The sequence below is a fragment of the Rattus rattus genome, chromosome 4 (assembly GCF_011064425.1).
Source record: "Rattus rattus isolate New Zealand chromosome 4, Rrattus_CSIRO_v1, whole genome shotgun sequence".
In the NCBI taxonomy this organism is placed as follows: domain Eukaryota; kingdom Metazoa; phylum Chordata; class Mammalia; order Rodentia; family Muridae; genus Rattus; species Rattus rattus.
Genome location: NC_046157.1, coordinates 83,081,104 through 83,216,335, shown reverse-complemented (window position 1 = coordinate 83,216,335; position 135,232 = coordinate 83,081,104). Strand labels below are relative to the sequence as shown.

At 51.2% G+C, this 135,232-nt stretch overlaps 12 protein-coding genes and 1 non-coding gene across 19 annotated transcripts in view; 5 read left to right on the top strand and 8 right to left on the bottom strand.

Moving 5' to 3' along the window:
* The window catches only part of Mrpl2 (mitochondrial ribosomal protein L2), a 3,781-nt gene extending 1,408 nt beyond the window's left edge, over positions 1-2,373 (top strand). The window contains exons 2-6 of the mRNA XM_032900622.1: positions 30-192; positions 719-860; positions 954-1,180; positions 1,462-1,535; positions 2,118-2,373. Of these exons, the coding sequence (XP_032756513.1) occupies positions 30-192; positions 719-860; positions 954-1,180; positions 1,462-1,535; positions 2,118-2,330 (819 nt within the window). The 3' untranslated portion in view covers positions 2,331-2,373. The remainder of the gene's footprint in view (positions 1-29; positions 193-718; positions 861-953; positions 1,181-1,461; positions 1,536-2,117) is intronic.
* Positions 2,374-2,776: 403 nt separating this feature from the next.
* Positions 2,777-16,676, top strand: Cul7 (cullin 7). The gene is made up of 26 exons (XM_032900620.1): positions 2,777-2,953; positions 3,679-4,257; positions 4,729-4,880; positions 4,992-5,465; positions 6,172-6,307; positions 6,400-6,596; positions 6,853-7,096; positions 8,039-8,276; positions 8,370-8,475; positions 9,471-9,698; positions 9,887-9,977; positions 10,076-10,247; positions 10,373-10,478; positions 10,742-10,837; positions 11,027-11,202; positions 11,484-11,617; positions 11,840-12,022; positions 12,173-12,279; positions 12,361-12,543; positions 13,585-13,745; positions 13,935-14,151; positions 14,226-14,547; positions 15,365-15,510; positions 15,644-15,770; positions 15,857-16,062; positions 16,279-16,676. The coding sequence occupies exons 2-26, from the start codon at positions 3,687-3,689 to the stop codon at positions 16,600-16,602; spliced, it is 5,097 nt and encodes a 1,698-aa protein (XP_032756511.1). The 5' UTR covers positions 2,777-2,953; positions 3,679-3,686; the 3' UTR covers positions 16,603-16,676.
* A 2,594-nt stretch (positions 16,677-19,270) lies between these two features.
* Rrp36 (ribosomal RNA processing 36) lies at positions 19,271-26,083 on the bottom strand. 2 transcript variants are annotated; one of them, XM_032900617.1, is made up of 7 exons: positions 25,922-26,083; positions 24,377-24,515; positions 24,211-24,277; positions 24,025-24,129; positions 21,559-21,633; positions 21,344-21,461; positions 19,271-20,461 (listed from the first exon to the last, which is right to left on the bottom strand). In XM_032900617.1, the coding sequence occupies exons 1-7, from the start codon at positions 26,010-26,012 to the stop codon at positions 20,322-20,324; spliced, it is 735 nt and encodes a 244-aa protein (XP_032756508.1). In that variant the 5' UTR covers positions 26,013-26,083; the 3' UTR covers positions 19,271-20,321. The 2 variants fall into 2 exon arrangements, with proteins under 2 accessions (XP_032756508.1, XP_032756507.1); XM_032900616.1 differs by having other exon boundaries at positions 24,377-24,518; positions 25,922-26,076.
* Positions 26,084-26,287: 204 nt separating this feature from the next.
* Positions 26,288-32,621, bottom strand: Klhdc3 (kelch domain containing 3). 3 transcript variants are annotated; one of them, XM_032900613.1, is made up of 12 exons: positions 32,423-32,621; positions 30,800-30,951; positions 30,049-30,261; positions 29,695-29,871; positions 29,449-29,564; positions 29,188-29,259; positions 28,858-29,071; positions 28,697-28,783; positions 28,457-28,565; positions 28,276-28,349; positions 28,091-28,169; positions 26,288-26,894 (listed from the first exon to the last, which is right to left on the bottom strand). In XM_032900613.1, exons 3-12 carry the CDS (start codon positions 30,200-30,202, stop codon positions 26,828-26,830), a joined length of 1,149 nt encoding a protein of 382 aa, XP_032756504.1. In that variant the 5' UTR covers positions 30,203-30,261; positions 30,800-30,951; positions 32,423-32,621; the 3' UTR covers positions 26,288-26,827. The 3 variants fall into 3 exon arrangements, with proteins under 3 accessions (XP_032756504.1, XP_032756505.1, XP_032756506.1); XM_032900614.1 differs by lacking the exon at positions 32,423-32,621 and adding an exon at positions 32,191-32,279; XM_032900615.1 differs by lacking the exon at positions 30,800-30,951 and having other exon boundaries at positions 32,423-32,613.
* A 156-nt stretch (positions 32,622-32,777) lies between these two features.
* Positions 32,778-34,620, top strand: Mea1 (male-enhanced antigen 1). Of its 3 annotated transcripts, none has more exons than XM_032900611.1 (4): positions 32,778-32,841; positions 33,322-33,602; positions 33,684-33,786; positions 34,230-34,620. In XM_032900611.1, exons 2-4 carry the CDS (start codon positions 33,333-33,335, stop codon positions 34,379-34,381), a joined length of 525 nt encoding a protein of 174 aa, XP_032756502.1. In that variant the 5' UTR covers positions 32,778-32,841; positions 33,322-33,332; the 3' UTR covers positions 34,382-34,620. The 3 variants fall into 3 exon arrangements, with proteins under 3 accessions (XP_032756502.1, XP_032756501.1, XP_032756503.1); XM_032900610.1 differs by having other exon boundaries at positions 32,781-32,870; XM_032900612.1 differs by having other exon boundaries at positions 32,832-32,913.
* Ppp2r5d (protein phosphatase 2 regulatory subunit B'delta) lies at positions 34,507-56,934 on the bottom strand. Of its 2 annotated transcripts, none has more exons than XM_032900607.1 (16): positions 56,755-56,934; positions 52,109-52,192; positions 39,397-39,589; positions 39,009-39,208; positions 38,816-38,926; positions 38,605-38,697; positions 38,141-38,271; positions 37,958-38,017; positions 37,755-37,863; positions 37,535-37,588; positions 37,024-37,194; positions 36,811-36,938; positions 36,142-36,243; positions 35,988-36,060; positions 35,758-35,874; positions 34,507-35,619 (listed from the first exon to the last, which is right to left on the bottom strand). In XM_032900607.1, exons 1-16 carry the CDS (start codon positions 56,779-56,781, stop codon positions 35,482-35,484), a joined length of 1,791 nt encoding a protein of 596 aa, XP_032756498.1. In that variant the 5' UTR covers positions 56,782-56,934; the 3' UTR covers positions 34,507-35,481. The 2 variants fall into 2 exon arrangements, with proteins under 2 accessions (XP_032756498.1, XP_032756500.1); XM_032900609.1 differs by having other exon boundaries at positions 52,109-52,189.
* A 5,717-nt stretch (positions 56,935-62,651) lies between these two features.
* Pex6 (peroxisomal biogenesis factor 6) lies at positions 62,652-74,532 on the top strand. The gene is given in 17 exon segments (XM_032900604.1): positions 62,652-63,580; positions 65,116-65,200; positions 65,203-65,281; positions 65,832-65,915; positions 69,509-69,611; positions 69,692-69,825; positions 70,287-70,398; positions 70,750-70,958; positions 71,334-71,529; positions 71,693-71,769; positions 72,090-72,216; positions 72,294-72,499; positions 72,798-72,859; positions 73,031-73,139; positions 73,398-73,514; positions 73,609-73,686; positions 73,872-74,532. Coding segments are annotated over 17 exon segments (3,105 nt in total). The 5' UTR covers positions 62,652-62,698; the 3' UTR covers positions 74,317-74,532.
* A 110-nt stretch (positions 74,533-74,642) lies between these two features.
* On the bottom strand, positions 74,643-77,715 carry Gnmt (glycine N-methyltransferase). The gene is made up of 6 exons (XM_032900605.1): positions 77,477-77,715; positions 76,141-76,268; positions 75,480-75,590; positions 75,214-75,356; positions 75,005-75,126; positions 74,643-74,918 (listed from the first exon to the last, which is right to left on the bottom strand). The coding sequence occupies exons 1-6, from the start codon at positions 77,680-77,682 to the stop codon at positions 74,747-74,749; spliced, it is 882 nt and encodes a 293-aa protein (XP_032756496.1). The 5' UTR covers positions 77,683-77,715; the 3' UTR covers positions 74,643-74,746.
* Positions 77,716-84,236: 6,521 nt separating this feature from the next.
* Positions 84,237-99,698, bottom strand: Cnpy3 (canopy FGF signaling regulator 3). The gene is made up of 6 exons (XM_032900606.1): positions 99,464-99,698; positions 95,573-95,696; positions 89,632-89,728; positions 86,017-86,139; positions 85,556-85,673; positions 84,237-85,367 (listed from the first exon to the last, which is right to left on the bottom strand). The coding sequence occupies exons 1-6, from the start codon at positions 99,609-99,611 to the stop codon at positions 85,147-85,149; spliced, it is 831 nt and encodes a 276-aa protein (XP_032756497.1). The 5' UTR covers positions 99,612-99,698; the 3' UTR covers positions 84,237-85,146.
* Positions 99,699-103,736: 4,038 nt separating this feature from the next.
* Ptcra (pre T cell antigen receptor alpha) lies at positions 103,737-112,454 on the bottom strand. The gene is made up of 4 exons (XM_032899438.1): positions 112,376-112,454; positions 106,560-106,880; positions 104,808-104,855; positions 103,737-104,225 (listed from the first exon to the last, which is right to left on the bottom strand). Exons 1-4 carry the CDS (start codon positions 112,452-112,454, stop codon positions 104,053-104,055), a joined length of 621 nt encoding a protein of 206 aa, XP_032755329.1. The 3' UTR covers positions 103,737-104,052.
* Positions 112,455-122,406: 9,952 nt separating this feature from the next.
* Positions 122,407-123,357, top strand: C4H6orf226 (chromosome 4 C6orf226 homolog). The gene has a single exon (XM_032899437.1). The coding sequence runs from the start codon at positions 122,605-122,607 to the stop codon at positions 122,929-122,931; it is 327 nt and encodes a 108-aa protein (XP_032755328.1). The 5' UTR covers positions 122,407-122,604; the 3' UTR covers positions 122,932-123,357.
* A 2,215-nt stretch (positions 123,358-125,572) lies between these two features.
* On the bottom strand, positions 125,573-132,474 carry Rpl7l1 (ribosomal protein L7 like 1). The gene is made up of 7 exons (XM_032899692.1): positions 132,461-132,474; positions 131,647-131,755; positions 130,688-130,848; positions 129,792-129,929; positions 128,791-128,900; positions 128,434-128,654; positions 125,573-126,585 (listed from the first exon to the last, which is right to left on the bottom strand). The coding sequence occupies exons 1-6, from the start codon at positions 132,472-132,474 to the stop codon at positions 128,446-128,448; spliced, it is 741 nt and encodes a 246-aa protein (XP_032755583.1). The 3' UTR covers positions 125,573-126,585; positions 128,434-128,445.
* LOC116899823 lies at positions 127,547-127,677 on the bottom strand. The gene has a single exon (XR_004387823.1). It is a non-coding gene; the product is annotated as a small nucleolar RNA SNORA19 (small nucleolar RNA).
* Positions 132,475-135,232: the final 2,758 nt, after the last annotated feature.

Below are 135,232 nucleotides of genomic sequence, written 5' to 3'. Positions count from 1 at the left end.
AGGATTTTCTTTTTAATCCCGAAATACAGAGCAATGTCCTCCTTCAGCTGCCCTCTGCCCTGGTGTTGCCCGCTCACCGCCCAGTGCATATGTCTGCGGACCGAAGCGCTAAGTTTGTGTCCTGGAAGAGTCGTACCAAGTACACAGTTAAACCAGTGAAGATGAGGAAGTCTGGCGGTCGAGACCACACAGGTGGGAGAAAGGGCCGGGAACATCGGGGGGGGGGGGGGGAAGACTGCATGAGGGCCCTGGATGTCTAAGGCAGTGTCCTGTGGCTTGTAAGATGTCCGTGAGGTGCGTTTTGCTGTGTGGTTCACTGTTGAAGCTGAAGAACAGACCACACAACCAAAGCGCCCAAAATTCATAACGGTTTAAAGTGTGTGTGAGTCCGATTTATATCCCTCCCAGTAAGTCTACTGAATTCAATAACTTGAAAACTTTTATACAATCTTAGTAATCGTACTTGTATTGAGCCATGCAAGTGTTACCTCACTGCTTCTTCAAGGATGCCCTGGCCTCCATACACCCACATGCTGTGGCTCAAATTTGGGGTCTAATAAGGCAAGCTGTCTATGGCTGAGCCACACCACTAACCCTTTGTCACTTTTCTGTGTGTGATATAATATCGAGGGAGTGCTACTGTCCAGTCTAGGCAAGGTCTGTTAATGTTGAGAGCTATTCTAACCTTAATTACAGCCTTGAACTCTCCTGACTCTAGGCCGAATCCGAGTACACGGTATTGGTGGAGGCCACAAGCAGAATTATCGAATGATTGACTTTCTCCGGTTCCGGCCAGAAAAGGGGACCGAGCCAGGACCCTTTGAGGAGAAGGTTGTGGTAGTCCGCTACGATCCTTGTAGGCAAGTTTGGGGTAGGAAGTGATGATGGTGTGGTCTGAACTGCTCTTTTGTAGCTTCTCAGAAAACATGGGCTTTGTCCGTCATCCTGAACAGGTCTGCAGACATAGCTCTGGTTGCCGGGGGCAGCCGGAAACGCTGGATCATTGCCACAGAAAACATGAAGGCAGGAGATACAATCCTGAACTCTAACCACATCGGCAGAATGGCAGTGGCTGCCCAGGAAGGGGATGCACATCCGCTTGGGGCACTGCCTGTGGGGACCCTCATCAACAATGTAGAGAGCGAGCCTGGCCGAGGAGCCCAGTATATCCGAGCTGCAGGTATGGACGCGAACGCTGCCCTCCTCCCACAGTTGGGAAGACACAGGGGTACCTGCTATCACTCCTGTGAACCCTTTAGGCCCGCATCTGTTCCAAGGACAGAAGAAAACAAACAGTAAGAGGACGAATATGTGCTTTGCTTTATCCTAAATCATAGTGTATGGTCTTCTGTGTTTCATGTGCCCCGAAGGACAAAGTAAGGGTAGCATGTGACCCAAGATCCCCACGGCAACCTCCCTCTGATTTGTGGAGGGTGGCAAAGCTATGTCTCCCTTCCCCAGGGACATGCGGTGTGCTGCTCCGGAAGGTGAATGGAACAGCCATTATCCAGCTGCCCTCGAAGAGGCAAATGCAGGTGTGTGGCCACAAATGGGAGGAGTCAGCAGAGGGGGTTTGTGGAATGCACCTCACTATCTCCCAAGTGTATGGTGCCAGGTTCCATTTGTGTGTGCTCTGGTCTTCGCTTCCTGAGTAAGCAGGCCTCCTCAGGTCGGTACCTTAATGGAATCAGAATGCCTTGTCCCCAGCCAAGCATGGTGGTACATGTCTGTAATCCCAGCATTTCAGATGAGGCAAAAGAAGCTACCTAGGCTTTTCCAGGAAAAGATAGGTGTGGGTTGAACCATCAGGTTGGAACTGGCTTTTAATCCTATCTCTCAAGAGCCAGAGGCAGGGGTGCAGAACAGTCAGGACCCTGACTCCAAAAGAAAACAAAAATAGTTTCAGGGGTGGTGTGTGTGTGTGTGTGTGTGTGTGTGTGTGTGTTTCTTCAACTTTTCATTCATTCTGTCGGACCCACATTTACATTCTAATGTTTTGTGTTTCTCCTTTCTCCATCCCTTATTGAATGTAAAAAGCCACCCAGAGTAGTGTTCCCAACACTGCCCTGCCAGGCTCTTGCTCCCACCGGTGCGTTCTTGTCTGCTTCTCTTGTCAGGTGCTGGAGTCGTGCACTGCAACTGTAGGCCGGGTTTCCAACGTTAATCATAACCAGCGGGTCATCGGCAAGGCAGGACGGAACCGCTGGCTAGGCAAGAGGCCTAACAGTGGGCTGTGGCAACGCAAGGGAGGCTGGGCCGGCCGGAAGATTCGGCCACTGCCACCCATGAAGAGTTACGTGAAGCTGCCCTCCGCTGCTGCCCAAAGCTGATTCCCCTGGACTCAAATAAAATATTCCTTGTTTTTATCTGTTACTACCTTTTCAGTTTTGGAGGGCGCGGTACAGACTGTACGAGAAATAATCAAGGATAGAGGGAAGAGAATGGAAAAAACGGATGGGGAGGGGGTTAGAAATGACCTCCATGGTCTTTTCCAGTTCTGGCTTTGGGAAATGGGAAGGCACTTCCGGCACAGGAAGGAGGACTAAGAGGAAGAGGAAAGGGCGGTGCGGAACTGGAGGGCTGCGTCGTCCAGGTGGCACTTGCTACTCCTCCCGCTGATAGCCCCGGGCCTCCAGCTTTCCGCTAAATCTGGCGGAAACGAGCGGTGGCTGATGCAGGCGGCGGAGCTTGGGAGCGCCCGAAGCCCTAGCCAGGACTAGGCTCCACCCTGCAGCAGGCAGTGCGCCGGCGCGCGCCGTGAAATCTCCTGCTGGCCACGCCCTCTGCCCGCCTGTCTCCTGCACAGGCACGCCCCCTCCTCTGCGCCTAGACCCCTTCAGGGGGCCCAGGCGGGGCCCAAACACTCGTCAGCGCAGCAGCCGCCATCGTGTGCCGCGCGTCCCTATCTCTGCAAAGGACAGGCCTCGCGCCAGGATCCCGGTGGACTTCTGAGGTGGCCAGAGCCCCGCCGCGGCCCCTGCCCCTTTTCTAGGCTTCCGATCGCCCGCGGAGCCTCTCGTCCCCTTCCCCACCATGCTTTGGGACTCTCCTTTATCGGGCCTACCTCCCCATCCTATCCCACCACGCCCGTTCCCGACCTTCTCAGGTCTTGATTCCCTCCCATCCACCAAGCCTCGCGCCGCTTATCCATCGGACCCCTGATGCACCCTTTCCCCGGCCTCGCAGCTCTGGTCATGGATGTCTCCATTCCTTCCCCTTCTCCCAGCCTGTCAGCTTTGCTGATGGCCATTTCTGTGCCCTTTCCTTTGGGCCTGACCACCCAGTGCTTCAATTTAGAGATTTCATCCCTCCTCTGACACAGTCCTGTGCCTCCACACACCCATTTTCCTAAGTTCCCTTTACTGACCCAGGATCTTGGGCTTCATTTGTAAACCCAACACTGCTCTAGACCACTGCCCTTCCCATTGTCCAGAACCAAACCCACTCAAGGCTACAAGCCTTGGAGACCTTTTAGCTCCAATATTTTGCTCTCGAATAACAAACTCCACAGTGTTCTTCTCTTCGGTCCAGGTCTCACTCGGCCTGAAGCAGGCCCAACTTTACCCCACCCAGCATAACAGCTGTTGCTGCATTTGCTCCTCCAACTCCTGGATGCCCTTGTTTTCTGACCTCCCTCTCACTCTAGCTTGCCTCTTCTCTCTTCCTTGTGTGTCTCAGGTGCCAGGATGGTGGGGGAGCTCCGCTACAGGGAATTCAGGGTGCCCCTGGGGCCTGGCTTACACGCATATCCGGATGAATTGATCCGCCAACGGGTTGGCCATAACGGGCACCCTGAGTATCAGATCCGCTGGCTCATCCTCAGGCGCGGAGATGATGGGGACCCTAGTCAAGTGGACTGCAAGGCTGAGCATATCCTGCTATGGATGACTGACGATGAGATCTATGCCAACTGCCACAAGATGCTGGGGGAGGATGGCCAAGTCATCAGACCTTCCCAGGAGTCTGCAGAGGCTGGAGCCCTCGATAAATCTGTGCTGGGGGAGATGGAAACGGACGTGAAGTCCTTGATTCAGAGGGCCCTTCGGCAGCTGGAGGAGTGTGTGGGCGCTGTTCCTCCTGCCCCGCTCCTTCACACGGTCCATGTACTCAGTGCCTATGCCAGCATTGAACCCCTCACGGGCGTCTTCAAAGATCGCAGAGTTCTGGACTTGGTCATGCACATGTTGAGCAGTCCTGATTATCAGATCCGCTGGAGCGCAGGCCGGATGATACAAGCTCTGTCCTCCCATGATGCTGGTGAGGGGCAGGTTGGGGAGGAAGGGAGAACAGGAGAGGGTCTGGGTCGGCTCAGGGATTCAGAGGACACTGTGACAGGACCTTCTGACCGCATCAGTACGTAATGGTTCTGTTGTCATTCACTTTTAAGTTGGAAGAAAAAAGAGGGGGCGGGGGTAGTGGGGGGAATGTTTGTTGGGGGGTGGGGGAGATTGAATAAGCAAGAACATATTAATCCATTAGCTTTTATGCAAAAGAAGAGCTTAGACTGTTGCAGAATGTGTGTGTGTGTGTGTGTGTGTGTGTGTGTGTGTGTGTGTGTGTGTGTCTGGATGTGTGTGTGATAGTAAACTTTGGCTCTTGAAGCAAATCAACAAAATATGTCATTCCCAATGAGTTCTGGCAAAGGATTGGTAGTAAGTAGAAAGCTAGGAGAGATGCCTGAAAGATTGAGCTTAGGGAGTTGTTTCTGATTGGAGGTATGGGTTTCAGGAACCCGGACCCAGATCCTTCTGTCACTGAGCCAACAAGAGGCCATCGAAAAGCACCTGGATTTTGACAGCCGCTGCGCCCTGCTTGCACTGTTTGCCCAGGCTACTCTCACAGAGCACCCGATGTCCTTCGAGGGCGTTCAGCTGCCACAGGTATTTTGGGAATATGGGGTAGTGGGAGCTGAGGATTTGCCACAGAGGATACTCCAGAAAGAGGGCAGAAGATGAGATGAGACGGGTGAGGGTCACAGGTATATTCTACAGGTCCCAGGGCGGCTGCTCTTCTCCCTGGTGAAACGCTACCTACATGTCACCTTCCTCCTGGATCGGCTGAACGGCAACGCAGAGGATCAAGATGTCCAGAACAACTTTATTCCGGAGGAGTTGAATGCTGGGAGGGGCCGGCTGGAACTGGAATTCAGTATGGCCATGGGCACTCTGATCTCCGAGTTGGTGCAAGCCATGCGCTGGGACTGGGCCTCAAGCAGATCAGAGAGCTCCTCTCCCATTTTCCAGCCTCCGCCAACAGAGTTCTTCCGCCCCCGTGCCCAGCGTTTCAGGAGGTCAAGACGGTTTCGCCCGCGCACCGCATTTGCGAGTGTCAATACCTATGCCTTATATGTGCGGGATACGCTACGGCCCGGGATGCGAGTACGGATGCTGGAGGATTTCGAGGAGATCAGTGCTAGGGACGAAGGCCAGTTCCGACAGAGCAACGACGGCATGCCGCCGGTACAGGTAAAGGCTGTACAGTAGTGAGACCCTGAAATTCTATTCTGGGTAAGGCATGCATGCCTGGGTGTTCTGTACTAGGGACTCAGTTAAGATCCAAAGGGCAGGGGTTGGGGATTTAGCTCAGTGGTAGAGCGCTTGCCTAGGAAGCGCAAGGCTCTGGGTTTGGTCCCCAGCTCCGAAAAAAAAGAAAAGAAAAGAAAAAAAAAAGATCCAAAGGGCAAAGACATCAAGAGTTGAAAGGACATGGAACCCTTGGGATATGTGAGTAAAGGAAGTTCGGACCCAAGAAGAAACCGATAGATCGGAATTCGGTGATGGCTGTTTAAGGCCAGATGGAAGCATTGAATATCAAAGACAGAGAAGATCCAGGCATGGTAGCCATGTTTGTAATCTCAGAACTCGGGAGGTAGAGAGAGACAGGAAGATGGGAGTTTAAGGCCAGCCGTGACCACATAGCAATGTTGAGGCCAGTCTGGGACCCCCGTCTGAAAGAGAGTAAAAACAGAACTAGAATAAAGGAAGTAGAGGCCATTGCTGAAGAGAGGGTGGGGCTGTCTGTATATACAGTGTCGTCTATGCATTCTATATATTCTATAGCCAGTGTGTTGCTATTTGGTCACCTTATAGACCATGAGCCCCAGCGTTGGGCCTCAGCTGACTAATAGCAAATCCTCTTCTCCTTCCCTCTTCCCCCACTCCAATCCTCCAGGTGTTGTGGGATTCGACAGGCCATACCTACTGGGTACACTGGCACATGCTTGAGATCTTGGGCTTTGAGGAAGACATTGAGGATGTGGTTGACATTGATGACCAGGGGGCAGTGGTCCATGGAGGACTGGGTGTAGGTGAGCTCGGGGAGGGGTTGGCTCTGAGGCGAGAAGCAGAGGCCTACCTGGGCAGGCAGTGACTTGGCTGTTGCCACACCCCGTTTTCACAGCCCCGCCATTCCAGCACTGGAAGCCCATAGCTCAGCTCTTTGCCGAGCCTTACGTGGTGCCCGAGGAGGAAGACAGGGAAGAGAGAGAGCACTTGACCCAGGCCGAGTGGTGGGAGCTCTTCTTCTTCATCAAGAAGTTAAACGCAGAGGAACGGCAGCACGTGGTGGAGCTCCTTCAGGAGTTCCTGGAGGGGGAGGTAGGCACTCCTCAGGGGCGCCCCCTACAGGTCTGGACTGGAACATTTGCAAAGCTCCGGAGGGGACATGGAGGTCAGATAGCATCAGGGGCCCACAGTGGAGGAGTCTGGAATGTTCAAAGATGCAAGTGTTGGTGGGCTGCCAGCTACCAGAGGTTCAGAATGGTAGATGTGTGTGTGGAGATTCCCCATTCCCCCCAGAGGACCTCTCACCATCTGCTCGTTCAGCTGCTACGTGCTGACTTTCTTCCCACAGCATGTTCTGGACTTTGAGATCCTGCCCGAGCTGACTGTACCTGTTGAGTTGGCTCAGGACCTGATGCTGTCTCTGCCTCAACAACTTGATGACAGCGCTCTGAGGGACCTGTTCAACTGCTATGTGTACCGGAAGTACGGCCCCGAAGTCCTGGTAGGGCAGCGAAACCGCCCGTTTGTGCTAGATGACCAGCTTAACCTATTCCGGATCGCAACGGACTCTGAAGATGAGGCTGGCGCTGAAGGTGAGTGAGTGTCCCGCAGACAGCAGCAGAGACACCTGCCTTTGGGAGAGTGTCGTCACAGGGGGGGTCTCCTCTAACAGTGTGCCGTCCTGTCTGAAAGAGATACCCTACCCACAGTCCCAGAAACTTTATATGCGCGTGCACGTGAGTGCGTGTGTGCGCGCGCGCATGCGTTCCTGTGTGTCTAGACCCGAAGACAATTACAGATGTCGTTCCTCAGCTGTCATTTATCTTTTATTTAAATTGATTTTATTTTAGCTGAGTGTGGTGGCCCACACAGATATCTGAGTTTGAAGCCAGCCTGCTCTACAGAGCAAATTCCAGGACAGCCAGGGCTACACAGAAACCCTGTCTCAAAAGTACCAAGCCAAAAAAAAAAAAAAATTTTTTTTTTTATTTTATTTTATTCGTATGGGTGTTGTGCGTCTGTGTATTACGTGCATGCAGTGCCCACAGAGGCCAGAAGAGGGCGTCGGCTCTCCTGGAGTTGAGGTTCTAATTAGTTGTGAGCTGCCAAATGGATGCTGGCAATTGAACCTGGATCCTCTGGAAAAACAAGTGTTCTTAACTTTGACCCATTTCTCTAGACCCATCTGCCACACTTTTTTCTTCCTTCTTTCTTTTCCTCTATCTCTTTTTTTCTTTTCTTCTTCTTCTCTTCTTTTTTTTTTTTTTTTTTTTGGGGGGGGCAAGGTCTCCTGCTGCCCTGGTTCTTGCTAGCTGTCTCCACCATATGTATGAACCACAGGCATGAACCACTGTGTTATTGTTTCTAGAAGATTTTATTTCTAATTATGTGTCTGTGTGTGGGTTCGTGCATGTGAATGCAGATACCCCAAGTAGGCCAGTGAGACTGTCAGATGGCTGGAGCTGGAGTTGCAGGGGGTCACGAGCTGCCTGACACAGGTACTGCCAATTCTTACCGCACTCTTGTTCCTCCAGCCCAAGATCCCCCGTCTCAGAGTGCCAGCCCTGCCCTGCGGCAACTGGTGGAGGGCTTGGGCCCATCTGGGAAGCTCCTTGTGGACCTGGAGCGAGCCCTCAGCTCTGAGGCTCCCCAGGAAAATGAGGTCAAGCCATGCCTGCTGCAGCTGCAGGAGGAGCCCCAGCCCTTCCTCACACTCATGCGGAGTCTGGACACTCCAGCCAGCAACAAGGCCCTGCACCTGACTGCGCTGAGGTGGGAGAGCAGTGAGGGGCAGGGCTGGGCACAGGAAGGCCTCACACCAACCCGATTATCTCTCTACCTTCCCATTTCTGTCTCTCCCCCTAGAATCTTGATGCAGCTGGTGAACTTCCCTGAGGCACTGCTGCTTCCCTGGCATGAAGCCATGGATGCCTGTATGACCTGCCTTCGGTCCCCCAATACTGACCGAGAGGTAGCCCTGTCCCACTCTGGGGAGATGCTGGGCGGTTGGGAGGACACCAGTGAGGCAGACCCCCGGGGGAGGCTTGGAGGATGCGACAGAATCTTTGTGTTCTTGCCTTTAAAATGAAATCTTATGTTTTTTAAATAGGTAATACATTCAGAAAAGTTCACAAGTCAAAATGGCACAAGGTAGTCCTTGAGAATTCTAGCTCTTACCTGATTCTCATTGTCTGAGTGTCCTTGCTGGTAACCCACTGTATTAATCTATAGTCTGTCCCCTGCTTCCTTAAGCGTATAGAAACGAGCTCGGCGGGCTTCAGCCAGGCCTTCAGGAGGAAGGGGAGCGGCCTCGCTGCTCTTGTAGAGGACCCAGATTTAGTTCTCAGCACCCACCGGACAGCTTGCAACCATCTGTAACTCCAGTTCTAGGGAGGAAGTAGATACTGCCTTCTAGTCACACGCACACACGGTGTAATGGCAGGCAAATACTCTCACGTAAGATTTAAATAACTTTACAAAATCTTTTCAGAGAGGGAGTAAGGGAGCAGACTTTTCTATAAGAGGTCCTGGGTACAGGAGGCCTCAGAAGGGTCAAAGGTCATGGTGTTAATGAGTATTTCAAGTCGAGGCCTTCAGTTGCCAAGCTAGACCAGAGAGACGCTCAGGCCTTCTCTTCCCTTCTAGCCCTCATTAAGTGTTGCGGCTGGGGGCCTACACATCTCAACACCAATCCTGCAGCTGGCTCCTGGGAGCCACAGCTGAGTCCAAGAACTGAGGATTCTCTACCTGTTCCCCACATACTCGGTGGCTAAGAGCTCCAGGGGGCAAGCAGGCTCTTCCCATAGGTTTGACCTTGTCTCTCTAACTGCACCTGGTTTTTATATTACTTCCACACACTGCCTTGCTCGGCTCCCAGCACAGAGTGGGCATGAATCACCACAGCTATCCATGTAGCCGAGGCTTGCCCCTTTCTTCACTGTCCCCTTGATTGACATCCCCGCTCAGGTGCTCCAGGAACTAATCTTTTTCCTACACCGCCTGACCTCCACGAGCCGGGACTATGCAGTGATCCTAAACCAGCTAGGAGCCCGGGACGCCATCTCCAAGGTCCTGGAAAAGCACCGAGGGAAACTGGAGTTGGCTCAGGAGCTGCGGGACATGGTGTTCAAGTGTGAGAAGCACGCTCACCTCTACCGGAAACTCACCACGAATATTCTGGGCGGTTGCATCCAGGTCAGGAGGAAGGGCAGGAGGAAGTGGAGGTTCTGAGCTACCTAAGAACATGGATTCTGAGCAGTGGCAGGGCTTGGGTGTTGGCTCGAGTGAGCCTGGAGGTGTGTGTTCCCTTAGTGTTTGACCTTTCCTCTGTGTGTGTTTGCTTGAGCCTTGTGTCTCTCCTTTCTCTGATGTTCCGGCTCCAGATGGTGCTGGGCCAGATTGAAGACCACAGACGAACCCACCGGCCCATCCAAATCCCGTTCTTTGATGTGTTTCTCAGATATCTGTGCCAGGGTTAGTGTCTGTCCCCGATCTGTTTCATTTACCATCACCCATTGTCCCCTTTGTGCTTACCTGGCTGTGACCTTTACCCCTTCCCGCTCTCCCCCCAGGCTCCAGTGCGGAAGTGAAGAAAAACAAGTACTGGGAGAAGGTGGAGGTGTCCTCCAACCCACACCGGGCCAGCAGGCTGACGGACCGCAATGCCAAGACCTACTGGGAGTCGAATGGCACTGCCGGCTCCCACTTCATCACCGTGCACATGCGCCCGGGTGTCCTCATCAGGTAATGCGCTCCCACGTGCACGCGTGGGTGGCCCTGTGTTTGTCCTGCCGGAGTCACCTGGGCTCTTGAGTGTGGACATGACATGGGGGTCCCAGTTCCCATTGGTTCTTCCTCCCCGCTCCCAGGCAGCTAACTCTACTGGTGGCTGGTGAGGACTCAAGCTACATGCCAGCCTGGGTGGTGGTGTGCGGGGGCGACAGCATCGGCTCTGTTAATACAGAACTCAATGCGGTAGGGACCCCTATGCCCCGGCCCATCCCTGGTAGCCTCTCTCTTCCCTTCTGAGTCTAAACTCTCAAGCCCTACATGCAATGAGTCACACATAAACTAGTCTATTATCCTTGCACCTGTGTGACGAGAGGCACTAAAGCCTCTGTCAGGAGCCCTGTGTGTCCCTGGGGCGGAGGACAGAGGGATTTGCAGAAGGGCTGATGTGACTGTTAATAGTCCTGTCTACGCAGAAGGAGGTGACAGCCCTCTCTGCCCCTCACCAGGTGAACGTGATGCCGCATGCCAGCCGGGTAATCCTTCTGGAGAATTTAACCCGATTCTGGCCCATCGTCCAGATTCGCATAAAGCGCTGTCAGCAGGTGGGCTGTGACGAATGGCTCCTGGTACAGGTCTCTGAGCCCCCAACAGGACGACGAAACCCAGATGTCTGTCACCCAAACTACCCCATGGCAGCCCTGATCCTGATGATGCCTTTAGAATTTTAGATGAGCTGGGGTCTGGGGTGGCTCAAGGGGTGAAGCCTATGCTACAGGTCTCGTGTCTAACAGGGCGGCATTAACACTCGCATCCGGGGCCTGGAGGTCCTGGGCCCCAAGCCCACCTTCTGGCCAGTGTTCCGAGAGCAGCTGTGCCGGCACACGCGCCTCTTCTACATGGTTCGTGCACAAGCGTGGAGCCAGGACATAGCCGAGGATCGCCGGAGCCTGCTACACCTGAGTTCTAGGTGTGTAAGAGCTTGCATGTGTGTCTGTGTGGAAGGCCAGGTTCGGTAAAGGAATTATGGGTGGGTCCTTAGGAGGCCAGGAGACAGGTCTGTCCTAGGGCTTGGGGACAGTCAAAGCGTTCTGAGGTGTGGGGATGACGGGAAGAAAAGACAGATTTTCTCTGAGTGCGGGAGGGAGGCGTCCTGCGAGTCCTGGGCTCTTCTGAAATACTGCCCCGGGTGCTGGCTGCATGCAGAGTGATAGAAGCCATAGGGCCTGAACTCTTCCTTCTCCTCCCCAGACTGAACGGGGCTCTGCGGCAGGAGCAGAATTTTGCAGATCGCTTCCTTCCTGATGAGGAGGCTGCACTAGCACTGAGCAAGACCTGCTGGGAGGCACTGGTCAGCCCCCTGGTGCAGAACATCACCTCTCCCGGTAACCACCCACGCCTCAGCCCGCTCCTCAGTGTTCCTGAGCTACAAACGCCTGGGTTCTGCTCTTTGCCTGCATCCCCACATCTTCCGGGCCGCACTGCTCCTCTCCCTGGGTCCTTGTGTGTGTGTGTGTGTGGTTGGTCTCTCGCTGTCCCTTGTGAGCTCAACCGCTCTGCTTCCCCAGAGACCAGCCGTCCTTAGGTTTGTCACTCTCAACCTCCAGATGAGGACAGCACCAGTTCCTTAGGCTGGCTGCTGAATCAGTACCTGGAGTGCAGGGAGGCTGCCTACAATCCCCAGAGCCGGGCCGCAGCTTTCTCCTCCCGGGTTCGCCGCCTCACCCACCTCCTGGTCCACGTGGAGCCCTGTGAGGCGGCACCTCCGGTGGTGGCCATTTCCCAATCCAGTGAGTACTGACGACTCCAACAGGAGCGATACTCGGCGCGTGAGTTCCCAAAGCCAGCCATCACAGCGTGCTGGCCAAGGTCTTCAGGGCTCGTCCTTGGGAACCTGAGGGGCTGTGGTCCGTGCCTCTGACACACGCCTCTCTCCACAGAGGGCAGAAATAGAAGTCATGACTGGAGCTCCTTGACCACCCGCGGCCTTCCAAGCAGCATCATGAGGAACTTGACCCGCTGCTGGCGGTCTGTGGTGGAGGAGCAGGTGAGTAGCCACCGGTGTGGAGTTAGGGGTGGGACCCTGGTGGCACTGCCGCCTCTTCATGCTCCATCCCCTTCCTTCCAGGTGAACAAGTTTCTCACCTCGTCCTGGAAAGACGACGATTTCGTACCCCGCTACTGCGAGCGTTACTACATCCTGCAGAAGTCGAGCTCTGAGCTGTTCGGGCCCCGAGCCGCCTTTTTGCTAGCGATGCGGAATGGCTGTGCTGATGCCTTGCTGAGGCTCCCTTTCCTCAGGGCTGCCCATGTACGTTCCTTCCCGTACCTCACCTGGCCCTCTCCCTGTAACCTCTCCCCTGCCTCCCCAGAGTGGACCACCTCTGTCTCTCTGCTGTGGTGAGCAGGTCCTTTGGATATGACCATAGATTGAAGCCTAGGAAAAGAATCACTACGTGCACTAGACAGACAGACAGACAGACAGACAGACAGACAGACAGTCTCAGCATCTATCTCTGGTTGGCCTCTTGGCCTTGAACTTAACGTTCCACCTGCCTGTTTCCCAAGTGCCAGAATTAAAGGTTTTGAGGTGCCATGCCCAGCTTCTTTCAAAGGCAGGGTCTCACATAGCCCAGGCTAGTCTTTTTTTTTTTTTTTTTTTGAGCTGGGGACCCAACCCAGGGCCTTGCGCTTCCTAGGCAAGCGCCTACCACTGAGCTAAATCCCCAACCCCAACCCAGGCTAGTCTTAAACACACTATGTAGCCCAAGAATGACTGAACTTCTGACTCTGCCTCTGTTTCCAGAGCGCTGGCATTTCAGGCCTGTACCACTCATTACCCCCGTTTATGTGGTGGTAGGGATCCCAGGACTTAGCAAGCACTCTAGCTATACTCTCTGCCCTGCCCTCCTAATTCCTGATCCTTCTGCCTCCGCCTCTCAATGCTAGGGTCATAGACGTGTGCCACCATGCCCAGTTGATTTATTCATTTTTGAGTTATTTGATTTGTAGACATAGCTTGCCGGGGGCGGGGAACTGGTTCATTTTTTTCAGTTGTTAATGAAACTGTTAATTTTCACAACTGTTAATGCGGCTGCAGCTGTAGTTCTGTGGTAACGTGTGTGCTTCTTAGTCTTGATTCCTTCCCCAGTACCTCCTGAAGAGAGTGGTGAAGAAGGCTGACCAGTGGGTGACGGTGATGGTCATCCCTGCTTTCTCTGCCTGTCCCCGTTCTCTTCACTGGCCCGCTCACCCACCCTCCCCGCTCTCTTGGCTGGCCCACTCACCCATATTCTCTCATGTTCTCCTCAGGCGCTGGCCCGCTCACCCATGTTCTCTCATGCTCTCCCAGGTGAGTGAGCAGTTTGCTCGGCACATTGACCAGAGGATCCAAGGCAGCCGGATGGGCGGAGCCCGGGGAATGGAGATGCTGGCACAGTTGCAGCGATGCCTGGAGTCTGTCCTGATTTTATCTCCCCTGGAGATAGCCACCACCTTTGAGCATTACTACCAGTGAGTTTAGATCTGATCTTCCGCCTCTATTGAGTAGGGCACGGGGCAGGCAGGCAGGCTGACTGGCAGGCTGGCTGTTTTGGGGCAGGGCTGGCTCACATGGCCTGCGTCTGATATCCAGGCAGGCCAGAGTGAGAACCTGGGCCATGCTGGCCACACTGAGACCTGGGCTGGTTGTGTTTGCTGCAGACACTACATGGCTGACCGTCTCCTGAGCGTAGGCTCCAGTTGGCTGGAGGGGGCCGTGCTGGAGCAGATCGGTCCCTGTTTCCCCGGCCGCCTCCCCCAGCAGATGCTGCAGACCCTGAACATCTCAGAGGAGCTGCAGCGTCGGTTCCATGTTTACCAGCTCCAGCAGCTCGACCAGGAGCTCCTGAAGCTGGAAGACACAGAAAAGAAGATCCAGGTGGGTTCTGGGGAAGGGATGAGCAGGGAGCGCGTAGGAGGCCTTCAGCATCTGTGAGCTTGGTTCCCTTCCAGGTGGCCCATGAGGACAGTGGCAAGGAACACAAGAGCAAGAAGGAAGACGCTGCTGGAGAGACAGCAGCTGTGGCCATGGCAGACGAGGAGGAGGAAGAAGGGAAGAAAGAGGAGGGAGAGGAGGAGGAAGGGGAGGGGGAGGAGGAGCTAGAGGAGGAGGAAGAGCGCTATCATGAAGGGACAATGCCGGAAGTGTGCGTGCTTGTCCTGTCCCCACGTTTCTGGCCTGTCGCCTCCGTGTGCCATGTGCTCAACCCCACGACATGCCTGCCCTCGTACCTGAGGGGGACCATCAACCACTACTCCAGCTTCTACAGCAAGAGTAAGCACCTGGAGCAGGCGCGGGTGGGGACAGGTGGATCACTAGGAAAGGAGCCTAAAGTCGGGGTAGATGCTGAGGTTAGAAACCTGGACGGCTCAAACACGCCATCTCAGCCTGCCCTTGTTCAGGAGGCACAGGATACAGGAAATAAGATTCCCTTCGGGGGACAGAATGGCTGTGTGGGAAAGTGGAGGAGCTTTAAGTTTTAGCTGGAAGTGGGGCTGCTGTTGGAGTTCAGACCCCAGGAATCTCTTAGGAATTGGGAGGATAGAGGCAGACTTCTAAGAGAGGCCATAGGCGTTTAGGGGTGGGTGTGTGGCCAGGTGTGGTCGAATACACCATTAATCTCAGAACTCCAGAGGCAGGCACTTGGATCTTTAAGAGTTTTGGGTCTAGCCTGGTCTGCACAGTGAATTGTAGATTAGCCGGTGTTACATAGAGAGACCCTCTCCGAAAACAGAAAGAGTGAGTGTGAGTCTCCTTCCTGATTAGTCACATTTAGTCTCAAAAGTGTTCACTGGACATCAGATCCTAGACAAGACAAGAGCAGGTGAAGTGAGGAGCCCCCTCAGGAGTCCCCAGACAAGCAGGGAGGCAAGTCTTCCTGGCTCGGGAATTTTGTCTCTGCATAACTCAGGGCATGGCTGCAGCCTGCTTGCCCCAGACTGACTCCTTGACACGCAAGGCTTTTAGGGAAGCTGAGATCAGAAGCCAGAGTACCTGGAGCTGTACACTGCAGAGATCAAGGCAAAGCCTCCCTGACAGAGCGTGCCCCTCCCTCCCCTTTCTCCCATGCCCTCACCCGTCATCTCTCCAGGTCAGAGCCACTCTGGCTTAGAGAAGGAGTCACCCAGGCGACTGCAGTGGACGTGGCAGGGCCGGGCAGAAGTGCAGTTTGGCGATCAGATTCTACATGTGTCCACAGTACAGATGTGGCTGCTGCTGCATCTCAACCATCTAAAGGTGGCCTGCCCCTCCTCTGCCTGTTCCTTAATAGTCACTGTCACTGTCTTCTGTTCTCTGGCCTCCGTCCTCCCCAGCTCATCCCTGGGGAGGGCCGCCGGGGAGGACTTAAACGCTTTGTATCTCTTCTAAGGCGGTGTCTGTTGAGAGCCTGCAGGCTCTCTCAGAGCTCCCTCCGGAAGTGCTTAACAAGGCAATCGGGCCTCTCACCTCCTCACGAGGTCCCTTAGACCTTCAGGAGCAGAAGAACATACCAGGAGGTATGCACTCAGGGCCCAAGAAGACTGCTGTGACAGGTACGAGCTTCTCTGGGCCTTTCCAGGCAAGTGACCAATGTTCATTTCAGGAGTGCTCAAGATTCGAGATGATAGTGAGGAACCCAGGCCGAGGAGGGGCAACGTGTGGCTAATCCCACCTCAGACATACCTGAAGGCTGAGGATGAGGAGGGCCGGAATCTGGAGAAGAGAAGGAACCTTCTAAACTGCCTTGTTGTCCGAATCCTCAAGGCTCATGGGGATGAAGGCTTGCACATTGATCAGCTCGTCCATCTGGTAAGCAGTGGCAGGCATGACATGGGGGTGATGCCCATAGGCGGGGCTGGGTGGGCTTATTTGAATGACCTGACTCAGTGTAGCCTCTCCGTGTGTGACGCATGTGGTTGGGCCACACTTGCTGTGCTAGGGACTTCCAGTGTGACTAGCACAGAAGACAGAGCTTGGTAAGCTCAGTGGTTCTGACCTGTCCTTTCCTTCTGCTCTTGGTATCAGGTGCTAGAAGCTTGGGAGAAGGGGCCATGTCCTCCTCGGGGTCTGGTCAGCAGCCTTGGCAGGGGAGCAGCGTGCAGGAGCTCTGACGTCCTCTCCTGTATCCTGCACCTCCTGGGCAAGGGCACACTGAGACGCCATGACGACCGGCCACAGATGCTGTTCTATGCAGTCCCTATAACTGTGATGGAGCCCCACACGGAGTCCCTGAACCCTGGCTCGTCAGGCCCCAATCCACCCCTCACCTTCCACACCCTGCAGATTCGATCCCGGGGTGTGCCTTATGCTTCTTGCACTGGCACCCAGACCTTCTCCACTTTCCGGTAGCCCCGGATATGGGGTCTGGGGTAGGTGAGGCTGGGGCTTTCTACAGAAAATAAAACATGGGAATTTGAAGCTAAGACCTGTATGGGACTACTAGGGATTGGTGAATTGGGTACACCAATTGATGGGGAAGGAGGCCTCTGGCATGGAGGCAGTCTCCTGACACATCAGGAATCTTGTCAAGGTCTGGGCAGGTGGGTTAGAGAGCAAAGGTACAGCAGGTGTGTCCAGGCAGTGGACTCAACAGCCCAGACTCGCTCTCAGTCCCTCCTCGGAGGGTGTGGTCAGGACGCTGACAGGGCAGGCGGAACACTTGGACATGTGACAATTTGGACAGGTTATCAAACAGGGCATCGTTTCCCTCATCTGTAGAGCTGGAGAGGAGTGACGAAGAAGTGACTAGGCAGTCCTTGTCTGTTTTAGCCCCCACTCCCAGTGTTGACTGCCCTCACTAGGGCCTACCCTGAGCAAAGGTGACAAGGGAAGAGACCTTTGCAAGCACACGCAGTGTGACCACCTTCAACTGAAGGCTCAGGACCTGGGCTGCGAACAGTCCTAGACGGAACGGGCTTCTCTCTCGGCCTCCCACAAGCTCTTCCCCGTTGCTGTCTTCATCTCTTAGCCTCCCCCCAGTCAAGTACTGCTGCCCAGCATGCCCTTGGGTTCCTGCCTCCGGCTAGCCCCAGGCAAGCCTGCTGCTTGGGTGAGGCTATGCTTGACAGGACTGGGTACACATGAACCAGGGTAGAACAGTCTAGAAAACCCAGTGCCAGGAGCACTCGTTTCGGCAGGGGTACAGGAGGGAACAGTCAGTCTTGGTTCCTGAAGCTCACCAGTGATGAGGAAAAACCAACGGAACGGAGAAGAGGGCAAATAAGAGTCGGGTGGTAAGAGAGGGCATGAAGGCCAGACAAACTGAAGGAGCTGGATGCCACCCAGGATAGACCTGGAGTAGAGGAAGGGCGAAGAAAGCCAGGGTGTGGGAGAGTGAGGTGTTCAGAATGAAGCAACCAGAAGGCATGGGAGTGAGGGTGTGCAGCTCTGCGGGCCCGGAGGGCTCTTGCTGTGCTCTACTGGTCCCATGATACCTTTGGTTTTAAGTTAACCCCTGACGAGCATGAGCTCAGGGTCACGGGGTTTCTGTCATTGTCACCTAGGAGACTTCCCTGCTTCACAGCAGACACCACAGCTTTTTATTGGCCTAAGTCATACTTTTGAGGTTCTTTTTGGACAAGACTTTGAAATGTTAGCTCAGGCTGTCCTAAGATGTATGGATTCCGAGCTGACCTCAAATTCATTTCATCCTCTCAACTACTGGGATTACAAGAATGTCATATCCCACTTCAGAGTGCAGCAAGTGCATGGCAGCTCACAACTGCCCGTAACTCTAGCTCCAGGGATCCGATACCCTCTATGGTCTCTGAGCTCCCACGTACACAAACACATGCAGGCAAAACACCCATCCCCATAAAATACTATTTATTTACTTAATGTATGTGAGTACACCACCACTCTCTTCAGACACACCAGAAGAGGGCCTCAGATCCCATTACAGATGGTTGGGAGCCACCATGCTTGCTGGGAGTTGAACTCAGGACCTCTGGATGAGGTGAGTCATCTCTCCTGCCACTATTTCTTAAATTTTACAATTATTTTAATTTGGGCTGGAGAGATGGCTCAGCAGTTAAGAGCACTGACTGAACTTCCTGAGTTCAACTCTCAGCAACCACACAGTGACTCACAACCATCTGTAATGAGATCTGATGCCCTCTTCTGGTGTGTCTGAAGATAGCTTTATAAATAAATAAATCTTTTTAAAAAATTTAAGAGGGGGCTGAAGAGGTGGCTCAGTGGTTAAGAGCACTGACTGCTCTTCCAGAGGTCCTGATTTCAATTCCCAGCAACCACCGCCGTGGCTCACAACCATCTGTAATGGGATCCTATGCCCTCTTCTGGTGTGTCTGAGGACAGTGACAGTGTACATGGCTCCACGTGTACATGAAATAAATCAATCTTAAAAAAAAAAAAAAAATCCTAGCTGACCATTCTCATATGAAACTCAATTGAAGAAAACAATCTATTCTGCACTTTAAGAGCAACACACATTGAACTAACTAATTAGTTTTTATGTGGACTTGACACAGGTAGGGCCCTCTGGGGAGGAGAAATCTTCCTTGGAGCATGCTTCTATAGGGTTGGTCTTTAGGTGAATCTTGGACTCTCTCTTGACTGACGGTTGATCTAAGAGGGTCCGGGTCACTGTGGGTGGTACCTCCCCTGGGCAGCTGGTCTGGGCGGTGTAAGAAAGCAGGCTGAGGCCAGGCACTGGTGGCGCACACCTCTAATCCCAGCACTTGGGAGGCAGAGGCAGACAGATTGAGGACAGCCTGGTCTACAGAGTAAGTCCCAGGATAGCCATGGCTACCGAGAAACCATGTCCTGACAAACTTAAGAACAAAAAAGGAAAGAAAATTGAAAGAAAACCATGCAAGCCAAGGGGAACAAGCCGTAGGCAGAGTCCCTCCCCGGCCTCTATTCTGTTCCTGCCTGAATTCTTCCCCTGACTTCCCTTCATGGTGAGCTACAAGCCGTAAGATAAAATAAACCCCTTCCTCCCCAGACTGCTTTTGGTTGTGGTGTTTAGAAAGCTAACCAAGACACACACAGACAATCATAGTGACATCCTTTACACAGAATGTCCCCAGGGTGTGTCACTGATGACACACTTACAATCCGGACATGAGACAAGAGGACAAGATGCAGCTGAGGCTCTGCCTTACTACACATGGGCCCTGAAGCACGGGAGCCAATGGCCATGGCCTGAGGCCTCGCAGGGATCCGCTAGCAAAACTGACAAACACACTACCTCCCACGTCCCACTCTGTCACCGGTAGGGCTGACTCACCCCTTAGACATCTTTTCAGGGCCCAGATTTAAGAAGGAGGGAGGGTCCCCTGATCTGACTTTTCACACTGTAGATCCACACACGCAGCCCACTGAAACAACAGTTCTAGGGCTCCCATTAAAAACAAAAACAGGGGCTGTAGAGATGGTCCAGAGAGTCAGTGTGTTCTACTCTTACAGAGGACTCAAGCTTGGTCCCCAGCACCCACACTGGACAGCTCACAAGCACTGTGACTCCAGCTCCACCGGGAAGTCGATGCTGCACCAAAGGTCCCTGCAGCCATGCGCAGACCCACACAGACACGTACACACAACTGAAGAGCAACGGACAGCAACAGCAGCAGCCGCAGCCGAGCAGTGCTGACGCACACCTTGGGAGGCAGAGGCAGGCAGTGAGCTTGAGGCCAGCCTGGGCTACAGAGGGAGTTCCAGGACAGCCAGGGCTGTAGACAAACCCCGTCTTGAAAACCAAACAACAATGAAACAGAATAAAACAAGGAGAAACAAGTACGTTTCCATGTAAGTGGCTCTTACATGAAGTCCCTGCCCTGAAAGCTCACATGACCCCAGCCCACGCCCCTTCTCATCTGAGTCACTGGCCTAAGGCAAGGCTGGGATGAGAACACGAGACGATATTCACAGACCAGATCCCAGGAAGGCTGCAGGCCTGCTGCTTGCAGCCCTAACACAGTCTAAGAGCCTTCTGAGTCAGCCCAGGTCAGTGGCAGATGTCCTGCTTGCCTCTGCGCAGCAAAGAACCAGAACTGGCCAACCCCAGACTTGTCCCACAGATCCAGGTGTCTGGGACAGTTCCTTCCTCACTGCTCCTTGCTCAGAGGGAGATGTCTCCTGTCTTTGCCTGCATTCCGGCGCCTCTTTCGACTCAAGAAACTCTCCAGCTTCTTGCTGCGTTTCAGGTCCTTGAACTTCTCAGCTAGGGCCAGCTGGCGCTGCTCAGCTGCATGAGAAGAGAGCGAAGCAAGCTGGTGAGCGAGGGAGCAAGGAAGGCCGGCCTCATTTCCTGATCCGACACCAGGACCCCCTTATTCTGGGCCACGCTGTGGGAGCTCATTGGTGTATGGGGGACGGACACATGTGCTGTTGCTAAGCACAGGGCTCTGTGGGGGGGCAAGGCTACAGTGGCTACAGGAGGTGAGCCTTTCCCCAGTACCAGAAATTGAACCCAGGGCAAGGGTGCTGCACTGGGCTGTCAACGTCAAGTACCTCTGCCTAAGCGAACTTTCTTTTCCTTCAGGTACTTCTTACTTTGTAGCCTCGTCTGACCTGGAACTCACTATGTAGACCAGGCTGGCCTCGAACTCAGAGATCTGCCTGCCTCTGCCTCCCAAGTGCTGGGACTAAAGGTGTGCGCCACCAATAGCCCTGAGCTAACTTTTTATGACTCAAGTCTTCTCAACTAAACCAAGTATGGGCTCCCTTGTGCCTGGACAGCCATGACAGTCACTGACTCACTCTCCCTCCCTCCCTCCCTCTTACTCCCTCCATCCTTGGGTCCAAATCAGTCTCAATCTTTTATGCATCCGAGGACAACCTTCACCTCCCCATCTCCTATCTTCGCTCTCGAAAGCATCCACCACTCCCTTCTAGTCTTCTGCGGTGCTAGGGATGGGACCTAGGGCTTCCTGCATGCTAGGCAAGTGCGCTACGACTAAGCCACACCCCAAGTTCCCCCCACAGACAGCATCTAACTAGAAGTACAAGGGGTCGCCTGACACACTGCCCTGCTCTTTCTACTTCCCTCCAAGTTACCACGGGTCCCAGTACCATACCCAGCCACAAGCCTGTCCCTCCAGGCTTTCCAGAGCTCTGCCCCACTCACATTTCTTCAGGAAGTATGGCCGATGGCCTTGCTGGGCCAGAGCCCGCCGCTCTTGCTTCAAGGCCAAGCGCAGCTCCTGCTGCTGCTTGCGCTCCTGCTGCGCCATTTCCTGCTGCTCCTGAGGATGGAAGGCGCGGTGGGGAGGGTGAGTGACTGACCAGCCGGGACACTGGCCCCAACTGCTCTCACCCCATCTGCAATCAGCGCCCACTCACCATCCGCTGAAGCAGCTGCTGCAGCTTCTCATGCTTCTCCCCTGAGCGGTGCTTCTTCAGCTGCCTTTTCACAAGCTGCACGTCGGGAATGAGTAACAGGTTAACACTGGTGAGCACTGGTGAGCACTGTATGAAGGGTTCACAGAAGCTAACAGGGAAGCAACGAACAGCGTCGGTGCTGCGTAGCTGAGCATCCAGCGCAGTAATGAACACATGTGCTAGCACCGAGCTATAGCTCACAACCCCCACCCCAAACCCCATACAATAGCTGTGTGGGTCTTTGTGGGTCTGCACACATTCAAATGTGCAGAGGCCCTGGGGTTGCACGATGACCACACCAGGCTTTCCATGTGGGTTTTGGAAATCTGAACTCAGACCTTCATGCTTACATACTCTTAGCCACTAAGCTACATCTTTATCCCTGCCTCTCTCTGTGTGTGTGTGTGTGTGTGTCTGTCTGTCTGTCTGTCTGTCTGTCTGTCTGTCTGTCTGTCTGTGTCTATCTGTCTTTTAGGTTTTTTTTGAGAAAGGGTTTCTCTGTGTAGCCCTGGCTGTCCTGGAGCTCACTCTGTAACCAGGCTGGGCTCCAACTCACAGAGATCCTCCTGCCTCTGCCTTCTGAGTGCTGGAATTAAAGGTGTCGTGCCATCACTGCCAGACCTTTTTATCCTTCTCATGGTTAGAAAACCAGAGCAGGGCTGGAGAGATGGCTCAGTGGTTAAGAGCCCCAACTGCTCTTCCAGAGGTCCTGAGTTCAATCCCTAGCAACCACATGGTGGCTCACAACCATCTGTAAAGAGATCTGATGCCCTCTTCTGGTGTGTCTGAAGATAACTACAGTGTACTTATATATAACAAATGAATACATCTTTAAAAAAAAAGAAGTTATAATTGTGAGGTGACACCCTAAATGACAGTAGTGACTTCAAAGCTAGAGAAACCTTCATAGTGAAACCTTGTGGGGTGGGGGACTGGGTATTCCTAGTTTGGAGGGAGGCAGGTACCTCTTCTAGGCTCAGAGATTAAGAGCACTGTCTGCTTTTCAAAGGTCCTGAGTTCAATTCCCAGCAACCACATGGTGGCTCACAACCATTGTAATGGGATCCGATGCTGTCTTCTGGTGTGTCTGAAGACAGCGACAGTGTACCCACATACATGAAATAAATAAATCTTTATATTAACAAAAGAAAGAAAGAAAACTAGAGCAGCCAAGCATGGTTCTAGGACAGCCAGAGCTACCAAGAGACATTGTTAAAAAAACCAAACAAAAAACAAAACAAACAAACAAACAAACAAAAAAAAAAAGAAAGAAAGAAAGGAAGAAAGAAAGAAGGAAGAAAGGAAAAAACCAAACCAACCAAGCAAAGTAGGTAAAACAGTCCAGTGAGGAAAGCCATTTGCCACACAGGCCCAGTGGTCTGACTTGAACCTGAACCCAGAGATAAAGGAAAGAGCTGAGACTCAGTAAGTTATTCTGACTGCCAACACTCAAGGGGGTGACATATGCAGACCCACACACACACTAAAACCAATAAATACTGAAGTACCATTATGCTAGGGGTAATCAGTTAGGACCAGCAAGACAATTAGCCTATGTTCTTATGAACAGAAGAGTGGCTATGAGAGCCTGTACAGGGGTGGGAGAGGTGGATAGAAAGAGGTAGTTAACAGGCAGAGGGGTGGATAGGAAGAGGTAGTTAACAGGCAGAGGGGTGGATAGGAAGAGGTAGTTAACAGGCAGAGGGGTGGATAGGTAGAGGTAGTTAACAGGCAGAGGGGTGGATAGGTAGAGGTAGTTAACAGGCAGGGGGGTGGATAGGTAGAGGTAGTTAACAGACAGAGGGGTGGATAGGAAGAGGTAGTTAACAGGCAGAGGGGTGGATAGGTAGAGGTAGTTAACAGGCAGAGGGGTGGATAGGTAGAGGCAGTTAACAGGCAGGGGGGTGGATAGGTAGAGGTAGTTAACAGGCAGAGGGGTGGATAGGAAGAGGTAGTTAACAGGCAGGGGGGTGGATAGGTAGAGGTAGTTAACAGGCAGAGGGGTGGATAGGTAGAGGTAGTTAACAGGGAGGGGGGTTCACAACAGGAAGGATTCCCAAGGTTTAACAGGACACCAGATAACTATGACTAACAAGTAACTGAATCTAAGATTTTACTTAATCAGTTTATTTATTTTATTTATTTTGAGGTAGGGGGATGGTCCCCAAGATGAAGCAGTGGCTGTGAGAGGTGACAGCCAAGGCAGTTACCTAATCGTTACGAAGACATGTGCTGATGTTAGTAATGGCTACTGCCAACTACAAAGGACATTCATCTTAACAGTAACTGAAGCGAAGGGAGCAAGCAATCCGACCACAGCCACAAAACTGATGAACCAACGACCAGCCGAAGATCTGCCCGCCAGGCCCACCCGGCTTCCCCTTCCCGACCCTCCACGCGTGAGCGGAAGAGCTCCAGACCGCATACCTGCTTCTCCTTGGCTCGGATGTCATTCAGGAACTGGTAAGTTTTGTCAAACACTTCAGGGTTATATTCCCCTGACAGATCATCAAAGCGGGGGTCCCGGGCGACCTTTGGGAAACACAGAGAGAATATGAACCTCCTCTTTAGTCTCCTGTCTCCAAGGAGGTTCTTGTCCCGCCCTTTCCTCACCTTTTTGCTGATGGGAACCACCTGGCGCAAGAACGGCACGGGGACTTTGGCTGACATTTCCAGAGGCCTGAGGAGAGAGGAGAGGTCAGGGCAAGGGCACTGCAGACACCTAGTCGGGGCTCTGGGTGTCTGCTAACTCGGAGGGCATGCTCTGGTCCTTCCTCACCGGTGCTTATCGGCAACACACGCTGGTTGTCTGGGGCTTTGGGTTTTAGTGTTGTTTCCAGCTACCAATTGTTTGGATGTCTTGGGTTTCACTTGGCTCTGTAATCTCAACAGCTCCTCAAATGACATGTCAGATGTGTCTGCTGGAGGAAAAGGTCACACGAGTCTGGTCAGTACCTCCCACTGCAGGAAAGACTTCGTCGGGCTAGGTTCCGAGGATGAAATGAACCTGATGCCAAGGCAGACCACCTGAGTTAGGGCCTGGAGTCACATGGCTCAGGGAGGGAACAGACTGACAAAAGCTGTCCTCTGATCTCCACATCCTCACTGTAACACGCGCACACACACACACACACACACACACACACACACACACGACCACGCACACACGACCACGCACACAGTCAGATACATAGCAAATACCATCCTTTCCAACTTTCTCCATCACAGCAACCATCAGTTGCTAGGCAGCACAGGTGGCAAAGGTGCTACCCTGTAATGGTGCTGGACAGGATCTCTCTGTGTAGCTCTGGCTGTCCTGGAACTTCCTCTGTAGACCAGACAGGCCTCGAACTCAGAGATCTGCCTGCCTCCGCCTCCCGAGTGCTGGGATTAAAGATGTGTGCCACCACCACCTGGCCAGAGGCCATTTCTTTTTGCATACTGAAAAGGAATCTGACTAATCACTCCCTGAGTTAATTCTCATGACATTCCGAACCCAAAGGTCTCCAGTGGCTTCCATTTTGCCCAGCTAGCTTGGAACTCATATGTCAATGGTTGTCAACCTGTGAGTTTCAATTCCTTTGGGGAAGGTATCCAAAGACCCTTTCACAGGGTTGCCTAAGAACATCAGAAAAAAGATATTTACATTGCGACTCATAACAGTAGCAAAAGCCACAGTTATGAAGTAACCATAACAAAAATAATGTTATGGTTGGGGGCTGGGGGTCACCGTTGACACAGCATTAGGAAAATCCAGAACCCCTGGAATATGTAGACCAGGATGGTTTGGAGTGTACAGGAATCTGGTTGCCTCTGCTCCTGAGTGCCGGAAAGGCGTGCACCTGGCTAAATATCTAAATATCTTTTCTTAGAGGTAAGGGGACCGACGACGAACTTTTGCTTTGCTCTTTGATTATCCTTTATTTCCAAGTGCATGCATACAGTTCAGTTTGCTGCATCCCGCACTTCTAAACCTAGGAAAAACCCGAATCCTACCTTTTAAAATATGCTCAGACCTGGTCTGGAGATTTACACCTATAATCCCGGCACTTGGGGCTGAGGCAGGGAGACCAAGGATTCGAAACTGGCCTGGGCCACACTGAGATATCCCTTCCCGTACCCCTCCATCCTCGCGTTTTTTTTTTCCTTTGGAGCTGGGGACCGAGCTAAATCCCCATCCTCGCGTTCTTAGAAAAACAAACTTCTCCCCAAGTAATGCCGGAAGCACTCCCTCCAATCACCCTCCATTGAACTGCGGCGCTCAGGGCGGCTTTCCGTTCCCGCAGCCAAACGCCTCGCGCTCCCCTCAACCCTAGACCCTCACCCTTCGGCCGGTCGCCAATCGCATCCCCGCCCTTCGTGGCACGGTGGGGACCGTCGGCCCGGGCCTTAGCATTAGAACTTGCTTTCCGCATGTTTTGCGTAGTCCGGTTGATAAATCGCGCAACTTCCGCTCACTGCGAGCGCCCAAGTCCCACCCTTTCCGGAAACCTGAGCCAATGTGCTGAGGGCTCTGCCAGAAGCACCGCCCTGCAGTTGTCGAACTTCAGTTCTGGGGCGGGTTAGTCACCAGAGCAGCTGCCAGCTCAGTGGCATTGGATTTCTTCAGAGGCTTGGCTGAGAAGCCAGAACCTTAAGGGTGGCCCCTTTGCCTCCGCCCCTCTATCGTAGTCGCCAGAAATAGTACACGTTTAGAGGTTTTATGTTTTATAAAGTCAGAGCTGGCTGAGCTTCAGGGGTACAGCAACAGCTCAAGGAAGGGTGAAGCTGTCTGTTGGTCCCCACCACCGCGAGTTGGGGAGGGGGTTTCATGCCAACAGCTGAGGCTCCTCGCAGCTCCCGGGCGATGCTCAAGCAGGGAGAGGGTGGTCACGGGGAGAGGGAAGCTCCTGAGGCTCCGACACTGCTGGCTTCTTCTCCCCATTCCTGTCCCTTTTCAGCACAGCCTGGCTACCCAGCTGGCCTGGGGCAGAGCAAAGGCCCAGGAGCAGTGGAGGGAGGTGGATGGGGACAGAGCACCAAGGGAAGGGGCCCTCGGCCCAAGGGAGGAGGGAAATGGCCCTCCCCCCAACAACTCCCCACTGAATTCACAGCACAGAAAACACCTCTAGTCCATCAACTCCACGTGGAGGTATACTGAGTCCAGGGTCCAAAGGGGAAGGCAGGTGAGATGGGCAGGGGCAATGAAGACAAGAGCAGGCTCAGGAGGGGAGGCAGCAGAGACTTCTCCCTATCCGTGGGAGGAGACAATGGGGCGGCTGATATTGCTGTTGGTGGTCATGGCATTGAGCTCCCACCTGGAAAGGCCAACGATGGGCAGAGAAGACAGAAGAGGTGGTCTCTATGACAAACCCACAATTCTTTGGACAAAGCTATGAACACAGCAGCCCCTCCAATCTCCCACGGCTTCCTCTTCCTTACAGCCCCTTTGGGTTTAATCACCAGACCCCACCCACCACTACATCCACCACCACCTACTCAACCACCTCCAAGCTCTTCGGGATTTCCTGTTTATGTTTATACAGATTTCTGAGCCTAAGCGCCTGGTTTATGCGTACCCATTCCAATAAACACCCCAGCATCTCTCTCCTGCTCTGCAGATACCAGGCAAGCACTTCCCCTCCTCCCTACCAGTGCCCGTCTCTTGATGTCCATTTCCCTTATGTTAAGGCCCTGATTCAGACCTCCTATTCTCCCTAAACTTCGGGGCCTAAAGACTTTCCCATCCACCCCACCAAATTAAATTATGCTTTGCACAATACTTCCATTTTATAAAGACTTACAAAAGCCCTCCGTTACTAAGACACTAAGTCGGGTACTCATGGGATTTATCAGTTCAGCCTGCATCCTGTGCCACCAAAGCACACAGATACCTTAGCAAGCAAGAATTAAAGCAACCTGGTTCAAAGAGGAAGGAGTGCCTCAGAACGATCAAAAGGAGGGCACGGTGCATGGAGTGACATTTGGGACTCGGTTTGAACTCAATACTTAAATTAACAGTCAAGAAATAGCAACCTTGGGTTGGAGAGATGGCTCAGTGGTTAAGAGCACTGACTGCTCTTCCAGAGGTCCTGAGTTCAAATCCCAGCAACCACATGGTGGCTCACAACCGTCTGTAATGAGATCTGATGTCCTCTTCTGTTGTGTCTGAAGACAGCTCAGTGTACTCATATACATTAAATATTTTTTTAAAAATCAGAAATACCAAGTCATGTACTTATATAAATAAATCTTGAAATTTAGTCACTCTCCAAAATACATCACTAAAAAAAACAAAACAAAGCAAACAAAACTGCACAAGGAAGCAGAGCTTCTGAGCATGGCTCAGACTGTTTTCTCAGAGTTGACAGTTGTCACGTGATGGCTGCACCTTTATCTCCTTGTTCCTCACAAAAATCCCCTCTCCAGCAGACAGGAATGTCTGCTAATCAGGTCACACCTGTGCAGGCCACGCCCCCTCAACCAACCCCTCCTCCGCAAGCACCTGCCATACCTGATGTCATGGGGCAAACAGGACTGGTCCAGGTTGTACTGAATCACGGCCAGTTTGCAGAGAGTCTTCAGACTAGGACCTTTAGTGGAGGAGTTGGAGGACAGTCAGAGCAGGAAAGGTCCCATCCTGGTCACCACCCAGAGACAGAACCTGACAGTAAAGGCACCTCAGAAAGAAGTACTCACTGAAGTCCAAGATGTGTAAGTCAGAATGATCGATGAGGTCAAATTCATCCCCGAGGCCTTCCTCGGGAGAGGGGCTGGAGGGACGCAAAGAGGAAGAAGTGGGTGCTGGCCCTACCCTCAGACCCTCACTCAGAAACCACTGGTGTTACGGACAGTCCCTTTCCCGAGTCCCGCTGCTAACCTGGTGCCCCCAAAGAGGACAATCTTATCACCAACAATACAGCAACACTGGCGGCGGCGGGGACATGGCCCTTTCCCCTTCGGTTCAATCTTCTTCCACGTAAAGGACCCTAAAGAGGTTCCTCGAGGTTCAATACTTGGCAAACCAAGACATCTCCACACACCACTCCAACCTGTCAAACCGTTCTTTCCCTCCCACCTCAACTACTCCTGTCCCTCCCCTAAAGGAAACACTCTTTACCAGGATTAAACTTCCAGAGGTCATGGAAATGCCGATTCAGCCTTGCATTATAACCTCCAAAGATATACAGCTCTCCATTGTAGCCAACTGCAAGGGCAGAGATGTGTCAGGAGAGGGTGGGGTTGCATGGGGCATTCACCAAAACAGTAACAGGCACTCACAGGCTGAATGGCTTCTGCGCCCCTCAGGCAGCACCGGCGTGTGAGGACAGTCGAGCCAGGCCTCAGTTCTGGTATCAAAGACTCGAATTCGATTGCAGTAGATCTCATTGTTGGAATGAAATGGCCCAAAGCGGTCAGCACGGCCCCCGAAGACATACATGTGATTGCCCAGCATTGTGGCTGAGTGGAAGTCCCTCCATCGTGCAGGATTGCCCTAGCCAAGAGCAGAGAGATGGGGAAGGGGGTCAGCATGGGCTCGGGCTGGGGAAACTAACTGAGCTTCCTAGGATTTCAGCTAAGGATGGGGAAAAAACAGACCAAAGAACAGACCTTTGTACAAACAAGGGTCCACGTCATGGTGCTGGTATCCAGCTTGTGGATGTCATTGGAAAAGCAGTCAGCCTGAGCAATGGAAGGTAGAAAACGGAAATCAATGGTTACTCTGGGACCCTCTATCCTGCCACTTAAACACTATCAATGGTTCCTCTGGCTACGACCCTCTATCCCGCCACTTAAAAGCTTCCTATTCCACCATGCTAAATTTTTCTCTTTTTTTCTTTTTGATGTAAAACTAGTTTTTTCCAGACTTACCAGCTGTTCATATCCCCCAAAAATGTACATGATCTTGCCCAGGACACAAGCTGAATGTCCATCCCGGGCCCCAGGAACTGTTCCTGACACTCGGGGTGTGGACCACTTGTGAGTATCTTTTGAAAGAGGTAAGAGAATGACACAAGTCAGCAGACACATCCATCTCAATCGGGCCTTCCCTTCTCCAGCACTCCCCACAACAACCCCTTTCCCAGGCCCAAGGCGTCATTTGAGATCCATACTCACTGACATCAAAGGCATAGAGTACGTTGCAGGCCCCTTCGGTGTCATTACGCCCACCCCAAAGGAAGACCGTGTCATCAATGAGGACGGTCGAGTGTCCATACCGCATATAGGGCACAACAGGAGCTTGCCCTCGGACAGCAGGCCTCACTGGGGGCAGCTTTGTCCAACGCAAGGACACTGTGGACACAGCTCTGCTCAGCCCTGGGAACCTCCTCTGAGGCTGCCACCATGTCCCAAAGCAAACATTCTTACCCAACCCCTTTCCCACACGTACAGACAACCACTGAACTTCATTTAGGTGCCCACGACCTCCCCCCATACAGGGACTCCCGAAAGGTAGGAGGACTGGCTTACCAGCATTGAAGATGTGCACATCTATCTGCCGTAGTGTTTCGTAGTCTTCACCAGAACAGTAGCCCCCGAAGGAGTATACTCGGTGCCCAACAGCCACTGCAGCATGGTTCACCCTGCGTGGCCCGCCCTCCAGATGCACTGTCCACCGTAACATCCCCTGGGCCACAGGTTACATGAACATGCCCCCCCGGCACGGCCTGCTGCCTCTGCTACCTGTACACAAGTTAGGACCACAGGTTCCTCAGATGAGGCTTCTGTCCAGTTCCAATCTTTGCTTCTAAGTGCCACCCCAGTGGCCCTCCCACACCACCCCTCTACAGGAACACTAGTCACAGCTCAGGTGGCTGGCCCTGCCCCAGGAGAGCTGCAGAGGTCAAGGAGCTAGCCCTGGCCCTGTGTTCTCCCACAGTGAAGGGTGGGGCCACCTTAACCTGACTGCCAGCTCAGAATCATGGTGATCATGACTGCCCCCCTGCTCCTGCCAACTCCACCCCATTCTGGCTTGGAACAGCTCTAAGCCCCCCAGTCTCCAAACCCCTTTCCCATACTGGGTGTGCTCTTGCTTCTGGCTCTGTTTACTGCCACCTCTCTAAGAATTTCCCTCCATCTCTTAAAGGTAGGGATCTCAAAATACTCACAGCTATTAATAGCCCAGTCAGCCCCAGACAGTCCACTGAAAGCTGGCATGGGTGCTTTAAAGTTAAAAAAAAAAAAAAGCTTCTAGGCTTTTAGGGTGGATCAGTGTCCCTACCTAGGACAGAGAACTCCATGTAACCATGGTTGATTAGCCCCTCACAGGTCGTTCTTGTCAGCTGATCCGTTGTCCCGGGGGTCACCCAGGGTGTCTACAGGCACGAGGAGTTCCTTTGACAGCTGTGGCTCGTATGCTGCCAGGACTAGAAACTTAAGCCAGAAAGGTATGTGTATACTGGGAGTTGGGGGTAGGGAAGAGTTCTTTCAACTTCCCCAACCCTACTATTGTTAGAGAACAGGCCACTTCCTGCAGCCCTTCCCGTTTGGGTCTCTAAAGGAGGGATGGGGTGAAGGTGTAGACCGAAATGCCTTTGGGCAGGATAAGAGAAACCCCGAGCATGAGAGCAGTTGTGGCCTCTTAAAGACACCCTACCAGCCTAGTGACAATGGGTAAATTTGAGAGTTCTTTTTGCAATTAGCGATGCCTTTGCCAGGAGACATGTGCTAGATTTGAGTGATCTGCCTCCTGTTCAAAAAAGCTTTGGCACAGAGGAGAAACCTCAGGAGTAGGGGAGACATTTCAAGCACCGGAAGTCCCCTTAAAGAGGACAGATAAGGCTTTCACCCAACTTCCCCCAACCCTACACTGTATGCTTTAAATAGCCATCTCTCTCAACTTGAAATAGCAGTCAAAAGTTAAACTCTCACTTCACTACTCCTGCTCTTAAGTCTGCTTCTCTGAGAAAGGGGATTGAAAGCTTTAAGAATCCAAGTCCCCAGGCAGGTGTGGTGGGGCATGGAGGCAGGGGGATGTCTGTGTTAATCAAGGCCAGCCACACAGGTCTACACAGTAAGTTCCAAATCAGAGCTACAAGACCCTGTCTTAAAACAAACAAAACAAAATAGAAAAGAATGTGATGGAGTGGAGTCTATTATCTTCCTTCATAGCCTTTACTCTCCCTTGAAGGTAAGTGCAATAACACGAAAATGCACAAAGATGAGTCTACTATCCGAGGGAGAGGCGAATAAAGAATCCCATCGTCTTCATTGGGATAACTCAAAGGCAGGGGTTAAACGATACCTCTGGGTCTCCAGCATTTTTCTACCACTAGGCCATTTTCAACCGCCAGCCCCTTGGTGTACACGTCCCTTCCCTGCCACTTTCAACCCACCGCTGGCGACCCTTCCCTTCTTAATCTCCCGAGAGCCTTGCAGTTCCTTGTTTTTCCTTCTCTCACCATTCCAAGGTCCACATCAGGACCCTCTAGTCTACGTCCACGAAGGGGAAAAAGCCCTTCATTATCCCCTTCCAACCATAACTGTGCTCTCTGAATATGACTGGACCCCTGATTTATTCCACCTTTCTCAGTCGCCCCTCCCCCACAACGCCAGACACTGCCCCCTCCCCCTGCCATTATGCTCAGCTTCCTGATTCTCTTCAGAACCCACTCGTCCAGTTCTTTCAGCGCTTCCTCCAGCCACCAGGTCTCTCCCACCCGTCTCCAGGCCATTTTCCCCAAACCTTTCTCGGCCCATTAACACTCCTCTTTCCCAGCATCCCTCTAGCTCCTCCCCACCCCCATCTCATCCTTCTTGTCCCCTCCCCCGCGACCCCAGCGGGAGGCAATGGGCGTCGCCAGCCCCTCCAATCTTCCTCATCCCTCAACCCATCCCAGGCTACCTGCCAGGCCGGGCCGGGGTGGGGCCGCGGGTCCTCGCGCTGCCAGCAGCCTAGAACCCGTTGCCCGCCAACCGATTCCTCGGTCCCCAACGAGATAAACACTGCCAGACTTCGTCCTTCCGGCGAGCAGCGAGACGCGCACGTGCAGTGAGAACTCTGGGCCCGACAGCTTTAGGGATTTGTAGTCCAGAAATTACCTCAGGCTCCAAAGAGGGAGAGTGGGCGTGGCCTGTTGGGCGCATGCGCAGAAGACCAGAACATGCCGTGCGCCTAAGGGTCACTGGGTAATGTAGTTCTTTGTGGTCCGGGCAGGGGACGGCGGAGGCGGGGCAATCGTCCTCGCTTGCGTCAGTCTCGGGCACGGGGCGGGGCTGGAGGACTAGAGAGCCCCAGCACGTCCTGCCCCGCCGGAAGTGAAGGTGCGGGTCCGGCTGTGGGCTCTGAGAGGGTGAGGCGCGAGGAAAACCAACGCCGAGAATCAGTGGGGGCGGGTAGGGGACGCTGTAGCTGGGGCCACTGAAGGGGAGCCCTGGGACTGAAGGTTTTTTTTTGTCAGGCGGTACTGCACTCCCCCGGAATAGAGGGGCTAAGGGGCGGGGACGCGCTATGGCGGGTAGTCTAGGGACCTAGCGGAGGAGGGGCGTGGCGTGAGTGGGCGAGGGTCTGGGAAGGGTCTCACAGGAAGAGGTGAAGCCCTCTTGGTTGTCTTTTTATTTAGGAATCGAGCGAGTTAAAGACTAGTGTGCTCCAGTTCAATATGAGAACCCAAACTTAAGACGGGGAGGCGCGAGAGACAGAGGGGAGGAAGATGCAAGACCCGCGAGAAGGAAGTGGGTGGTCTGAACGTGAAAGGAGACCTGATCTCACTCAGTCCCTATCCTGCCTTTCTGTCCTTGCAGCCCCTGCCCGGATGGCAGCAGTAGTTCTAGGGGGAGACACCATGGGCCCTGAGCGTATCTTCCCCAATCAGACTGAGGACTTAGGGCCACATCAGGGCCCTACAGAAGGAACTGGGGATTGGAGCAGTGAAGAACCCGAGGAAGAGCAGGAGGAAACAGGAGCAGGCCCAGCAGGCTACTCATACCAGCCTCTCAATCAAGACCCTGAACAAGAAGAGGTAGAACTGGCACCAGTGGGTGAGGGCGAAGATGGAGCTGCTGACATCCAAGATCGGATCCAGGTATGGTGGAGGAAGTTGTTACTAAGCAGGTGAAACGGAGTGTACCAAAAGCTGGACCCATTATCTTCTCTGGTTCTGCAGGCCCTGGGGCTTCACTTGCCAGACCCACCATTGGAGAGTGAGGATGAAGATGAGGAGGGAGCTGCAGCATTGAGCAGCCACAGCTCCATCCCCATGGACCCAGGTAAAACAAAAACCAAAACTCATTCTTTCATTTAGGAATAATCACGAAGAAAAGGGATTGGCTTAGAACCAGTAAGAACTGGGCATGGTGGTAGACACCTTTAATCCCAGAATCATGAGGCAGAGGCAAGAGGCAGATTGGTCTCTGAGTTTGAGGCCATCTGGGTCTACAGATCAAATTCTACAAAGAGAAGTCTTATCTTGAAAAAACCAAATACAACCCCCACCTCCACTCCCACCCCCACCCCCAAAAAGCAGATCACGTTATTCCTAAGAAGGACTTTGTTAACTGAAAATTTGTGGACTTCAGAATCTAAGTGAAATGCTATTCCACTGGATTTGGGACTGGGTATCTGTGGCAGTAACGTGGACCTGGCTGCGTTGGCCCCAGGCTGACTCAGGAGCTGGTGCGCACTCCCTGACCAGCCTGTGCTGTGCTTTCAGAACACGTGGAGCTGGTGAAGAGGACGATGGCTGGAGTGAGCCTGCCTGCGCCAGGGGTTCCCGCCTGGGCTCGGGAGATATCTGACGCTCAGTGGGAAGATGTGGTGCAGAAAGCCCTCCAAGCCCGGCAGGCATCCCCTGCCTGGAAGTGACCACTCAGAGAGCTAGCTGCCTTACCTCCCTGCATTCCAGGCCCGGACCAGCACAGGACTAACAGTTCTGGTTTTAACATCCACCTTCTTCCCATGTCCTTTTTCACACCAAGGCAAGTCAGACCTCTCAGAGACCCACTTTATTCAGTTCTGTACATATGGGGACATTGGCCCAAGCCCAGCCCACCTTAGCATGTATCACTCTGTGGAGAATAAAGCACCCTATGTACACAGCCAAACGCCGCGCTGCCTGTGCCCCTGAATCCTGGTCCAGCCCTCCCCAGTCTATTGTGTTTCTGAGTGCCCAAAGGGTACAGTTGAGGACCTGCCCAGCATCGGCAAAAACAAGGAAATAAATAGGCACTCCAGGGAGCCATGCTTAGAGCACTGCTCCTGCTGCTCCTCTATAGCTCTGGGAACCAAGAGCAGGGAAAGCAGTCAGCCACAGGGTGGTCCCTTCAACTGTGATCCCAGGACTACTGCTTGCCAGAGAGGGCAAGGCAGATGGCTCATTCTCCCTGCTTGGCACACCGGGCCCTGTAGTCATCTAGTTTGTCCGTCTGTGTTGTCTTGTTTAGGCATAGGATAAAAAGGACCACACTCCCCCTGCCTGCATAAAGCTAGGCCTGGGGCCTACTTGTGCTGCTCAGGATGGGTGCCCCCAGCTCTTCACGCCAGGGGCCTGTGGAGCTTAACATGACTTTGGTGGCACTCTCCTGCTGTACCCTGCAGGAAGAGGAGAGACACCTCAACTTCAGATGAGGATGAAGGGGAGAGGAGAGGAACATGTGATTCCTGTGTGTATTTCTCAGAACAGTTTCAGGTAGCTGTGGGGTTAGGAGCAGGGGGACAGGCACCCCCAGGTTGTCTAAGCACTGAGCACTCAGTGCTCAGCCTGTCTGTACTAGCCACAGGGAGGCATGAACACATTTAGGGGAGAAGAGGGAGCACGCTGGGCATCCCTGCTTCCAGTGCCTGCATCCTAGAGTAGCCAGAGAGGTGCTGTTTTGCCCCAGGTCAGCCAATAAGGAGCAGAGGGTGAAGGGCTGGGCTGCACCCCAGGGCTGAGTGGGCGATAACCCTGTGGGAAGGTGAAGGGGTCAGAGAGCCTCCTGGCTGGCAGTTAGAAACTCTTCTGCCCGCTTGTGTGCCTCCAGCGCCTTGATGGTGTACACATCCTGTGGCAGCTCTGACTTCCTCCGGAGCAGCACTTTATCCTTCTTGATGTCCTTCAGCATCTGTGTTCAGAGAGACCAGGAGTGGGGACCACAGTTCCCAAGAGATGCTTTTCCTCCTTTTCTGCTGGCTGTCTCTCCCCCTCCCACCTCCCCATCATTGCTGTCCCAGCCTGACTCTTGCCCCTGGTGCCCTCTCACCTGCACTGCTTCTGTTTCCACCGTCCTCTTCAGGAGCTGGATGTCCTCTGCTGTGGGGGTCTCTGTCTCCATGGAGTACACGGGGGGCAGTGGTGGAGGAGCTCGAAACATAGGGTACTGAGAGGGCAAGGTATGGACAGACAGTGAGAAGCCCCTCTTGTGGGCCTATCTGCCTCACCCTTCCTCCAAAGCCTCTTCCGTGACCTCAGGGCAGGAGCATAAAGCCTCACCTGGGGATTGAGCCGGGCCAGCTCCTCAATCTTCTGCCACATCTCCTCTCTCTCCTTCATTCGGAACCGGCCCCTAAGGGAGGAGCAGTGGATGGGATTAGGGCCAGAGAGCTGAGGCAGAAGGTAACAGTCCTCTCAGGAGAGAGATACTCACTTCTGCTTCTCGGCCTTGTACTGTTGTGTACAATCATCAAACAGCTTCTGGTTCATCTCCATGAAGAGCTTTAGGGCATTGTAGATGAGTCCATGGATTGTCCTGCCACCCAGGGAAAGACGGAGTTCAGGAGGCCAGGCCTGCCATCGGTGCCACAGCCCAGTCCGCTTGTTCCCCGGTGTCTTCTGTTTCTTGTTCCCGATCACTGACCTCTACTGCAGAAGCAGCTAGCTCTTGACTAAGACTGATGGTCTTTACATATACTGGCCCACGTGCCTAACCCCGACTTGGTGCACATTCCGTGGCCTCCCAGTAACATGGAGGACGGTCAGCAACACACTAAGTCTGCTTTCAGCAGGAAAGCCTTTTACAAGTAGGACTCAGTTTTGTTTTTTAAGCATCTCACATAGTCCGCCCCCCCACCCCCACCCCCCCAGGACCTCTCCAGAGCTGTGTGGGGTGATCCAGGTCAGCTGTGTGGTACTCTGAGGAGGTCTCATCAGCACCTTTCCCTGCCAGTCAACCCTGAGGTGAGGTCCTACACTGAGTATCTGGTGGACGCCAGCTCTGCTTGCTGTGTGCCCACGGGGGATCCATGCCTCGAGCTCTTCTGTACCCTGACAGTGTGCAATCTCCACGTCCCACCATCAGTGCTACCCCAGTGCATACTTGTTCCAGTGGCTTTTGGAGTTCCTGTAGAGCGCAGGAAACATGATGGGGAGGACACGGGCAGCATTGTCACTGATCAGGCTCATGATGTACTCATTGTTCCAGTAGTACAGGGCACGCTCTGCCACCTGGCAGGGACAGTGGAGGTCAGTGGGCACTCCCCGCACTCCTCAAGACCTGCTCTGCCACATCTGGGAGTGAGTCTGGTCTTACCTGGAAATGGGGGCTGGAGACACATTTGGCGAGCTGGCGGAAGAGCGGCTCCATGACTTTGCTGAACTCCGAGGGTTCAATGACATCCAGAATCTCCTCTAGCTCATTCAGAAACATCACCTCCTTGGGGCTGTGGGTCTTAGGCCAAAATTTGAGAAGTCCCACAATCACCTGTGAAGATGACATGAGGCTAAAATTCCTAACCCTGCTCAGTTCTCTGGGAAGCCCTTTTGTTGCCTTTCCCCTTGCTAACCACACGGCTTCTCAGGCTTGGACCTGTTTTCCAAGGATATAGGTTTTGTTTCCCTTCAGAGAAAGCCACACTGCTCAGGCCTCCTGCGCATCCACTTAGAGCATTACTTGGTAGTTACCGACTGGAGCTAGGGGTGTGGCTCAGTGATAAAGCCCTTCCCTGAGATGTACAAGGGCCAATACCACAAACGGCAGAAACAAAACCACCAGGTAGCAGTAGGCAAGCATCGCTGATGAGTGGGCCCAGAGGGGAAATTACCGGCTCAGTGAGACTGCTCTCCTTCTCCAGGAACTGTACCACACAGTATGCCAGCTGCAAAAGGTTGGGGTACAAGTGAAAGTCAGCTCTCAGTGACAAGACTGGCAGAAACAGGAGGTACAGAAGATTTACCACAATCACTGCTTTATGCTGACAGGGATCCCCCCCTCCCCCGGTCTCCGATGCTCAGGTGAGGGGTCCTCAGAGGAAGGCGGCTCACCTGAGGGTGGTACACACTCAGGGACTTGACTTTGTGAAGTGGAAGCAGGACGCGGATGAGAAACATCTTGTGCTCTTCCTTAAGGGGCAAGGCAAAGCCATTGATGATGCTAGAAGTCAAAGGGCGTGCGTCTTTAGGACCACGGGCTAACGTGGGAATTGAGGGCCCGTCCCATCTCCCGTGGCATCCCACTGCCCACTGACCTGCCGAGGATCTCCAGGAGCTCAGCAATGCCATTGTGATGCTCAGTCTCATAAATGAACCTAAGGGAAGAAGGCCATCTTGACACCACCCCTCCAGCATGCTGCAGTCTTCCCTGCCTTCCTGCTCCCATCCCACCTCCGCAGGGCCGTGCTGTGCTCCCAAGCCTGGCCTCATCGCCTCACCTGTAGAAGATGTGGTTGATCTGCCTACGGATATAAGCCCGGAGCCCCAAAAACTTGCCATAGATGCGATGCAAAATGGTCTTAAGAAAATCCCGCTCTCGAGGGTCCTCGCTATCGAAAAGGTCCAGGAGCTGGGGGCAGGAGGGTCAGAAAGGCAGGAATGAGGTAGCCGTCAGGGAAGGCATGGGCTGGGGCCACAAGGTGCTCTGGGGAATGGCGTCAGGTCTCAGAGTGAGTTTATCATCTAGCTCCTCCAATGTGCACGGGTGTGCATGTTTACAGCCAGGGTGGAGGGACGTACTTGCTTGCTTTTTTCCTCCAGTTACACTAGACGGTTCTTTGGGAGCTTTGTACCAGACAGAGCTGAACTCCCAGTATAATCAGAATGAGGGAAGCAGCAGGCAGGACACGGGTGAAGGCGTGTGAGACTACAGTTCAGGGGAAGGGCAGGAGCTCAGACTCACAGCAAGTACAAACTTCTGGTCAATGTACTTCTTGGCTATATTCGGCTGGAAATCTGGAGACTCCAAGAAACGTAAGAAAAACTCATACACAAGCTGTGGAGGAAAAGAGGCTCACTGAGGCATGACCCAAGGACAGGGAGATGTCCCTTGCTACAGACTGAGTGACCCTGTTTCCTACAGTCAGACCCAGCCTATCCCTTTGTCCTGGTACCTGGAGATGTGGCCAGGCCGCTTCCAAGGTAGGCTCATCTTCCTCAGGGTCAAACTCGGCTCCTGTGGGATTCGATGAAGGAGGCAGCGTCCGGAAGAGATTCACTGAAAACTGAGGCGTGAGCCCAACTTAGAACACTGTCTAGGCTTCCCTGGGGCTCCCCCTGCCCTCTGTGTCCTTTCCCTGTGCCCACCATGGTGACAGCCTCAGGGTAGATGGCCTCGGTGACAACATCACGGCTGTGGGTGATATACTCCACCATCTCATTGAGTCCTGCCCGCTTCACCTCTTTGAATTTGAGGTCACTGAGTGGGTCTGACACGAAGTCAAAGAGGACACAGCACTGGCGTAGCTTCTGGATGAACAGCTCCTCACGTTCCTGGGTTGGCGAATCTGTGGAGGTCTCAGCAGTCAGGTGCGTGTCCTAATTGCTCCTGAAGACTTCCCTCCCCACCCTGACCCCAGTCTGCTTCCAGGCACCTCACAGTGGCACCCCTTACGACTAGAGTACACCTTTCCTCAAAGACTCCTAAACCAAAGCTCCCAGCCCAGTCCACCGGCCCCTGGCTGGCTGTGAGTACCTTTCAAGGCAGGAAGTTTCTGTAGCTCCCGGTTCTTGCTGAGGTTGAAGCGGGAGGAGCTTTGGCGTCGTTCTTTCTTGACAATCTGGGGTCCCCCTGAGTACTTGATTTTGCTGAGTTGCGTTGGGGGTGGTGTGCTGTTACTAGGTCGCTTGTTGGATGATGGTGGCTGAGGCTGGGGCTGGGGCTGCGCCTGGACATAAAAGTAATTTGTTGAAGCTGGCTCTCCATGAGATGCCCTCTACCCTGACCTTGACCATGTACCACCCCTGGCCTAGTTACCCTTGGAGAGGCACTGAGCTGTCCCTGCCCAGAGACAGGCCAGGGACAGAGATAACTGCCATAAAGATCCAGGAGGCCTATCACGTGTCAACAGCTTTTAGTTCACATCACAAGGAGGCACAAGTAATGGCACAGATGCTGACAGAAATCAGAACAGTAGTTAACAGGGCTGAAGGTTAGCCTAGTGGTAGATCAATCCTGAGGATGGGAGAAGACAGCCAGCCTGGGTGGAAGAGCTGACTGAGAGGAGGCACCAGGCCTCTTCTCAGCAGTGGGAGCACCGCCTTGAGGGCACTTGGGATGAAGCACTGTGTGTGATCTACCTAACAAGTCACTGGACACACCTCACATTACCCAATGTTCTACACCCTACAGTTTAAAATTGAGTAAGAAATTTGTTCTCGAGTCATAGCACCTTGCCAGAAATTTAGTTTAATAAAAATCCTGTTTTGTTTTGTTTTAGAAAAAGGAGCCTGGGACTAGATAAATGTCTCAGTGCTCCGGAGCATGCACCGCTCTCACAGAAGACCTGGGTGGGTTCCCTGCACCCACAATAGACTGCACACAACCTGCAACTCCAATTCAAAGGACCTAATGCTCTCCTCTGGCCTACACAGGCATCGCCATACTTCTGTCAGCCGACAGACAGACAGACACGTGCGTGTGTGCATAAGTGTGTGCGTACACATACATACAGTAATAAAAGGTTTAATAAAAGGTTTAATTAAGTCAGGCATGGTGGTGCATGCCTTTAATCCTAGCACTTGGGAGGCAGAAGCATGAGTTCAAGGCCAGCCAGAGCTACATAGTGATGAGACCTTGTCTCGAAAAAAGAAAAAGGGAAAGTAAAGGAGGCGGTGAGCTGGCCGGACTGGTGGCTCAGCAGTTAAGAGCACTGGCTGCTCATCCAGGGAAGCCCAGTTTGATGCCCAGCACCCACACAGCAGCAGGCAAATGCCTGTAACTCCAGTCCTGGGTCTAATGCCCTCTTGTGGCCTCCAAGGACACCAAGAATGCCTGTGGTGCACATACACAGCTACATGCAGACAAAGCATGCACAGAAAGACAGTCTTTTTTCCTTGTTTTTTTTTTGGGGGGGGAGGGGTTGTTTTGTTTTGTTTTGTTTTTAAGAAATGTTTGTCTGTAGCTCTGCCTATCTTGGCCAAAAATCATAAATCTTTAAAAGCAAAAACAAAAAACCTGGGTATTCTGCACGCTTGTTAATTCCAGAATTAGGGAGATGGAATCACAAGGATCAGTAGTTCCCAGTTGGACTGCAGAGCAAGAACCTGGCTTTTTTTTTTTTTAACAAAGATTTATTTATTTATTATATGAGTACACTGTCACTGTCTTCAGACACACCAGAAGAGGGCATCAGGTCTCATTACAGATGGTTGTGAGCCACCATGTGGTTGCTGGGATTTGAACTCAGGACCTCTGAGAGCAGTCAGTGCTCTTAACCACTGAGCCATCTCTCCAGCCCAAGACCCTGGCTTAAAACAACAAAAGCCCAGTAAACTGAGGGAGCTTGGTGGCACACACCTGTAAGCCAGCTGTGAAGAAGGCAAAGAAAGGTGACAACAGCTGAGACCCTGACTCAAAGTTAAGATGTCGGCACATAGCTCTGTGGCAGAGTATCTGTCTAGCCCGAGGTCACCGGGACAGCAAAGTGAATGAATGAATAAAAATGAAAAATTACGGGGTTGGGGATTTAGCTCAGTGGTAGAGCGCTTGCCTAGCAAGCACAAGGCCCTGGGTTCAGTCCTCAGCTCCGGAAAAAAAAAGAAAAGAAAAATTACGTGAAGCCTGTGTTCTGTCTGGACACAGGAGACTGCAAGGGAACTGAATCCAGTAGAGAGGCCTGTGGCTCGAGTGTGGCTTGTTAGCACTTTGGTCATCTGGTGCTCTCTGCTTCAAACAACCCTAGAGAGCTCGTTTGACTGGAGTGGATTTGATCAGGTAACACAAGGAAAGGGACAGAATAGGCACCATACACTCCTGTTGTGACCAGCAACCAGCCAGTGTCATTTTAGACAACGCAAGGTGCCCTGGACTCTGGGGAATCTCTTTCTACAAGGCCAGGCCTTGAGGGAAGGGAGGAGGTGGGAAGTCAGTGGGTTTGAAGGTTTAGACTCCTGCTCAGCCCTTGTAGCACACCTCCGTCCCTGCCTTAGGACAGCCTCTCATCTGTGGAGCTCAATGTGAAGAACACACTAGAGAACACCACTGGGAGGTGGTGGTGCACGTTTTTCATCCAGCACTTGGGAGGCAGAGGCAGGCAGATCTCTGAATTCATGGCCAGCCTGGTCTACAGAGCGATTCCCGGACAGCCAAGGTTACCCAGAGAAACCCTGTCTTAAAAACAAAGAACACACTAAGCCTAGCTGGCTTGCTTACACCTGTAATCCATATCCGCAGTATTTAGGAGGCTGAGGTAGGAGGATGGCCATAGTTCTAGGCCAGCCTGGGTTAACAGTGACACCGTGTTTTCAAAAAACTGTAATGGAGAGACGGCTCAGTGGTTAAGAGTACTTACTACTTTTTTAAATTTTAATTATGGCATTTGTGCTGCACGTATGTTTGGGTGAGGGTGTTGGATGTCCTGGAACAGGAGTTGCAGACAGGTGTAAGCTGCCATGTACGTTCTGAGGAACGAACTGGGGCCTCTGAAGAGCAGGCTGTGCTCTTAACCACTGAGCCATCTCTCCAACCCACGAACTCTTATGGCTCCTATATCAGAATGCAGAGCACTGGAATCTTAGCACTCACATCAGGCAGCTCACAAATGCCTATCTTGGAACTCTATCTCGTTCCAAGGCATCCGAAACCCCCCTTCTAGCGTCCGTACATAAATACACAACATTCGTGCGTGTACATGCACACGCAGGCACATACAAACAGAGCAGATTCAGCCCCCAGCCTGGAACTTATGAACGGAGTTACAGTTTCCTCACCTGTGAGATGCACAGAGCCCGCTGATCTCACAGGCTATGGTGAGATGAACGAGCACAGAGCTGATGGATCTCACAGGCTGTGGTGAGATGAACGAGCACAGAGCCGATGGATCTCACAGGCTATGGTGAGATGAACGAGCACAGAGCCAATGGATCTCACAGGCTATGGTGAGATGAACGAGCACAGAGCCGATGGATCTCACAGGCTATGGTGAGATGAACGAGCACAGAGCCGATGGATCTCACAGGCTATGGTGAGAACAGAGGTAAGCAGCTCCTGGCACACATGGCTGCTTTGCTTTGTCAGGATCTGCTGCTCTTGCTGCTGCTACACCTGTTATCTCTATACCTCGGCCCTACCAGTGCACCCTGGAAACCCGCCCTAAGCCAGCCCACTCAAATGCTCCTTTGATTACTGTCCCCTTTGTTTGAAAAGCCAGAGACCAGAAAGCCACTGGGTCTTTCAGTAATCCCTCCTCTCTAAAAAGCTGACTCAGCTCATCGTGGCCCTTTTGGATTCACCTCAACCTCCGGTCTGTTCTACTGTCTTTGTGACCACTCACTCCCAGTGACACCTCTGGTTTAGTCTATCTTTTTAGTGTCCCGTCCCCCCCAATCCCTGCCCTGATAAGGTTTCTTTGTGTAGCTTTGGCTGTGTTAGAACTCACTCTGTAGACCAGGCTGACCTTGAACTCATAGAGCTGCCTGGCTCTGCTTCCTGAGCACTGGGACTAAAGGGCTGGTCACTGCCCGGCCCTGCAAGGCTCTTCTTTTTGTCTTTTTTTTTAAAGGTTTATTCATTTTATATATGTGAGTACACTGTCTCTGTCTTCAGACACAACAGAAGAGGGCATCAGATCTCATTACAGATGGTTGTGAGCCACCATGTGGTTGCTGGGAATTGAACTCAGGACCCAGGGAAGAACAGTCAGTGCTCTTAACCTCTGGGCCACCTCTCCAGCCCCCTACAAGGCTTTTCAATTGATCCTTCTGCCTCAGCTTCCAGGTAGGCATGCTTGGTTTATGTGTGTATCATCCCCATCAACTAGAGCTGTGGTCTCCACCTTCCTGATGCCGCCACCTGTTAGCACAGTTCCTCCTGTGTGGTGACCCCAACCAGGACATTATTTCACTGCTACTTCATAGCTGTAGTTTTGCTACTGTTGTCAATCCTAATGTAAATGTTGGTGTTTTCGAGTGGTCTTAGGCAACCTCTATGAAACAGGTATTCCACCCCAAAGGAGTCAAGACCCACAAGCTGAAAACCATTGAACTATAATGAATGTGAAAGCCAGGCCCTGGTTTGTAACCCTAGAAGTGGCATCATGAATGCTGGCTGAACAGGAACCATGCCTCCTCCATACCGGCTATCTCATTCTATCTCCACAGATGACCTTGGAGCAGTAGTTCTCAATCTGTGGGTTTGACCCCCTTGAGGGTCAAATGACCTCTTCAAAGGGGTCACAGATCAGATTTTTACATTATGATTCATTACAGTAGCAAAACTACAGTTACGGAGTCACAATGGAAATGATGTTCTGGTTGGGGTCCCCACACCATGAGAACTGTGGTAAAGGGTGGCAGCCTGAGAAAGGGTGAGAAGAAGTGATACAGAGCATGCTCTGTATAGCAGCAGCAACAGCAGAGTACAGGGAAAGAACACAAAAAGACAGACACACAGAAGTAAGGTTTCAAAAGTTACTGTTACATGGATTAAAAATAAAACATCCAGAGCCAGCCAACACCTTGATGTCTAAGGGCCCTTCTACACTAGGTCTGCACTGCCGTGGCTTCTACACTAGGTCTGCACCGCCATGGCTTCTACACTAGGTCTGCACCGCCGTGGCTTCTACACTAGGTCTGCACCGCCATGGCTTCTACACTAGGTCTGCACCGCTGTGGCTTCTACACTAGGTCTGCACCGCCGTGGCTTCTGTCCTAGGTCTGCACTGCCGTGGCTTCTACACTAGGTCTGCACTGCCGTGGCTTCTACACTAGGTCTGCACTGCCATGGCTTCTGTCCTAGGTCTGCACTGCCGTGGCTTCTACACTAGGTCTGCACTGCCGTGGCTTCTGTCCTAGGTCTGCACCGCCGTGGCTTCTACACTAGGTCTGCACTGCCGTGGCTTCTACACTAGGTCTGCACTGCCGTGGCTTCTACACTAGGTCTGCACTGCTGTATGATGCTCTGGTGACAAAGCAGCCAAGTGGGCTGTCTCCCTTGTCTCACTCAGTCCTTCTAGGGTTTTGTTTTGCTTTGTGTGTATGTGTCTGATGTGTATATACATGTCCGTGTGTGAGCACAGATGACATTACATACGTAGAGCAGTGCATGGGCTGTCAGATGACGACAGGACAACCTTCTTGCCATCTACCCTGTCTGAGGTAAGCTCTCCTGTCCACTCAGCGTTGGCCAGGCTAGACGGCTTGTGAGCTTCCGAGGAGTCTCTGGTCTCAACCTCCCAATGCCAAGGCTCACTAGCCTCGCGGGAGGTGCCACTTCCTCATCCTCTCTATGGCTCTAAGGATAGACCCCGCCCCTCACGCCTGTGCTCATCTACTGAGCCGCTTGCCTTGCCCCAGCTCTGCTTTCTAAGGACCAATGGCGGATGAAATACAGCAAACAGCCGAGCATCGCCAGCCCAGCTAGCAAAGGCCCTGACTGCCAAGGCCCAAGTGAGGCGTCTCCTGTCTGTCTCCCTCCACATGCTTGTCAGAAAGCAAATGTGAGGCTGTGTCAGCACTTACTTCACACTCGAGCGTGTATTCTAAGTCCTCAGTGTCTTCTGAGGTCTCGCCACTGTGCTGGGGTGGGTAGGAGACACATGAACCCCCTGACAACTGCAGCTACCACAAGGATGCCTGACCTAAGGCAACCCGGCAATTCTGCCTTCCACTGGACTCTGTCCTGTCTAGGCCTCCTGAGACTCTGCAGAGGCCTGAAATACCTTCCACTGCAGAGTCTACATGCACCCAGGGGGCCTTCGTGTACCAGATCCCCGCCTCGACTTCCCGAGTGTGTACCACAGAACCCAGAGCTTCGTGCAGGCAGGCAAGCACTCTACTAACTGAGCTGCCTCCCTACCCCCAACTATAAGAAATATTTTAACAGGAACATAAAACTAGGAAAAAAGAAGCTGGGCAAAGTGGTACATGCCTGTGCTCCTAGCTATGCAGGAGACTAAGGCAGATGGATCAAGTACTCAGCCAGCCTGGTCTACACGGCAAAACCGTATCTCAAAATTAATTACTAAATGCACCAAACATGGTGGTTTATATTCATAGCTCCAGCACTCAGAAGGCAAAATTGAAAATGTCACTGTGGGGTGAAACCAACCTGGGCTACACAGTAAGACTCTGGTGCAAAACACAACTAACAATGCTAGTGAGGTGGCTCAGTGGAAAAAGGCACTTGTCCCCAAGACTGACAACCTAGGCTCCTTCCCCAGGACCCAAATGGTAGAAGGACAGAATCAACTCCCACGAAGTTGCCCTGTGACCTTTGTTCAAACACACAATAAATACAAAAATAAATGTATTTAAAAAAAAAAAAAAGATTACAGGCTGTATCTACTGCATCGTGCATGGACTGGTTTAAAGAACGAAGGCCATTTTAGTTTAAACCTTGAGATCTACAGAGACCGCCTCTCCCACTGTGACATCCGGAGCCCCGGCTAGCTGAGTTTAATTCTTCCCATCCTCCCCTTCTTCTCTAAACACCTCACTCCGCATCAAAGAGGAAAGGTGACTAGGACATGGCCCTCGTCTTCAAAGAGCTCAGAGAGACTGGTAGGTGGGGAGCAGCCACAGAAGCAGCGGATGGTACCATGGAAATACCAGAGCAGAGAACACAGGCTGTGGAAACGGAGGATGGGTTATGAACTGCCTGGAAAAATTAGAGAAGACATCTCTCAAAAGATGACTTTAAAAAGATTTATTTTAAGGTGTGTGTGTGTGTGTGTGTGTGTGTGTGTGTGTGTGTGTGTGTGAGAGAGAGAGAGAGAGAGAGAGAGAGAGAGAGAGAGAGAGACGATCTATCTCTTCCATGCCTGAAGGGGTTTTGATTCAGCTCTAAGAGGATAAAATGAGAGGACAAGAGAGCAGGTTGAGGACAGTGGAACTGCATGGAGGGGCCTGTGTGACTGAAGAGCTCGCTGGCTCAGGAGTCTGGACTGCCAAGGGGACAACAACCAAGGTAGATGCTAGAAAACAAAATGGAGCCAGAAAGGCTACGGACGTTGGCCTTTAGCTTTGGGAGATGCCAAAATTAATTTTATTTTGTTTTTAAACAGGGTCACACACTATAGCCTGTGTTAGAACTTAGAAAGTAGGGTTTGGGGATTTAGCTCAGTGGTAGAGCACTTGCCTAGGAAGCGCAAGGCCCTGGGTTCGGTCCCCAGCTCCAAAAAGAAAGTATAGACCAGGTTGGCCTTGAATTCTAGAAATCGTCCTGCCTCAGCCTTCCATATTTGAGGACCACAGGCATGCAGGGGCACACCTGGCTCAAAGTTTAGACTGTGGTGGGCTGGTTTTGTTTTTGAGACAGCATCTCTCTCTGTAGTCCTAGCTGGCCTCAAACTCAGAGCTCCGCCTGCCTCTTCATCTGCGTTGCTAAGATTATGTTGCAGGCCACCAGGCCCAGCTCGAATTAGTTTTCAGGAAGGGCGCTTGGCTGAGGGTACAGCTTCGCTATAGAACCCGCTTTGCAAGACTGACACCCAGGGTCCCATCCCCATCCCCAGCACTGGAAAGAAGGTTTGAGGATAACAACTGTGGCCTTGGAGCTCAAGTGGGGAGACTGGGCCTCTCTTCCTTCCTCCATCCCTGCACCCAGAACTCAGGACAACAGGACGCTAGAGTCCATTTTCTCCAGAGTCAGAGCAAAGACTCCTAACTGCACAGGCAGGACACAGCGAGTCTCACCTGACCCCTCAAAGCCACTTTCCAGCCTAGGATCCTCATTTCAAATCTCAGAGACAAAGCATCACTTAGACCATGAACCCCAGCTCTGCCACTCCTTCCCTGAGTAACACTGTCCCCTCCAAGCCTCCAGCTCTTCTATAAAATGGGGCTGATAAGAGAGAGGTCCTGGGGGAATGCAGTGGCTGTTAAGTGTGCATGCACAGTGTCAGGTAGTGTGCAGCCCAGCATCCACGGGGTTGAGCGGAGCCCCACCCAACTGTGTCTGCCCTGAATCTTTGAATGGGACTTTACTTGGAATAGGGTCTTTACAGGTAGACATAATCAAGTGGAGATGACCTTCTGTTGACTGGACAGGACTGTCCCTAATGCCTGGCATCCTTTTAGAGAGAGAAATTCAGGTAGACTGAGACACAGGGGAATGCCACGTGAGGAGCTGACGTGGTGCATCTAGAGGCTGCCAAGACCGGACCTTTTCCTAGAACCTCAGCACAGGGCTCGCCGACGGCCCAGAGTGGGGTGTTTGCTAAGTAGTGTCGCAGCAAACTGTTCTGGATGCCCAGGACCCACCTATGCCAGAAGCACAGACGGGAGCCCTGGGCCAGGGGTTCTCCCCTGCCCCACACTTCCACTCTGTAGCACAGTTTCATGGCCTGCTGACGCTCGACCATAAAATGACTTTGTTGCTGCTTCACAACTGTAGTCCTGCTGTCTGTGAGCTGTAATGTAAGTATGTGATATGCAGGGCAGCTGACGTGTGACCCTGTGAAAGGGCTGGGGATCCACAGGCTGAGAACCACCGCTCTGGAGCAAACTGGCTAGTCTGACTAGTTCCAAAATGGCCAGCTCTAGGTTCAGAGAGAGCACGTCTCAATATATAAGGCACATGGAGATTGAAGAGGACATCAAAACAGGATGACAGGGGTTGGGGATTTAGCTCAGTGGTAGAGCGCTTGCCTAGTAAGTGCAAGGCCCTGGGTTCGGTCCCCAGCTCCGGAAAAAAACAAAAACAAAAACAGGATGACAGCAACTGAGGAGAGCATCCGACGTCAGCCTCAGGCTTCTACACACATGTGCACACAACACTCATGCACCTCCACACTTGTGAACACACACACAGACATACATGCACACACCACACACAAACAGACAGAGGAGAGCCGTGAGACGGTTCAGTGTCTGTACAGGGCACTTGTCACTGGGCCTGGTGCTGAGCTTAATCCCCGAGTCCTACGTGGTGGGTGGAGAGAACCCACTCCCAAAGCTGTCCCCTGCCCTCCACCAGTGTACCAGGGCGCGTGCGCGCACGCGCGTGCACACACTAAGGAAACAAATAAATAAATGGAGTGAGTCAAAAACTTGATATGCAACCTCAGACCTGAGCCAGGCTGACCTTGAACTCAGGTAACTGCCAGCCTCTGCCTCCCCCAGTGCAAGGACTAAAATGAGCACAACCACACTCCAGCCCAAGTGCATGTTTGGTTGTTTTTGTTTCTCAAGACAGGGTTTCTCTGTGCAGCTCTGGCTATCCTGGAACTCACTCTGTAGACCAGGCTGGCCTCAAACTTACCGAGATCTGCCTGCTTCTGCCTCGCAAGTACTGGGTTTTAAAGGTGTGCGCCACCACCATTTGGCCTCATCCAAAATTTTTTTTTTTTCTTTTTTTTTTCGGAGCTGGGGACCGAACCCAGGGCCTTGCGCTTCCTAGGCAAGCGCTCTACCACTGAGCTAAATCCCCAACCCCCTCATCCAAAATTTTTAATCTAAATAAAAGGACCTCAGATGCTGGGGCGATGTCTCAAAAGCTCTTGCAGAGGAATCTGAATTCAGTTCCCAGAACCCATGTCAAGTAGCTCACAACAATAGCTTTAACTCCATAACTTTATAACTGTAAGACAATTTCTCCTGTCCCAGACCACCGGTATGTGGTGATCTGTTTTGGAAAACTAATACAAAATAACTGCTCAGTAAAAGTAAATGTCACCTGCTCTAATTATTAGGATTAGCTGAGTAACACTTATGGCACATGCTTGACACAGTGAGCTTGGCCGTAGGAGCTCAGAATCCGACACTAGAAAAAAGGGCAAGAGAGAGCTGTGATAAACAGTACTTTAAACCCTGGCCTCCGGGACGGAGACAGCTCAGCAGTTAGGAGCACTGGCTGACCCAGGTTTGGTTCCCAGCACGCACATGGCTGCCAACCACCTGGAACTCCTGTTGGGGGATTCGATGCCCCTTTCTTCTGACCTCTACAGATACCAGGCGTGCCCGTGGTACAAGACACACAGATAGGCAAAACATCATCTATACACATAAAAATAATAAAATAAAATAAAAAGACCACAGTCTCATAACCTGGCCCCCAATTTTTTCAGCATCTCTGTGTCCACTCGTGAGTACCTTCCTGAAAACTCATGAAGTAAACACCTGCAGCTGCCACACGAGCTTAAGCCCCGAAAGGCTTTCCAGAGAATGAAGCCACGGTGAACGTGACCTCTCCTTTTCTAGTGTGGCTAAGACCAAGACTACTTATCTGTGCAGAACTCTCAGGAAGACCTGGAGAAACAGTGGTCAGACACTACGTGCTCGACCTCACCACGTCCTCATTCCACACTTGCTCAGTGAGGGCACTGCCCAGCCTGAACCTCACCCACTCCCTCCCCACCTCGCTCCCTCACCACATTCAGATGTGGCGCCCACACTGTGCCAGGCAGGTAAGATCCTCCTGAAGCCCCCACACCAAGAAGCAGGGAGTTCACCAAAAACTACAGTTGTGAAGTGCAACCAAGGAACTGGGGGACAGAACAACCGCTCACAGGGCCCCTGACCATGCCCTGGGGACTGCGCAAATGGTCCACGCAGGCTACTCTCGGCAGATGAGACCAGTGTACCCAGTAACTAGAAGGATGGTAGGCAGTGTGTGAGGAAGGTCTGCTAAATCATGGCTCTCAGTCTCTCTGGCTGGGTTTTGTTGTGGTTGTTGGTTCTAGTTTTGGTTTTCAAGACAGGGTTTCTCTTCCTAAGAGTGCTAGCTGTCTAGGAACTCCCCAGGCTGGCCTCAAACTCACAGAGGTCCATCTGCCTCCCAAGTGCTGGGAGTAAAGGCACGCGCCAGCCCCCTCCCTCCCCTTTGCTGTTTAATATTGGTCACTAACTCTCAACTACCTTCTCAGTGAGTCACCTCTGAGAGGGAGAGTGAGCCCTGAGGGTGTGTCATGACCCACAGTGAGTCCACAGGTGTGAGGCAGAAGCCACACAACGCCATATAGCTCTCTTCTGCTCAGTTCACACCAGGTAGAAAGACCACGATGGGACCAAACGGTCGAGCGAGCGTGTGGTGGTGAGACCAGTAGAGGCTGCATGCAGATCACTATCTGGGCAGACCCTTCCCGCGTCTAGTCACCATTATTCTGGTGTAGCTTTTAACTGTCGAGGTCCAAAAATCAGGCAAGAAACCTAGCCTCTTTCTTCTGATGACATTGCAAGTCCTAAAACAGTGGTCGCCAATGTAAATATTAGCTGGATCTTTTAGAGGGGACAGGGACAAGTAGCCTGGAAAAATCTAAAGCCACAGTTAACCCCAAACCAGGTCAATCAATCTCCTGTCTCAAAAGACCAGACAGCAACTAAGACTTCTGCTTCCTCAACAGTTTAGAGAAGGAAGGAGAAAGCAGAGAGGGTAAGGCAGTGGCCCCCACATCCGCAAGGCTGACCAGCAGACGGCTGGGTGCTCCAGGACATCCCTGAGCTCCCCGAGCCCTGCTACTCTCTGGCTGTCTTGTTTGCCTGTTTATTGCTTTATAGCTCTACACTGCTGAGCTGTGCTGACCTCTGCTCATGACTGTCCTTTGGTCACACGGAGACCAGAAGCAGTGGCCCCAGCCCTGCCCAACTCAGGGACACCAGACACTCCCAAGCCCCTGCCCCACCCAGATCCATATCAAAGTGACTTGTCATCCCACAAGGCACCACAAACCTCCCAGCCCCCAGCACCCCCACCCCAACCCCTGCCACTTTATTGAGTCAGGGTCTGGCTGTATAACACAGACTGGCCCAAACTTGTGATCCTCAGCCTCTCAAAGGATGAGCTCATAGGCATGCATATGCAGACCCCACATCATTCCCGGAAAAAGTGTGTGTGTGTGTGTGTGTGTGTGTGTGTGTGTGTGTGTGTGTGTGTGTGTGTGTATCATGGACGCGGATGCACATGCACATGCACACATGAACACACTAAAAATTAAGCCCAAGGCCTTAAGTACACTAAGCATGGCTTCCACTGCAGGCCATAGCCCTAGTCACTGAAAAAGGAGTCATCCACATTGAAGTGGCGGACAGAAAACAACTTCCAGGAGACTCTAAGGAATTTGAAAGAATTGTTTGTTCTACACCAGCCAAATCCTGCTTAAGAGTAGTTGATATCTCCATCCCTTCTAGGCTGCAGGAGCACCCCTCCCTTCTGCCCGAGTGGCCGTCCTCCTCAACTCTTCCCCACAGTCATCGAGGAGCCGCAGCTAGTGTCAGTGTGGACAAGAGGACCACATGGCCAACATCTTTACCTCTGTGTCTGTGTTCTCCCCTCCACCATCCTTGCTGGAGCTGCTGGGCTTGGCTGTGCCTTTGGCAAGCTTGGGGGGCTCCTGCTGGGGGAAGACGGAGTTAGGGTTAGTGGAGGCCAAGAGAAAGGACAGGCCTTGCCTGAACCCCTTGTTCTGCTAGACAAGCACTGTACCACTGAGCTGTACCCCCAATCCCTCCTAGGTCTTTGTTTTAACTGTGCACCACCCAACCGAATCAGTCAAAACCTACTGTATCAGCTGGGCACGGTGGCTCATGCCTTTCTCCCAGCCACTTGGGAGGCAAAGGCAGGCAGTTTGAGCCCAGGCTGGTCTACAGAGTGAGTTATTGAACAACAAGGGCTATACAAAGAAATCCTATCTCAAAAAAACCAAAAATAAGTAAAAACTCTACTGTACCAACCCTGGGACACACAAGGAGATTTGGGTCCTCCAGGGAGCTTAGGCTCACAATTAGGCATGACAGTTCTCTTTCATCTGTCCCCTCACTGTGTCATCCTCGTGGATGGCTCAGGCTCAGGAAGCCTCAGTCAGGAAAGAGCTGAGGTGAGATCGCATCAGGGGACAAGCTGGTCGCTTCTGGGCACCTTGGTCGGAAGTGCCCAAGGCTTTGTCACTAGAGCACAGCAGAAACCACCTCTGTCCCCTCAGGATCATCCGAGACTCGGGGTATTTATTTAGGCGACATAAGCAGCATTCAACCAAGGTGCTGTCGCATGTAACAGGATGCTAACGGTCCAGAGTCTCACCCAAAAAAACGTTCAGAGCGCCTCAGGCAACAAGCCTGGGACAGAGATGGAGGTGAAGTCCTGAATTGTTAACAAACTGTGAGCACCAATCGAAAGGTTCCCTTGGGAACCTGGCAACTGGCTCAGAGCCCTGGCTTGTCCAGCATCTCTTCCCATGCTCTGGGCCAAAACAAAAGCAACCACACAGGGACGGGATGGGGAGAATTCGAAAGAGACTTGAGGATGTAGTTCTGACTGCAAGTGCAACACCAGTCAGTGCTGTGGCATGGGCTACAGGTCTTGGGACCTTCCAGCCGGGTGACAGACCTGTGAGCGGTGCCGGCTTGATGGTACCAAGCTGGAGTTTGGTTTAGTTGTGAGCACGTGCCTGCGGAAGGGGCGATATGAAATTCTAGCGTTTCTTAAAGGGAAATGCAGCCCGCTCTAGCAGTGTAAAAGCTCAGCCTGAGGTACAACAGCTGCAGGAACTTCGGTGTTGACAATAGGAGGGAGGAACGGGAGAAGGGGGGAGTCAGAAGAAGCCTAACCAGCAGAGGAAGGGCTGCCGTGTGCAGCAAAGGCGCAACTCAGAGGCACGGGAGAAATGGGCTGACGGACGGCCACAGAGGACAGACGGAGGCCAGCGAGGATGGGTTTTCTCACGGTGTAGGTGCATGGGAAGCAGACTGCCCAGTGAAGCTGAAAGCTCCCAGGCCTGAGCATTTGAGCAGCGGCTGGATGACCTCCCCTAAGGCGTGCTACAAAAGGATTCAAGCCTTAGAGGGGAGCTGGATTGGAGGACCTTGGAAATCACTTCCAGCTCTGAGAGTCTGCAATTCAACAGCAGCCAAGCCCCTTCAGTAAGAAGTGTTAAATCAAATGATTGTGACTATGGGGCGAACCGATCTCAGGGAGAAGAGTTCTGTGTGGGCTGGAGCAGGGGGGGAGGCTTTCTGGGGGTGGAGAGGGAAAAACATTCCCGGATGAGGAGTAGCTCAGAGCTCTGCCTAGGGAGGAAGGGGCTCTCTGGGCTGAGCGTTCTCCCACTGCACTGACCGGGCTGGCCACACGACTCCTGTCAATTGCTCTGAGCAAGTGGTGGAGAGAGAAAAAAATGCAGCCAGGACCCAGCACCAAAGTGACTGACAGCACACAGCAGACATGGGCCCTCCAACAAAGCTGACCCACCGCCATTCAAGGCTTGTCTCCCTACTTGATCATAAGCTGCCTAAGCCTCTTGTACCCCTCCACCCACCTTATGGCGCTGAGCACGACGCCTGAGACACATCTCTCAGGGAATGTGCCTGAGAGACTCAGCTGCCTTGGTGTGTGGGTGTGAGTGGGTGTAGGGGAACAGGGCCCACAAGCCTTGCTCCCTGTCTTCTGAAGAACAGGTGAAGCACACACACTGTGGCCCGGCCCAGCTGTCGCATGACAGGAGGCATTGGGCTTTCCAGCCAGCACTGTTCTGAGATCAACTCTTATGTTCTGGTGAGGAGGTAATGAGCCTCTCTCTGCCTCGTTTTCCTCACCTATTAAACAAAAGCCAACAGTAGGATCCACTTCCCTTAGCCCAGTGTCTGGCACAGAAAATCTGAATGCCGATTAAGACTGCTACTATAAACAACAAAGTGGGAGGGAGCAGGGGTACTTCATGCAGGAAAATTAAAAAAAAAAAAAAAAAAAAGACCTAAATCCAATCTCAGAAGGGAAAGATGCTCGTCTCACCAAAGATAGACTCGGCACCAACTTACTAAGCACCTACTGTGTGTAAGGGACATACCAAGCCTGCACACAGTTCCGTTAATACCTCAGGAAGGGCAAGATGTGTCATTCCCATCCAAGCCTGAATGCAGTCTGTAAAGTGGGCCCAAGTGAAGGCCCAGGAAAGACTTGGCCGAGGAAGCAGTGGAGGATATCGAGGAGAAAAGGGACAGGTGACAGATGAGCAATAAGGAGCCTCCACCCACCTGTCTTTGTGCCTCCATCCTGGTACACCTCAGTCACACTGTCATCTCTCTCCCCCTCAGAACCCGAAGGAGGCCAAATGCAGCCCAAAATCCAGTGCAGGAGATCAGCTCTCATAAAGGGCTCCATGGCTGCTTCCCCGCACCCCAGTCCTCCCAGTGCCCCTTCTCAAGCAAACCATTCACAGCCCGAGGAAGTCTAAGAATGTCCCCTCTAATTCTCAGTCACCCGCTAGGCAAAAGCTTTCTACAGATGGGACAGGATCTGGTCCACAGACTAGAAACAGATGCCTAAGGAGATCACTTCTTCCCTGAACTCCGCAGACCTCAGTTCCCAGCTTAGCTAACTTAAGTTCGCAGTCCCTACAGCTGGCTGGCGCCCACTGCTGAGCCCACTCCCCACAGACAAGACCTGGGTAGGGCACACGACTATACCCGGCTCATCACCCATCACCCGTCCTATGCGCTGACTCTCAGACGGAGAAGTTCCGGTGACAGCCCATAACCAGAGCCACCTGGCAAACACCATAAAGCGTTTGATCGATAAGGTTAGAGATGGTAGCCCACCATCGATCAGGGGGGAAATGAATGCAAACCACCTCTGGGGTCCTCAGGAGAGTGGACTACAATACCAGGCCAGAGCCGACCCAACACAACTAGTATTCCAGCCTCCCCAGTTATAGTCTGCATCTCGGAAGAACCACACATCTCAGCAACAGCAGCAAACAAAGGGTAGAGAAAGGCAGGGAACAGGTGAGGGTGGTTTGGAGGTAAAAGACGGTAAAAGAAGGCAAACATCAAGAAATGGCCTAGGCGGCGGGAGTGTAGCTCAGTGGCACTATACATGCTTAGTGTGGGCAAGACCCTGGGTTTGATCTCTAGCACTGCAAAATAATACAGAAATGTCCCGTGTAAGGACGTTTACAACCAAGTGTGCATGTTCAGGATGGCTGGACTGCAGGACGAGAAGCAACTAAACAGAACAGGGCCGATTTCTGCTTTAATATGTCCCAAGAAAGGAAGAAACCCTGTCCTGGTGCACAATAGAAAATGCAAAGGTTATCCTAAGGAATGCTGGGAGGAGCCTCCTCAGATTAGGAACCGCGTCCTGTCTGGGGTGAACACAGAAGCCAGCTGATGCCAGTTAGGCTCTTGCACAGAAGAGCCCTCCAAGTCGGGAGACCTGAGATTGCAGCTGGGCCCTCAGCAGGATGGGTGACCTTGGACAAGTCCCTTCCCCTGACACGGCCTCAGTCTCCTCATCTGTACCACTAGGATAATACACTGCATGTGCTCAAAATCTCCCTTCCAGCGCCGACGTTCTGGGGTTCCATCAACAGAAGGAAGGGCTCGGTCCTGGCTTACAAGTTTGTGTGTAAAGGAAGACTCGAGGGAGGGGCCTAGGCCAGATTTGGGCGGAGGAGAGAAAAAGCAGAGCGGTTCTAGGTCAGGGGCTTGTCGTGGAGGGAGAAGGGACTGTACAGAACTGTGGAGAGGCCGTCTTTAAGCTGGTGGGGAAAAGAGGGAAGGGGCTGCACAGGGCGGGGGTGGGGGGAGTACTGGAGGGAGACGCGGTCTTAGAGGAGGACTGTCCCAAACCCGTGGGGGATCAGGGACAGAGAAAGGCGGGGAGAAAAAGCAAGGGAGTGAGCTGGGAGTGGAGCAGATCTTGAGGGGGCCGGGGGTAGGAGCAAAGAGGAAGGGAAGAGGGATAGGTGGGGGGAAATCTGTCCGGGCAAAGACAGAGAGCTGTCCCAGCTGCTGCACGGGCTGGGGGCGCTGCCAGCCGCGCGGCCCTGGGGCTGGCCGCGGGAGTGCTGCGGGGGGCCGGACCAGAGGGTCAGTCTGAGGCTGTCCCGGGCCTGCCTCGGGCCCCTCCCAGAGCTGCGCGCAAGCCCGGCGGCGGAGGCACTAGGGGAAAGGCCACGCTCACCTTATCCTTCTTCAGTTTATAGGGCATCTCGGCCGGTCCACACCCGGCCCGGCTCCTGCGGCCCCGCTCCGGCTCCGGCTCTGCTCGGCCGCACTCGGCCCGCTCGGCGTCTCTTCGCCACCGCCTGCGCGCTGCGCCCGGGCCGAGCGGTGGCTGCGCTTCCAATTGGCCCGAACTCTTACAAACCTGCCTGACAACCAGGCGCCGCCTCCTCGGATTGGTCATTGGAGCCAAGCAGCTTCCCTTTTTTCTCATTGGAAAGAACGAGTACAAACCGCCAGGGTTCGGCTCCTAGAATTGGCTGGAGTGGAAGGTCCCGCCCTAGAAAGGGTCGGGCTTCGTGGAGGAGGCGGGGCCATGGGGAAACCGGAGCTGGGCTGGCAGAGCTGCACTCCGGCGTCGCCTTGTGCGTCGTCCTCTGCTATTCTTCAGTCCTTTGAGCTCTGCTCCTTCCCTCCAGAAGTGGCTCTCACGTTTTCCCCTACTCTTCTACCTGCCCTGCTCCGTTCGGACTGGAGGAAAGAGGCCCTAACACGAAAGGGCACCTTTCTTCACAGGAATTTAAAGTAGCTCAAATTGCACATGTGAAATTGATAGAGAAGACTCCCAAGGGTCCTCCCGGGCATTCATCAAGTCTGTCCTAGATCACCGTTGTAGAGGAGCAGAGGGGGAAGCCTATCAGCGGTGGAACCGGACTGAAATAAAAATAAGAAACCTTGGTTTGCTGCAGCTTCAAGACGTGGATTCCTGTAGCTATTGCAAGGGTGCTGGGGTCAGTAAACCAGTTGCGTTTTGAGCCACTGAAATGAAGTAGAAAAGCAGCCTCATCGTTCCGTGTCCCAGAAAACCTATCCCTACCTGTGCCGCCGCACCCAAGCCAGTGTTCTAGTGGATAAGACTGGGTTCTTGCCCTCAGGTAGTTCCCACTCTAATGAGGTTCACAGACTCGTATTAAGAGATGATTAAAATACAATCACATAAATTACACAAACCTCAGAGTGACATGGAGGAATATATTTTAGTTATCCCAGTAGCCAACAGACTACGTTAAAAAAACTGGAGGAGGTCCATCAAAAATAAGCCGGTGAGCTGGGTGTGGTGGTTTGCCGCTGTAATCCCAGCCCTGGGAAGGTAGAAGCAGTATGATCAGGAGCTACAGACCAGCCTTAGCTAGAGCCAGTTACAGACCAGTTTGGACTACAGTGAGAACCTCTTAGAACAAAACAAAACAGAAAACAAAGACAAATCCACCTGGCCACCACAAACAACAACAAAACCAACTCTCAGAACTAAAAAGTAACAAATAAGCCTGTGGCTGTTTGTTCCACAGGTAAGAGGCCTTGGGTTCCCCCCAGCAGCACAAATAACGAAACAATTAAATAGCCAATGATCCTTACACAAAGAGCAGTAGCCGTGAGGATGGAAAAGATGCGGCTGGGGAGACGGCGCTCTTCCAAAAGACCTGAATTCAGTTCCCAGCACCCACATGAGCCAGTTTACAATTGCCTGTAACTCCAGACCCAAGGGATCTGATACACATAAACATACATACATACATACATACATACATACATACATACATACACATAATTTTAAAACTTCAACAACAGAATGGGAAAGGAAAAATAAGACTCAGTGTTTATGAGTACTTGCTGTTCTTCTAGACCCACATAAGCTGGTTTACAACCCCCTGTAACTCCAGCTGCTGGGGGGAGGTGTTCCGGGGAGTGGGAAGGTGGCGGTCGGGGGTGGGGAAGGTGGCAGTGGTGGTGTCTGTGGCGCCTTCCTCTGGCCTCCACGAGCACCTGCACACAGGTGCTATACACAGGCTCAGACACATATGTGCACATAAATGATTTTTAAAACGGAAGGAAGAAGAGGATGGGCTTGGGAGACATGTACAGTCAACAGGATTGGGTGAGTCACTGGATTCGGGGAGACAGTGTAAGGGAAAGGATGAGTTTGAGGGTGACTCGTAAGTGATGAAAGACGGTTAGAGGGAACTGGTGTCACAATGGCCGAGGTAGTAAAGATTGGCCAGAGGCAGGTAGAGTATGCTAAGCACCAAATATAACACCTTGATTTTGCAACTAGGAGGTGTCCAGTGATGTTTGCCAGGGAAGCGTCAGACAAGTAGGAGCCTATAGTGTCTTCGAGAGTGAGTATGGGGTAAGGACAGCAAGCATAGGATCCTGGCTTGCAGACAGAAATAGCTTTTAGCTTTATGACTAACAATGGGTTGAAGGCAACACACAGTGGGCTGTGTTTCTACCATTATTTGCAGGGTGAACAGCCTGGGAGGAAAGGGGTTTATTTGCTGGTGGATATTCGTATGCGTATGAGTGTAACTGAGGCAGTTGTCCTCAGATGGAACTGAGCAACAGATGTCCTTGCCCACACCCAAAGCCTCAAGACGCACTCTAGTCCTGAGGTGTAAACTTGCTTCTGACTGTGTACACTCTTTCGACCTGCAGTTCTTGGTTCCTCTAGGAAGCAAGGGACAGATATATATATATATAAATATATATATGTATATATGTATGTATATATATGTGTATAATGTATGTATATATATGTGTATAATGTATGTATATATATATGTGTATAATGTATGTATATATGTGTGTGTATATATGTATGTATATATATGTGTGGGTATATATGTATGTATATATGTATATATATATAGAGAGAGAGAGAGACAGACAGAGAGACAGAGAGACAGAGACAGAGACAGAGAGAGACAGAGAGTTAGGGTGCAAGTGGGATTTTTTTTTTCCTACATGAATCAAAGCCCCCAGGGCCTACAGGTCTTGCTATGTACCTCAGACTGTTCTTTTTTTTTTTTTTTTTTTTTCTTTTTTTCAGAGCTGGAGACCGAACCCAGGGCCTTGCACTTGCTAGGCAAGCGCTCTACCACTGAGCTAAATCCCCAACCCGCCTCAGGCTGTTCTTGAACTTGAAATTCTCTTTCCTGGGCCTCTAAAATGCTGGTATTACAGTACCACCATGGGCAGTCCTATTGGCATGCTGTTTTGCAATGTAAAAAATGAGGGACTGGGATTGGAGCTCAGTGCTTGCCAAGCATTTGTAAGACCCTGGTTAAATCCCCAGTAAATATGTGTACGTAAGCACCAATTTAGCCAGGCATGATGGTGGGCATCTATAATTCTCAAACTCAAGAGGCCAAGGTGGGATTGCCACGAGTTCAAGGCCATCCAGGGATACACAGCAAAACCCTGTCTCAAAAACAACAACAACAACAACAACAACAAAACACAAAAAACAAAAAAACAAAAAACAAGAGAAACCTAGGCATGGTAGAGCACTTACAATTCCAACACTTGAGAGTTGGAAGCAGACAGATGGATCAGGAGTCTAGAGCCAATCTTGGCTCTACAGTGAGTTCAAGAGCAGCCCCCCTCAGGAAACTGAGAAGGAAGAAAGGATGGCCTGTGAAAATATGATGGCCACCTTCATCCTCGAGACCTGCTGCAAGAGCATGAGAGCCTGAGCTACTGAGCTAGGCCATCTCTAGCGGCCAAGTAAAGACCTGGGTGTGGTGCCACTCAGCCACAATCCCCTTACTGAGGGCAGAGACAAAGGATTCCTCAGGTTTGTGGGGCCCACCAGTCTAGCCAAATCAGTTAACTCTAGGTTATAGTGAGAAACACTCTCTCTCAAAATAAATAATGTGGACAGCAATTTCAAAAAGAAACCTTTGGGGTTTTAGTTTGGTTTTTTGAGACAGGGTTTCTCTGTGTAACAAGCCCTGCCTGCCCTGGACTCCATTTGTAGACCGGGCTGGCCTCAAACTCAGAGATCTGCCTGCTTCTGCCTTTTGAGTACTGGGATAAAAGGCTTGTGCCACCATGACTGAAGAAAATTGTATTTTCTAACAGTTTCCTCCCAGATAAAAGCATCCTATCCTGCAGGAAGCTCATTAATCAGGAAGGCAAGCAACTCAAAAGAGCTTCAGGAAGTCCCTCAAACCAACTAGATTCACGCAAGGGGCCCCTTCCTGTGAGAGTAAGCATAAAAGCTGAGAAATCCCTCTTAGAGAAGTAAAGCCAGGCTGCAAAGAAGACTTCTAGACCAGAGCAGTTGCCTGGAAGAGGTTTATAGACCAGCAGAGGCACCTGGAAAGGTTACTGATTAACTGTTGAGCAGCCTGCAGGCTGTGCAGTGTGTCCAGGTTCCCAGCTCTGTGAGCTGTCACCATGCTGGGGTGGGCTTTGGTGATGCAGCTGTCTTTGAGTCATTTCTGCTCCTGAGTAACCCCTCCCCCACATTCCTATTTATGTTTTGGCTTGTCATGGGATCTCCATCTGGGGTGGGAAAACTTGACTTGACTCTCCTCCCCAGGAAAAGTTTTGTCACATATGTGCATTAAGTACCATTACACATGTGCATACACATGAATACATGCACGTACAAAAAGAAGAAAAAACCCATGACAAAAAGAGAATGGACAATTCCGTAGACACAAGTTCTCACATATCCTAGGCTGGCTCCAAACTCACCACTGAGCTGTTGTCTCTACCTACCTTGGTGCTAGGAAGACAGGAGTTTATAAAACCACTTGGTTTTATAAAGTGCTGGAGATCAAACCCAGGGCAACGCCCATACCAGACAAGCACTCTACCAACTGAATTACATCTCCAGGCCACTTTCAGGTTCATGACCTAAGGTATCTCCAGGAGCTATAATCAGAAATCTAAACATTTTCTCATCTTCTAGGAATAAAGATACCCTAATATATGTAGTCAATACTCAACTTTCTGATATTAAGGTCCAGAGTTTTCCAGAATGTATACTATACAAAATTGAAGATTATCTCAAGAAGTTCAACTGTAAAGGAAACAGCCTGAAGTAACTGGAAGAAAATACAAGGTCCAGAAAAGGGGAATAGCCGCAATATTAATTAAATGTATTTGACAAAAACTCTGTAGCTGTTAATTAGAAAGGTGACCAATGGGGGCTGGAGAGATGGCTCAGCTGTTAAAGAGCACTAACTTCTCTACCAGCAGACCTGGGTTCAATTCCCAGCATCCACCCGTCACTCACAATTGTCTGTAACTCCAGTTTCAGGGGATCTGACACCCTCACACGGACATACGTGCAGGCAAAACAGCAATGCACGCACAATAAAATAAATCATTAAAAAAAAAGTGACCTATCGCTGAATATAATGGAGCAGTAAAGACAAAGACGAAATCTAAGAAACAGTAAGGCTCAGTTCCCATCACGGAAGCCTTCAACCCTTTCCTTTCCTGTAGCATTCTCCTATAGCTCTCCGAGGATTATTAGGGTAGAGCAACGGGTTTGAGAGAATAGGTAAACTGTTCAATCCTAAAGTTTGGTCAGAGTAGAAGAACAGACAGAGAACATGAAGGACCCAAGGCACTGGAACATGGGCTTTAAGTAGGGTGTGTTGGAAGAGATGTGGTAACACCAAGCTACCGGGCTACATGAATCACAGACATTAATTCAGTCAGCAGCCACTACATAAGCCACTACAAAAGGCATAAGCATGTCTGGGGCAGTTTTATCCTACCACTCCCTCCTACAACGTTCCTGGTAACCTTCGTTGAGCAGGACAAATTAAGATTTCGTAGGAAAATGGACTCCTTCCACTTTTCACAATTACTTTTGATCAGTTAAACATTGAGTTCATGCTATGGGACATGGTGGCTGAGAGGACGCTACTTGCCCTACCGAATTGTAAAGGTAAAAGCTCCTACACTCAGAGTCAAAGGGCGCGTGCGTCGACGACAACGGAGGTGGCCATCGAACCAGCCCCCACACAGTACGTCTTCCTAGCGACCCGACTCGGCTTCCGACACCCCGCCCATTTTCCCACCGGAAGCGGAAACGCCTCTCCTGCCGGGGACTTTCTCTGCTCCTTATTTCCGGAAGTGGAGCTGCTCCAGTCTCCCTCGCCATGGCGCTTGCTGTATTGCGCGTCCTAGAACCCTTCCCGACTGAGACACCACCGTTGGCGGTGCTGTTGCCGCCCGGGGGCCCGTGGCCAGTGACGGGGCTAGGCCTGGTGCTGGCGCTGCGGCCGGCGAGCGAAAGTCCTGCGGGGCCCGCGCTGCTCGTGGCGGCCGTGGAAGGGTCCGGCGCCCAGTGCGAGCAGCGAGGGCCCGGGCCTCCGCCGCTGCTGGTGAGCCGCACGCTGCTGCGGGTCCTAGCGCTGGGCCCCGGAGCGAGAGTGCGAGCGCGGCCTGTGCGGCGGCCTCCGGCCTTGGGCTGGGCGCTGCTTGGCACGTCTCCGGGTCCTGGGCTTGGGCCTCGAGTCGGGCCGCTGCTGGTGCGTCGCGGGGAGACACTACCCGTGCCCGGTTCTCGAGTGTTGGAGACGCGACCGGCCTTGCAAGGGTTGCTGGGCCCGGGGACACGGCTGGCTGTAACTGAGATCCGGGGACGGACCAAAGTGGACCCGGAGAGTAGGGACCACAACCATCCCCCACCCCCGCCCGTAGTTTCCTCCTTTGCAGTTTCCCACTCAATCCGGCAGCTCCGAGGAGTTCTGGGAGGGACTGGAGATGCACTAGGTGTGAGCCGGAGCTGTCTCCGGAGTCTCGGGCTCTTCCAGGGCGAATGGGTATGGGTGACCCGAGTCGGAGAGTTACCAAACACCTCCCAGCCGCACTTGGCTCAAGTACAGGTTTTAGAGCCTCGCTGGGACCTGTCCGAGAGACTGGGACCCAACTCTGGGCAGCCGGGAGAGCCACTCGCGGACGGACTGGTGTTTGTGCCTGCCACTCTAGCTTTTAATCTCGGCTGTGACCCCCTGGAAGTGGGAGAGCTCAGAATTCAGGTCAGGAATGCTTCCTTTTCTTTCTCCCCTCTTCCCTGTCTTTACTGAATTGGAAGGCTAAAGCTGTAGAATGTAGGCCCTCTGTGCCTTACAATTGGACTTCGCATTTAAGGTCTCTTAGTTTCTTGTTTACTCATTTTCTATTATCAGACTGTCGTGTGTTCAGGTGAAAGGTGAGGATCCCCGTCAGTCAGTAACTGGGTTGCCACATTAGTACCTTGGTACCTTTGCCTTCTGTTTATCCTTGACTGACTTCCTGTTCTAGCTTTAGTTGATAAATTTACTTAAAGGCCTACCTGAAAAACGGCACCTCTTTCATAAATCCTTTCATGATTTCATAAGCACAGCTCTAACATTTCTTCTTCCTCTAGCTTTTTCCATCTTCGTTAGAATATATAACTTATTTTTATGATTACACAGTCTAGTCCTCAGTCATATATTGTACATTCCTTGATAGGACTCTTTGTTATCTTTGGTACTCATGTTCAAATATGTCTTATTAAATACATTTAAGAGAAGTTCTGGAAGTGTTTGGTTTCTGCCTTTACTTTTAAAAATATAGTTGTGCTTGTGGGGGGACGGCTACAGTTTCGTTTCTAATCATGTAGATGTATGGTTTAGCTTGGTGCTGGCTTGAAAGGAAGCCAGTGGCCACTTAAAATTAATTAACTAGTTTGCACCAGTTCTGGAGTTGATTTAACCTCCCTCAGATGCCCACACGCCCATCAGTGTAGAAACATCTGTTAGGTGAGTGACCGGTTAGTACTGTGAGGTGTTCGGACCTAGGTGTGGCTCAGTGAAAGAGCACTTACCAAACACCCTAGCCATATCGACCGAACTCGTCCACCAAGATGCCCATATGAGAATAACACTGGGCACGGTTTCCTTCTGACTGAAGAAGGGAGGTAGAGCGGTCAGTCAGCTGAGCCAGCCTTTCAGTGGTGTCAGGATCTGTCCAGAGCTGGCTGGGGTAGCTCCTATCTGTAGTTCCAGAGAAGCCGATACAGGGAAATCACTAGGTTGAAGGTCAACCAGAGCTGTAGAATGGGACAACAAAACCATCTTTTTCCCACAGCCAGAGCTGTGCCTTCACCAAAGACCGCTTGGTGTCAGTTGTGTAGCTGCCTGCTCAGAGACCTTGTAGAGGCAGAGCATGGTGGCACGTACCTGTAATGCTAACACTTGGGAGGTGGAGGCAGGAGGATTAGGAACTCAAGAGCATTCCCACCAACAAAGCTACCAGTCTGGACTATGAAACTGCCAACAAGAAACAGAAAACGGGACTTAGACACATACATTTTGTTTCTGCCCCTCACTGGCTTTGGGGTGACAAGTATCAAAAGCCCAGAGAGCCTGTCCTCCCAGGCAGCTTTGGTACACGTCAGGAGTGCTTTTGGTTCCCTAAGGGTCTGCAGTTTGCCTATCTCAGGCCCTAGCCTTGATTCACCAGAGACAAAGGCAGGAGCAAGTACTGGCTGCTAAGAGCACAAAACCCGACTCCTTAGAGGTTGTAAGGCGGTGCCTTTCTCCACTAGAGGTATCTGGAAGGCTCCACTGCTGCTGAGGACAAAGGAAGCTGCTCACTACTGCCTGGGCCTCCGTTCGCTCTGAGAGTTACACATCGGAAGTTCTGCCCTCGCCTCACTGTGGTGCCAACGGGAAATATGACCATGTTCTCTACCGGCACTTCCACACGCCCAGGTCAGCTGAGTGGAAAAGAACACCTCACCTTGTCCCCGCCTCCCATCCCATGTCTCAGACCCAGGGACCCAGAGCTTCTGCTTAAGAGAAGTCACATTCTAGGCAGTGTTGTGGCAGAGAGCATTGGAGTAAGCATGAGGTCAATTGGGATATTCTAAGAAATAAAAAAAAGCCTGTTTGGTCAAAGAGAACTCCAAGAGAGCCAGGAGGCCCTCTCCAGCTCTGGTTTCCTTTTTTATTTTTTCCTTTTTAAGCTTGATTTATGTGTATGAATACACTGAACTGTCTTCAGACACACCAGAAGAGGGCATCAGATCCCCATTACAGACATCATATGGTTGCTGGGAATTGAACTCAGGACCTTTGGAAGAGCAGTCAGTGCTCTTAACCACTGAGCCACCTCTCCAGCCTCCCATGCTCTAAGTCTTAATTGTTCCCTAAAACATTGCCTGGGAAGTTGTGGGGCTTCTCATTGGAAGGAGGCCCAGAGGTGTCGGGGACACACTCCTGACTCCTGCTGTGAGCTGACGGAGACCACTGTGTGTTGCAGGGTGGTCCAGGAGGGGGATGTTCTGTGTGTGTCAACGGCTGGGCAAGTTGAGATCCTGGAAGGAAGCGTGGAGAGACTGCCCAGGTATGCTGCTGTCACCTCATCTATAGTCCTCATTCACTCGGAACCTGAGTGTAATTCCACAGTCTTCTCTCCATGTCTTCTCTCCACAAGTTGTATGTAATAATTTTGTGTGAAAGGATATCTTGTTAGTGCTGGAGAGAGAGAGAAAAGCACTTTCTGGTCCCCAGATGGACGTAACCACAGACAGGTTAAGAATCACTGCCTGTGACTGAGATATGCATGGGGTGGGGGGGGCCTATATTTGATTCCTGTCACACAAACACGCAACACAGAGTAAACAACACTTCAGCGGAGCCCAAGATGCAGCAGCAAAGTGTGGAACACTTGGCCTGCTTGGCACTGGATTCAAGCTCCAACACACAAGCTGGGCATGGTGGACGTCTGTAATTGCAACACTTGGGAGGCGGAGGTAGTTAGATCATGAGTTCAAGGACAGCTTCATGATAAATTCAAAGCCAACCTGACCTTGGGAAAAGAACTTAGACTACTTTGGCCTTCTATGAAGGAAAGAAAATGTAACTACCCCAGGCTGTAGTCCTGTCTTCTCTAGAGCAGTTTCCTGTAGTGTTTTTTCTTCTTTTTCTTTTACGTTTACCTTGTTTGTGTGTATTCAAGAGGGCATGTGCGTGTGCTACTTGTGGAGGTCAAGATGACTCTCAGAAGGGTCCCGCCTTCTACCTTACGGGTCTTGGGAATAAAACAGGTCATTGGACTTGGCAGTAAGGACCTTACCTGCTGAGCCATCCTGCTGTCCTCCACTTCTGTTTGAGATGTTAGTAACCCTAGTCCACACCAGGAGCCTGGCATCCAGGCTGGCAATGAACAGTCTCCTGCCTCTGTCTCTTGTTTAACAAATGCCTAAGAGCTGGTGCTGCATTTTTGTGAGTCAGGGTCTTAACTGTGTAGCTCAGGGTGGCCTCAAACTCACTACAAAACCCCAAATGACCTTTAACTTGGAGTCATTCTCCAGGCCCAGCCTCCTGGGCACTAAGATTACCATGCCTGACTTAGTTGTTTCGTTCTGAGAAGGAGTCTCACTACATAGCCCCGGCTGGCCTAGAGATTACAGATACCCAACTGCCTCTGTCTCCCAAATTCTGGGATTGAAGGTGTACACCACTGTACCCAGCCTGACTTGGGTTGATTTTTCCTTCCTTCCTTCCTTCCTTCCTTCCTTCCTTCCTTCTTTTCTTTCTTTAGCCCAGGCTAACCTCAAAATCTGTGTGTGAATGGTGGCCTTGAACTTCTGTCTTCCTGCTTCTACCTCCCGAGTCCTGGGATTTTTAGGAGCTAGGCAGTCATTGTACCCACAGCCCCCGACCTGGTTTCCTGTAGAAGACCTGCAGACCACCCACACTTAGTACTTAGAAGGAAAACAGGTGGTCGCACATTCTGAGACACAGCAGGCCATTTTCTCACTTTCTGCACTGCTGCTGGCCCAGCACTAGAAACCTGCCTGCCCCGGGTGCTGAGTGGGTCCTCAGGACAGCAGGGTGGGGACAGCAAGCAGGTGAGTCCAAGGGCAGATATAAATGTTTAGGCCACTCAGGCTTGATAAAGGAAGCCCAGAGATCTCATATTCCCTAGAAAGGCATCCCATCATGGACCCTCTTCAGCCTTCTCTGTACTCACTTCATGAACCAAAGCTATGTGGGAGCCATGAGCTCCTCCGTGTGCCCCGCCTGCCTGACCCCAGGCCCCTGCCCCCTCGGGAGGGCTCTGGTAGGGTTAGATCTGGCCTTTGTGCTCCCTGAAGTGGAGCAACAACCCCCACTGAAGACGATGGTCCCTCCCTAACTCCCCACAGAGCCACCCCTCGTTGCTTTCCCATGCAGTGCTTCCAAAATGTCCCAACGAGATGCTTGGCGTGACAGAGATGTGAGGCTGTACCCTACCTAAGCTACAGTGAGGTGCGGTTTTCTGAGCCACCAGAGCGCGGCTCAAACTCAGCGTTCACCTGGCACACACCAAGCTCTGGGCTTCAGACACAGTGCGTCTTTACCCTTACATTGTAGGTTTGTTTTTTTTTTTTTTTTTTCTTCTTTTTTTGGAGCTGGGGACCGAACCCAGGGCCTTACGCTTGCTAGGCAAGCGCTCTACCACTGAGCTAAATCCCCAACCCCTACATTGTAGTTTTTAACCACAGCCACGGCCAACCGGAATAGCTCAGAGGAAACTTGTTTGGGTTCATGAGCACGAGCCCCCAGGACGGACCTCAGATGTCTTCAGTTGCTCTGTCTTTATTTTGAGGCAGGGTCTCTCACTGCACCTGGAGCTCTGTGTAGGCAGCTTGCATGGTGATTCCCTGTCTCCTCCTCCTGTGCTTGCTGGGATTATGGTAGTTCTAGGGCTCTGAACTCTGGTCTTTATACTTTTTGGGTAGGACTTCACCAGCTGAGCCAGTCCCCAGCCACCCTTAGAAGAATCTTGTAACACCTTCCTCTACCTTCTGTAACCTTCCTCTACCTTGAAGCCGCCTTGGCTGCCCGTGAGCAGCTTGGCAGGTGTAAGACGTTTTAGGTAAGGGGGTTTGCACCCCAGTGGGTCTTAGAGAGGCCTACAGTATACTCTGTTTCACTGTGTCTCACGGCCTAGGAATCGAAGGAAGATTCAGTGATGTCTCTAGGAGATTGGGTTGCCGGCTGCTATCTGTGCTTACCGTCTTCGCAGTTAGCAGCTTAAATAACTCTGACTCTCAGTGCTACTGCTTAGTGCTTACTGGCTCTGCCTCCAGATTGCATAAAATACAGAGTCACACCCCACACCCATCAGACAGAATGGGGATGAACCTAGGGTCTGCGTGGTCTTTTTCCTTCAAAGGATGAAGTAATGCTTAATAGTATTACCATTTATATTTTATTTTTCATTTTGGGACAGGGTTTATCTGTGTAGCCCTGGCTGTCCTGGAACTCACTCTGTAGGCCAGCCTGCTCTGTCTTACAACCTTTCTGCCTCAGCCTCCCCAGAAATAGAGTTAGATGCCATGATTAAGGAATCTAACTTTAGGGCTAGAGAGATGGCTCAGAGGTTGGGAACACTGAATGCTCTTCCAGAGATCCTGAGTTCAATTCCCAACAACCACATGGTGGCTCACAACCTTCTCTAATGGAATCCGATGCCCTCTTCTTGTGTGTCTGAAGACAGCTATAGCATACTCATAGACATCTTAAATTAAAAGGACAAAAAAGAATCTAACGTTAAGACTTTGTTGGATTATTGAGTTAAAATCGAGGGACACTTGTGTCCGAGATCTGGGACCTGGGTGCAGATCTGTAGAAAGGACAGACTGTTCCAAAGTCAAGGGCAATGGCCATAGGTTGCCGTGCTTAATGACAGTGGCTTCGACTTTTGGAGTAGGTAGCTAGGCTCTATGCCTGGAGAGAAGCCCTCCCTGGGTTACTTGATGGTTGTAGCGAGGGGCTTGCCCTTATGCATCCCCATTTCCTCCCTACCGAGCACCCCGCCCTGTCTCCTCATTCTCAGGGCACTGACCTGTGCTGCTCCTAATTTGGTCCTCTGTGGGAAAGCCTCCCGCTCTCAGAGAGGTGCAGATGTAGACTCTCGGTCTTGGCTTCACTGACCCTCTCTTACAGGTGGCGGGAGGTGTTTTTCAAAGTGAAGAAAACGGTTGGAGAAGCCCCAGATGGGCCAGCCAGTGCCTTCCTGGCCGATACCACACACACCTCTTTATACCTGGTAAGGCCTTGGGTGGGAGGAGAGCTTCAAAGGGGTTGGGGCACCGTAGAACCTCGGCGGGCGTCTTCCTACTTTCACAGGCTGGTACCACCCTGAGTCGTGTCCCTCCGCTGCCTTCAGGAAGGTCCCCACCCTGGGACAGCTTGTCTCCTCCAGGCCTGGAGGCCTTGGTAAATGAGCTGTGTGCTGTCCTGAAACCTCATCTGCAGCCCGGGTAAGTGAGGCCACACCAGGAGCTGTAGATCCAGGCCCTGAGGAGGGCCTGCTCGGAGCTTCCCTGCCCGCAGAGCAGCATCCAGGGAAATAACTTCCAGGGGTCACCCAGAGTCGGAATCCACAAGCTACTCACTTACACAAGCCTGGCCCTTTACCACTGCATCCCCCACAGGACATAGCACCCCACTCCAGTGGTCCAAATCCAGACCCCACCCCCATATGCTCTTCAGACCAAACCTATCAAGTCGGGCTTCACTAAGGCTCGGTGGTCTGCGAGTGCAAAATGCCCTCAGAGCTTCAGCCGGGGAACCAGGGGTGGTGTGAGACAAGGCCTCAGAGTGAGGAGACTCCCCGGTTGGGGTTAGCGAGGCACGAGGACAAACGGGATGCTTATGAGATCCAGGGCTCCCTGTGTGACTGGGCAGAAAGTGGGAGACAGTATCTGTTCTCTCATGGCAGAGGAACACTGCTCACAGGAACCAGCTGTGTGCTCCTGCAGGGTCCCCCAGGCAGCGGGAAGACCACCGCGGTCACAGCTACATGCAGTCGCCTCGGGCTCCATCTGCTGAAGGTAAAGTCCCCTGGAGCAACCCCGGCCACTTCTGCCAAGCTCAGAGTCTGCCTTCCTCCCTCTCCCTCTGTGCTCCCTCATCGCCATCCAGCAGCTCTAACGCTTCAACCCAGTGGTCCCATGTAGCCCCACTGGTGCTCAGCTCCTCAGAGGTCCCTTGAGGACGGAGGGGTTTCAAGGCTGCACATTCTGAGCAATGGACAGGGTAAACAAAAGCTTCCGCTTGGCCAGTGTACCTCTTCCCCCATCCCTGCTCTACAGAGGAAAGATGGCCTGCGTCTTTTGACTCCTCCCACCTCTCTGCCCCGTTAGACCTGTCCCTTCCTACAGAGCCATCTGGTCTCTCCCCAGGTGCCTTGCTCCAGCCTCTGTGCAGACAGCAGTAGGGCTGTGGAGACGAAGCTGCAGACCACCTTCTCCCGGGCCCGCTGCTGCAGGCCTGCAGTCCTCCTGCTGACAGCCCTGGACCTTCTGGGCCGGGACCGAGATGGGCTGGGCGAGGATGCCCGCGTTGTGGCTACACTGCGTCACCTCCTCCTTGATGAGGACCCTCTGAGCAGGTACTTAGAGAGCAGGCAGCTTCTGAAGAGGAAACCCCCCTTTCAGTCCTCCATTCCCCAATTCCTCACACCCTGCTAGCTTCTCAGAAATCTCAGCTACCCGTCCTTGGGGCCAACTCTTAGAGGAGTGTCCAGAGGTAGGAGGGTGCGGTCTAGCATTTTGAAGGAAACACTAGGTTGAAGCCTTTGTCCTCAGTGAGCTTCTGTGTGAAGCAGAGTCCCCCTTAACGGTATCCCACCATCAAGGGAGAATGGTGGAACACTGGTGGATGCTTATCCCTACCCAATCTTGACACCAACCCTGCCCATTCCTGTGCGCCAAACTCAGAAGCTGCCAGCCATGCTCTTACACCCTGCCCACTTCCCGGTCTGCAGGTGCCCTCCTCTCATGGTGGTGGCCACTACAAGCCATGTCCAGGACCTGCCCACCGATGTGCGGACGGCATTTCCTCATGAGCTGGAGGTGCCAGTGTTGTCTGAGAGTCAGCGGCTCAGTGTCCTGCAGGCCCTCACGGCCCATCTTCCCTTGGGCCAGGAGGTTAACCTGTCACAGGTGGCACGGCGCTGTGCGGTGAGTACCTACAGGGGCCTTGACTCCGGGAGATCACACACAGGACTTTGTTTCTGCTGCCCCATGAGACCGGAAATCACCAAAGCCTCTGCTCCAGCTGGAGGCCAGACCCGGGCTCCGCCTCCTATGCCCTACCCATGTGTCCTTTTGTGTAACTCCCTAGGGCTTTGTGGTAGGGGACCTCTATGCCCTTCTGACCCATGCCAGCCGGGCAGCCTGCACCAGGATCAAAGCTGCAGGGTAAGACAAACTCGTCACAGGTGCCTGGGAAGGTGGGGAGAAGGCAGTGGAGCCCAGCAGAGAGGCTTCTCTCTGTGGTTTGTGAGTCTTAATCCATAGCCTGGTTGGCCTGGTCCTCTTTTCCTTAAGGCCGGGGCTCACCATGTAGTCTTGGCTGGCCTGGACTCACTGTGTAGACCAAGCTATTCCTGAGTTCCATCTGCCTCTGCCGCATGAGTGCTGGGATCAGAGGCACAGCCTGGAACTCTTAAATATCTCTAGCCTCAACCTCCCGGATGCTGGGTTGCATCTGTGAGCCCAGCCCGAGTTTCTCCTTGTAGCTTAGCGATGAGTGAGGAGGATGAGGGGGAGCTGTGTGCCGCTGGCTTTCCCCTGTTGGCCGAGGACTTCGGGCAGGCGTTAGATCAACTGCAAACGGCTCACTCCCAAGCAGTGGGAGCGCCCAAGGTGAGAGTCCAGGCCCTTGGAGGCGGGGCCAGAGCTCTCTCTCCTTGCACATCCCTAACCACTGCTCTGTCTCCTAGATCCCTTCAGTGTCCTGGCACGATGTGGGCGGGCTGCAGGATGTGAAGAAGGAGATCCTGGAGACCATCCAGCTGCCTCTGGAACACCCTGAGCTGCTAAGCCTGGGCCTAAGACGATCAGGCCTTCTGCTCCATGGGCCCCCAGGCACTGGCAAGACCCCGCTGGCCAAGGCGGTAGCCACTGAGTGCAGCCTCACCTTCCTCAGGTTGGCAGGGCTCCTACAGAAGGTGGGAGGCTGGGAGCTCCCGCAGGTGTGGGGGAGGGGAGCTGTAGTAAGTGTGTGGGGGAGGGGAGCTATAGTAGGTGTTGGGGGGGAGGGGAGCTGTAATAGGTATGGAGGGGGCTGTAACAGTGAGGGGGTTGCAGCAGGTGGAGGGAGGGGAAGATGTAGTGGGTGGGGGGTATAACTGGTGGGGGTGGGGGGAGCTGTGGCAAGTGGGGAGGGGGAGGACAACGGTCTTGTGCATGTCTGATGGGTCTCACTTGCTCATTCTTCTGCTCAGTGTAAAGGGACCAGAACTCATCAACATGTATGTGGGCCAAAGTGAGGAGAATGTTCGGGAAGGTGAGTAAGCAGGGAGAGGCAGCCTCGGGCCCTTCCCCAACTCCAGCAGCCTTGTGCCTCCATCTCCCCCAGCTGCTGCTCACGGTCGGCCCAGCTGGGCAACTGTCTGGGTGGAATGGAAGTCAGGCCCGCTTGCCATCCTCCTCCCCTGACTTCAAGCCTCTTTCTCAGTGTTTGCCAGGGCCCGGGCTGCTGCCCCGTGCATCATCTTCTTTGATGAACTGGACTCCTTAGCTCCGAGCCGAGGACGGAGTGGAGACTCTGGAGGTGTGATGGACAGGTCAGGGGTTCGGCCGGTAACGGAGTCTGGGATCCCAGAAGGGAGGAACGTGAGATTAGTCACATCAGTGTCCAGATCAGGCCTCTAAGATAGGAGTTCTGCTCTTCCGGTTCAGAGTTAGAAGGGAGGCCAAAAACACATGGGAGCTTTGAGGAGGCTCACCTGTGTGGGGAGGGACGTGGGGCAGGGCTCGGCAAGGCACCTTAGTCTGAAGGCACAGCAAGGACTCTCTGGCCTTTGCCTCCCCCTCCCGTACAGAGTTGTGTCTCAGCTCTTAGCTGAGCTGGACGGGCTTCATAGCACTCAGGATGTGTTTGTGATCGGAGCCACCAACAGACCAGACCTCCTGGATCCTGCCCTTCTGCGGCCTGGCAGGTGGGCATCCTGGACCTTTTTCCTACCTCTATCCTGTGCTTCCTTCACCTCCCATGTGGTGGCCCTGACACTTGCTGTTTCTATCTCTCTGAAGATTTGACAAGCTGGTGTTTGTAGGAGCAAGTGAAGACCGGGCCTCCCAGCTGCGCGTTCTGAGCGCCATCACACGAAAGTATGCTCTGTCAGAGAGCTGGGGCGGGGCTCTGTCAGAGAGCTGGGGCGGGGCTCTGTCAGAGAGCTGGGGCGGGGCTCTGTCAGAGCTGGGGCGGGGCTTGGGATGGTTAGGGGGATGTGTGCCAGTCAGTGTGCCTTCTGAGGGTGAGGCCAGCTTTAACATTTCTGGTGTGGGTGTGATAGGTTCAAGCTGGAGGCCTCTGTGAGCCTGATGAATGTGCTGGATTGCTGCCCGCCTCAGCTGACCGGCGCAGACCTCTATTCTCTCTGCTCTGACGCCATGATGACCGCCCTCAAACGCAGGGTCCGAGACCTAGAGGAAGGTGAGCCCTTGGCAGCACTAGATGGGAACCAAGAAACTAGGGGAGACAGTCCTGGAATTCCAGAGGAACGGCCGAGCAGGAGGCACCTCCCCAGGTTGCTCTCCTACCTAGGCATAGATTACAGCTGGGGTCAGGGCTCTGGCCTCACTGTTCCTCACCACCCTTCAGGGTTGGAGCCGCGAAGCTCAGCACTGTTGCTCACCATGGAGGACCTGTTGCAGGCCGCAGCCCGGCTGCAGCCCTCAGTCAGCGAGCAGGAGCTGCTGCGATACAAGCGTATCCAACGCAAGTTTGCTGCCTGCTAGGAGCTTCCTGCCGCCTGCAAAAGCCCACCTGGCTGGAGGTACCTGCCACCTGCCACCTGAAGGCTGCCTCCCTCCAGGAGATACCCTGAGATCCCTAGTGGGAGGCCCTTGTGCCCAGGAGAAGAGGCAGGGCTGGCAGCTTGGAGGCGTGGCAGCCTGGAATGGGCATCAAGGCCCCAGTTCTCAGACAGAAAATAAAGTGTATACTGCCCCCTGCTGGTCTTGTGAGAGGTTGCGGTGCAAATGCCAAGGTTATGGGAAGAGAAAGGTCTAGGGAAGGTGGGATGAACGCCACGTTACTTCTGAAAGAAACACAGGGCACAGGATTGGCAAGGGAAGGCTGTATTGTCGACTCCCTGTTTGCCTGCCCCCCACATCTCTGCAATATCTGTGGTAGGCGATGGTCTTAGGGTGGGAGCCGGAGCCAAACTCAGCCTGTCTTCTTGAGCACGTGGATGAAGTAGCAGGGAACGTAGTCCTGGCCCGGCCTGTAAGGCTTGAAGTCACCCAGGACGCTGTGCTGGCACCTGCCCCCAAAGGCTTCTTGGACCAACTCCGTGAAAGACGCCAAACAGTGTGGGTAGTAAGAGAGCCGAAACTTACTGCAACAGGGCCCCCAGCCAAATAATGAGGGCTGCTGGCCTCACGTCTCCCCCACCACCACCTCTCCCGCCAAATCATGCCATACCTGAAGCCAGGAGCGCCATCTCTACCAGCGCCTGGCACCTGCACTGTGTAGTCCAGGGTTACCATGTGGGCTTTGTTGTTTACTGTCAGCACTGACGTCGTAATGTCCTTGGTCAGGTCACTCTGAGGGCAGTGGCATCAGCTGCATTAGCTTCCATTAGTCCACCATGGGACTTCTCCAGCTCCCGTCCCACTGGGGACCAGCCCAACCTTATAGTAGATGTTCTTCCCTGGGGGTGCACAGCCCGTGCTGAGGATGTAGTCGTAGTTGCGGTGGTCGATGACCAGCAGGCCCCCGGGCCGCACCATGCTTGCGATGTTCTTTAGCGCCAGCCGGTGCTCACTCTGGTCACCTGGGTGCCAGGCAGGGCCACAGACACCATCTGCTTGGGCACCCGCACCTCTCTTCCTCCCACCTCCCTGCCAAGTGCCAGCACTAAAGAGGACAAGAGCCGCAGCCAAGGCCACCAGCTTACCTTTGCTGTCCGGCAGGTGAGCAAAACTGTTCCCAAGGCAGATGACAGCATCAAAGCCACCTCCTGCTGGCACATCTTTGTCCAGAGTCAACCAGTTGGCTTCTTCAATGACTAGAGGCCAGGGGAGGAGTTCGGAGTTATAGCACAGCACAGAAGCAACCACCTCCACCCAGAGACTCTCGGGGATTCATTAGGGACAAGGAGGGTGACATGGGAGAGAGCCATTGTTGGAAAAGCCAGCTCTCCACTCGGGCTTTTGTACGGAGGAGAGAGAGGATGCCGTAAACAGTGCAGGTCCAGTGTATTATGTGTACACCTCTGGACCCTGCAGGATGGGAAACCGAGACAGACGCATCACCTGAACCCAGCCCAGCCAGCCCAGGCAGCACGGGAAAAATATAAAGAATGCTAGCCGTGTCGCCCAGTGGTCACCTGTCCACTTCATGCCCAAGTTCAAACCCTAGCACCAAAAATGCCACAAACCTGCTCTTGGCACCTGGAATCCCACTCTGATGTCAAAGCCTCCCTTTTTAGGAAGGTCACAGGAACTGCACCATGCCCTGAGGAAAACCAGCCAGCCCACCCTGCATGAAAGAGCTAGGGCAGACAGAAGAGTGGCCCTGGAGATGCATGCCCCAGGGGCATGGCTGGACAGACGTACCCCACTTGTCAAAGGCTGGCTCCTTCCTCCGGTTCCAGCGCTCCTTCAGTGCGTATTTCAGCATCTTGTCGCTGGCATCCACACTCGTGACGCTAAAGCCCTCTTCCACCAGCATAATCGAGTCCACTCTGGATGAGGTCAGAGACCAGGGACTGAGAGGCCCAGTCAGAGGGGCCTGGGGACCCAAATGTGCATGACGTTTCCCCAGACATAACATTCCAGAGTCCGTCCATTCCTCTGCTTCCTGTCCCAGGCCATCTACACTGACCTCAGACGACCCCTTAAGAATATCCCTTTCAGGTAGCAAGTTTTTGAAAGGGTTTTTAGCCTGATTTAAATAATGAGTTCTGGGACAGCTGGGGCTACAAAGAGAGACAATGTTTCAAAAAAAAAATCAAACTTTAACTTTATGTGTCTAGCCTGAATACGTCCATCATGTGTGTGCCTCGTGTGTGCAGAAGCCAGGGGAGCGTGTTGACACCGAACTTGGGTCATCTATAAGAACATAAGCCATCTCCCCAGGCCCCTCTTGTTAGAGATAGTGTCTCATTATGTAGCCCTGGATGGCCTGGAACTCACAGAGACCCACCTATTTAGGCTCCCCCAAGTGCTGGAATTAAAGATAGGTGCCACCATTGCTGCCATGCAACATTTTTTTTTTAAGTTTTCAATGTTATCTCTGTGTACAGGTGAGTGCAGTGCCCTGCATGGCCAGGAGGGGGCGCTGACTTCCCCTGGGATGGAGTTACAGGCGATGATGACCTTGCAGTTGAGAACCTGGCATGCTGGTGCTCCTGGAAGTTCTCTCAGTCAGAGGTGTCTCTGTGTGTCCTGTGTTGACTTTGGAGCATGGGTCAGACACTATCCTGGTCTATATCCTCTCCACCAAATGGAGGCCTTTTACCTCTTGGAAATGAGTTTCTTTAATACTGGTTGAAAACCACTACTTACCTCATGGGGTTTTGTTACAGTTTGCAACACATGTACCCAAACTCCTGGCACAGCTCTTGGCTGTGCAAACGTGCCACAAATGTTCTGTTCACACTGCCAGAGGCCATCGCAGGAGGAACAACGCTGGAGCCAAGGATCCAGCTTGACCCAACGCTCGGCTTTTGCTGTCCCATGAGCCCTTCTCTGTTCACACCCTGGTCCTGAGTCTCCCTGGCCCCCTTCCCACACTGGTTCGGCAGATGCTCTCACCATGTCCATTCTACCCCGATGAGCAAGGACTCTTGACCCCCTAGTACTGCCTGCCAGGCTCCAGCCCACAAAGGCTGCCCTGACTGGCCTTCCTGTGGTGCAGCAGTCCTGGTCAAGCCAGCTCGTTTGGACTCACCCTGTGCCACAGGCCACGTCCAGCACCCGGTGGCACCCGTGCTGGCGCAGCAGCCCAAGCAACCACGCCTTGTACTCTGCAGTACGGCTGCGGGTGTCCCCGATGTACAGCTGCCACACACGTGCGGCCTCCCCATCCGCATACTGGTCGGGGATCCCTTCGGCCGCCACCCCCAGGGAGCGGGTACGGTACACGCTGTCCACCATCCTGACGGCGCTTGGCTCTCAGGCCACTAGCTCCGCACGCACTTATAGTCCTCTGGCAGGGCGGCCCCACCTGGCCAATGGCAGGTGAGCGCAGGGACACGCCCCTGCTGGGCCCTGGGCCAGGCAGGCTGCCCCCGCGGTGAGGATAGCTCAGCCTGGCAATCCTGGATCTGGTTTTCCCATAGTCAGATAGGTCAGATAGGACGCACCAGGGTGGCCAGGAGGAACCAATAAAGTAAAGTACCCCTACCTAAGTAAGAAAGGGAAGACGACTTTGAAATCCACCCAAAGCAGAATTAGACCATGCCCAGCACAGTAAGCTGTCTACGTATCACACATAACATTTAGTGGAGGGAACACTCCACTAATCAGGCTTTGAGAAAGATGGCCGAACATCCAAGTACAGGAGTACACCTGGAGATAGGCGTGTATCTCTCTAGGTGATAGCATCAGTCTCTACCTCACCGCTTGTGCCTCCTAAGGTAGCCTGGGCCTTCCAACCCACAGGCTGTTATACACTCTGCACTCTCTGAAAGCCTGGTGTAGTAAGGTTGAGACAGGAGGATTATTTGTGCTCAAGAATTGGAGAACCCTCTGGGAAACCTAGTAAGCCTACTTTCCATGGGGGCGCCGGCAGGGAGAGAAGTTCAGGGTCAGGAGTGAAGGTCACTCAGTGTCCCAGCTCTGCCTGGCATCACATAACTCCGGGGTCAATTTAGTTCATCCGCTCACTCTTTTTGCCCCACCAAGGACAAGATCCCAGCAGGGATAAAGCAGGTTCTGGAAGATGTGTGTGACCAAAGACGCAGATGGGGGGAGGGGAGCCTTCCAGCCTCGCCCCCACACTTCCAACTCCACAAAGATTAGTTACAGCAAGAGAAGCCCAGAGACGCCTCCCTCCCCTAGCCTTTCTGATGTAGGGAGAACCCCAGAGATGGAAGAACAACTACAACTGCGTGACCTTTTATTTTTATTTATTTTATTTATTGTATGTATGTGAGTACACTGTCACTGTCTTCAGACACACCAGAAGAGGGCATCAGATCTCATTACAGATGGTTGTGAGTCACCATGTGGTTGCTGGGAATTGAACTCAGGACCTTGGCAAGAGTGATCATTGCTCTTAACCACTGAACATCTCTCCAGCCCGATGACCTAACTTTTTTATAATGTGTATAGTTGTTTTGACTTCATATATGCCTGTAGATGTCTGGTATCCATGGAGACCAGAACAGAGCATCAGACACCCTGAAACTGGAGTTACAGTTGTAAGCCACTGAGTAGGTGTTGGGATATTGAACCTCCAGAGGAGCAAGTGGGTTTATTGTGTTTGTATTTCGTTTGTGAGACAGGGTTTCTCTGTGCAGCCCTGGCTGTCCTAGAACTCACTCTGTAGACCAGGCTGTCATGGAACTCAGAGATCTGCCTGACTCTGCCTCCCAAGTGCTAGGAATAAAGGCATCCATCACCCTAGCTGCAGATAGGGCTCTTAATGGCTGACCTATTTCTCCAGCCCACATTTTTTTACTTTTGTTAGCACAGAGCAATTGCAAATGGTTCTGTCCAGGCTCAGGCTCCGGGACTCAATGTCCCAATACACAGGTCTCTGACACCAGGCTCAGAAAGAGTCTCAAGGCTGAGTGTGACGGTGCATGCTGTAAGTCCAGTACTTGGGAGCTGGGGACAGAAAAGCTGGAGTTCAAGGTTGTTCTAGGCTACATAAAGTTCAAGGCAAATCTGCTACATCAGTCCAAAGAGCAGAGAGGAGAGACTGGATTTAGGAATTTCAAGTAAAACTGATGCCATGCATTAAAACATTTGGGGGATAAACCTATCAACCCTATTCTTTTTTTTTTTTTTTTTTGGATGTAATAAGCAAAGGCAAGGTTTATTACGGAGATCTATTACAGAGACACGTATCCTGCGCAGGAGACAGAGGTGTCGACCAACCCTAGACTTTCAAATCTCATCTGAACATCTTTTTTTTTTTTTTTTTTTTTTTAAAGATTTATTTATTTTATGCATAGCTTTCTGCCTGCATATGTGACTGCAGGCCAGAAGAGGGCACCAGATCCCATTACAGATGGTTGTGAGCCACCATGTGGTTGCTGGGAATTGAACTCAGTCAGTGCTCTTAACCGCTGAGCTATCTCTCCAGCCCCTCATCTGAACAATTTAAGTGGTATATTTTCATTTATTTATTTAGGTTTTAAAAATTGGGGAACCAGGTATAGCGAGTGATAGGTACTTTTTGCTTTTGAGACAGGGTTTCTCTGTGTAGTCCTGGCTGGCCTTGAACTCCCAGAGATCAGCTTGCTTCTGCCTCCGAGTGCTGGGTTTAAAGGCGAATCCACGACCCAGCTAAATGTACATCTTTAATCCCAGCGCTCAGGAGGCAGAGGCAGTTGGATCTCTGTGAGTTCCTGGATAGCCTGGGCTACGTAGAAACCTTGTCTCAAAAAGCATCAACAACAACAAAAAATGTGTCTGTGTTCAGAAGAAAGCAGGTGAAACTCAGTTCTCTCCTATCATGTTGGTTCCAGAATTCACACTCAGGTCATCAGGCTTGGCAGCAAGCTACTTTGCCTTTTGAACCGTCTTGCTGGCCCATTTGCTGTTTTAGACCCGTGCTTCCTAACCTTCCTAACGCTGTGATACTTTATAACACAGCTCCTCCTGTCGTGGTGACCCCCAACTTTAATAGTATCCGTTGCTGCTTCAAACCTGTAACTTTGCTACTGTTATGAATCGTAATGTAATTATCTGATATGCAGGATTTTAATATGACCCCAAAGGGGTTGTGACCCACCGGTTGAGAGCCACTGTTTGGACAGTTTTACTATGTAGCTCTGGCCGTCCTGATACTGTATACTATAGCTTTGAAAGCAAGGCTCTTGGCTCCGCTTCCAGGAGGCTGGGGTTATAGGTATGAGCCACTGTACCTGATAGACTTCTGGCACACCTAGTCTCCACTACGGAGGAAGCTGAGGCAGGAAATCACGTGAGCTCAGGAGTTCAAGGGCCAGCCTGTGCCACAGAGTGAGAACCACCCAAACATCAAGAAAGGAAAGGAAGGGTGATTAACCAGGGCATGGCGGGCATGTTGACAGGCTGGGGCAGGGGGAATTCCACGAAATCTGAAAGTACTGTTGGCTTCATGGTAAATCCCAGGCTAGCCCAGACTCCTGATAAAAACAAAAATCATCTTCTTGAATGAAGCAGCACCTGCCCTTTGAACTTTCTTTCCGAGAAAACAAAAGCAAGCACCTCTATGAGGGTAGGGTCTCTCCCCACGCCCAGTAGAATGTTTTTGTGAGGGTAGACAGGTTAGAGATGTTTAGACCCAAAAAAAAAAAAAAAAAAAAAAAAAAAAAAAAAAAAAAAAAAGATGTTGAGGAAGAGGATGCAGCGGACCCGGTGTGTCTTAACCTGAGTGCTGAGCGCTGTTCCACTGGGCTAAACCCCCCAGGCCAGACTTTTTAAATTCTCTTCTTTAGAAAGGGCCTGAATGTGTAGATCTGGGACTCCTGGTGACCCTGCCTCAGCCTCCTTAATGCTGGGATTACAGGTGAGTAAGTGTGAAGCTACATACAGGTTTTTCTTTTGTTTTCGGAGGAAGGCAAGGTCTCTCTGTAGTTGGCTGAGCTTACAGCAATCCTCCTGCCTCTGCCTAAATGCTGAGATGATGCACGGCCACACTCAACTAAAAGATGCATTCTTCACAAAAAGGAGTCTGTTCTTTACCTTAAGCTAAAAGAAAATAATCACCTGGCCAGTTGATGTGCTGTGAGCAAATCTGTTTACCAATGGCTTGAGGGCGAGACAAGGAACCGTGAGGCAGGGTCACACTTGTGAGGGTGAGAAAGATGTACCAGTAACTCAATGGTAGGGGAAATCGACCACTGAGCCATCTTGCTGGCCAATTTTGTCTTGAAACATGGTCTTACTACGTAGCCCAGGCTGGCCTGTGCTTTCTAAGGATCTCCCAGATATAATCCGCCATGCCAGACCCACTTTGGGGTTTTTGAGATGGAAGTCTTGTAACGTACCAATGGCTTGCCTGGGCATACAAAAGGATTGGGTGGATAATCTGAAAACCAGACAGCTTAGGACAGATACACTTTCATTTTCCCTATCATCACACACACACTCACACACACTCACACGCATGCACACGAGGCCACTTAACCCTCTTTGACTGTGCCTGAGGATCTGGGAAGGTCTCAGGGACTTAAAGGCTGCTGGAGAAACAGCATCTTTAGCTGTTTCCTCTAGTAGGAAACACTGGGGATGCAGCTCGGGGGTGAAACCACCCACCTTGCATGGCAAGGCCTGAGTCCGATCCGAAGCTCCCCAGTAAAGTGATGGTATCACACTGCTGCTATATGGCAGTCTCAGGGTCCAGCAAGTCACTTCTGAGGACAAGGCCTGGTCGCAGTGTGACTTCACCAGAGTTCTGCTCCTTTGTGGTGTGGGATACACCAGGTTTCAGCTTAAGGTCCCCAAGAGTACGGCATGGCATACGCTTGTGACGCAGCTGGTTCACAAGTTCAGGGCCAGCCTTGGCTAGTAATTCTAGGACAGGCTGTGCCAGAGAGACTCATCAAGTAAAAATGCACACTGGCACACACGTGCCTACACTGTCAAGCACAGAACCTGCTAGGTCCTGTCTAGTTGGTTTTTTTAGGACTCACCTAAATAAGGCCTTCGGGCCTTTCTCCTTTGTATCAAGGGATTTGTAAGAAAGTGAGCTTAACTCCAGTTCCAACTAATGCTTCTGGGGGTGGCAAGTCAAGAAAGTGTAGCAACACCTAAATTAAAAGGTTTCTATAGTTGAGAGACCAGCCTGGACAGCCAAATCCTGCCTTTGCCTATCTATACTGGACCAGGCCTGCTTGATGGGATGGGCTGGTGGAAGGGGAGGTAGCAAGGGTGCAACACCAGGTCCTTTGGAAGGAAGGAACAAGAGCTTAGGTCCAAGTGTAGCAATCCAGTAACATTGCCCTCGGGCCTGGACCAGGCCAGGATTGGGTCACTGGGCCAACACCCCTAGGCCCTGATAGGGCTTTGCTTCATCCTACTCTTAGTATTAGTGATGCTCTGTGGACAGACTAAGATGTGCCCTCAAGTGCTGTGGGTTAATGACAGAGATGGAGATCGCCACCAAACTAGGTCAAGAGGCCAAGTCCCTGACTCCTAACCCTGAGCCCAGCCCCCTCTGCACCCAATCCCTTGCCAGAACAAAGTCCAGGACAGGTCCTGCTTCTAGACAGGGGTCATCAGCCTTGGAGATGGAGATGGCCAGACCAGACCAGACCTGTGCAACCTTGAAAGCCTGTTCTGGGCCCCAACAAAGGAGGAACTTTGGTTGACTCTCCACACTTGGGATACTGGAGGTTAGGGGGGCTCATCCCAGGAGCTTCAGTGCTACACCCAAGGGGTCCTATTCAGAACAAAATCAAGGAAGTTTGAGTGTCTGTGGGACTAGGCTCCTGGTGGTAGCTGAGTTCTGCAGAGTTCAGCTGCTTCTTATCCTAGTGCTGGGGGCTGAACTCAGGGCCTCTGTGCTCTGCCCCTGCCCCACCCCCTGATCCACAAAACAATGTGCTGTCTCCCCAGTCCTTCTGTGAGGCAGCTCTAAGGTACCCAGGCTGGCCATGAACTAGCTCTGTAGCACAGGCAAGACCTGAAACTACAACCTTCCTGCCTCCACTCCCTAAATTTCTGGAACCAACTGTCTTGGTGTTTTCAAGAGTCTTAATGGTGGTGGATCGAGGCCAAGAAACCACATCAGGTCAATGTGAATTTCTGAGTGTCAGGTACAGAAGGGGCCTTGGTGGCTGTGGACAGTGGAAAGATGATGAGCTTGGAGTCAGAGCCCCCATTCCACTCCTTAGTAACAGGAGGGCTTTGGGTCCTCCTCTCAGAACCACACTGCAGGTAGGTAGGTGTCTTGAAGCTTACAATGAAAGCTCTAGACAGCCAGTAAGGCCAACAGTAGCTCCCAAGCTTGCCCTGAGCCTCACGCCATCCCTCTGTCACATCCAGGACAGAGAGGGGTATGCGCTCCTGCCCTAGAGGGCAGGCCTCCTGCTTGCCCTGGCCTGGGAGAACATGGCTTACCTAGGCCTGTCAGGAGACGCAGTGCTCAGCCACACTCAGTAGGAAGAGCAGGGGATCAATTCGGGAGCAAGGTCCAAGGGCAAGGGCAGAACACAGCAGGAGGGGCAGGAGCTGCTGACATCCGGCAAACACTGCACAAGGGACAGCAAGGCCTTGGGGCAGAGAGGGAGGGAAGGAGGGCAGCCAGGTGCCCAGGACTCAGTGCGCAAGCGTCTGGAGAGCAGAGCGGGAAGGACCTTGAGAGACACGGGCAGCTGCTGTGCGAGGGTCAGCGGGGGGGACAGGGTCACTCACCGTGCTCGGCCTCACCCATGCCACCTACCTTTAACCCAGCAGCTCTCAACCTGTAGGTCACGACCCTTTGGCAAACCTCTATCTCCAAAAATATTTACATTATGATTCATAAGAGTAGCAAAATTACAATTAGGAAATAGCAACGAAAATAATTTTATGGTTGGGGATGGGGTCACCACAACATGAGGAACTGTATTAAGGGGCTGCAATGTTAGAAGAGTGAGAACCAGAGTGACGACTCCAAACCAACCCCCCGTGCTCCCAGTACCTGCTCCTCCTAGTAACTAGCAGGTTAAGCCTCCAATGACAGTGACAGCCTTTGCAGTACCTGGGACTTGGGGGACATAGGCAGAAAAGGGACATGGGGGGTGGGCACTCTGGAGGCTGAAGAGGACCCAAGAACCAAACCAAAAGGCCAAAAGGTGTTTACTCTAGTAGCCCCGGGGAGGAGGGCTGGGCAGAGTGTCCTCCTCAGGAAGGGTGGGTGGACATGGGGGCTGTGGTTTTGCTTCCCGGTGGCGTCAGGTGAGGCGTCCTCTCCGCAGGCTCTGGAGTGGCTCCAGCGGTGGTGCCCGGCCCCTTGTGCACACCTCCTGAGTTCATCCTCGAAGTTCTGAAACTCACGACCAACGAGACCCGACAAGGACAGGCAGAGAGGATGCTTGTGGAGGAAGAGGCAGGTCTGGCTGCGGAGGCTGCACTGAGCACTTCCCGGGCTCTGTCCCTCCTGGGTGAGAGGGCGCTGGCGAGCACCCTGTGGGCCTCATGCTCGTCAGCTTCAAGGCCAGGAGTCGCAGCCTGGGGATGCTGGGTGGGACCCACTCATGACGGGGGCTGTATAGAAAGAGAGCTGCCTCCTGCTCTTCCCTTTGGGCTGGGGACTCCCAGCACCCCAGATCCTTCCACTTCTTGTTGTTCAAGGGAAGAAAGAGGGCACAGCCAAGGGAGGAGACCGGAAACTGGGACAGAGCCGTCCTTGCTGGAGCCACGTCCCAAGCGCTTCAGCTCTCAAGTCAGGGGTCCTGATCCACGGATACTAAGCTGGGCTCACAGCTCATCAGGGGGGCTGTGTGGAAGGGGAGACGCCTTCTGCACGCCCTCCCCGTCTGGGTTGGCGTCCTCCTCCAGGCTCCCCAGTTCCTTCCTCTGCTTGCTGCCGCCGCCACTGCCACCGGAACCCTTGACCCTGCCGCGCTTCTTCTTGGATTTCTTCCCTCCCAGGGAGGCTATGTCCCCCTTCTTGCCAGACCACCGCTCTGCCAGGCAACCTGAGGGAAGGGGCAGAAAGGCCTCAGGACCAGCTGCTTGGGAGCAGCACTGAAAGGGGGTGCTGGGGGGAGCAGTTACAGGGGTGCCTTCCACCCACCCCGTGTCATTCCCTTGCATCACTGTGGCCATCAGGCTGTCTGCTCCCTGAGGTGATAACCACCACCCTGCCTCCTCCGGCCCAACTCACTGGTGTCCTTGCCCTTCAGCACATGGTTGGCACAGAGGAACTGAGTGAGGTCTTCCTCCTGGTGGTTCCTGTACCAGTCCTCGATCACCTCTTCAAACTCCTCCACCAGCACATCACACTGTGAAGACAGCACTAGGGACTGGTGGGGCCAGGCGCCCAACTCTCTCAAGGGAGCTTGGCTACAACACCAAGATCCACCAAAGTACAAAGGTGCCAGGTATGGTGGGCACGCCTTTTACCCCAACTCGCTTGCTGTGAAGGCAGGCACACTTCTGTGAGTCTGAGGCCAGCCTGGTCTCTATACATACTGAGTTCCAGGTAAGCCAGGGCTACGAGTGAGACCCTGCCACTAATAAACACACAGAGGGCTGGCTCTGGTGGTCTTCCTTGGTGGCCAGCCAGTCCTGCCCACCCTACCAAGGGCAGCAGGCCGAGGGAGGGAGGGAGGGAGGGGCCCTTACCTGCTTCTTGAGGTCAGCCACCTCAGCTGAGGTCTCATTCCACAGCTCGTAGGGGATGTCCATCACCACCTTGACCCCTTTGTGGACTAGGTTGTGCAGAGTCTCAAAGGTCTCCGACATACCCTGGAAGAGGTGACCAGACACGATGCAGCGCCATTTCTGCCTCCCGCGTTCTGGTGTCTGAGACCTGTGTGCATCCATCTAAGCCGCCTGTCCTCAGCCCTGACCTCGCTCCCTCTTCAGGCTGGCTCTCCACCACCGATCACACACCCTGACCTGTTCTCTCACCCCTGGATGCTCGAAACCATCTGCGGTTGCTCTCTGGGCTTTTGAACTTAGATTTATTTCCCAGAATATAAGATGTCCTTGGCTCCTTCCCTAGTGGCTAGATACTCCTGTCCAAATAAAATGGTGTAATTATGCAAAACAAAGACTTCAGATATTTTCCTATCACCTTCCTTATCTTGTGGGTACCAAATAAATACTTCTGGTTGTATTATGTTACAATATTTGACTTTTTTTTATTTTTTATTTTTTTAAAAACTGCAGTTTGAGGCTGGGAACGGTAGCTCAGAACTTTGATCCCAGGATTCCAGAAACAGAGGCAAATGGATCTCTTGAGAGTTCAAAGTCAGCCTGTTCTAAATATTGAGTTCTAGGCCAACCGTAGTATATAGTGAGATCCTATCTCAAAATTAAAAAAAAAAAATAAGATAAAGATAAGGTGGGCATGGGGACACATTCCATTCTTTAATCCCTGCACCTGGGAGACAGAAGCACGTGGATCTTTGGGAGTTTGAGGCTAGCCTGGTCTACACAGTGAGTTTCAGGGCAGCTAGAGCTATGTCATAGAGAGACTCTGCCTCAAAATAAATAAACAAATAAACAGGTAAGTAAATAAATTTTAAAAACTGCTGTTTCAGCCAGGGCTACATGAAGAAACCCTGTCGCTAAAAACCAAAAAAACAAACCAAGCAAACAAAAACCCCTGGAGTTTCACAGAAAGCGTTCAGTAGAGGCTGACTTGGTTTCGGGACAGAATTCCAATGTTCTGAAATGGCTCTACACTAACTCCTGCCACACCGGATATGTACGTAGGTAAAGCAGAGGTTCTCCATGCCCACAACCACAAAGTCAAAATAGAAACTGACTCCAAAAAGCATTGTAGAAAGGATGCTCTACAGTACAAACATTGACCAACATGTACTTCTTTGTTTGAATCTCTGTGTTGTAGGTTTTATGTTTGTGGATATGCATGTGGAGGCAGAGGGAACCTTGGGTGCTGGGCCTCCCCTCCCCCAACCGTTTGGGACAGGGTCTCTCAATGCTGACTTATGTGCCAGATTCGCTGGCTCTAGAGCTTCTGGGGAGTCTCCTGTGCCCACCCCCTGCACCCAGCTTCATGGGTGTTGGGGATCCAAATTCAGGACCTTATACGTCACCCTCTGACCATCTCCCTGGCCTAAGAGAGTCTGATGTCTATACTTATTCAGTGTTCCGTCCGCTACACCTTTTTCTTGGATGAAAAAGGGCTGCAAGTGCCTTTTCTTTTTTTTAATCAGATTCACTAATTTTTATGTGTTTTGCCTGCCCCATGAACCACTGGTTCCCGTGAACCACTCACTACCTGGAGCTGGGAATCAAATCTGGTTCCTCTACAAGGCAGTAAGTGCTCCTGACCATCTCTCCAGATCCCACAAGTGTCCGTTACTCTAAGGAGCCCTGCTCTGTACCCAGGCCCCTCCAGGTTCTTCCCAGTTTGGGCCTTCCCCTCCAGGTTCTTTTTTTTTTTTTTAAAGATTTATTCATTTATTATATATAAGTACACTGTAGCTGTCTTCAGATACACCAGAAGAGGGCACCAGATCTCTTTTTACAGATGGTTGTGAGCCACCCTGGAATTGAACTCAGGTGGAAGAAGTCGGGTGCTCTAACCGGCTGAGCCATCTCTCCAGCCCATAAAGGATTCTTTTTATGCTGTGAAAAACTGGACAGGCTTCCCTAAGTGCTCTTGTCCCCAGCAATCATCCACTCCTCATGTTTCCCCTTCCCTGGAGAGAATTCACACATAGACACAGGCACACACACCATGTGCACACACTCACACACAAACATGCACACACAAACACTCACACACACACACACACACACAAACATGCACACACATACACACAAACATGCACACACAAACACTCACACACACACACACACACAAACATGCACACACATACACACAAACACACACACACACAAACACACACACATGCACACACACTCACACACAAACATGCACACACACAAACATGCACACACAAACACTCACACACACAAACATGCACACACAAACACACACACACACACACACACACACACACACACACACACACACACGGTGGGTATAGCTCAGTGATAAGAGTATCAGCGTGGCTTATGGCTCTCGTCCCCATACCACAAAAAACAAACTAGGAAAACGCAATGCCCGCCCTGCCAGGCTTTTCAACAGAAGCAGAAGCAGTAATTAATGAGTCATTGGTTTTGTATCTCATGCTTCCCCCACTGTTCTGGAAACAGAATCCCACCATGGGGCCCTACCTGGCCTACAGCTTGCTGTGCAGACTATGCTGGACTAAAGCTCATAGCTGGAGAGACGGCTCAGTGGTTAGAGCACTGCCTGCTCTTCCAGAGGTCCTGAGTGCCCCAGCACCCACATGGCTCTGTGTCCTGAGTTCAATCCCAGCCACCACATGGCTCTGTGTCCTGAGTGCCCCAGCACCCACATGGCTCTGTGTCCTGAGCGCCCCAGCACGGCTGTGCACCAGCCCATTCTCTGCTTTGCACTGTCAACATCACAGGCACTGCCTAGCGGACCCAGGCCTGCAGGCTGCTTCTAACAGTTTGCTACCGTTTGTTTGTTTGTTTGTTTGTTTTCTTTTTGTTCTTTGTCTCTGGTGTAGCCCAAGCTGGTCTCAAAGTTCAAGGTCATCCTGCCTCCTAAATTCTGCGATGAACAGGTGAGTCGGGCTGCACTTGAGCAGGAGAAAATATTTTATGGAAGCAACCATGGATCAATTAACTAAATTCACTAAGTTTTAAAGACAATTCCAAAAGTTCTGCCGGAAATGCTTAGGGGCCTGAGGGGCTGTGGTGGACATCCTTGGACAGAAGGGAACGCAGGGGGCAGGCACAGCAGACTCGGAGAGAGACAGGAGCCTACTGTAACCGGTTCCTTCTCCAGGGACAGCCACTGCAGACACAGGCACCTAGCAGGGGTCTGAGGAGGTGGCTCTGGGTGACAAAGACAAAGTTATAATCACTGCCCCTTATGTGCCTGTCCCATCTGGGAGGCAGGCGCTGAGTGCAGTTAGTGCCTTCCAGCCTGCCTTCTGGCATCGCCCTCACGCTGAGACCCATGAGAGCTGTCAGCTGGGAACTTTCTGTCTGGGCCTGACCCGGAGAAGTACACCTTACGCCACTGTAGAGTCAGTGCTCAGCAGGGGGGGAGGAGGAGGAGGAGGGTCCCAGGCATGACCTGCCAATCACACACACACCAGCAGACACACTCAGAGTCATGGGGGCCCGGCCCCAGAGGGAATGAGGCACAAGCACAAAGCCAACCTTGGCAAACCGGTTGCTGCCAGTCCTCTCCTTGTGCAGGCTGTAGTCCAGAAGCCTCTTGCAAATGGTCTCAGTGACTTCAATTAACCGTAAGTCCCTGCCGAGACAGCAGCAGGAGAGGCGCTAAGTTCCCCTCCCTCCTCATGGCGCAGTGGTCCGTCCCTCCAGCCCTGCTGCCCAACATCTCACCAACGGGAAGGCAGAGCTGGAAGGGAGATAGGTCATCTGGCCTGGGGCTCTCAAATGCTGGAACACAGACCAGAGAGACAACGTTTTAACAGCTCTAAGGGAAGGGTCTGTGTGTGTGTGTGTCTGTGGGATCAAACCCAGGATCTTGGTTTGTCTAGGGCAAAAGTCTATCACTGAGTCTAACCCTAAATCAATTTACTTTTTTACTTAAGAAAATATCTATTTGTGTGTGTATGTGTGTATGTTTGTGTGGATATGTTTGTTTGTGTTTGTGTATGTTTGTTCATGTATATGTTTTTGTGTGTTTGTATGTGTGTGTGTTTGTATGTGTATGTTTGTGTGTTTGTATGTGTGTATGTGTGTGTGTGTGTGTGTGTGTGTGTTTGTGTGTGTGTGTGTGTGTGTGTGTGTGTGTGTGTGTATGGTCATACACCTGCACATACACCTCATGTATCCAGGCCAGTAGAAGGCACTGGATCTCCTGGGCTCGGAGCAACAGGTAGCTGTGAGCCGCCTGCCATGACACTGAAGTTGGGTGCTCTAGAAGGGCTGCGAGTCCTCTGAGCTGCTGAATCTCCCTCCGGCTCCTACTTTTTAGAAAGTCTGTGGTCCTAGGAATCAAATCCAGGACATCAGCATGACAGGCAAGCCCTTGGCTACTTCCACTTTCCCTAAAAGTAAAGGGCACCAGTATTTTCTAATAGACTAACTCGCCACTCTTAGTGAAGACATGAGCAGGTCCTTCCCAATGCTCCCTAGAATAACTTATTAACCACTTTTTTTCTTCTTCCAGAGACAGAGTTTCTCTGTGTAGACCAGGCTGGCCTCAAACTCTGGGATCCACCTTCCTCTGCCTACTGAGTGCTGGGATTAAAAGCATGTACCACCATGCCTGTCTATTAACCACGTGTGTGTACAAATTCTTGTGTGTGCGTCTATGTGCAGAAACGCATGTATTCACACACATGCATGTGCAGATCAACATTAGGTGGATGTGTCTTTGATCACTTTGTGGTTTTTGAGACAGGGTTTCTCTGAAGCTGCAGCTTACCTTCTGGACCAGACTGAGGTAGGAGCAAGTCTCAGGGCTCGCTCCAGCCCAGCTCTCCCACCACTGGGATCAGAGGTGAGTACCGCTCTGCCTGGCTTTCTGTAGGTGCTAAGGACCAAAATCAAAGCCTCACACTTACACAGCAAGCATTTACCAACAGCCATCCCCCAACTATTAACCACTGCTTTCTTTCAGTTGTCTGGAGACCGGGCTTGTGTAAGACTCAAGACCCACCTGCCTCTGCCTCCTGAGATTAAAAGAGAGCGCATGGGGGTTGGGGATTTAGCTCACTGGTAGAGCACTTGCCTAGCAAACGCAAGGCCCTGGGTTCGGTCCCCAGCTCCTAGAGAAAAGAAAAAGAAAAAAAAAAAAAAAAAAAGAGAGAGCGCATGGCACCCAGCAAGCCCCTTCTCTCAAGTCATTTGTCTGCACCTCCTGGGTCATGACCTCATCCTCTCTGTTGGGATCTAGCAGTCCTGTTTATGCTGAGCATGGCCAAGCTTCCCTGTCAGGTTGTAAGGCTTCCCTGTCAGGCTGTAAGGATTCCCTGTCAGGCTGTAGGCTTCCCTGTCAGATTGTTAAGGCTTCCCTGTCAGGTTGTAAGGCTTCCCTGTCAGGTTGTAAGGCTTCCCTGTCAGGTTGTAAAGCTTGCCTGTCAGGTTGTTAAGGTTTCCCTGTCAGGTTGTAAGGTTTCCCTGTCAGATTGTTAAGGCTTCCCTGTCAGGTTGTAAGGCTTCCCTGTCAGATTGTTAAGGCTTCCCTGTCAGGTTGTAAGGCTTCCCTGTCAGGTTGTAAGGCTTCCCTGTCAGGTTGTTAAGGCTTCCCTGTCAGGCTGTAAGATTTCCCTGTCAGGCTGTAGACTTCCCTGTCAGGCTGTAAGACTTCCCTGTCAGGCTGTTAAGGCTTCCCTGTCAGGTTGTTAAGGCTTCCCTGTCAGGCTGTAGGCTTCCCTGCCAGGCTGTTAAGGCTTCCCTGTCAGGCTGTTAAGGCTTCCCTGTCAGGCTGTTAAGGCTTCCCTGTCAGGCTGTAGGCTTCCCTGTCAGGTTGTTAAGGCTTCCCTGTCAGGCTGTAGGCTTCCCTGTCAGGCTGTTAAGGCTTCCCTGTCAGGTTGTTAAGGCTTCCCTGTCAGGTTGTTAAGGCTTCCCTGTCAGGCTGTAAGATTTCCCTGTCAGGCTGTAGGCTTCCCTGTCAGGCTGTAAGACTTCCCTGTCAGGCTGTTAAGGCTTCCCTGTCAGGTTGTTAAGGCTTCCCTGTCAGGTTGTTAAGGCTTCCCTGTCAGGCTGTTAAGGCTTCCCTGTCAGGTTGTTAAGGCTTCCCTGTCAGGTTGTTAAGGCTTCCCTGTCAGGCTGTTAAGGCTTCCCTGTCAGGCTGTTAAGGCTTCCCTGTCAGGCTGTTAAGGCTTCCCTGTCAGGCTGTTAAGGCTTCCCTGTCAGGCTGTGTTAAGGCTTCCCTGTCAGGCTGTAGGCTTCCCTGTCAGGCTATAAGGCTTGCCTATCTGGTTGCTGCACTGTCGTAGTAGGACCACACGGAAGCAAACCATGAGTGGTCTAGACATCAATGGAAGCGCCAGTCACGGTGTAACATACATTATACTGGCAAACTGCCACGTGTTGTTTGAGATGAGTCGCTAACCCTGAAAGCAGGTTTGTCCCTCCCACCCCACACTCCTGTCATCATGTGCTTCTTTTTTTTTTTTTTTTTTTTTTTTTGGTTTTTTTTTTCGGGGCTGGGGGCCGAACCCCGGGCCTTGGGCTTCCTAGGCAAGTGCTCTACCACTGAGCTAAATCCCCAACCCCATCATGTGCTTCTCAAAGTACCCTCAAGGCGTCTTGTTTGGGGATAGGCTGGTCCCCAGCTCTGTAGCAGGGAGGAATAAACAATGAACTGGGCAGGCCTAGAGACTCATCTCAGGCATTCTGCATTCTGCGCTCTGGGCAGAGATGAGCTATTTCCAAAAGATGCTATCGCTGCCTGTCTCATGATAGAAAATGCCCGCGGTGGGGAAGAGGAGCTGGAAGGGCAGCCACGGCCGCACAGCCATGGCCAGAACACTCAGCTGGGAACTCCAGTTGACTGCCTCAGTTTCCCTACCTCTTGCTGGATGCTGGTAGGAGCTTGATTTGATTACTTCTGTCTGGTGCTGTTTGTTCTTATACTTGGAAGCCTAGCATGAGGGGACAGCAGTCTGTAGGGGACTTCTGATGGAGAACTCCACCTTAAGGTCTTCCCCAGTCAATTTCTCCTGGCAGATTGGCACCTGTGCTTGCTGGCTTCCTTCCTCCCCTCCTTCCTATCTTACTTAATTTTTTACTTTGGCTTACTGTGAACTTAACAGTTCACTCACCCGAGACTGAAAATACAGCCAGATGTGGTGGTTCACACTTTTGATCCTAGCACTTAGGAGGCAGAGGCTAGCAGATCCCCATGAGCTGGAGGCCAGCCTGGTCTACAAAGCGAGTTCCAGGATAGCCAGGAACCCTGTCTGGTAAAACCAGGAAAAAGAAAGATAGAAAGAAACTCTTGCCACGTAATAATTAGTGGTTTGCAATACTAAACCTCCACCGGCATTCTCAGAGGCCAACCGTAATCTAGATAATCCCTCAGACATGCCCAGAGGCCCTTCCCCAGGGGACTCCTGACAAATTGGTAATTAACGCTGACACACGCCCAAGTAGGACATGGACGTAAACTTGTCAGGGTCCTGCCTCTGCCTCCGCTGGGAGAGCAGGTCTGTGGGTATACGACCTTTCATATACTGCATTTCTGTTCTTCGACTCTGTGCTCTAGGAGATCCAAAATTTATCTGGCAGACCCAGGAGGCCTCAGACCTCCGGGAACCTCCCTGCCTCTGCCTTGTCCCAAGAGGGGCTAGGGATGGGCTCACTGTGACTAGACATGCATCGTTCTGATGGCAAAACGGGCCTTTTGGGTTTTCTTTCTTTCTTTCCTTTTTTAGTTAAAAAAATGTTTTTAACTGAGGTGTTGTGGGTGTCTGTGCTTATGTCCCATGTATAGATGTGCCTAAGGCGTCCAGAAAAGGGCATCGGATCCCCCGGAGCTAGAGATACAGGTGGCTGTGAGTCACCTGACATGGACTCTGGGAACTGAACTTCAGTCTACTGGAGGAACAGCAAGTATCCTCAAGGGTCTCCACCCTCCCACAGGGGTCCCATATCAGACATCCTGCATATCAGATATTTACATCATGATTCGTAACAGTAACAAAACTACAGTTATGAAGTAGCAACAAAAATAATGTTATGGCTGGGGTCCTCACACCGTGAAAAACTGTGCTAAAGGTCGCAGCACGAGGAGCTCAAGACCCGCTGCCTAATGTTATTGTTTATTTCCCAAGACAGGGCTTTGGGGCTGGAGCGATGGCTCAGTGGTTAAGAACACTGACCACTCTTCCAGAGGTCCTGAGTTCAAATCCCAGCAACCACATGGTGGCTCACAACCATCTATAATGGGATCTGATGCCCTCTTCTGGTACTGTCTGAAGACAGCTACAGTGTACTCACATACATTTAAAAAAAAAAAAAAGACAGGGCTTTTTTGTATAGCCTTGGCTGTCCTAGAACTAGAGTAGGCTAGCTTTGAACTTGCAGAGATCTGCTTGCCTGTCTCTGAGTGCTGGAATTAAAGATGTGCTCTACTACTGCCCAGCTAAGAACCACTGTCTTAAGGCTGAGCTCTCTGCAGAACACTCGTGTTGCTTTTTTTTTTTTTTTTTTTTTTCTCCTTCGGAGCTGGGGACCGAACCCAGGGCCTTGTGCTTGCTAGGCAAGTGCTCTACCACTGAGCTAAATCCACATCCTGTGTTGCTTTTTTTTAAATTGTGTCTTCCTGTGTGTGTGTCTGTGGGAGTATAAGGTTTTCTGCCAAGCATCCTGACCTGCTGATCCACCCTGCTGGCCCTTGCACTGTTTCAACTGTTTTGATGTTTTATGTGTGTGGGTATTCTGCATGTCTGTGTACCACGTGCACGCAGTGCCTGAACAGAGGATGTTGGATCCCCTGGGCCTGGAGTTAGATGGTTGTGTGGTGCTGGGAATTGAACCAGGACTCCTCAATGAGCAAAAATGCTTTAAAGTGCTAACCTATCTCTCTAGCCCACCCCATGTCATTTTTAAAGGATGATCGTAACTGACACAGGTGTTTCTGTTTTTTTAAGTTTGTATCAGGACAAAATAAAAATCTGGTAATCCAGCTGACACACACCTTTAACCCCAGTACTTGGGGAGCAGAGGCAGGTGCATGTCTGAGTTCCAGGTCAGCCGGTCTACACAATGAGTTGCAGGACAGCCAGGCCTACACAGAAGACCCTGTCTCAATTAAGAATGTAAAAAACAAAACTCTGGTAATCCCATGTCAGCAAGTTGTTTTGTTTTGTTTTGTTTTTCTTTTTTTCGGAGCTGGGGACTGAACCCAGGGCCTTAGCAAGCGCTCTACCACTGAGCTAAATCCCCAACCCCCGGTCTCGTTTTTCTACATGAGAAATCTAAGGCACAGAGAAAGGATTTATGAAGGTCACCTAACTGTTCGTGGCAGAACCAGTGGACAAACAGAGTGTTATTGTGACCAAAGACTATGTGGTGGGCTTGCCTGGATGGAAGAAAATAGGACCCACGCCCTCTTTCCCCAATCCCTCCCCAACGAAAACAAACAGCAGGCCAGGCCACTAAGTCACCATTCACTTACGACTTGGTGTACTTGACTCCAGAGGCCTTCCGGTCCAGAATGCCATAGCCTGTGTCAATCACTTCCTTGGTCTTCCCTGTTTCCTCAAAAGCTGACTTCAGCTCCACGGCAACATACTTGCACACTGTTGAAGGAAGGCACAGGCCACTGAGTGCACAGCTACTTCCCGGAAGCCGGCCGGCAGCCAAACAAACCAGGTGGGGTCCCTTCCTAGCCTGGGTCAAACCGATATTCTGTCTGCAAATTAGTTACAGGGTACACTATCCTATATCCATTTACAGCCTATACTTCTGAACTCCCATCACTTCACTTAATCAGAAAAAAAAAAAAAAAAAAAAAAGGCTATTGAGGAAGCTGAGGCAAGGGGACTATAAATTCAAGGCCAGCCTGGGCAGGCAACGGGGAGAAATGTCAAAACATAGCCAGGTGTGGTGGCACACATGTCATCTCTGCACTCTGTAAACAGGGCAGGTGTGTCTGTGAGTTCAAGACTGGTGTCTGTACATAACAAAACCCAGGATGTCACAGTACACGGTGAGACTTTGTCTCCAAAACATTAATCCTAAAGAATCACTGGGTAAAAGGGCTCAGCAGCTAGGAGCACTTGCTCTTGCAGAAGGGCCTGGCTTCCGTTCCCAGCACCACACAGCTCACAGTCACCAGTTAACTCTAGCTCTAGGGGCACCAATGCCTTTTCTGGCTTCTTCAAACACCACAATGAATAAGGTACACACACACACACACACACACACACACACACACACACACACACACACATTCGCGCACACCCCTGTAGATACATGCACACACTCTGAGGAAATCTTTAAACACAGTAATGAAGATGAGGACTGGAGAGGGCGCAGCAGGAAACAGAGACCAGAGCTCTGTTCCCAGGACCCACAGGGTGAGAGAAGAGAGGAGACTCACGGAAGTAGCCCTCTGACCTCCACAGGCACAGTATGGTACATGCCCCTGTCCACCCTTCCAGCTGCCCAAAAATAAGTAAGTAAATGTAAACAAAACTTTAAAATAAAAATAATAAAATACCCGTGCACATTCAGCTAACAGAACAGAATGAAGAATGTTATCCTTCGGATCACAATGAACAACCACTAATGATTTGCCCTGCAGTAGCTAATATTTAATAATCGATCTCTACAATTATTACATATGATAAACAATTACATATCACAATGTGCTTCCTGTGAACACAAACTTCTGTGTAACTATAAAACAATACGGTACTCGGGAAATTAATGGGAAATGTCCAATAGTTCATATTAAATTTCTCTACTTGTCCCTGAGATGTGTTTTATGGCTGTCCTCTTTCTTGACTTCGTGTGTTTCCTACCAATTCTCTCTGGCTACCAAGTTCATCTGCTCCAGAGAGGCCCTACTGTTTATGTCCAAGTATTCTCTCACTTCTTCCTACCCTCCTGGAGCAGTTATTAAGCAACAGCCCCGTGCTGGGCACCGGGCACAGGGAGACGGTGAATAAGCCTCACCTGTCCAGATGCTCTGAGTGAGAGAAAGAAGTGTCAGCAATGAACAAGGAGGCTATCACCCTCAGGGTGTGATGCACCAGCCCAAGGCTCTGGGAAAAGTGTAAAGCCCTCTGGAGGCTTCTCCGACCCAGTCCCCTGGCACTAAATTAAATCTCCTCCCCAGGAAAATTCTGAACTACTCACACATGCTCCTGCCTTCACGGGGGTTCTCGGGGAGCCATTATCCCTGTAAGATCCAGTTTAGACATAAACCAGACTTGTGGGAGATTCATGGCATAGACCGCAGACCCCCGTGGAGTGCCACCCACTTTCTCTGGGCAGGTTCTCCTTCCTCTGTGCTGGGGCCTGTTCCACTCAGGCTACTAAGCCTGAAGGCAGGCTCCGTGAGCCAGAGACCAGTCAGCAGTTCATAATAAAGATGCACACTAATAAAAGCAGCGTGAGAGGTGCCTAAGGGTCAAAGTTTGCCAAATTACTCCATGACTGAAAAGAATCTCTACTGATTATAAAATGAGTTTAGGCTTGGATGGTCTGTAAGGTCCTTGCCAGCTATGATTCTGCGTCTGTGGATGTCTCCTAAGGAAAAGAAACGAGCTTCTTGGGCTGTGAATAAGAAAAGGAGAGAGATGGGGGCTGGGGAGATCAGCTTTAAGAGCCCGGCTGTTTTCCCAGAGGTCCCAAGTCCCGGCACCCACTTGGTGGCTCCAAACCCTCTGTAATGGGATCCGATGCCCTCTTCAATCATGCAGGCATACATTCAAATAGAACACTGAATACATAAAATACATACATAAATAAAAACCTTTAAAACACTTTGAAAGGAAGGAAGGAAGGAAGGAAGGAAGGAAGGAAGGAAGGAAGGAAGGAAGGAAGGAAGGAAGGAAGGCAGGCAGGCAGGCAGGCAGGCAGGCAGGCAGGCAGGCAAGGCAGTGGTGGGGCACACCTTTACTCCCAGCACTCTAGAGGCAGAGGCAGGTAGAGCTATGAGTTCCAGGCCAGCCTGGTCTACAAATGCAAGTTCTAGGATAGCTAGAGAAACCCTGTCTTGAAAAAAGAAACAAAGAAAGCAAAACCCCCAGGGCTAGAGGAAGAGAGTAAGGGAAGCATCCTGGAAAAGAAGAGACCTTTTTTTTTTTTTTTTTTTTTAAGATTTAATTATTTTTTGTATACGATTACACACACAGATTCCACTACAGATGGTTGTGAGCCATCATGTGGTTGCTGGGACTTGAACTCAGGACCTCTGGAAGAGCAGCCAGTGCTCTTAACCGCTGAGCCATCTCTCCAGCCCAAGAAGAGACCTTTTATCAGGTATCTTCCAGTGAATTTACATTGACTCTAGAGAGTCTCACCTAAAAACCAAAAGTCCTACGTAGTTAAAGAGTGTGTGTGTTGGGATCACAGTGCACAGACACTGCAGCATTTTTATGTCTGTCTTGGGGATCTGAACTCAGATCCTCAGGCTTATGTACGGGACAATCACTCCTATCCACTGAGCCATGTTCCCTGCCCCCATTCTCACACTTAACAGCTCAGATGGGAGGATTACGAGTCTCAAACCAGCAGGCCCACTTTCCAGTGCTTAGGGAGCATCTGGCCTGTGTGGATCTGCCTTGGTGCACGCTTTGAATGAACATAAAATGGATTTCCAGAATACCTGGGGGCAGGGGGCTTTGAAGAAAGAAGGGTGACAGCTGCAATGGTTTGAGAGAAAACTGAAAAGTGAAGGGCAGGACAAAAGGGAGGTCTCAGTTCCTTGTCCTCTCAGTTTTTAAAATCTACCTCCTTCACCTGTCTCCTCCGGGCTCTATGCTTTCGCAAAGTGACCTCTTGATACTCTGAGTGAGTCTCCTCTCTCCACATACAATCCCAGACTCTCCATATATAAACATATGTGATCTAAAAGCCCTCATCCTCCCCCCTATTTTTATTACTCTGCCAATAAATATTTGCAACCCAGACTCTGTTCTCAAGAAGCAAAAAAACCACACACAAATTAGGTTGTAGTGAAAGCACAATGGGAAAAATTTCAGGTTCCTTTTCTACGTCATATGGACCTTTTCGGTTCCTCAAAGTCGCCCTTTAGCTTCTAGGCCGGCAGGGCCTCCTCATCTGCCTCTGTCTCGGTTCCTTTTTCTGGCCAACTCTTAATTTCGAGGCGGGCTTCCTATATGAAGCCTTCCCTCCACCCCCACCTCTAGGCTTGAAGAGCAGCTGCCCCCGGCCAGCCCAAAAGCACGGACCTCTAGGCTATCCCAGAGTCCCAGCACCAAGCAGTGCCGAGCCCACAGCAGGGCCATGGAGACCCCAGCCCAGGACCCTTCCCACAGGCCCCGCCCCCTCCCGCCCCTCCGGCTGGCTACGCCCCGCGGCCCCGCCCCCTCACCTTCGCATTTGCTGGGCAATCGCACCCAGTCGGTCTCCTCGGCCCCGGCGGAGCTCGGGCCCAGCTTCGGGGCAGGGAGGAGCAGCAGCGGCAGCAGCAGCAAGGGAAGCAGGAGGCAGCGGGGCGCGAGCTCAGACATGGACTCCATGGCCCAGTCGGACCCGGAGCGGAGCGGACCCAGCGGCGCTTCCTCCCGCAGCGCGCGCGGAGCAGCTTCCCCCGGCCGCTTCCGGGTCTGCACACGTGCCTCGGTGTAACCACGGCAACGGCGAGCCCCGTCCCGCCCCCTCGTCCCGTTGCCTCTAGCGGCTTCCGAAACGGACCAAGGCCCGCAGGCGACGCAGCCAATGGGTTCGCTTGGCGTCTGCTTTCTAGCCAATGGGAAAAAAATCTTTTTTTCCATCTCGGCCAATCAGAGAGCGGATGGTGGATTTGGCGCCCTATAGCGATCTCACGGCCATCTAACGGAGGTTCTGGGAGAGGTTAAAACGTCAGGTCCTAGGGAGTAGAACCTCCATCATACCGTGGATGAACTAGCCATGGGCGCTCTAAGCCCTGGATAACGGATTATCTTTCATGGTTTTGTTTCTTGTTTTCTGTCTTTTGTTCTTCGAGACAGGGTTTCTTTGTGTACCCCTGGCTGTCCTGGTATTCACTGCGTGAATTCAGATCTAACTGCTTCTAGGTCTGCCTCCACACTGGGCCTCATTTTTTTCCTTTAAGGTGTAAAGAAAAAGGTTTTATTTATTATTTTGTGTTGGAGAACGACTGGAATCAGTTGCCTCCTTCAACCATATTGGTTCTGGACTTCAAACTTGGGTCCTTAAGGCCTAACGGTGGCCTCGTTTAATCACTAAGCCAACTAACTCATCAACCGTATCCATGGCTTTCTTCATAAAGTTGCAAACCCTCACTACATATACCGTCTTTAAAATTTTATTATTGTAGCCACTCACTCTAATAGATACTTAGGGACTCACGACAGCCCCGATACCCAGTAACTTTGCATTTCTCCTAATGAGAACTAGAATTAATGAACTAACAGATAAGAGTGATCAATCCTCCTACATTTCTGAGGCTTGCCTGTTGGGAAGCTCAAATTGATTCATGAATTAATGGGATTAAGTAAGAAAAATGAGGGATGTTGCTCACTGGAGATCCTTGACTAGCACTTGACTAACATGTACAAATCCCTGGTGTCCCATCTCCAGGCTGGCGTAAACCTGAGGTGTGTGTTGATCCGAGCCTATATAACCCCAGTGTTTGAGAGGCAGAAGGAGGATTAGAACTTCAGGGTCATCCTTGTACATAGCCAGGGGGTACAGCCGGAGCTACATGAGACCCCATCTCCAAAATGAAACAAAAGCACTTTGAAGTGTGTGTGTGGCACCGGTGAATAGACATCCCAGCAGTTTTTGTATGGTATCCCAGTCTTTTCTGTTACCTGTTTGGATTCTGAGCTCCTAAAAGACAGGAACCTGCAGTGAATGCATTTCCCTTCTGCCTCTATAGCCTCAGGGTACCTGGAGCTAGGAGATTCTTGTCAGAACTCCCTGGCTGAACATGGACCTTAATTAGCTAGAGCGGTTACCTTGTGTGCATGAGGTCCTAGACTCCATCTGGCATCAAATACAAAGTGGGCAGTATCCGTTAGGTGGGATGGCACACTCCATAACACCAGGACTTGAAAGGCGAAGACAGAAAAACCAGAGCTTTTGGAAGAAGCAGAAGGATCAAGAGATCAAGGCCAGCCTTGGCCCTAGTGAGACTCTGGCTTCTCAGCATTGCTTTAAACTGCCTTTGAGCTCAACTCTGAGAAGCTGTTAGCAAATGCAGCTTTGTCCTTAAAGCCGTTTCCATCGAGTTCCCTTCCAAGTCTGGGTGAATTTGCTGCCCTTACCAAGACCTCCATGCCCAACCTGTCCTTAATAGTCATTAGTGTCTAGTTTAAAGCAGTTGTTGTCTGTAAGTCCCTTGAGTGAGAATGGCTAAGCCCCATCCCTCAGACTCCTCTAAGGGACATAACACCCATTCCCTGCCCTTTGAGGCAGGAGAGTGACCAAGCCACAAGTGGGGGAGAAAGCCCAAGATCAGGTCACACAATCTCTCAATCCCAGGCTACTCTGGAAAGCTCCACCCCCAAGAAACTATATAAAGTCTGCCTCCTGCTCCGTTCTCTGCTCTACTCTCCAGAGCAGAGGTAGCGACCCTCCTTTATGTTTCCCAATAAGTCTTTTGTGTGAGGTCTGTGTGCTCTGTGCCTTTAAGGTATTTCTTGGTTCCCAACACTTACAGTGCTGGTATCAGGGCACTTTGGCTAGATGGGGCTATGGTGTGTAGAACTTCCATACACTCTGAACCCCTCCTGGAGACAACATTATTCAGTCACAGGGGTGATTTAAGTGACTGGAGCAGGACAAGGTCAAGGAGCAGAGCAAAGAGATGGAGAAACTCAACTTCTGGGCCAAGGGACTGCGGAGGCCAAAATTAAAGCCTGTGCTCAGTACCCAGGCTGAGGGCTGGAAAGGGACAATGTCTAAAGAAATTGAAGCTACGATGGACCCTTCCCTGAACCTGGCCACAGGGGAAGGATCAATTTCTGTGGGGATGGGGGCAGCTTTATTTCTAGAAGCTGTAACCTTGCTCCCTAAAGGACTCATAGAAAGAGGCAGGAGATGGGGCTGGGAAAATGGTTCAGTGGTTAAAATACTTATTCCACAAGCAGGAAGACCAGAATAAAATCCTTAGAACCCACATAAATCTCATGTAAGAATGGCATCCCACCAAGTAACCCCAGTGTCCCGTGGAGATAGGATTCCCAGAGAAAGCTGACCAGCTAAACTAGTCTTTATCTGTGAGCTCTAGATTTAGTTAAGAATTCAAAGTGTAACTGAAGAGACTCTGCCTCTCTGCTATGTATATGAATATTCAGCCTTCAAGGGGCAGAGACAAGACGCTCTCTGAGTTTGAAGCCAGGTGGACCTATGTAGTGAGACTCCATCTTGAAGAAGCAGAAGTAGAAGAAAATGCAGAAGAGAAGGAGGAAGGGGAGGAGAGGGAAGAAGGACGGAAAAGGAAGAGGAGGAAGGAAGGAAGGAAGGAAGGAAAACCAATTTAAGGAATCAGCGATATTCACCCAGCACCAGCCAGGAGCCAGGTGCTACAAAGGTTTGGAGTCTCAGTTAGGGTTTTACTGCTGTTAAGAGACACCATGACCAAGGCAACTCTTACAAAGGACAACATTTCATTGGGCTGCCTTACATATCAGAGGGTCATCTGTGCAAGATGGTCTCGTAGAGAGTGTTGGGTACCCAACACCCACATTAGGCTGCTCACCACATTCTGTAACTCCAGCCCCACCTCTGGCTTCCACGGGCACCTACGCTCACATCCACAGACACAGACAAGCACACGTGGTTGGAAGTAAATCCCTCTCTCCCTCTCCGCTGCGGGATCTCCATGCACAGGCTCTCTACAGGGAACAAGAGAAAACCGGCAAAGCCAAATGTGGTGGTTTGAAAAATGGATGCCGTAAGTTCAAGGGCAAGTGGCAAAATTAGGAGGTGTGGCTGTGTGGGAGGAAGTGTGTCACTGGAGGATGGGATCTGAGGTTGCAGAAGCTCAAGACAGACCTTGTGGCCCACTCTCTCTTCCTGCTGCCTGTGGATGCAGATGTAGAAGTCTCAAGTAGCTCATGTAGGACTCTTAGGACCCTGTCTGCTCGCTTGCTGCCATGTTTCCCACCACGATGATGATGGACTGAACCTCTGAACCCCAGTGAAATGTTTTTCCTTTGTAAGAGTTGCCATGGTCGTGGTGTCTGTTCACAGCAGTAAAACCCTAGCTAAGACACCACACCTTTGTAGCACCTGGCTCCTGGCTGATGCTGGGTGAATATCTGTGAATAATGACCTTTAATTAATAGTGCGTAGGTTTGCAATTAATGTCTTCTGGGAGTATTGGATGTGGTCCTGGTACCCTGGGAATGCTGGCCCTGCTCTCTTCTGTCAAGTCTGTGCAAGTGAGCAGCTAAGCGGTACTCCCTGACTCTCTGCCCTTTCACAGAGGCTGGGCTAAGGGTCAGGAAACAGAAAGGGCCCTTGTCCAGTGACTGACAGTAGTGGAAGGAGAGAGTCCTTGCAGCCCTTCCCTGAACCCCATACCCACTCTGCAATTTGCAGGTTCCCACTCTTTCTCCAGATAGCCTACCCAGACCCTCTATGTCTGCACCATGTCCCCCAGACACACAAATGAAAAGCGTTGTGATGTGTTTGTGTTGTATAAACCTTTTGTATTGTGCCTAGTTACCGGGCACATCCTCCTGCCCAGTCTGATGGGAGAGACATGGTCCTTTTCCTCCCAAAGTCTCAGTCTGACAGGGGAGGCAAGACTCCAGTCCCCGATAGCTCTAATCACAGGAAGAGGGAGACCACATACACAAAAACAAGGAAGCCCCCAGTTTGAACAAGAAACACTGAGCGGGGATCACCAGCTCCGGGACTCTGTGTTTCCTGCCCCAGGGAGCAGTAGTGTCCAGCGTTACCACCCTAGGCTTAGATGGGTGGACAAGATCTAAGCTCATAACCTCATTAAGTCCAACTTTGGTGGGTGGGAGCCGGGGCTTGCTTGCTTGAGGGTGGTGGCAAGAGGTGCTGGCCCGCCAGCACACAGAGGCGGCTGCAGGTCAGGAACACATCTAGCAGAAGCAGCTTGAAGAGGAGCAGACGCAGGACGCTCAGCCGCAGTACCTGACGTTGTGTCCCTGCAGAAGAAGGAGCTGTTAGTCTCCAGGAGCCCCGGACAGGGAGGGCCTGTCCTCCATGTTGGCCACTCTCTCGCTCCGCCTTCCTTCCCAGCGTCTAACCTTAGTTTCTCCAGGTAATGAAATGATTAGTGCCTTCTTCCCACTTAGGCCTCGTTTTATTTTATTTGGCAGGGGAGGCAGGCTGGCAGGAATGGGCGTCTGAGGCAAAGAGTAAATAGCTCAGTGTCTCTGGGCGAGAAATGGCCGCTGTGATTGTTAGCCAGGGCTCTTCCCAGCACCTGAGGTAATTAAATAACACATGGGCTTTCATTCCTGCCATCCCTTACCCAAGGAGTCATCAGGTCCCTTGTTTTAGCTCTCATCTGCCCTGCTGCACTGGGACCTAGGAATAAATCCCCTTCCGAGGGAAGCCTGAAACCCAGGCTAGCCCCGAGCAAACAATCCCTTCACTGGAAACCTGTCAGTCCCCTGACAGCCACCTCACAGGACCCACAGTTGAATTAGAGCTCGATGCCACCTGCCTGGTACTCAGACTCTTGTCCCCAACCACTGCCCCTCCCCTCCCCGCTGAGGACTTACCCCTGAGAGTCTCCTGAGGGCAGGTTCTGTCCGTGGAAGCTTCTTCCCCTGCGGGTCAAGAAGAAAGGAGTGAGAACTATGGGGTGGGCATGCACCTCACAGTCCCAGACCTATGCCTATACCTGGTTAACTTGCAGGGCATCTGGACATATGTGGAGAGCCTGAGCCCACTTGTTAGCAAGTCCTGAGGAGACACCCCTGACAGCCCTAAGAGGCATGTCAGTCCCCTCCCACAAGGAACCTATTCATTTACAGCTTCTGCTGTAGGCAGGGCATTTTCTTCAGCAAGCAGAGCCTCTTTGGGAGGTGATAAGACTGAGGTGACCCGAATGCTCAACCATGACAGTGCTTGCTATACACCTGTAGGACCTGAGTTCTATCCCCAGTCCGACAGCCAGGGCTACGCAAATAAAAACCTGTCTCAGAAAACAAAGAAACAAACAGGTAATGGTGGCCAGCACTGACAGGCAGACCCTCAGACTCACTGGCTAGCCAGCCCAGTCTGCTTGGCTGAGAAGAAGGCTTAGCTGGTGAAAAGCTTTTCCTGAGTTGGACCCCCAGCATCCTCATTAAAAAGCTGGGAGCAGGGCATGGTAATGCACACTTTTAATCCCAGCACTCAGTGGGTTGGGGATTTAGCTCAGGGGTAGAGCGCTTGCCTAGCAAGGGCAAGGCCCTGGGTTCAGCCCCCAGCTCCGAAAAAAAGAAAAAAAAAGAAAAAAAAAAAAAATCCCAGCACTCAGGAGGCAGAGGCAGGAAGGAGGATCTCTGTGAGTTCAAGGCCAGCCTGCTTTTTTTCTTTTCTTTTCTTTCTTTTCTTTTCTTTTCTTTTCTTTTTCCAGCTGGGGGACGTCCTGTGGCTGCACAGCCAAAAACCCTGTTTTCAAAACAGGACGTAAACACAGAAAACCCTGTCTCAAACACACACACACACACACACACACACACACACACTTTAAAATAATAATATATCTTTTTTTTTCTTTTCTTTTTTTTCGGAACTGGGGACTGGACCCAGGGCCTTGCGCTTGCTAGGCAAGTGCTCTACCACTGATCTAAATCCCCAACCCCATAATAATATATCTTTAAAAAACTTAAAGTAAGCAGGCAGATCTCTGGGAGTTTGAGGCCAGCCTGGTCTACAGAGTGAGTTCCAGGACAGCCAGGGCTACACAAAGAAACTGTGTGAAAAACCATGTCTTGGAAAACTAAATAAATAAATAAATAAATAAATAAATAAATAAATAAAATGAAAATGAAACATTTAGAATCGGGGTTGGCACAGAGTAAAGTTGGTGAGTGTTAGGGGCTTAGTTTTTAATGTTGGGTCTAACATGTATATGAATTGTTTATGTACATTTATATATATATATATATATAACATATATGTGCACCTATTAATAACACATTAAAAGCTATTAATCACAGCAATCACAGATCAGAGCCTAGATTTGCTTTTTTTTTTTTTTTTTTTTCTAGATTTGCTTTTGTTTTGGTTTTTGAGACTGGGTCTCATGTAGCCCAAGCAGGCCTTGAACTCACTATGCAGCTGAGGATAGCTTTGAACTCCTGATCCTCCTCTCCTGCCTCTACTTCTCAAGTGCTGGGATTACAGGCTCAAGAGAGAACCATGTATCACAGCTGCAAAGTCCAGGTATCGTGGCCTCAACACACTCTACAGGAGCCAGGGCCTACCCTCCATGCCCACCGCCTCCCCCAACATATCCTGGCCTCCCCAGGCTGCATCCCCACCTGACAGCTGGAGGGGGTGCGTGCTCCGGTTGAGGCCTCCGGCTGCAGGCCTAGTGTGGCAGACCAAGGGCTCCCAAGCTTCAAGCTCTTCAGAGGACAAGGAAAGCTGGGCCAGGCTAGTCCAGGTGCCATCTGGTGCCGGAGAGGGCCCGTAGGTGAAGGCGTCTAGTGCACTGCCGTTCCCACCTGAGAACCAGACAGGGCTGTCAAGGCCAGGGGGTGCTGCGTCCAGGACCAGGCAGACCACCAGCGTGTGCCGCCTTCCGTCCACCAGCAGCGTGATGGGTGGAGCCAAAGAAGGAAAGGGGGTGCCAGCGATGCCTGCAAGAATAAGAATTTTGATTTCTTTAAAAACACAGAAATAAGAACGTGCTTTCGTTTTAATCCCAGGTGTCGGATGCGGGGCTGCTTCGCATGGTCCACAGCAGCTGACTGTGGTTTGCCTCGGGCTCTAGCAGGGGCGTAGTTTTGCCAGTGGCAAACAGTTTCTGCACTTGTGTGATGTTTGGAACCCTGGGGACTTTTTAGAGGGTGTGTGAATGCTAGAGCTCCGAGAGTGAAGGGTTCGGTGGGTGTTCGTGGGTGATTGGTTGCCGTTGGTCATGGTTTGCTAAGTAGCCGTGTGCAAAGAAGAAAGCAAAAGAAGAAATTAGACATCCTGACGGTGAAGATCAAGCTTGCCCCAACTTGATGCCTCTGACCAGCAGTATCAGAAGTAGTCTAACAATAACATCCACCCCTCTCCTTCCTGTTCTTTTTTTTGCTCTCCTATGTAGTATTAGGAAGTTGAAAAGGGGTTTGGGGATTTAGCTCAGTGGTAGAGCACTTGCCTAGGAAGCACAAGGCCCTGGGTTCGGTCCCCAGCTCCAAAAAAAAAGTTAGCCAGAGTCCAGGACCTCCTTCCTTTCATCAGACTTTTCTTTCTGGTTTCTTTCTTTTTGGTGTGAGTAACTTTAATTTTTTTCAAAGCCTATTTCTAGTGATGGTTTTTAAATGCCTTAAGCTCCCTTCTAGCCCACAACCCACCAGGGGTAGTGGGAAAGAAAGAATACAGGGACGTGGACCTGTTTAGAAATGGCTCTTTGGAGCAAATTCCATCTGTGCTATCAGGAAATCGGCCGTTCAGTTTACAGGGCAGCAGCAGCAGCTTAATCCACTCTCAAATACCTCACAGATACACCAGCAGTCCAGTTCAGTAGTCAGGAGAGCAACAGCGGTGACACCACCTAGCAGAGACAGCCAGGCCTCAGCCTGGGCTCGAGTCGGCAGGAGAGACCAATGGGGACACCAAGAGAAGTTCTCACTGTCCCTCTCTCAGGGAAGCAAAGATCAGCAATGACTCAAGAGCACGAGTATCACACAGCTAGCTCTATAAGCTCAGTCTCCCTTACTGTCCGTCCAGTCCTACTTATATCCCCCCAATGTCCTCCATAGGTCTCCCCTCAACACGTAGTATGCCTCAGCACGTGCATCTGTCTCAGCTGTCATCACTCTGCCAATCAGCAGCAAAAAAGCCGCAGCACACCACCAGAGGTTTCTTGGTGCAGTTTCTCTCTGTGGAGTCCCAACAAATGGAGCTCAACTTCACGATGTAAAACAGATCCCTCATTAGTGAAGAGTCCTTCATCACATGTCCTTTCATGTGCTTGTTTTAGCAGAGCACCATCCAACACAACTGACTTTTGCAAGAACCTTAAGTTTCTACTTAGTACACGTGTGTGTGTATGTTTGTGTACATGTGCTATATCTATCATGTGTGTGTGTACATGTGCTGTATCTATCTATTGTGTGTGTGTGTAAATGTGCTGTATCTATTGTGTGTGTATCTGTGTGTCTGTGTGTCTGTATGTGTATGTGTGCATGTGCTGTATCGTGTGTGTCTCTGTGTATCTATCATGTGTGTGTGCATGCGTGTGTACATGTGCTGTATCTATCATGTGTCTGTGTGTGTATGTATGTGTACATGTGCTGTATCTATCATGTGTGTGTCTTGTATGTGTGTCTCTGTGTGTGTCTCTCTGTGTGTCTCTCTGTGTGTGTCTCTGCGTGTCTGTGTGTGTCTCTCTGTGTGTGTACATGTGCTGTATCTATTGTGTATGTGTGTGTGTAAATTGCTGTATCTATTGTGTGTGTATCTGTGTCTGTGTGTCTGTATGTGTGTGTTTCTCTGTGTGTCTCTGTGTGTCTCTGTGTGTCTGTGTATCTGTGTGTCTGTGTGTGTGTCTGTGTGTGCCTCTGTGTGTCTGTGTGTGTGTATCTATCGTGTGTGTGTGTCTGTGTGTGTGTCTGTATGTATCATATGTGTGTGTGTTTGTGTGTGTGTGTGTGTGTGTGTGTACATGTACAGGTGCTGGGATGACAAACATGCTTACTTCAATGCGTAGTTTTTCACTTGGGTGCTGAGGATTTGAACTCAGGTCCTCATGCTTGTGCAGTCAGAGTTCTGACTCACTCTCCATCTCCCTCTTTCTCTTATAATCCATCCATCTATCCTCCATCCTCCATCGGTCTTCCTGCTATCTATCCATCTATCCTTTCTGAGCCCCCCACCCCTTTTGTGACAGGGTTTCTCTCTGTGGCCCTGGCTTTGCAGACCAGAGGTCTGCCTGCCTGTGCCTAGGACTAAAGTGCTAGGACTAAAGCATGCCCCAGCATGGTCCAGCAACTCCTTCCTCTGCCTGCTGCTGGGTGTGTAAAATTGACGTTGCCTGGGCCTTCGAGGAACTTTGTCCCATGGGAAAGGCATTAGCTTCATAAACAAGTGGTTATAATACCACATTGTAAGGCCTGAGGAGAGCTGGTGCCTCTGGGGAGGGGGGAAGGAAAGGAGGAGGAGGACCTGGGGTGAGAGCAGAGGAAGCTTCAAATATACCTGGAACCTCCCTTCTTGGAACAAACACCCAAGCCTGATGTGGCTATTCATGTCTGTACTCCCAGAACGTGGGAGGCTGAAGCTGATGGGGGAGTTGTATGACATAAGTCATAAGCCGTTTAAAATGGGAGCTAACCAGACGGCTCACTGAGTGAGAACGTGTTTCCAAATCTGAGTTCAAACCTAGGAGCCTTCCTGGGAGAAGTCAAAAACCTGAATCTGGGAAGTTGTCCTACGACTGCCAGACCCACCCACCCGTGCATATACGTGAAATTTAAAATTTAACATAAACGAAAGGAGGGAGAGATGAAGCTCTGCGGAAGGATGGCTGCTTCTCTTTAACACATGGAGCCCTGGGTCTGGTCCCCAGCACCAAGATGAGGAGACAGATTATCGATCACCATACAGGAGTGATCTGGCAATAATATAAGTTTTAGAAAGGGCTAATCTCTTCTATACTCAAATCCGATTTTTTTCTACTTCATTTTGGTTTGCTTATGAGATCTCTCATTATGTAGCCCAGGCTGGCCTCAAACTCCCCATGGAGTCAAGGAACACTTTGAATTCTGGATCCTCCTGCGCCCACCTCCACACTGAGCACACAGCACACCCAGTGCTGGGGATTAAACTCTCTCAACAGAGCTGTGCCCCGGCATGGACTCTTACTCGATGTTTTTAAACCTTTTTTTTTTTTTTTTTTTTAAAGATTTATTTTATGTATGTGAGCACACTGTTGCTGTCTTCAGACACACCAGAAGAGGGCATCAAATCCCATTATAGATGGTTGTGAGCCACCATGTGGTTGCTGGGAATTGAACTCAGGACCTCTGGAAGAGTAGTTGGGGCTCTTAACCACTGAGCCATCTCTCCAGCCCCCCAAACCTTTTTTTTTTTTTAGATTTTATTTTATTTTTACATGTAAGAGTGTTTTGATGGCAAGTCTGTTCTGTCTGTGCACCACATAGGCCACAAGGGGCATCAGACCCTCTGGGACTGGAGTCATAGATGGTTGCGAGCCACCATATAGGTACTAGGAATGAAACACGGGTCCTCTGGAAAAGCAGCCAGTGCTCTTAATCACTAAGCTGTCTCCAGCCCCATTTTTTTCTCCTCTTAAAAGAAGAATTTACTGGGTGGGAGATGGCTCAGCGGTTAAGAGCACTGGCTGCTCTTCCAGAGGTCCTGAGTTCAAATCCCAGCAACCACATGGGTGGCTCACAGCCATCTGTAATGAGATCCAATGCCATCTTCTGGTGTGTCTGAAGACAGCAACACAGTACTCATCTGCACTCATAAATAAATCTATTTTTGAAAAATTACATTCTTACAATATTTAAAAAAAAAAAAACAACAAACCCAATTTACTTTGTATGTCAGGCTATGGTGGCTCACACCTTTAATCCCAGTACTCAGGAGGCAGAGGCAGGCACATCTCTGGGTTTCAGGATAGCCTGGTCTATAGCTGAGTTCTACACAGAGAAACCCTGTCTCAAAAACAATGACAACAACATTTACTCTGTGTGTGCGTGTGTGTCTGTGTGTGTGTGTATCTATCATGTGTGTGTGTCTGTGTGTGTGTATCTATCATGTGTATGTGTGTGTGTCTGTGTGTGTATCTATCGTGTGTGTGTGTGTGTCTGTGTGTGTCTGTGTGTGTGTATCTATCATATGTGTGTGTGTGTATCTATCGGCCTCTACCTACCTTCCAACACACCAACACTGGATAGAACAGAGAGAAGGTTAGCAGGGAAAGGGGTGTAGTCCTCTATAGGCGACTTCCTGCTGACTAGGGTGGATGAGTTCCTTTGGACAAGCTCACCTCAGTCACCTCAGGCCCTCTAGGGGCTCTCCCACTTATACCCACTCCGAAACCCCCAGAACTGAAGATCTGCAGTTGGCAAAAGTCACCACACACACACACACACACACACACACACACACACGCACACACGAACACACACACACGCGCGCGCGCGCACACACGCGCACACACACACACACATACGCACACACGAGACTATCATAGTTAACAGCCGAGGACAGTCTGAAGCAGCCCCATTTCCCACACCTGGACAGTCTAGCTTCAACCCCAGAACTCACTCATAAAAGAGAAACAGTCATACAACATAACTGGGCTTTTAAAGAAACCAGAGCTCTTACTACACAGTTCTCCTGCTGAGCCTTCTCCTGATCAATGAAATCTCCAGGACACACTAGGGGCGAGCTTAGATCAAGTAGACCCCTTGACTCACCCCATACAAGCCCATGCTTCAGATGGACGGGATCCTTGGCTGCTGTCTTGCTACCTTTCCTGAGTTGGAAGTGAACTTGACACACCCTGGTCTCTGTTGGAAGATGGAGCTCTGAGGGCCGGAAGGACGTCCTAGGACCTCACAATGTCTCCCATAGTGAGGAATGTGTGTGTGTGTGTGTGTGTGTGTGTGTGTGTGTGTGTGTGTGTGTGTAGCCCAGTGGCAGAGTGCTAACCTGCATGAGGTCTAGCCTCAACCCCAGAACTCACTCATAAAGGAGAGAAAGAGCATACCAAATGGAAACCCACAGAAGGCAGAGGTTCATTGAGCCAGGACTGAGCTGTATGCTATAGGTCACACACACACACACACACACACACACACACACACACACACACACATATACATATTACATTTTCTTTTGAGACAATCCTCATTATGTCGCCCAGACTGGCCTTGAACTATGTCCTCTCCTATCTCAGCCTCCTGGGGTAGCCGGGGCTACCCCACCTGCAGGGGATGCTTTCCCATCCCTATGCTTCCAAGAGGGAGAGCAGACCCTACTGACCCATCTGGAGGACATGAGACCTCAGAACCAGAGGGCTGTGGACCCCCTCCATCGCTGTAGCCGCTCAGAGGGCACCAGGGGATGAGCTCAGTGACAGCCACACAGGGAGACAAGAGGGCCTTACCTGATGGTAGAGCCTGACACCTGAGGCCCAGGAGAAGCAGCAGCCATGTCCTAGCCATGGCCCACTCGTGACGAGGCATGACCCAGTTGCAGCCGTGAGCTATCTGCTGGGGGAGGAGGCTCCCCTAATCCGCCTGTCAGGCCGCAGGCCCAGCTGCTGCCGAGGTGTGGGTTAGGGAGGAGGCTCCCCTAGTCTGCCTCCCAGGCCACAGGCCCAGCTGTACCTCAGCTGCTCTGCCCTACCCCCTAGCTCGCAATGCTTTCTGGGGAGGAGGGGTGTCAGGGAACTCAGGTCCCGCTCCCATCCCAGGAGCTGGGTGCCCACCCTCTCACACCCTCCTTCCTTTCTGAGGAGCACTTCACAGTCCTCAGAGGCTCTTCTGTTTGAGACAAGGTCTTCACTGCGTGGCCCTGATTTGCATGGACCTCACTAGGAAGACCAGGCTGGCCTCCAAACCACAGATACCCACCTGCCTTGGCCTTCACAGTGCCGGCTGGGATTAAAGGTGTGTGCCACCAGCCCCAGTTTCTCAAAGCCTTTCCCAAGCCTAGTCCCTGGCTCTACGTGAGAGCAATTGCCATCCACTGGACAGAGAGCCTCCAGGGGGATAGGATGGTGGGACGCAGCTCTTCATGTCAATCTCCAGATGCTTCAATTCACAACTGAGGCTCAGACAGACTGAGTGGCCTGCCCAAGCTGCGGCTGCTACTGCCTCCTCCTCCTCCTCCTCCTCCTCCTCCTCCTCCTCCTCCTCCTCCTTCCTCCTCCCCCTCCTCCCCCTTCCTTCTCCTCCTCCCTTCTTCCTCCCCTCCTCCTTCCTCCTCCTCTTCCTCCTCCCCCTCCTCCTCCTCCTCCTCTTCTTCTCCTCCTCCTCCTCCTTCTCTTCCTCCTCCTCCTCTCCTCCTCCTCCTCCTCCTCCTCCTCCTCCTCCTCCTCCTCCCCTCCTCCTCTTCTTCTTCTTCTTCTTCTTCTTCTTCTTCTTCTTCTTCTTCTTCTTCTTCATTCTTCATCAACATCATGCATATGGGTGCATTGCATATATATATGTATATACATATACATACATATATATGTGCTTATGTATGTATCTGGTGCCCAAGGAAGCTAGAAGGCTAGAAGACAACATCGGAACCTATGGAACTATAGTGACAAATAGATGTGAGCCTCCTGTGGGAACTGGGAATTGAACCCAGGTCCTCTGAAAGAGCAGCCGGTATTCTTAACCATGGCGCCTCTGCTGCTGTTCCTATAACTTAAAAGATGCCCAGAAAACCTCTTACCATTTGCTTACAACCACCTCTGTTCTTACTATTTTTACCTAAATTGTTATGTTGGGGGGGGTGGACCCCTAGGGTTTCCTAACAGCTAAGCAAGCTACTAACCCACATCTCCACACTAACGCCTCTGTTCATTTTTTTTTTTTTCTTTTTTCTTTTTTTCGGAGCTGGGGACCGAACCCAGGGCCTTGTGCTCGCTAGGCAAGCGCTCTACCACTGAGCTAAATCCCCAACCCCGCCTCTGTTCATTTTTAATTAAATCAATTAGTTCAGTTGTTTATTTTTGCCTTTAGAATTTTTATTATTGCCTGGCGTGGTGGCACACGCCTTTAATCTAGACAGGTAGATCTCTGTGAGTTCAAGTTCAAAATGAGTTCTAGGATAGCAGGGAGGCTACCTAGAGAGACCAACTCAAAACACACACACACACACACACACACACACACACACACACACAACTGTTCTTAAGTATGTGTATGTGTGTGTCTAAGGCATTGGCCCTGGAGATGGAGTTACAGACGAGCCACCTGACATAGGTGCTTGGCACCAAACTCAGGTCCTCGGTGACAGCTAACTGCTGAGCCATCCTTCCAGGCCCTACCTCTGTTCTTCGGAGACAAAGTCTCATGCAGTACAGCTGGCCTTGAGTCTGCTCCGCAGCCAACGCTGACCTCGGTCGGTCCTCCTGCCCCCGCCTCCCAAGTACCTGGTTTTCCCTTTATTTAATATATTTATTCCTCGCAATCTCACACATGCATCCACTTGTACGTCTCCTCCCCCACTCACTACACATCCTGCAGCTGCCTTCCCAGACCTTTATGAGCTCTCCTTTTTCTTTGTTAATAACCCAGTGAGTCCAGTCATCAGCGCCTGCTGGAATGTTGGCTAACCTTGTCAGGATGCTATGCAGGTAGCCACAGCCGCAATAGGCTGTGAGGGCGGCGGCCAGCATTTTCACAGCTCGCCTCCCATCCTTTGGTTCTCATCTTCCCAGCCCTGCTTCCGTGATGCTCTGCAGGCCTCCCTCGGGCGGTGTGTGGGTTGATATAGACACCTCGTATGGAGCGAAGAACACAACCGTTGCTCAGTCTTAGCATTCAGGCCAGTCCTGAGTCTGCGTCCGCTGCAAGGAGGAAACTTCTCTGGCCAAGGTTGAGGGCAGTTACTGTATTGGTTTGTTTTTGAGACAGGGTTATCCTGGGTAGCCAAGGCTGGTCTCAAACTTACAGAGATCCACCTGCCTCTGCTTGCCCAGTGCTGAGATTAAAAGCATGCACCTCTGTGCCTGGCTGTGCTTATTTTTTGACATGGGGACCCACTGTGTTGCGCCCTCCTCCCCTCATGGCATCAAAAAGGCTGAGCAGGAGGCAGGTAACTTTCCTGCCTGCCATTCCTGGAGCCCTGAGTTCCCACGGAAAATGCATAAACCAGGTGAGGGGTGTGCTTGGAGACAGCACTGAGGTCCAGGCAGAAGTGACACAAACTCAAGGCTATCGTCATCTCCAAAGAGAATTAGACACCAGCCTCGGCTACATGAGACCCTGCCTCAAAAAATAAACGAAGCCACACTGAGGTGGTCCAGAAGAGTAGCAAATGCTCTCAGTAATCACACAGCCATTTCTCAGCCCTCCCCCCCCCTCCCTCCCTCCTCCCTCCTCCCTCCCCTCCCTCCCCCCCTCCCTCCTCCCTCCCTCCCTCCTTCCCTCCTTTCTTTTTTTTCTTTCTTTCTTTCTTTCTTTCTTTTCTTTTTCTTTTTCCTTCCTTCCTTCCTTTCTTTTTCCTTTTCTTTTTTGAGACAGGGTCTCATGACATTGCCCAGGATAGACCCAACTCTTGATCTTCTTGCTCTAAATCTCCCTCGTGCTGTGGTTACAGGCCCTTGCCACCAATAGCAGCTGGTTTTTGGGGTCTAGATAGCTATTCTAAGTCGGTGGATGCAAGCGATACAGAATTGCAGTTTTACTGCATTTCCCTAACGAGCCCTTATTATTTATTTATTTACTTTCAACGGCTCTCATGTCGCTTGCAAGCCTGCCGACTTTTCTCAGACCTGTAGTCTTTTGTCGTTGGGTGTTTGTTTGTTTGTTTGTTATGTGCATTTGTGTTTTGTCTGTGTAAAGGTGTCAGATTCCCCAGAACTGGACCTACAGACAGTTGTGAGCTGCCATGTGTGCGTGCTGGGAATTGAACCACGCTCCTCTGGAAGAGCCGCCAGTGTTCTTACCTATGAGACATTTCCCCAGCCCTTTTGTTTGTTTGTTTGTTCGTTTGTTTCGGGACCAGGAATGAATTTCAAACCTAGCGAGCCCCCGCATGTCTAGAGAATTCATATTAATTCTGCTTTCTCTTGGGCTGAGCTTAGGGTGCGTTTGTCCTTCCAGGAGTATGCCAGGGGGTTCCAGTCGGGACTGCAATGTGAGACCCTGCCTCAAAAAGGAAAGGAAAACAAAAGCAAAAGTGTGTGCGTGCATAGTTTAATCTTACCCACTCCACCTTCTTTCTCTGATAGGAGACATTTTGGTGCGAGTATAGCACACAGGAACTAATTAACCCAAGACTGCTTGCAGAATAGCCCTTGCTGACCTTGAAGTCTCCTTATAACACGTTGTGTCTCTTCTACACACACCTTTATTTCTTCCTCTCCTTTATTCTTGTGCCAGCCTCGCCCCACTGTGCCACTGTGCCGGGAGGGCAGTTTTAATGGCCGCTTGCCTGCCCTCTCCTGACCCTGCACAAGGGCCCTTGGGGTGGCTTTGGGGGCTGTGGGCTTCACATGTTCCCAGGCCCTGCTGGGCCCAGGTGCAGCACGGTGGCTTCCCGCCCTGGAGTGGGAGGAGGGGAGGCAGGTGTCCCTAACGACTCTGCCTCTGTCACTCTCCAGTCTGGGGAAGTGCTGGCCCAGGCTCTGTGACCACAGTGCAGATGGGAGAGGGGCCTCGAGGCAGAAAGGCAAGGAATGCTAGCAGTGAGAGCAGCTGCTGGCTTGGTGACTCATACCCAGCCCAGCTCCCGCCTCCCTCCTGGATGGCAGGGACAATCAGTCTGGAAGCTTCTCCTTCCTGATCCCAATATCTGTTCTCTCTTTCCAGAAGCTCCAGAAGGTCTCCCTGGCCCTGAGTCTCCAAAGATCCTCACTCAGGGTGAATAAGGATGCCTATGCGTCCGCATGCACCTGTCATGTGCAGCTCACAGCCCCTGCCTTGGGCCTTAACTGCCTGTTTCTGGCTGAGGAGCTCAGGCTGAGGAAAACCAAGTTATATCACTGACAGCATTTATTCTAGCAAGCCATGAAGGGCCTCGTGTGCTAGGCCAACCCTCTATCACTGAGCCTCATCCTCAGCCTAGATCCCGCCTTTGAAGAATCTCAGTGTTTGGCTTCTAAATGGCCAGGGTGACATCACCTACAGTCAGACCAGGGAGTCCAGTGCTGCTGACCCGTGAAGCAACTCCAGCCATGAGAGCAAGCCAAGGACCATGGCGGCCCTCCTCTTGCCTCTTCTTCCTTCCTTCCTTCTTTTCCGTGATAACAGTTTGTAGGAACACGGATGATGTGTGTACACATTTGTGAGTGAAGGTTGCACAGAAAGAACGTAATGGAGTCAGAGGACAACTTCAGGTGTCTACCCTGGCCTTCCACTTTGTTTGAGACAGGATCTCTTTCTTCCTTCCTTCCTTTCTTTCTTTTTAAAAGATTTATTTGTTTTATTATTTTTTTTCTTTTCTTTTTTTCAGAGCTGGGGACAGAACCCAGGGCCTTGCGCTTGCTAGGCAAGCGCTCTACCACTGAGCTAAATCCCCAACCCCGATTTATTTGTTTTATGTAAGTAAGTACACTGTCACTGTCTTCAGACACACCAGAAGAGGGCATTATATCACATTACAGATGGTTGTGAGTCACCATGTGGTTGCTGGGATTTGAACTCAGGACCTCTGAAAGAGCAGTCAGTGCTCTAACCACTGAGCCATCTCTCCAGTTTTCTCTCTTTTGTTGTTAGCATCGCTCGCTCTGGGCTAGCTCCACAAGTTTCCACCGTTCTCCTGTTCCCACCTCCTACTTTGCCTAAGGTCACTAGGAATCTAGAGCGTGCTACCATATCCAACTGTTAGGACAGCGCTATGAATTCAAACTCAGATTGGTCCTCAGGCTCTCTGGGGAAATGCTTTGCCTACTGAGCCTCTCTTCAGTACTCTCCCTCCATTCTCCTCCCCTCCCCCATCTTGCTAAGTAGCCCAGGTTGGCCTCAGACTACTCTCCTCCTGCCTCAACCTCCCATGTGCTAGGATTATAAGCAGGAGCTACCCCACTGCTCCCTACACATTTCTGAATGGTTCAGTTTGGGAAATGTCTTCTGGCTCCTTTAAATGTGTGACCGGGCTGGCTCGAGTTCATATAGAACCAAAAAAAAAAAAAAAAAAAAAAAATAAACCCAGTCCAGCATTCTCATCTCTAAAAAATTCCAATTCCTTCTACAGGATGCCAGGGAAGCCCTAGAACTTTAAGCTTATTAGCTGTGGGCTGCTAGTAAAACTTTACAGCTTTAATTAGCCGAACCGACAGCCATGTTACTGCTCCTTCCAGGGGCTGGAGCCGAGAGAGTAAATCCCAGCTCTTGGATGAGCATCCGTGGAAATGAACTTGGGTAACCTTGCGTTCCAAGGGTCCTGCGTTCTTCCCACCTCCTCTCCTCCCGCCCCATCTCTGAGACAGGGTCTCGTGGGGCCCAGTCTGTCCTCTCTCCATCTTGAACTGACCCTCACGCCTCCATCTCCCAAGTGCTAGAGGTAGAGGATCATGACGCCACTGCGCTTGGTCGTATGTGGTGTTGGTGATGGAACTCACGGCTTCATGCAACCAATCTCCTATCATCTCAGCTCCACCTCCAGCTTGGTTTATTTATTTGTGTGTGTGTGTGTGTATGTCTGTGTGTGTTTATGTGTGTGTGTGTTTGTGTGTGTGTCTGTGTGTGTTTGTGTGTGTGTCTGTGTGTGTGTTTGTGTGTGTGTGTGTGTGTGTGTGTGTGTGTGTGTGTGTGTGTGTGTGTGTGTGTGTGTCTGTGTGTGTGTGTGTGTGTGTGTGTGTGTGTGTCTGTGTGTGTGTGTGTGTGTGTGTGTGTGTGTGTGTGTGTGTGTGTGTATATGTGTGTGTGTGTATGTGTGAGCGTTTTTGTGTCTGTGTGTGTATGTGTGTCTGTGTGTGTGTGTGTGTGTGTGTGTGTGTGTGTGTGTGTGTGTGTGTCTGTGTGTGTGTGTGTGTGTGTGTGTGTGTGTGTGTGTGTGTTTGTTTGTGTGTGTGTGTGTGTGTGTGTATGTGTGTTGTGTGTGTGTGTGTGTGTGTGTGTCTGTGTGTGTATGTGTGTGTGTGTGTGTGTGTGTGTGTGTGTGTGTGTGTGTGAGTGTGTGAGTGTGTGTGTCTGTGTGTGTGTGTGTGTGTGTGTGTGTGTGTGTGTGTGTCTGTGTGTGTGTGTCTGTGTGTGTGTGTGTGTGTGTGTGTGTGCGCGCATAGGACAGTGCGTGTGTGGAAGTCGGAGGACAGCGTATACCCTGAGTTGGTTCTTGTTTTCCCCCTGTCGAGGTGGGGGTCTCTCGTTTATGTCACAGTACATCTCTATCTACATATCGACATGGATATTGTAGCTATGTAGACAGAGATACATGATGTCTCTGACCATCTCAAGGTCCACTCAGTAACTCTCACCTTTCTGATTTTTGTAGATGAGATCTGGAAGGCCAGGGGTGGGAGTTCATGCTAGAGCTGGGCAACTAAGGCACACGGGTGGTGAGTTCAAGGCCCTGGCCTGCAAAAATGAAATCCTGTCAGAAGAAAGGAAGGACTGATGTACTGGAACCTGGTGACCTTACAGTGATGTCTCAAGGCCAGGTTTCTGCCAGGGTGCCAATCCAAGCGACCATCAAGGTACCCTGGGTGTACCCTCACCTTCTGTCTTAGAGTTTTACTGCTGTGAACAGACACCATGACCAAGGCAACTCTTATAAGGACAACATTTAGGGCTGGTTTACAGGTTCAGAGGTTCAGTCCATTATTACCAAGTCGGCAGTGTCCACTCAGGAATGGTGCAGGAGGAGCCGGGAGTTCAACATCTTCATCTAAGGCTGCTAGCAGAATACTGGCCCCTAGGCAGCCAGAACAAGGGTATTAAAGTCCACACCCACAAAGTCACACCTACTCCATCAAGGCCACACCTCCCAACAGTACCAATCTGGGCCAAGCATATACAAACCATCACACCTTCTGTCAGATGTTAATGACCTCTTTGTGTTCCCCTGTGGGCATCAGAACCAGCAGCATGGCCATGCAGACCTAGTCAACCCATTAGCCACGATTTCCTCACACACAATCACCAGTCACATGCATACCCCTTCAACAATGTGGGAGGTCCAGTCATAACACACACACACACACACACACACACACACACACACACACACACACCCTAGAAGGAACCACTTCTAGTGTTGTTGGTGAAGAAGGGGGAGAAGAATGATTTCCAAGGGCATTGGAAAATCTGAGGAGAATTTAGTAGAGTCCATTGACAGAGATGTGGGCAAGGACAACGGAGTTCCCAGGGGCAACACAGCACCTGAGAGAGTGAGAAGGGAGCTGTGTCAGAACCTTAAACCAGAGGGCCGTGTGTGTGAACGGGCTGTGCCAATGTGACCTTGAAGAGGGGAAACAGAAGGAAATCTGTCATATCCTTCTCTTCTCTTCTCCTGCTGCCCTCCCCCACCTCCTGGTCAGACCCCAAAGCTAGGGAGCCCATTGAACTAACTTTGTCCGGTCCAGGAAGTTGGATGAAGAGACAGCTTCGGGGGGCCTACAGGAGAGATCACTGATGACTCGCAATAATGGCCTCCAGGGATGGAAAGATAGCTCAGTGGTTAAGAGTATTGGCTGTCCTTCCAGAAAACCGAAGAGTTCAACATCCAGCACCCATATGATGGCTAAAAACCAAGGGTTCTGATGCCCTCTTCTGGCCTTTGGGAATACTGCATGCATGTAGTACACAGACATGGATGCACAGAATAAAATAAAATTAAAGGGGAAAATATTAAAAAAGACAAGCCGAGCTGTGGTGGTGCACACCTTTGATCCCAGCACTCAGGAGGCAGAGGCAGATAGAGCTCTGTGAGTTTGAGGCCAGTGTGGTTTACAGAACCAGTTCCAGGACAGCTAGGGGCTGTTGAATAGAGAAACCCTGTCTCAAAAAGAAAAGAAAAGAAGAGAGATGGGGGAAGGGGGCATATACATGCCCTCAGAGTTTCAGTGCTGAGGTGGGAATTGGATGCGATTGAAATCACGCTATTGTATGGTGCTATGACAGAATAGCACACACCAAGTTAATTTATGAGGAAAATAAGTCGTGCTCAGGATATACCCCAGTGATAGAGTGCTTGCCTACAGTACAAGGCCCAGGGTTCAATCCTCAGTTCCCAAAAGAAAAAAAAAAACAAAAAAAAAAACAAAAACAAAAACGAAATTATTTCTCACAGTTCTGCAATATGAAAACTCTAAGAGGTTCAGCGTTACATGAGGAAGAGGGTGCCATGAGGGGCTGCAAGGCGTAGAGTAGAGGGGTTGGGGATTTAGCTCAGTGGTAGAGCGCTTGCCTAGGAAGCGCAAGGCCCTGGGTTGGTCCCCAGCTCCGGGGAGACATAGAGTAGAGGGCTTGGCTAATATACATAAACTCCTGTGTTCTATTCCTAGAACCATACAACATGGCGGTGCACCCCTTTAATCCCAGCACTGGGGAGGTTCAAAGCTAGAGTTGGGGGGTTGGGGATTTACTCAGAGATAGAGCGCTTGCCTAGCAAGCGCAAGGCCTGTTCGGTCCCCAGCTCCAAAAAAAAAAAAAAAAAAGCTAGAGTTGGGATTGGTCAGCAGTTAACGCCTGCCACACAGGTGTGAGGGTCAGAGTGCGAAATGCCCACAAACCCAGATAAATGCCAGGTGGGCTTGGAGGCCTGCCCACAGTCCAGAGAGACTAGGATCCACAGTCGCACACACACACACACACACACACACACACACACACACACACACACACACACACTATATTGTGAGTACAAGGTGGAGACCTTGAAAACATCAAGGGAGCGGGGATAAAGGTCAACAGCCCCACCTGCTGAGCTACCTCACCCACCCCACCTTTTTGGGTTTCATAGGATTGTTTACAGTGAAGGGTAAGCATGCTGTGTGCTTCTAACATTATGCAGAGTATGCGTTCTTTTCTGATTCCTGGGGTGTGCCAGATCAGGCTGCTTATTTATTATATATCTATAGCTTTCAGTATGTAGCTCAGGCTGGCGCTATGGCCCAAGCATATGGTATTACAGGCATGGGACACTTCTCAGGCTAGTTTTGATAACTTCAGAAATCAGAACATCCGAGCTGGGAGGTGTAGCGCGGCAGACACTGTGGGAGACGATGAATCCTTGCCTCAAAACCAAACCGGACAACCAAGTCCCAAACAACAGCACCCCTCCCCCACCTCCGCCCAGGGATTGGATCCTTAGTACCACAATTAACAGATGTGAAGAGCGGCATGCTTGGGGAAAGCGAACAATCAGTCTGGACCTTAGTGCCAAACTTAATCTCAAAAACAAAGACCGTCTTGCGCACATTCTGCGTGCGCATGCAAGTGCCGAAGGGAGGTGCTTTTTTACAGCCTCGCCTCCTCACACTTGTCTCAGTGGGTGCAAAACCTTTTGGCTCGTTCATTGCCCCCACACCCCAAATATATTTCACGTTGCAGAATGAGACCTGGAGGTTAACGGAGGCTTCAGCTTCTGCACAAATAGCTCGGGTTCTGGGGGTCTACCCTGGGCTCCTTGATATGGTGTGAGGCCTCCCCTCTCCTTTCCATTAAGGTGGTTGCTCCCACGCCACCCGGAAGTGCTTGTGGCCCGGTTCCGGGAGTGAGCTGGTGGCAGGACATGGACGTGCCTGGCGGTGTCTGCAGCCGGAGCGGAGCACTTTCGTCTGCGGATCCGGCTCCTGCCTCGGTGCCCCTGGCGGAGCTCCTGCATCTGGTCCAGAAGGGCCAGGAGCTCCCAGGCCTGGAGAAACGCCACATCACTGCGACCCACGGTGAACCCACGGTGTCTCTGCTCCCACGGAAGTCCAAGCCCTGGGAAGACGCGGGCTCAGCCGCCTTATCCCGCACTGCCGCCCTAGACTCGAGGACGCAGCCTTCGACCATCGAGGAGCCGGCCCGGGGCAGCCCAGCCGCCCAACTCCATGGAGGCCCAAGGGATTCCTGAGGCTCGAGGTGTTTCCGCAACTGAGATCCGGAGGGCGTGACAGGATCCTACACGAACTTGAGAGTCTGGACACATGCCACCTTTACTCATCTTTCTGCATCTGCCACGATCTGTCTCAAGCAGACCCAGTATTCCTGGGGGATTCAGTGTTGCCCAGTAATTTTGGTTTTGGACGGTGAACCTCAACTTTATACTGTGTTCTAGTCCATTTGTGTAACTGAAACAAGTTTCCCTAGTCACAGTAACAGAGCACGACCTCCTGGGTCAGCTTATTCTAATAATACTGATAAAGTGAAACATATCTAAAAAGCGTTGGGGATTTAGCTCAGTGGTAGAGCGCTTGCCTAGCAAGCACAAGGCCCTGGGTTCGGTCCCCAGCTCCGAAAAAAAGAAAAGAAAAAAATAAAAAGCATTTCTAATTTTGCAGTCGTTTGGGTTTGATGAAAAAGTTACTTCCCGGAATGATGCATAGAACTCCTGTATCACGGAGGCGTGGGGGCGGAGTTGAGGGCTCAGTGGTTAAGAGCACTGACTGCCATCTCCTGATAGAGCCTGACAAATACAGAGGCAAATGCTCACAGGCAACCACTGGACAGAACAGGGTCTCCAGTGGACGGAAGGAGCTGAAGGGATTTACAACCCCATAAAAACAATACCAACGAACTAGGCACCCCAGCGCTCCCAAGGACTAAACGACCAACCAGAGTACACCCGGAGCAACCCATGGCTCCAGCTGCACATGTAGCAGAGGATGGCCTTGTTGGGCATCAATGGGAGAAGCCCTTGGTCCTGTAAAGGCTCGATGCCCCAGTGTAGAAGAATGGCAGGGCAGTGGGCGGGTGAGCACCCTCATGGGAGCAGGGCGTTGGAGTATAAGCTAGGAGGCTCTGTGTGTGTGTGTGTGTGTGTGTGTGTGTGTGTGTGTGTGTGTGTGTGTGTGCCCGCGCGCGCGCGGTTAAGGGGATAACACTTGAAATGTTAAATAAAATAACCAATTAAAAAAAGAGCACTGGGGCTGGAGAGATGGCTCAGAGGTTAAGAGCGCCGACCGCTCGCTCTTCCAGAGGTCCTGAGTTTGATTCCCAGCAACCACATGGTGGCTCACAGCCATCTGTAATGAGATCTGATGCCCTCTTCTGGTGTGTCTGAAGACAGAGACAGTGCACTTACATACATAAAATAAATCTTAAAAAAAAAAAAAAAAAAAAAAGGCGCACTGACTGCTTTTGCAGTTCAATTCCCAGCAAAACACATAACTCACAACCAGCTGTAAGAGGGATCTGATGCCCTCTTCTGATGTCTGAGGACAGCTACAGTGTACTTCTACACATAAATCTTTTAGATCCTGATTGTTGGAACAGCTAAGTCAGGTAGTGCGAGCAGAGGCAATCTGAGAATTGGTGTCCCTCATAGGCTTTCTCCTCCCATCATGCACTAGACATCCCAGTTAAGCTCTGGTTTGGCAGCAGATGCCTTACCCACTGAGCCATCTCCAAGGCTGAAAAGAGTTGTTTGGAATTAAACACAGGATTTCTGAAGGAGCATCAGTGCTTTTAACCTGAGTCGCCCTTACACTCCCCCACATCAGAAGACTTGTGAAACCCTGTACTACGAGTCAGATGCTTTGGGGCTGGGTGAACAGCTTTTAACCAGAGCTGACCTTGGGCCCTCTAAAGTCTGATTTTGGGGACAGTGTCTGATAGGCCTTTATTACATGGATCTGTGTCTGCCTGCACCTTGACACCACACCAAACTTCCCAGTAGTCTTTCAGACAGGCTCAGTGGCTGTTTCTCCATATTCTATAAAACCCAAATGGCAGGCAGCATGCTAGCTGCAGGAATGTCTATCCATGTAGTTAAGTAGCTAATACACCTGGCTGATAACCAGCAATATGGACAGCAGAACATCTTGTTTTGGGGATGTCAACTCATTGTTAGGGGGCAACACCACTTGTTTTTGACAGTCTATGTAACCCAAGCTACCTTTGAATTTGTGGTCCACCTGGCAAGCATCACCAAGCTTACAATAACCACTTTAATTACCTTTGGGGCCCGAAGGCACATGCTAAGCGGACTTGCTTCTGCAGAAGGCCTAGAATCGGCCCCAGCCTCCACAGGAACCTTCACTTGTCAGTATATCTAGCTCCAAGACATGGGGACAGTTTCTGGCTACTGTGGGACCCACACTGATGGCATATACTCACACACAAAAATAAATTTTAAAAATCTTTTACTATATAGAAAAAGCCCTTGCTTTAAACTCTGAGCAACTAGAAATGGAAGACTTGGCTCAGCTCATCCAGGGGCTCTCACACAGCAGACAAGCACCCCCAACACTGCAGTGCTCCCCAACTTAGTAAGATCCAGGACTCATGTCCCAGAGTGTTAAACAGCTGTGACTGTTTCTCCAAGACTGCAATGCATTTTTGGTCACCTCATTTCCCAATGCCCTACAACAGTTACCACTGATATCCCAAGGCCCCATGAAGTCAGGGTTACAGGCAAGCCCAGGGAAGCATGTGTTAGGAATGTGGACTCATGTGGGTTTTAAGGAAAGGCAAGACGGGAATCCTTAAGCCAAGGGCGAAGTTTAGGGGGCGTTTCCTGGGTATGGGCAGTTTAAAAACAACAGTCTTTCATATCATTGGTTTTTGTTGGTCTTTAACATTTTCTCTGTGTGTAGCCCCGGGTATCCTGGAACTCTGTAGAACAGGCTTGCCTGGCCTTGAACTCAGGAGATCTGCCTGCCTCTGCCTCTCAAGTGCTGTGACTAAAGGTGTGTGCCATCAGGCCCAGCTAAACACTATTTCGTAGTTGAAAACAAGTGGTTGAGCTTCAGTCCCCTCCTGTAGCACAGAACAAGACTAGCTTCACAGACCAATGTGCATAGAAAAGCAGGCTGTCCTCACAAAAGACAAGAGGGTGTGTGTCACTGTCGTGGAGTTCCAAGCACAATGTATGGATTTATGCTTGTGCTTTTCTAAATCCTGAGCTACAGGAAAGGACTGTCGCTGCAGGTCAGGGTACAAATGCTGTTACACTGATCAAGGGCAGCAAGCCCCAGAGGTCCCAAAGCGGTTGGAACATGGCCTCACGTAAGACTGAGCACCACCTTTGTCACCTTTCTAGCTGCCTTTCTGCCTGAGGAACAAGCCCCCAGGCTTATACACCAGCAGCTGGGGGTGGGGTGGGGGTGTCAGGGCGGGGCGGAGGCAGGGCTGCTGTGGAGTTTAAGGCTAGCCAGGGCCACACAGGAAGATGTTGTATTGAACAAACCAACCATCTCTCTGACAAAAATAAAAAGTAAAACCAAGACCCTCTTCATCCAGATTCAAGTGTGCCCCTTGGTCTGCCCCACTGCTTTAAGAGTCTTGGAGGGCGTGGGAGGATACTTGGGCTAGTCGCTCACCCAACATTAAACACCAAGACAGAAGGAAGGCAGGGCATTTCTTTCCTCCACAGCTTGTGTGGATCTCAGAGACGGGCAGCCAACCGGAGAACAATCGTCCTGTTCCATGTCTTCGATGCTCGCACACCCTACTGGGGTTCTCCTGGCCCTTTCCTTCAGTTTTTGAAGGCAGAAAATAATCTTCTCTGAAGATACTTGGTAATTTTATACAAACAAAAGCATTTCCAATTCATGCTTTTGGAAAAACCTAAGGAAGGAAAACACAGTTGTGTCACCAAACCAATGGCAGTCTGGGACAGAGCAACAACAGCGGCGTACTGTTCCAGGCTGACCCCTTCAACAAACCAGCTAACTGCTCTTCAGCCCTCCTGAAATCAGCTGATTGATTTCTTCTCCACTGGAGGCTAAATGTCCACAGCAACACAGACGTTTTCTAGCCTGTGACCTAGCAGTCAGAGCTGCATTAGGGTCTGTCCCAACAGGTCAACACGCGTGTTCCTGTCTTCCGAGGACTCTCAAATTCCGGCACACACAACCTCTCTCCTTGCAGTACTAGGTCTAAGAGCGTGCATCCTTAGCTAACAACTGTACCTCCAGCTCACAGGGACTTCTAGGTGACAGCACAGCCCACCAGAAGTCAGACATGGTGCTGACAAGATGGCTCATTAAGTAAGACTTCTTGCCATGAAGACTACCCAATAAAGATTCTCAGAACCAATGAAGGAGAGTGCTGGGTCTGGCACGGCCTCGGTGGGGACAGAATGACATGGCTCCTGTCTCTGAGACAGAGCGGCAGGTGTGGGCTTCCACAAGCGTGGGTGGTCACTATTGGCGAAAGACCTGTTTGCATAAATGTCTGTATAATAATTTATACTCCTCAGGAACGTCCTCTCGGTTAACATTAATGACTCCATGGTAATCTGAGACAGCGTGAGTCTGGGAGGTGAAGGTGTGGTTAATGTCTCAGCAAAATGTCCTGATCTTCAGGTCAGCCTGAAGGTTGTGGATAAGGACTCTAAAAACATGGTTCAAATATATGTTAATTTAAGGCTGGAGAGATGGCTCGGCTGTTAAGAGCATTGACTGCTCTTCTAGAGGTCCTGAGTTCAATTCTCAGCAACCACACGGTGGCTCACAACCATCTGTAATAGAATCCGATGCCCTCTTCTGGTGTGTCTAAGGATGGATATAGTATACTCTTTTTCTTTTTGTCTGAAGGGGACTGGCAGAATTACTATATGCAGTTACTCTGCTAATGAACCTTCAACTATTAGTATAGCACATAAGAATTAACACTGCTCCCACAGTCAAAGGAAAGCAGGTCAATGAATGTGCAGTAGTATACCCATAAAATAACAAATCTTTAAAAAAAAAAAACATAATTTCTCAAGAAGTAAAGATGCAGTATGAATTACAGGAGGGGCCTATCAAACCTAAGGGTACAAAAGCAGCTCTACTGTAAGCTAACTTGTGAGAAAGACAGTAAAGAAGGGGACAAATGTAGGGAGTGATGGTCACAGACCCCACCCAGCTAAGGTTTTGTTGTTGCCACTGTTTACGATGACAAAAGCTGACAGGTTCCTAAGTCCAGGGTCTGCTGGAGACAGAGCAAGGTTGGGCCCAGCAGTGGTTGAAATGGTGATGGGATCCCCCCAGCAGGCTTATTGTATGTGTTTAAAAGAAGGGGGCAGACCTCTGAACTCTTTTGAAAAGAAAAAAAAAAAAAAAAAAAAAAAAAAAAGGCCATTTGCTGTCTCCTAAGAATTAAGGAGCTGGGGTTATGGGTGCTGACTCTGGAAACCTGGAGTCAACATCTGGACTGATATGTAAAATAGAGTTGTTCTTATCATCTGCAAGAGATGAGCTGTCCAGTCAGAGTCTCAAGCAGAGAACAGAGCCGCCTGGGGATCTTAGGAGAAGACAGAACAAAGAAAAAGGTGTCTAGAGTAGAGCAGTAGAGCACCGGCCACCAGCTCCGACCCAGCACTGACTGTGTGCAGTCTGTTCCTCGCTCCCACACACCCCGTCCGCAGCCCCTCTCAAAGTCTTTGGCAACAGGAGCACTGGCTGTACTGTGGCACACACCGGTCTCACCTGCTCCTGCTCTAGTTGAGCTGCCGGATGAGCTGGTTGATGCGGTCACCCCGGTAGCCAGGCGAGCCCATCTCCTTGAGGAAGCCCACTCTATTCTTGGTAGCATGACGGGCCACAGAGAGGTGGAAAGGGCACAAGAATGCAGAGATCTGCTGGAAATGCTTCCCAGGGAAGGCAATTTCATGGATGAGGTCTTCCAGGCAAATGACACCAAACTGCCCTGAAAAACAAGAGGGTATAGTCCCCTTGTTCACTACCTAGCCAGTATACAGGAAAAAAGCTGGGCCTGTAAGGTGAGGAACAGACCCCGGTCCCAAATCCCAGCAGCCACCAAACCCCCATGCTGCAGCACTCACCCAAGTGCTCCTCAATCACTGTGTTGTCGGTCAGAGGGACAGTCTTATTGTTAATCTTTGCTTGTCCACGCTTCAAGATGAGTTCTCGGACAGACTTCAGATTTGGAAATCTACACAAGGCCCAACAGAGACACTGGCCATTAAGAACAAGCTGAGAAGAGGTGTCAGCCTCTCCGACCCAGACCTCCCACAGGCAGGGCGTGGACTACTGAGTGACAACTGTGAGGAAGAATGAAAAGCACAGTGGCTCAAGCCTGCAATTCCAGCTCCTGAGACAGAGGCCGGAGGGTCCTGAGCTATCTATACAGGAGTCTGAGGTGAGCCAACTGAAAAGCCCAGCACAGACTTAAAATTAGAAACTTAGGCATTTTTTGAGATCAGGTCTTATGCTGGCCTCAAACTTGCAGCAATCCTCCTGCCTCAGAGGTTTTACACCAAGAGGTACACAGCTGTATTTGAGTGAGGACAGCTATGAAGCCTGCTAAGTGTGGACACGGCTTCCCAGCACCATATCTTGTATCTTCACAGGACATATGTCCATGAGCGATACTAAACTTCTTCATGTCTGTCCTTTGGTGCACAAGGATGGGAGGCCCAAGACACCATGCTCAGTTCTAAAATGTGTTTTTCTTTCTTTGAGAACATCTTGCAGCAGAATGGCTCAGTCTGGCCTGGGATCCACAGCAACCTCCCTGCCTCAGCCTCCAAGTGCTGGGATGTAGGTGTGAGCCACCACACTTGACGACGATCACTACCACGGTGGCTTCAACCACTAATCTCTGTGTCATTCATTTTACCTTCTCTTAACCGACAACCGAATAAGTCCCAAACACTTGGGGCATCATCAGCATCACTGGCCCTCCCAGGTTCTAAGGTTCTTTATTTCTGGTGACTGGCCACAGCAAAATGGCCAACACACAGCATGAACCTTGGAAAACAATACCCTGTGTGTCTTACACACTCAAAGAACGAGGTGATTCACGTGGGAAAACGGTACTTACCCCCAGGTCACATAAGGCTCTACTGTGCGCAGCATTCTCATGCTCTGAGGGGTGACCTCGACAAAGACGCCACTGAACAACTTCTTCAGGCCAAGTTTCCTGATGGTGCTCTTTACCAATAAACTCACTCCTTCAATCCTGAAACCAACAGGCAGGTGTCTGAGCTCAGTCTACGCTGGTCTGCTTGCAAGCAGCTCTGACACCAAGACTGCTACGGGACACAAGAATTCACCTCAGAGCTCAGAGCAGTGGGAGGCAGGCTGGAAACAGACCACGGCCCACTTTGTGGAGCAATCCCTGGGTGCTACAGGATACAGTTCCTGATGGATTGGGGGGGATGCTAGGCTATATGGTCAAGTATGTCTACCCGAGGGAGCCAGATTGCTTCAGTAGGTAGGCAGTAAAAGCAGGGAACATAGTCACAGCAGATCTGAGTCTGACATCAGAACCAGGGAAGCTTGAAGAGAGCAGAGCTCAGAGTTTTAAACACAGAGGTTTTACACCAAGAGGCACACAGCTGTATTTGAGTGAGGACAGATGTGAAGTCTGCTAAGTGTGGACATGGCTTCCCAGCACCATACCTTGTACCTTCACAGGACATATGTCCATGAGCGATACTAAACTCTTCATGTGTGTCCTCTCTCTGTGCTTCAGTGCTGGGGTTAAGCCTGGCCTACTTTCCTGTCTTGTGTCAAGCTGTGGTTCCTACTTTAGAGAGGGTAAGAGCCCCACCTTCGCCCTGAGTGTCTGCGTCACTGAACTTATGTCACCTGTGGTCCTAACTCCGTCCTACACAATCTACTGTAACAGGTTAGGCTCTATCTCCCTACAGAGACATCAAAGTTGAACCAAAAGCTCACCTGCCCCCAGGACCCTGAAACACACTGGTACTGTACCTTTCCATGCGTATAACGAAGGCCAAGGAGTGTTTATCAGGGACCTCCAAAGCGCGCGGCTTCACTTCTAGTCGCCGGACACGCACCTTGTCACGTTGCTGCCGCCAGGAATCATGCACGAAAGATTCTAGTCGTCTAAACCGGAATTCTTTCCCTTTTCTCTAAGGTAGAGAAGACAAATATCACCATCTCTTCCCTTCCACAATTAACCCAGGAGCCATTAAAAAGAGAGCTCATCTCTCCCATGTTCTGCCAAGGGGGGCAGAACTCTACACAAGGGACATACGAGGAAGCCAAGGTGGAACTGAGAAAGCTTAAGACGTTATGAAGAAAACTTTGTGGTATGAGTTTATATGCTGGTAACATTTAAAACAAGTGTGTATGAAACCCAACACTAGATTAGGAATCATTAAATACAGAGGGTTTTCTTCTCTTTTCATTCAAAAATCTTGTATATACTATGTGCAGAATCCACACATACACAGACTCTAAATAAACTTTAAAAACTGTTAAGATACTTTTGGTTTGAGACGGGTTCTCACTGTACAGCCAAACTCTCCATTCTCCTGTCTCAACCTTTCAGAATGCAGAAATTCTAAGTGTCCCACAGTTCAGTTGGCAGTTTAATCTCAGCATTGCAGAGGTCGAATTAGACTGATCTGTTAGCATTCCAAACCGTATATACAGACCCTGTCTAAGAAGCAAACAAAAAAAACCAACGAGAACTTTTTTCTCCCAAATTTGGTGTTTTACCACTTAATATGAATTTAGAAAATGTCTTCACTTTTCCCTTAAACACCATTCTAGCATTTTGCTCACAGAAAGATGTAGGGTAAATCTTTGCTATATGGGAGAAACCAGTGAGGGATCTGCTAACAAATCTAGTTCAACAAACATCCTCTAGTAAAATCCATCCACCTCAAATCCTAATATCCCTCTTCCCTTGCTCCCAGACTTACCTCTCTCTTTGCCAAAAGAGCCTGCTTTGCCTGAGTAGCTTTGAGGGCTTGATAAGCCTTCCTCTTTTTCAGGAGATTTTCTGGAACCAAAGGGATCTTTTTTCTTTCCCTGATAAAGAAAAATTGACATCAACAAAAATTACTAAACCAACATTCAAGGCTTTCCAAACCAAGTCGAGATCCTGGTCTTCCTGGGACCTATGGTTTCTGATCAGTCTTCACCATGAACCTGTAATACTTGTCCCCAAAAACCTTTGGTCTCTGGGTTCGTTTTGGTCGGCAGAGCTTACTATAGCCTATCACAGTCACTAGCGGCAAGGAAACACTAGTAAAACCCGCAAAGGGTTGGGGCTGTTACAGATCCACCAAGAAGAGTAGTTAGTCAAGCTAGGGTGAGGTGGGGGAGACACATGAAAGTAGGAGGGAGACTTGGGGAGAAAGAGCTTGGTGGAAGACAGAGGGGGAAAAAAAAAGGGATGGTAGGGGGAGGGGATACGATCAAAATAACACTATGTGTACGAAACTGTGAAAACGTTATTACGATAGCCAAGGTGAGTGAACCAAACTCTGGCACTCTCCAGTCACTCTCCCCTCAGTTCCTTCCCTCGCTGCATGAAAAGTCGCCCCAGATGTCCTATCCACCGTCGCGGAGCCCTACGCTATTTCAGTCCCCATCTTTACTGCGTAATATGGAACCTTTTTATTTTCTTTCCACAGCCCACAGTATCCTTTTGTAGTACCAAAGTACAAACAGAAGGGATGGCATCGGATTCTCAAAGCCCCACTAGAAAGATTCAAAGACCAACACACTCACCCTTCCTCCGCCATTTTTCCGGTGCTTCAGCTACTGCTCATGCGCAGTCTCACCAAGCACGGTAGAGAGGCCCGCCTCTATGTCTCCTTGATCATAGAGACGGGACTCTCGCTCACGCTGGAGGACTCAGGCGGCCTGAGATTCCTTAGCGGCTGTGAGATTCTGAGAAATGGTCTTGCTAGCCCTGATTCCAGCAAAAACCCCTCCAGTTTCCGTCACATTCCTTCTAGGTTTTCTAGAGTCTGACACCCGTCTAGATCCAGCCTTTTTCGGTTAGGATGTAGCGCCTCGAACCCGGCCGCCTGTGAACGAGTTAAAGGCTTCCCACAATGCACCTGCAGCTTCTACTACAGAGCCAACGCCACACTTCCGGCACGGGCTCTGCGGAAGTGGACAGCCTTGCTGCTGTGATGTTTTTATCCCCGGAGTCTCGAGGGACCGTCTTGGCGCTCACACTTGGGTGGCGGTTATTTGTGGAGGATTTGGGGAAATAAAAATGTGTCTCCTACTCTGTGAGCCTTTGAATTCCTTACCTCGGGTTCCCTTATCAGTACAATTAATATATGGGCGTTCCCAGTAGCCGCTAGGAGGCGCTTTGAGATTTACAAAGTATTAGCACAAGTTGGGTAAACAGTCGAGCCTAGAAAGGGTTCATTTTTCATCTCAGCTATTTCACTTGTTTAAGTATCGCAGAATTTACTCACGTTGCCACATTCTTGCACAGTGCCTTTTTATGCTCTAGCCTAGGACAATGCCATTAACAGCACTTGAAGGAGTCGCCACCGCCTTTATCCTTCTACACCTTTGGCTTATGGGCAGGAGACTTTATTTCTACACATCACTACAGTGGGACTCTGCAAGGAAGTACCCGAGGGATTGGTGTGTCATGTTGACACACACTAAGAAACTAGTCCACTCAGAACGCCAGCTGCTCATTACCAGATGAATGTCAACGGGGATTAAGGGCTCGAGAGATGGTTGAGCTATTAGAGGACCCACGGTTGGTTCCCAGCACCCACATGGTGGCTCCCAACCATATGTAACTCCAATTCTAAGGGATTCATGACCTCTTCTGCCTCGGGCACCAAACACACCGACATACATGCAGGCAAAAACATGCATACACATGAAATAAAGGATGGTGGCACGCCTTCAATCCCAGCACACAGAAGGCGGAGGCAGGTGGATCTCTGTGAGGTTAGAGCCAGCCTAGTCTATACAGTAAGGCCATGTCTTTAAAGTGAACATAAAAAAGGGCAAGAACATGGTGTTGTCAAGGATGGGAGCCTGAGGCTCATTCAGTATTGTAACGGTGTGGTTGTAAAGAGGGAGCAACGATTGAAAAAAGAAAGCCAAACAAAACCCAATACTATGTAACTTTTTGTAGATAAAAGGTAGATCCTATCTTATTGACAATATTAAAGAAAGAGGAAATTCAATGTTACTAACAACTCCCCAGTAGTTGAATGGGACTTTGAGGTCCAGGTTCAGAAGATTTTCTCAAAACTAAGTCATCTGTTCGCCATTCTGATCCAGAAGATACAGGTTCTATCCAGTTTCCTGCTTCCGCTGTAGCTCCCATAAATAGTTCAACTGAATTGTGTCTCCTGAGCACTGACCATATGTGGTAGCCCTGGGGAAGATGCATCATATTACCAAGAATGTGGTGTGGATACTTAATGACTGTGATGGTTTGTATATGCTTGGGCCAGGGAGTGGCACTATTACTAGGTGTGGTCCAGTTGGAGTAGGTGTGTCACTGTGGGTGTGGGCTTAAGACCCTCATCCTAGCTGCCTGGAAGTCAGTCTTCCAGTAGCAGCCTTCAGATGAAGATGCAGAACTCTCAGCTCTTCCTGCACCATGCCTGCCTGGATGCTGCCATGCTCCTGCCTTAGACGATAATGGACTGAACCTCTGAACTTTGTAAGTCAGCCCCAATTAAATGTTGTCCTTATAAGAGTTGCCATGGTCATGGTGTCTGTTCACAGCAGTAAACCCTAACTAAGACAACGGCTTTAGAAATCTTACTCTTTTAAACCTTATCAAAGGTTCTGCTCTTGACCATTTCGGCTGTCCATTATTAGAGAAGGCTTAAATTAGGGGAGATGGTGAAACTCTGTGGATCCATGTTGGCTTTCAAGTCCCGAAATCTCTGCGGTGTTTGTTTGGTTCTTTGTTTGTTTGTTTGGTCTTCAGTCTGCCAATGACCACTCCCATTTCCTAATGCTCTCCCAGTCGTCTCCGGGACTGGTCTCTCCCTCATTGAAGGAGCTACAGCTGCAGTGCCCCCTCTGTACACAGCCTCTTTCCTAGAGTGTGAGCCTCCTGGTGATCCATCTCACTGTTTCAAGTTTTTCTGGTTGTCTGCTAGCTAGCTGTATGTCAGCTTGACACAAACCAGGGTCATCAGAGGGAAGGGAAACTCAGTTGAGAACAATACCTCCATAAGATCCAGCTCTAAGGCATTTTCTTAATTAGTGATCAATGGGGGAGGGCCCAGCCCACTGTGGGTGATGTCATCCCTGGGCTGGGTTCTATAAGCCCTAAGGAGCAAGCTAATAAAGAATTCCCCTCCATGGCCTCTGGATCTGCTCCTGCCTCCAGGTTCCTGCCCGATGTGAGTTCCTACCCTCAATGTTACATGGAACTGTGACCAAGAGAAACCCTTTTCTTCCCAAGTTACTTTTGCCAAGATGGTTCATCGGGGCATTAGTAACTCTTAGACATCTACCGAGAGTGACCAGAGGCTGTCAGGTACAGGTGAGAGATGG

Coding starts and splice junctions, on each gene's coding strand:
- Cnpy3 (XM_032900606.1), bottom strand. CDS start 99,611: ATGGAGTCCATGTCTGAGCTCGCGCCCCGCTGCCTCCTGCTTCCCTTG. Junction 89,729..95,572: donor GGAGTCAAGTACACCAAGTC/GTAAGTGAATGG, acceptor CTGTCTCGGCAG/GGACTTACGGTTAATTGAAG. Junction 85,368..85,555: donor GCTGAAGGGCAAGGACACCA/GTGAGTTGGGCC, acceptor CCCTTCCCTCAG/GTTGCCTGGCAGAGCGGTGG.
- Rpl7l1 (XM_032899692.1), bottom strand. Junction 129,930..130,687: donor TTCGTTATACGCATGGAAAG/GTACAGTACCAG, acceptor TGTTGGTTTCAG/GATTGAAGGAGTGAGTTTAT. Junction 128,655..128,790: donor AGTGATTGAGGAGCACTTGG/GTGAGTGCTGCA, acceptor CTTGTTTTTCAG/GGCAGTTTGGTGTCATTTGC.
- Ptcra (XM_032899438.1), bottom strand. CDS start 112,454: ATGCCTCGTCACGAGTGGGCCATGGCTAGGACATGGCTGCTGCTTCTC. Junction 106,881..112,375: donor GTGTCAGGCTCTACCATCAG/GTAAGGCCCTCT, acceptor TTATTCTTGCAG/GCATCGCTGGCACCCCCTTT. Junction 104,856..106,559: donor GCACCCCCTCCAGCTGTCAG/GTGGGGATGCAG, acceptor CTTGACCCGCAG/GGGAAGAAGCTTCCACGGAC.
- C4H6orf226 (XM_032899437.1), top strand. CDS start 122,605: ATGGACGTGCCTGGCGGTGTCTGCAGCCGGAGCGGAGCACTTTCGTCT.
- Gnmt (XM_032900605.1), bottom strand. CDS start 77,682: ATGGTGGACAGCGTGTACCGTACCCGCTCCCTGGGGGTGGCGGCCGAA. Junction 75,357..75,479: donor TCACCTGCCGGACAGCAAAG/GTAAGCTGGTGG, acceptor CCTGGCACCCAG/GTGACCAGAGTGAGCACCGG. Junction 74,919..75,004: donor GATGGCGCTCCTGGCTTCAG/GTATGGCATGAT, acceptor GCCCTGTTGCAG/TAAGTTTCGGCTCTCTTACT.
- Ppp2r5d (XM_032900607.1), bottom strand. CDS start 56,781: ATGCCCTATAAACTGAAGAAGGATAAG. Junction 52,193..56,754: donor ATAAACTGAAGAAGGATAAG/GTGAGCGTGGCC, acceptor GTCTTCCCCCAG/CAGGAGCCCCCCAAGCTTGC. Junction 38,272..38,604: donor ACCAGAAGTTTGTACTTGCT/GTGAGTCTGAGC, acceptor TCCTGCCCCCAG/CTCCTGGACCTTTTCGATAG.
- Cul7 (XM_032900620.1), top strand. CDS start 3,687: ATGGTGGGGGAGCTCCGCTACAGGGAATTCAGGGTGCCCCTGGGGCCT. Junction 10,838..11,026: donor GCATAAAGCGCTGTCAGCAG/GTGGGCTGTGAC, acceptor CGTGTCTAACAG/GGCGGCATTAACACTCGCAT. Junction 15,511..15,643: donor TGCATCTCAACCATCTAAAG/GTGGCCTGCCCC, acceptor ATCTCTTCTAAG/GCGGTGTCTGTTGAGAGCCT.
- Klhdc3 (XM_032900613.1), bottom strand. CDS start 30,202: ATGTTACGGTGGACAGTGCATCTGGAGGGCGGGCCACGCAGGGTGAAC. Junction 29,260..29,448: donor TTGGGGGATATGAACAGCTG/GTAAGTCTGGAA, acceptor TCCATTGCTCAG/GCTGACTGCTTTTCCAATGA. Junction 28,566..28,696: donor CCTCTGGAAGTTTAATCCTG/GTAAAGAGTGTT, acceptor GAACCTCTTTAG/GGTCCTTTACGTGGAAGAAG.
- Rrp36 (XM_032900616.1), bottom strand. CDS start 26,012: ATGCGGAAAGCAAGTTCTAATGCTAAGGCCCGGGCCGACGGTCCCCAC. Junction 21,462..21,558: donor AGCAGCTGCTTCAGCGGATG/GTGAGTGGGCGC, acceptor TTCCATCCTCAG/GAGCAGCAGGAAATGGCGCA. Junction 20,462..21,343: donor GCCATACTTCCTGAAGAAAT/GTGAGTGGGGCA, acceptor CTTCTCATGCAG/CTGAGCAGCGCCAGCTGGCC.
- Mea1 (XM_032900611.1), top strand. CDS start 33,333: ATGGCAGCAGTAGTTCTAGGGGGAGACACCATGGGCCCTGAGCGTATC. Junction 33,603..33,683: donor ACATCCAAGATCGGATCCAG/GTATGGTGGAGG, acceptor CTGGTTCTGCAG/GCCCTGGGGCTTCACTTGCC. Junction 33,787..34,229: donor CTCCATCCCCATGGACCCAG/GTAAAACAAAAA, acceptor CTGTGCTTTCAG/AACACGTGGAGCTGGTGAAG.